The sequence below is a fragment of the Clarias gariepinus genome, chromosome 10, assembly GCF_024256425.1.
Source record: "Clarias gariepinus isolate MV-2021 ecotype Netherlands chromosome 10, CGAR_prim_01v2, whole genome shotgun sequence".
NCBI classification, from domain to species: Eukaryota; Metazoa; Chordata; class Actinopteri; order Siluriformes; family Clariidae; genus Clarias; species Clarias gariepinus.
The window spans coordinates 16,913,795-17,032,951 of record NC_071109.1 but is presented as its reverse complement, the minus strand read 5'-3'; the positions used below and the strand labels follow the sequence as shown (position 1 = coordinate 17,032,951).

General features: G+C 39.2%; 1 protein-coding gene across 4 annotated transcripts; it reads left to right on the top strand.

Moving 5' to 3' along the window:
- The first annotated feature begins 3,314 nt into the window (after positions 1-3,314).
- ebf1a (EBF transcription factor 1a) lies at positions 3,315-110,568 on the top strand. 4 transcript variants are annotated; one of them, XM_053505592.1, is made up of 17 exons: positions 3,316-4,093; positions 5,001-5,157; positions 5,934-5,997; positions 6,673-6,728; positions 13,206-13,279; positions 18,524-18,592; positions 75,282-75,363; positions 75,913-76,054; positions 80,707-80,837; positions 82,654-82,780; positions 91,219-91,307; positions 98,458-98,523; positions 99,288-99,465; positions 100,886-101,065; positions 102,179-102,373; positions 102,967-103,035; positions 107,092-110,568. In XM_053505592.1, exons 1-16 carry the CDS (start codon positions 3,963-3,965, stop codon positions 103,032-103,034), a joined length of 1,809 nt encoding a protein of 602 aa, XP_053361567.1. In that variant the 5' UTR covers positions 3,316-3,962; the 3' UTR covers position 103,035; positions 107,092-110,568. The 4 variants fall into 4 exon arrangements, with proteins under 4 accessions (XP_053361569.1, XP_053361567.1, XP_053361566.1 ...); XM_053505591.1 differs by having other exon boundaries at positions 102,964-103,035; XM_053505594.1 differs by lacking the exon at positions 98,458-98,523 and having other exon boundaries at positions 3,315-4,093; positions 102,964-103,035.
- Positions 110,569-119,157: the final 8,589 nt, after the last annotated feature.

Genomic DNA, 119,157 nt, shown 5'->3' with positions numbered 1-119,157 from the left:
TGGCCTTATTTTACACAATTCATGTCATGCTGATAAAATCTGCGGTTGCCCTTTTTACAGGTTAGAGCAACAGCCCATTAAAATGTCAGTGCACGTTTTAAAAAGAAATTGTAAAATTATCCCACCAAAGGGTATGTAATGTTAACTCATGATGACTTTTTGGTCAGACTGGGTATTAGTCATGACAAATGTTTAACCTTTTTGATAAAAAAAACAAAGCATTTGTCATTTTTAATATCGTTTCTGGCTCAATTCACCAAATATAAGCCTCATCGATTGCTTTTTTTTTTCTTTAAAAACAATTATTACTCGTTACAGCAAAAGATTGATCAGATCATGTTACCATCTGAGCTAAAAAATACTGGATTTTTTTTCCCTTCGAAAAACAGCCATACTCACTCACTATCTTCTGTACCGCTTTATCCTGTATTTAGGGTCGTGGGAGGCCAGGAGCCTATCCCAGGAGGCTTAGGGCACGAGGCAGGGTACACCCAGGACAGGGTGCCAATCCATCGCAGAACATCCATACAAACATCTCTGAATACTATATTAACTAAATTAATGTTGTTTCCAACATCTGCCACAAGATGGCAGTGCGCACTATAATAATGCCTGAGCTGTATTGTTGCTGCTTTACTTTGGGCATATGCTGTCTCTGAACCTATCGCAGTGTTTTTTGACAGTTATTCTGTCAGATATTCTTTGAAATTGATAATGTAAATAAGTTTTAAATAATTAAGAAAGTGCATTTTAAGAGAAGGTGGAGAATTAATCAAATTAATATACAGAAGAAATGAAAGTGTTTTTAAGGCAAACAAATTAAGGCATTTTATCTCTTTATGTTGCCTTTGTCAAGGTTACAGAATTTTTTAATAATACAATTTTTTCACCGAATGATGAGTTTGCAGAAGATATTGAGTATAATGTTAAACCTTTAAAGCTCAAAAAGGTTCGCTGTTAAATGCATTACAAGTGCATCTTACTACTTAAACAAGACTGTTGTACGACCCATTTATATTTTGTACATCGAATAACATTGCGTGTGGATTTGGTGTGTGTGTGCGCGCGCGCGCGCGTATGTTTCTGCGTGCGCGCGTCTCTCTCTCTCTCTTTCTCTCTCACTTTCGAGGTGAGGGGTCTTTTCAGCAGTACATTAGGTGTGTGTAATTAGCACTCGCGGCTAATATATATACGGCAAGCTAAACGAGCTTTTTACCTGAGAGAATAGTAGCTTATTGGCCTACGCAGAGCCCAAACCTTTTAGCTTTATAGGTTGTTGGCTTATAACATCAGAATCAGGTTCAAGCAAGCAACAAAACAACACAAGCACTTAAACAAAACAAACTTGGATATGCACTTTTTAAAATAGCCTATAGAACATATTATTATTATTATTATTTGCAGAAAATGTATCTTCCACAACAGAATACTGAGATCTGTATTCAATCTTATCAAATGATTTTCAATAACTAAGAACAAGTTTTAGTTTTTAAATGTTTGCGTTTCCGCTTGTGCATGCTTGTTTCTATCCATTAACAAAATTAATACATAGTATAACTGTGTAACGAAACAAATATAAAAAAAAATACAAGCTCTTCTAACTGATGCATGATTGATGTTAATGTATGAGTGATATTGTGTGAGTGCATGCATTTCCAAACAAACATTTTTACACATAACCTTTTGTCGGGATTTATAGCTGTTAAATTTAACGTGTGCACATTATTTCCAGAGGTAATGAAATCACTGCAGTGTGTAATAATTAGAGTTCATTATGCTATCTCACAATACTGTCATAAGAGTCTATTTATTCGGGGCGATTAATCCTACTGAAGAAATCACATGTGGCTCAGGACGCAAACGCTACACACTTTTCTTTTTTTTATTATCTTTTTGAATATTTTTGGAACTTTATTTTAAAACCTACAATTTATTTGCAGTCGTATTTCAGACAGGATGCAGGACTCAGTAAATCTCTCCGCCCCTTCATGGTGGGTCATTAACGTCAGGACACATCATGATCGGATTACTTCAGTTTAGTAAACTGCCTAAACATGCAACTGTCATCGCAAAGAAACACGCATTTATTACACAAAGGATCCAAATGACACAGCTGGTGTGATGTGAAATAGAAATACACATTTACATAGCGAACACAGTTCTATCAGCTATAACAGAGAGATGAACTTGTTAACTATAAAGCGAGACCCTGCTGCATATAGCCGAGATTATTTATTAAAGATCTTGAAAGAGAAGACTAGTTATTAGTTGGCATAGATTTGAATGTCCTGGCCTGATTTATGTATTACAATAAGGCTATTTGTTCTGTTGGGTAGGCCACATTAATGCCCCAACACAAGAGAAGACGTTCATGCTGCGCAGTTACACTCAGCAGAACCTGTTGCTCTGATTACAGGACGAAGCGCAACACACCAGCACACAGAGTGCATTTTGCTTTTGTGTGTTATACAGAGAAAATGAGGTAGCTCAAACAGAATTAGTAATTCTAGCAATGGCTGTAGATATACTCAATTTTGGAGACGTGAAGTAATAGTATATGAGAGTGTGTTTCCGGGGTTTGGGTGTATCTTGTAAAGGAAATAGGTGCAATAGGTTTCAGTAGGTATTTTGCACTTTCCCATGCATTCAATACTGACATTTTTCTTACAATGAAACTTGGCGGCGAGTTCATTTGTCGCTGCAAATGTGATTTTTTTTTTCCCCCAAAAAATTGGGAACTTTTTGCAGATTTAGATTTTTTTTTTATTTAGATTTTAAACGTATGAATTTATAGCCTGTATTCATACCATGTTGTCATTTTTTGTTCTTTTTTTACTTGTTGTTTCCCATTTAGACGTGATTTATGTATTAATTGGATCATTTTACAATTCCGTTAGTCATGCGTTTCTCGTTTGGCAGCAAAAACAAAACAGAAAAGCGAAAAAAAAAACTTTTTTACAAGTTTAACTACCAGGTTTTCGGGTTTTTTTGTCCACATATATAGCAAATTTACATGAATAAAACGGAACACTGTAAGACTTTATTCAGCGCGACACGTGTTGAGAAGTAAGGCAGTTTGAACGCGCTGTAATCTCAGCTGCGTTTTCATCCGCTCTCGTGCACCTCTGCGCTTTAGCCAGTGATAACCGGTCAACTAACTTCTTATGGTTTTTGTCTTCAGCACCGCACACATCGCACTGTGTGTGTGTGTAAGTGTGTGTGTGAGAGAGAGAGAGAAGACTGGGCTGTGAGATGCGATCAGACTTGAGAGTCGGCGGTTGGATGGAGAGCTGATGGTAGTGTGGGCTCGCCTGTGTTCAGTAAGGCGTGGGGCGGGGGGCTGAGAGTACACAGTCACTCCCTCTTCCCTTTGAGTTCCCAGAGCACAGTCAAGTCGGATTCCTTTGGGAAAGAGCGCTCTCTCTCTCACACACACACACAAACACACACACGCACGCACACGCACATCACTTTTTGAAACCGGGGGAGCGAACTAAGGATCCAACGCCACGAGGGTCCACCTCTTCTTCCTCATTTCACCTGGCTCATTCATTTTATTTGAGCTGAAAAATTAAGCGTGAGGACAGAAAAGAGGATATGAAAAACAAATAAAGAAGAAGAAGAAGAAGACTTTGGATAATAACATTTACTCAAAGCTTCTCGTTGTGATCGTATTGTTTCTCGAAGTGACACTGGACTTTTCTTGCACTCTCTCTTGGTCGCAGGGAGCTACTAGTCCACGAGTTTTGGATGTTGACAGCTCGCTCCGTTTCGTTTTCTCTGTATTCGTTTTCTGATTGCACAGAGGAAACGACAGAGCTGAGCGCAGAGACACCTGCGCGCCCGTAGATCTCTAGACATTTAGGCATTTCTTTCTGTTTTTATTTGTATATTTTTTACGGATCGACGGAGAAAGATCAGAGGACTGTTAGATCGACAGGGGAAAGGAAAAGTCCGCGTTCATGTTTGGGATTCAGGAGAGCATCCAGAGGAGCGGGAGTAGCATGAAGGAGGAGCCGATAGGCGGCATGAACGCGGTGCGCTCGTGGATGCAGGGAGCCGGCCTACTGGACGCCACCACCGCCGCGCAGAGGTAAGGCAGGGAGCGCGGAGGACCGAGTCAGTGTGCGAGCTCAATCCTCCTTACACATCTCGGCACCACACCAAAGTGCCCCGTGTACATATCAGGCATTTTAATTTTCATTTGAAGCCGACCACGTCTTCCTCTTGGTTCTGCAGTAAAGACTTAGGACTAAAGAAAGGTCCGGTTGTTGATTTCAGTACCGCTCTGAAACATGCGTTCATTTTGAACTTTAAACACACAATGTCTCGACATTTTACTGCCACACATGAGGAAAAAAACATCTATCGTGGAATATAAGACTCACAACTGTTGATTCAGTATTTATTTAGCTGAAATTTTAGCGCTACCCGAAATCCTTTTTTTTATAAGCCTGTACTATTCAACAAAAGCTTTAAAGTATAAAAGGCTTTACATATAGATGCATCTGTACGTTCTGCACACTAAACCTAATTTGTCTATTATGAATCTAAATTAAGCATTACAAATTAAGAGGTTATACCAGTGTAGTTTAATGCACATCGACATAAATATTAATCCAAATAATCATAATAATAATAATAATAATCATAATAATAATAATAATAATAATAATAATAATAATAATAATAATAATAATTAAACATTCAGGTAGTTAAAATAAATATGTTTAGGTTAATATCTATTTTCTGACAAGAAATAACAATTTGAACTTTTTTCAAATCTAGCATTTGGTAAAGCTTGTGGACGACACGTTACAGAAGAGTAACTTTATCTCAAACGCCTCAATAGAATTTAATAATTAGATTTATTTACTGACTGTAAATTTGAACGCAATGTACATTTTATAAAGCAATCTGTTGCCGTTTTCTCACAGACTGTGTATGCCCTTATGCCTTTCTCTCTCCCCCTCTCTCCTTCCTTCTCTTTACCCGTGTAGTGGTGTAGGTCTGGCCCGAGCGCACTTTGAGAAGCAGCCTCCATCCAATCTGCGCAAATCCAACTTCTTCCACTTTGTGCTGGCTCTGTATGATAGACAGGGGCAGCCCGTGGAAATCGAACGCACATCTTTCGTTGGATTTGTCGAAAAAGAAAAGGCAAGTGATATTTTCACTCCCCACATAAAATATATCCTGGCGCTTTTTGCGAGTTATAATAATAAATTATTTAAAATTCTTCCTTTATTTATTCCCCCTCCATGTATGTGACATAAAGACATAAAAAAAACATCAATTATTTATTCTGAATGTTTATGCGGTCATCTGTTACCTGACTCTATTTGTCATTATTGATTTATTAGCTGAACTCAGGCTTTGATTTTTAAACAGAAGCATCTTTATAGACATGCGCAGATTTAACGAGTTTCAGTAAATTATTTGGGTCATAGTGCAATGTTTATTTTTATTCATTTTTGTAAAGAGCGACTTTATATATAAAGAGAAACATTCCGGGAGTTTCTGTCAGAACATAATAATATTAGTAACAACAACAGGTTATGCGTGAATTGTTTCGTGTTTATTTTAATTATTCTGTATTCTGATTATATGTTACTTTTATTCAAAACGAAAATTATGTACTTTTGAATGTTTCTCCTTCTCCAATATCTGTGTGCCAGTTTGTTTTACTTGAGTAACTGAGTGATGCAGCTGAGAAACTTGCACAGAATAATTAACACCACGCCGTTATGTAGATGTAGAGTAATCCAGATATGTTCTTGGTCGACATTTAAAACAGATTTAGGATTAGATGAGTTTGTGCTCTTCTCTTTGAGGTTCATTGTATTGCACGGGAGATCAGTCTTGTGGGTGGCTGCAGGAACGAGGAAATCGTCTGTTTTTTTCTAATTTATATATGTATACATTTATTTGTGTAGGAACCGAGTGGTGAAAAGACCAACAATGGGATTCATTACAAACTGCAACTCCTTTACAGTAATGGTAAGCATTAACTTATAACATATTATTATTATTATTATTATTATTATTATTATTTACCCAACCTTATGTAATAAATGAACGCAACATCATTACGTTAAACGCATAAAATCACAGATTTGCCATTAATTAAACCCGCGTAAACCGCATGGCGCACACTAAATTAGAAACCTGTAATGATTAATAATTGTATTTGTTTTGTGTGTGCCATTATGCGTTTTTAAATATAGCTTTGATCTTTTTAAATAAATCCCGGTAAAAGATATTTTTGTTTACACTTTATTAATTACTGTACATTTAAAGTCGCAATTTCCTTTTCCTTTGATCACAAACTTCTTGTTCGGAATACACTTCTATTGTTACCTCATATGCTCGCGCTGAGATCTACTTCATGTTTTAGTTCTGAGTAAGCACTTTGCTGTAAGTTTCAGGCCTACTTATTTTAAATTCCCAACAACAGTTTAAGTACAAAACCATTAAGTTTAGCAAAATTGTTTTACCTAACAAAGTCTTTTGATATAATAGTAATTTAGGTCACTCCAAAAGTATGTCATGCTCTGTAAGAGTTTGAATATTTACAGAGTGCTTATTTCCTCTGTAACTGTATTTGTTATAGTACGTGCATTTGGATGTGTGTTTGTATAATATTTTGCTCAGACATTTTTTTTTTGCACACAGGCATAAGGACAGAACAAGACTTCTATGTACGATTGATTGACTCCATGACAAAACAGGTAAGCCATTAAATTAAGAAAAGAGTTTCAGAGTAACTGTTAAAATTCATGAAAGACCCGGAGATATCTCTTTTTGTGTGCGTGTGTGTGTGTGTGTTTCTGGGGATATGATAGTTTAGGGCTGGTGTAGTATAGTGTGCCTTGGGGGAATGTGGAACTAATTATGTCTAAATATGACATCCTTTCTCTGGGAAAGCATTTAAAATGACTGATGTTTTCAGGGTGTGTGTTCACACTAGGGCAAACATCTCTGACACATTGCTTTATTGTAATGTCCTACTGAAACTTTACCGTACAGTCTGTGTACAGGATGCACTCACTTGCTGACTTTTGAATCTGTACACATGTGCTCAGGAAGTGGATTTGTTGTTTTTGCATTTGTATTGCACATTTTTATACATTCTTAATTATCATATATTTACTATGGAATAATGTTAACTAAGAGCAAACAACCTGAAATGCAATTTCTGAGAGCAGTATCTCTCAGTGTGTGTAAGTGCGTCCTAAGGATAGCAGAACAGAAAGGAAAGTGAGGTCCTAAAGCGTTGACAGCTAAATGTTTTGTAAGATGGTATGTGTTCCACAGTGTATTAGGCAAAGAGGATATTTTTTCCATCGGATCCTTGCAAGATTCTTGGCAAAACATTACCATGCTTTTTTTTATTAGTTTCCTGCTTGCATTTATTCTATTACTGATTGCTGCATTTAACTTCACATAAAAAAGACTAAACATGAAGAACTAATTTATGGCAACTGTAATTATATATTTTTTATAATGTTATGCCTCTGTTTAATATTAACACTGATTAAATTGTCCTGGTTATATGGTTATATTAATTAGAAGAGAATATCTACAGAATAATCTTGAACAATGCACCATAGAACAGAATAATACAGAATAATCTTGAACAATGCACCATAGAACAGAATAATACAGAATAATCTTGAACAATGCACCATTATTGGAGATATAGCAAGCATTCGTGTGTGTGTCTGTGTGTGTGCGTGTGTGTGTGTGTGTGTGTGTGTTGGTAGATTTGGAATAGTTTTTGTGTATGTAAAACTATCGGAAAGTTAGCAGGTGCTGTTTAGTCCTGACACACCCAAAGAGCAACAGTCTGTCCATTTAGCACATCATGTGCAGTCAATATGTGAGCAGTGTGTGCGTGTCTGTGTGTGCGTGTATGTGTAGCACAGCTGATATAGACCAACGGTCCTGTAATTCACAGCACCTTCATTTTGAACTAAACTACACATTTTCATGACATTTTTTTTAATCCAGATATTTTTTATTAAATAGGAAATGTATTGATTTAAAATCCCAGGACACAGACTGGCGCCTGCATTCCTCTTCCTTCTAACTGTGTATATAGTTTCACTGGAGATATGCATCAATTATAGCAATTACTAAATAAAATCCATTACAATTAATAACTGAGTAGTAAGCCAGTGTTTAGGGAATTAAAACAAACTGAAATAAAAATAAGCAATTTTAAAAATTAGTTTTTTCATTGCCTGGTTATGCAGTTTATGATTTATTAGGAAAAAGTTAAAATGACAGTTTTCCCCCTACAATGTAACATTAAAGTGACATTTTGTCTGCTGCTAATCGTCTGATTTTTGTGAACATCAGCATAAATTGCAATTAAATAAAATATTTAATTTGATTATATTAGGAAACATGGCTAATCCTCTCTGACCACCCTGTTCACTTTGGAATACACACTTCACAATAAATGAAAATGCATATTTATAAAAAATAATAACAAAATAATAATAATAAGGTTTTTTTTAATCTAACCACAGACATTTTCAGTCTGAATGTCATGTCATACTATTTCCTATACACTATAGTATGCTTATAGATTTTATTTTAAATAATTTTGTTACTGTTATTTAAGACTGCTAATATTGTCTGTATTTGTTCTTGGTTGTGGTTAGATTGTCTGGGTTATGTACAAGTGAGGCAGATTTATATGTAGGTGAAAGGCAGGGGCGTTATCCTGCAGGAGTAAATAGAGAGGCTGGAAGACTGGCCTGCTGCTCACTTCAGGGTGCCCCTTCAATAAAAAGCTATTTATCTCACCTCTGCTGTCCCACTTGAGCACATATTTCATTGCGGGATTTACAGGCTGTTTCAGAGGACCACCGCAATACCTGTTAATGATGTGGTGGTCATTGAGAGAGAAAGAGAGAGAGAGAGAGAGAGAGAGAGAGAGTTTGAACATCATAATTTGGCATTGAAGTAGTCATGTTGGTATAATGTAGTATGACTTCTCTCTCTGAACTGTGGAGACTCAAGTCCCATGGGTTTTGTCAGGATAAAGCCACTTCCAGTACACTCCCCATGATTCGTTTCTCCAAGCCAGTCCAAGTTCACATCCAAAGGAAATACACTAAATAAAATCATAGTGTGATCTAAACAATTATCTCGATAAGGCCTTAGCCCATTGTCAGAGGCGTAATCATGAGAAATGAAGCTCATTTAGATTTAGGGAAACAACTATTACCTACCACAAACCAATGAAACCCCCTTTTTCACTGCCAAGACTTAAGGGTGAAAGGTTAGTAATAGATTGCAAACCTAGCTATTAAATAAAATTACTAATAAGTCGAATGTTAATAGGCAGGCTTTAGGTGAATAACCAGTAATTGATATAATTCCTTTATTTCACATTTTCTGTTCAAAATCGCACCATTTAGTTTTCTCACTGTTTTACTGTGTGTGTTTTTCCCCTCCTCCATTACATAAAGAGATGGAATTTGGCTTATGATGGAACTTGAATCTGTCTCTATGCTAATTTCTCTGAGCTCTCCTCTAACCTCGTTGTGGTAAGACTCAGGCGTTGCGATGTGTTTAAAACATCTCATTAAAAGCCCATAACTCAGTACAGACTGGCTACAGAACCAGTGGGCTCTTGCAGTCTGGCTTCGTCCCAGCAGCGCGCCACTCTTACAGAGCAGGTTTATGGAGTTGTTCGACATGCACTTCTCATTAGCACTGGGTGAGAGCTGCCTCCAGAGAATCGCTCACTGGCAGTGGAGCGAACGTGTGAACTGCATGTGGAAGAGTGACATGACAGAAGGAAAATAATGATAGTATGGCAAGTTAGGCACAGCAAAGTATAATAAACCTGTGTAAAACTCTTCCGTCTGACAAACTGTGCCACACCGTATCATATACCTGCTCCCAAACACACTGTCAGCAAGCCGGTAGGAAAGAGGAGAGAAACAGAGCAGAGTGTCTGGCTGACAAGCCATATTTGTGATCAGTGCTTAAGTCTGAGACATATCTGATAAAGACTGTGGAAAGGGGTTCCCCATTTTCTCTGTCTCTCAGTGTCTCCCTCTAGTTCACAACAGCTGAGCCACAGAACAAAGGCGAATCACCCACACACACATGCAGTCACACACTGCGCCTGACATGTTTGCCAGTGACTCTAACAAAGAGGGAAATGTGTTTTCATGTATTTCTCCTGAATTGTTTACATGCCTCAGATATAGTTGTCACTTCAAAGCAGTGGAGCCAGGCGGTGAATGCGATCTAAAGTGAGGTTTGCGCGAAATGAAATATGTATTAAAAGCTGCGTCAGGGCCTAATGAAAGCTTCACAGAAGCCTTGGCGGCAAGCATGCATGTTTCATGCTTTCCCGGTCTTCCTTAAGGAGCTCTTTGTTCACACAGCTCTAGGCTGGAACTGGTAGGTACACCCCAACTCCCCTGTTGCTCATGGATGTGTGCTTGTGCATGTGTGTGTACTTAGCCAGTGCTCCAAGCGAAAATGTGTATAGAAGGAATTTCTAAAGTGCTCTCGCTACGCCAAAGTTTCTCAGAAACGTATTTGTCCCCGTTTCCGCACACGGACCAGCCTCGACCTCGTGTTTCCGTTCGTTGGCGATATGAAGTGAGATGCCATTAGATTCAGATCCCAGAAACAGCTCCAGAAAGTGTAACGGAGTTACACAAATCTTTTGGCCAGAATGTGTGATGGTTTCAGATGGGACATGAAACCCCCTTGCGTTTAGTGTGTAGCCACAGAAAGACCTAATATCTCTAACACGCAATTATTTAGACATTCACTTTTAAGAGTCTCCAAAGAGCTACTGTGCATGCTGAGAGTTTCTGTATGAAGGGGTTTGTGTAGCCTTTTGGGAAAGGTTTATGAGAGGAAAAACCAACTAAATAAATAAACACTTGACCCTGATGTATCTAAGCTTTAGCATGTCGCTAGATCTCAGCCTTTCAGAAAAGTCTTACTTGAGAAGCTGCACCTTCAGAAGGTTACACTGTCATTGTTTTGATATTCTCAGCTAGACATGTAAAGAAAAACTGATAAACTATTTTTGGTGTTATTCCCAGCACCATGCACCAGGTAGAGCTATGTTAGATACTAGATGCATCGTGTGATAAATGGAAGCCCTTACTCATTAAATGAATGTGTGGCATGGTAGAGGACATGTCTGTATATGTTTGGTCTCCCCTTCGTTCTCTTAGTGCCTCTGTATCTCTGGGAGAGCCTGAGGGTCAGAGCTTTGGGCACAGACAATGATGCATGCTAGCACACTTTTAGAGGACCTTGACCCTTATTTCTACAATGCAGAAATCAAACAAAAGGATACTTGTGATCAGCAACACCCTCTAGCCATAATGAAAGAACATTCACTGATTGGGAAAAGGCTTGTGCAGTTGTGACAGGAACAGTTTCTCCTTAACGGCTGTTGCGTGTATGTGTGTGTGTGTGTGTGCATGCACGCATTTGTGTTTGTATGTATGTATGTATGTTTGGGCTAGGGTAAGTGATTCATGGCTGTGAAGGACATGTTGTGTGGAAATCGAAGGGTGGAAACAAAGCTGAGGTTTTTTTGGATGAAGTGTTGACTTGGCCAGATGGCTTGCTATGCTCCAGTCTGGCAGCCCAACTGCTCACCACACACACGCACGCACGCGCACACACACACACACACACACACACACACACACACCACAAGCAGATACGCATCCATACTCTTTCACTCAGCAATTTTATTCTAGGTGAAATTAGACAAATTCAAGCAACAATCTGTCTCTCATGCACACACACACACACACACACAAGCAGGGTGTGGTGCTCCATCACTTTGGGACTGAAACATTTATGTTTTTAATTCACTATCATCCAATCATTTTAGAATTTTTCTCTTAGGGGTTGAAATTCTGGCCACTGCCTCTGTGATGTGTCTCTTACACAGCACTCTATGAGATCCAGTCATTAAACCAGCAAGGGAGTTAACTTTCAGGATCTTATTTTTAATTAATAAAATTGCCAGTAGTTTGTTTCTCATGTGCATTCTTGTGAAAATGGGCCGAATTAATTTTTTACTATTCACTAGTATACAGAGGAGAGCACATGCCATCCATGCCTTAGAATAATTACAAAAGTAATTTCACGCGTAAAATAGCCACCCTATTAACATAAGATTTAAATCAATACAATTTGACTCTGTAGATGTCTGTTTTAATTTAACAAGTTACTATGGATGCATTGTGTCAAAATATAAAATCATAAAGACATGCGTGATTTTCTTCTGTAATGCAGATAAGTGATAGATAGATAGATAGATAGATAGATAGATAGATAGATAGATAGATAGATAGATAGATAGATACTTTATTAATTGCAAAGGAAATTCCAGAATTCAAAAAAATATATACTATCCAGCATTGCCACCTTAAAATATGTGTAATATCACATAAGTACATTAGTAGCATAATTAACTGTTTTTTTCTGTAACCACTTTATTAGAACACACAAGTGTTATGTTTATGATTTATACACAAATTCAGCCTGATTACAAGTTTAAGATGCTTTATACTCGGAATGAAATTTCGGGGCGGATGCCTAGCATGAGTCGACATCATTTCGGCCTGCTGCATGCTGAAGCAATTTTCCACAGCCGTGGTAAAGTGGGCATTAATTGGCCCACTGAGAACCTGGCAAGGCCAGAAACAGACCTCCCTCCATCCCGTTCCAAAACTCAGGCCTTCCCACAATGCACTGTGCCACTGTGATGGATTGATTAGTTGTAATAAAGGGAGGCCTCTGTAATTCTGCACACACAGCAGGCAGAACAACATGTCCAGAGCTGGGGATGCTGGAATGCTCCAGTTCATTCCCATGACACATGCGGTCATTTGGTGAAAGCTTTCTGCCAGATGGAATAAGGTTCACATTAAGCTTTGTAGAAGAGTGTGTGGGTGTGTGAGAAAGAAAGAGTGTGGAGATATGTGGTTTTTTGCTCAGTGTGATGTTTCGTGTAATGTTTTGTTTCAGGGGAAATAGTGCCAGTATAAGCGCAATTCTTCCCATTGTTCCCATCTCTTAACCCCAGACATTAGTCATAATCTTTCTGCATATTTACAAGCACTGTATCTATGCTGAAGGTGGGAAAAGTGACTTGTCTGCATTCACTGAACATTGTTATGTTTCACTTCCCGCAGCCTATTATTTATGAAGGTCAAGACAAGAATCCGGAGATGTGCAGAGTGCTGTTGACACACGAGATCATGTGCAGGTAAGATACCATCAGGCACACCATCTTTTTACACTTTCACATTCACTATTACACAACTTTAACCTGTGTGCTGGACATTGAGTTCTGCACATCTGAACACTTGGCATGCCCAACATTCTCTGAATTAATCCCTCAATGTTAATGTCTCCTGCTGGGGCTGGGCCTCCCTTTTTGCATTAGCTAATTTCAAGAAATACTGTAATGTAATATTAGCCTTTAATATTTTCTTCATACTGTTTTTCTAACATATCAGCAATAACCATAACCATTAATCAAGATTTTTCTCTTTAATGAGCAAAGAACTAAAAACCTATTTACTCCAGTGTCAGTTATAATAGACATCTAAAGGGAGTTATTTGATTATTTCTTTTTTAAAACAGAAGAGAAAATGTTTCTGTTCTTTTTTTCCCTTTTAGGAATGCCATTATATTTATAGAGAAAAGAAAGGGTCTAATTGTGGACGTTGTAAAAATCTATAAAAGAAAACAACGCGTTGCAAGTGTGTTAATTATGCTTTGATTATAGATGTGAAGGACAGGGATTAAGTTTAAAGTGCTGGGGGTTATGCAGATTCTACTGATTGATTGATTAATTGATTGATTGATTGACCTATTGATTGATTGATTGATTGATTGAGCTCAGTACATCACTGCACTTTGCATTCAAAAGCACTGCATTTATTTATCCTTTTGGGCCGCAGAGCAGAATCTGCTTTTCTGAGTGAGACTGCTCGCCTGCTTTTTTGTACTTTTATCGACACTATCATACGGACATATTCCAGTCATTTATCACTGTCCGAAACAGGCCCAGATAAGGTCACAACAGCCTGTTTCTTATCAAGAAGATCTGGCCCCTCTACCCTAACAGTGTTTTAAATTTCCTTCTTCAAAACAGATACAGCTTTATCTATGAACTTGCCAAAATATGAGAAGGAGCTTCTAACATGTCTGATGATGTGTCTTTTGAACCTGTTGTTGGTTAAAAAAAAAAAAAAAAACATATCCCTGGGAAAGAACATTTTCCATGCCCTCTTTGGGATGGGTAATGAGAAGCAAAATAAAGGATGGGCCTTAGCTCAGGCAAGTTTATAGATGCCGTGTTCGTCCACACCTCTCTCTCATTTTCCATCTCTATCCAGGTCATCCACTTTCTGCTCTGGGAGGGGAGAGAGGCAGAGAAAGGCATGCACCTTTAATTAAAATCAAAAGATGAATTCGTTGCACTTAAAACTGGGTTGTAGTGATGGGCTTTCATCTATTTTTGGCTGAAGTGCGGAGCATTTGCACAGTTTTTCTCCTAAAAATATCATACTCATGCTTGGTTAATTAGGACAAGGAAAAACTCATTACTCAATGAGAATCTTCATGTTATTCTTCTGTTAATGAATGCAGGTTACTTTGAGTTTTGACAGTGAAGTATGTGAGGGAGCAGAAGTCCTCTTTCTTCTTTCTCTTTTTCTCTTTTCCTCTCACTGATGGTGCCTCCCATTCTTTTTCTCTCAGATTCTAAATCTATCTATCTATCTATCTATCTATCTATCTATCTATCTATCTATCTATCTATCTAAGTAGATGTAAACATAGATAGATATAATTTATAATAATGTAATAATATAATTATAAATATATAATGATGTTATTATATAGATGTATAATTAAATATTTAAATATAATGATGGATAATATATATGTACGATGATTCTATATTTACTTTGCTGACATTTTGGTATCTCTCCTTAACACAAAGTATGGTTTACATATAATTTTTTTTGTTATTTGATTACTGTTTATTTTTAATTTTTTACCAGAAAAATAAAATTCTGAGTGCTTTGGTTTGGCATATAATCAAAGAAAATAGTCCTAGGTTTCTACTGTATCTGTAGTAAAGCGCAGTGATTGGGTTTTCCACTGTTGCACTCCTAGGAAAGAAATTTCATTTGTCCAGTTATTTAATGTCTCTGCACTCATTCCTTTTTAAGTTGGGGTCCTTACATGCTGTAATCAGTTAAGTTTTAAAATGACATTTTTTCAATTCTGACATTTTCTCACATTCTCAGATGTGAATTAAAATTCACATTATTTCAATTCTGAGTTTAAGTCGTTATTAGTTTAGGTTCTGTGATTGTAGCATTGTGAATCAGAGTGGAATAAGTCAAAATGAGATTCTTTAACACAGGGTGGGACATTTACCTAAAATCACTGTATGATAAAGAAACAGTAAAGTTTCTTTTAATATACTAGAACAGCTTTGCAAAAATCGAGGTAAAATATCTCTTCAGAAGTTGTGTCCCAAAGAATCTTTCACACTGTCACACTGTGGAAATTTTTTAATGCAGTTTAAAATAACTGTGATTTTAATAGTGTACTTTTCTTGCTTTGCATGCTAACTTCTATTTCTTCAAACTCCTTCCATTAAAAGCAATATTTGCACAGAATAATATTGCCGTACACTTCTTCAAACGTACACTGCACTCGCTTTGATAGGGTACTTTTTGAGCTGTATGACCCTATTGGAACAGGTACAAGCGTGTAAGATCCAGGAAGCATGTGTTAGAAGCACACACAAAGACCTCCTCATTTGTCTCTATTCGTTCTCACTCTGAGTCTCTCATAATAAGCCAAAAAAGAAGACAAAAATGTATAAACAGATTTGTCTGCTCCCTCTCTCTCTCTCTCTCTCTCTCTCTCTCACTCGCTCTCTCTCCTTCCTCCGTCTGTTACTAAGCTCCTCTGCTGAGCCTGCACTGCAATAGAGGCACAATTACCAGTCTGTGATTAGGCTGTTCTTCATTAATCAGGGCTGTTAATTGCCGCACAGGTTTGCCATTAGCCATATGGCATGGTGTGCGCGGGACAGAGGCTCGATGCCTTTTTCCATCCAACACCAGTGACAGGCAAAACAAGAAACAATTGCTCAAAAGCAACAGCGCGGTCTTTATGACAGCGCTTCGGCTTCTCGAACACACTGATTCATGGAAGTTCATTTTGGTCAAGTTATTTTTTTTTGGTTCAGACGACTGCTACCCAGTCAGAGAGGAGATCCATAGTAGCAAGTAATAAATCTGAGTGCATGTCTTGGGATGGTTTGGTCCTAATGGCATCAACAAGGGCCACATCCTGGTAATTATGTGCTGCAATTTGGATTTAACTTCTTTAAATGCGGCGGCAGGAGGAAACACTCAAGATTAAAGATATGGTGTGGTGGGTCCACTGGGACGGAGCAGAGAAGAAAAAAGCTCCAAACAAAGCTGCAGCATTGCCTGGACTAATTAGCATAGTTTGTCTGTATGGGGGTGGGGGTGGGGGGGGGGGGTTAACTGTGGGTGGAGGGGGTGCTGATTATACCCTCCCATGGGTGCTGGCTGATGATTGGATTATTGGGACATAGAAAGTCACATCATTCTGTATCCCTCTTTCCGTCCTCCTCCTCTCCTTTCCCAGCATGCTTTTCTCTGGCGATCCATGGGGACCTGAGTGTGACCCACTTTTGAAAGAACAGCACTAAAGACACGAGTACACTCAGAGGAGAGGAGGGGGAAGCAAAAGAGAGGGATATGTAAGGAGGAAAAAAAGAAGGCAAGGGAACATGAGATTAAGAAAAAGTGAGAAAATAAAACAAAGTGGCACTAGCTTACCGAAGAGCCACACACTGATGATTCATAACCACCCAAAGAGTCTGACACATCCTGAGCCGTGATTAGAGCACACCCTCATGGCCTCGGCGTCTCTTCCCTGTTGTTCTTGAGCCTCTCCCCTGACTAATGTGTGTCTACATGAGTTGGCCCTGACTGCCAGTGTGTGTAAATGAGGGAGATTCAGGGGGTCTGAAAAACGAGTCGAGGTCAAGCCGGGACTGAGTCGTCGCACTCATCAGGCCTGTAGCCCCTTACTTACAAAGCTGCTGCTATCACATGACTCCTTTCTCTCCAGCCCCTCTGCCATCTGTGCAGGGAAACGTGAGCCCAGTGCTCCACCTGCTGCACCAGAACAACCCCCACCTACAGGGAACACAGAGCCCCGACCTTCCTCATCTCTCCTCTTCCTTCTCTTCATCTCATCTCTCAGCTCACTCTCATTAGATTTCTTATTGTTGTTCAATTTGCAAAAGAAACCAGCATTTTCAGTACTTTTAAACGCTGACGTGATGTAATATGGTGAAAATTTCATATCACAATAAGTTTAAGGGTATGTTTTTAGAGTACAATAATAACATGCTTACAAAATGTTAGCAAATGTGTATTTAGTGAAGATTGTACTTATGTCTTTAAAGATAATTCAGAGTTATAATGAATTTTTTAAAAGTGGTTTAGCTAAAGTAAAAATATTGTTGAAATTAGATAGTGTAAAAAAGGGACGGAGTATATACGGAGTATATATATATATATATATATATATATATATATATGTATATATAAATGTAAAATTACCTTTTTTTATTCTCTATATTTTATTCTCTCGTGATGGTTTCTTGTCCAGTAACCCTTTATGTTTATTTTAACTGGACTTTTACAGTGGTTTAAATGAAAAGTATTATTTACTAAAAGTATTAAAACAAAAATGTTAAGTATTCTAACAAAAAGTATTATAACATTAAAGTTATTTTATTTTAAGATTGTTACATAAAAATTTTTATTATTTTAAGATTATTATATGATGTACAACTCAACAGTCAATATTTTAAATGATGAGTCAATAGCAAGGGCAATAAAAGTATTAATCAAATCAATTTGTTTATGACATTTAACAATACCTATAAAATTCCAGAAAAATCTAACTGTTTGTATTATAATGTAATTTAGTACATTGTCAAGATTAAATTGTCCCAACATCCAGTTCTTATAAGGTTTGGAAGGTCCTATGTTCAAATCCCACAACAACCAAGTTGCCCCTGTTGGGTCCTTAAACAAGGCCCTTAACCCTCAACTGCTCACATGTATAATAAGATAAAAATGTAAAATGCTTTGGATATGGGAGCCTACCAAATGTCATAAATGTAAATGCAAAAATGTGAATAAATGGTCAATCCTTTTAAATGTCCTCAATCATGATTAGCACTTATAGGAAATAAGGAGGAAGTAAATTATATAAGGTGTGTATGTTGCCCTGTAAATGCTTTCTCTAACTGATTCAAGTCAACTCAAACATATGTATAAGTGCATCTGTGTTAACTCTTTCTTTCTTTCTCTGTCACTCATTCCCACACACCCCCTCTTCCCCTGCTGTTCCCCGTTGTGTTCCTGTTAAGCCGCTGCTGTGACAAGAAGAGTTGTGGCAACCGTAACGAGACGCCCTCTGATCCCGTCATCATAGACAGGTAAGAGGTGGATTAACACTCTTTGAGCTGTGGTTCTTTGGCTGCGCTTCTGTGTATTTTGTGTGTGTGTGTGTGTGTGTGTGTGTGTGTGTGTGTGTGTGTGTGTGTGTGTGTGTGTGTGACCGCGTGTGTGAGAGTGAAAGAGAGAGAGAGCGACAGACAGACAGACAGAGAATATTGCCATGTATTTTGTATGCTCTAAGATAAAAGCTCCATCTGCCTATGGGGCGATGATGAGCTGATGACCTCTCTGGTGGATCGCCACTTCAGAAAGAATTGAAAAGCGCTGAAATATCTGTCATATTTATTTGAATGAACCATTATTACAGTTTATGAGCAAGAGAGACACTCACTTTAGCACTTACACACCCACAATCACTAGAGGTGTAGTGCGAAAGCTCTATGGCTTTTTACAGAAAGCATCCGTCCAATCAAAGGCTGCAGTTCAAAGCACTCAGCATCACTTGCAAAGACCAAAACAACCCTGTTTGATTTGTGAGAGAGAAAGGAGAATTTGTTTACAGAAGAGACGCTTCGCAAACGAAACTAGTGGCAGGAACACGTTAAGCCTGTGCTGTAGGCCCGTGGGTTCGGTGGTGTGTGTCTCCTGTTCATATTCTTCTTAACTCACTGAGCCCTGGAGTATATTAAGAGCTTGAAACTGGTGATCGAGGAGTGACGGCGTCATTACAGAATCAAGAAAATTGAGATCTCCAATCAGTTTATTCGGCTTTATTTTGATTTCCTTATCAGAGTTAATCAATTATATATATATATATATATGTGTGTGTGTGTGTGTGTGTGTGTGTGTGTGTGTATGCTGTGACCTGCTAATAGTAGCTTTAAATCACTGCTTTGTACATCACTAACAAAAATAGTAGATGAAAACTGATCTGGCAGAGCGAGTGATCCACTGGGCAGCGTGAAACATACAGTATATGATAGTTTGATATCATAACCAAAAGACCCACACTGACCAATGTGCTGTAAAACAATGTTGAATTTCTAAAGAAGAAAAAAAAAAAACTTCAAAGCTTAAGGACAATGTTGACTTTTGTCAGATTTTAACTTCTTTCATGGACTACATTTCCTTTTACAGACGATTCCATTAGTTATTTGGATTTTAATTGTTTTAAAGTGAAGAGAGCCTGTAATGAAGGTGAGTTTGGAGTTGAAGTTGAGGGCAGATGTCTCCACAAGAGTTTGTTATTTGTGTCTGTGTGGTTGCGTGTTAATGAGCCATAGTGCTATCAGATGAACGCAGCTGTCGTAGTTTCACTTGGGCTCTGTCTGCGTGGAGAGCTGTTTGTGAGAAAGGGTACTACCTGGATGCTGTGAGTGTGTATGTGTGTGTGTGGGTGAATCGAACTCATTTCTGCTCCACTGGGCCAGAACGCTTCACAGTTCACAGAGACAGCTGCACCCTCACTATGCCACATGGCCTCACCTCCACCCACCGTGTGTGCGCGCACACACACACACACACACACACACACACACACACACACACAAACACACACACACACACACACACTTCTTTCTTTGCCCATCATTGCCCACTTTTCTAATCTGTTGGTCTGCGTTCACTTATTTGTTGCGTCCAATAATATGAGAATGGAAGTGTTCTAAGCAGATTCCCAGCTGGGCTGTGATCCCGCATGGGCGCCCCTGGGCTCAGGTCAACGCACAGCTTATTGATAGGCAAAGTGCAAAAGAATTCCACCAAAGTTACCCCTCCATCACTCGGCGTCTACAGAACAGGATAAGAGGTCGTGTAAAAAGAGAGAGAATGGCAAGATTTCCAGAGTTGTGATTAGAAGTCTGGGGTTTAAGCAAACACACGTCGCATGCAAAAATGCATCCAAAATATGAATTTTGAGCTTCTGTTTCCCTCCGATGTTCTTTAGTTGAATAAATAAGGGCTCATTAGTGTGCTCTTGTTTCAAACAGCTGATTAGGTTTTACAGCGGTAATTAGCCAAGCCAGCACTAATTCCTCTGGAAGAATAATGAGAATCATTTCCTAATTAGCTTCCTCTCATAAGCAACCACAATAAGCTGCTACAACAAAACTGAAGGAATGTCGGAAGAATGGAGTTGACTGACTGTGCCTTATTAGATTGTTAAAAGAACAAATCTGAGCATCACCGCAGTGCAGGTTTGGTGTTAGTGCAAAAGAGGGTGAGATACTGTATCAGTGCAGTTTGCAGGAGGATACGAGGAATCTGGACTGCGCCAACTGACCAGCCTAGAAAGCATATCTTAATTAAGAACGGGTTTCTCTTATGGAATTAGAAGCAGCCCATTAACACTTTCCATACAAGTGAAAGCAAGCGTGAACGAGTGAGCGCTCATCCTATACAACAGGTTCTCTTTTACTTTCCAGGTCTTTTCTAACTTTTGACTCCCAAATCCATTTAATGCCCCGCTAAGATTATTTCAAATGCTTTAATCGGCTCCCATTGACACACGCATAAAGGGCACTGACATCTAATAGCAGCCCTTTAACTCTGCTTTTCACTACCCTCCTGTTTCATCTCTATCAGCATCCCCTCCCTCGCTCTTTCTCTTGCTCTCTCTTTCTTCTCTGCTCCTGTGTGCTTTGGGAGTAACAGAAGCTCACTAAGCTGTACAGTAGTGCGCGGAGCCGTTGTTCTATCTCCCTGGGAACAATCTACCATGCCATGGATACTCTGTGATTTTCGAGTTCTTGCATTTAGAAATAACACAGGAACTCCTCGGTGACCCTGGGTCTGCGTGTGACCATCAGGCCTGCTGGTGGCTTCTTTCTGATGATGTATACAACATCTGCATTTGCACAGAGTAAGGAAATAGGACGGAGAGAGAGAGAGAGAGAGAGAGAGACGAGACATGTTGGAAAGTGGGTCACTGTGCCCTTTCAGTGTAAATTTTTCATGGCTGTCCTTGGCTGCCAACCCACACCACACACTGCAAAGCTGGCTACAAGTGATGAGCACGAAATAAACGACCTTCTGTTTAAAATAAGAGCAGCACAGGAAGTGATGTCACGCATTGACTTGTGACCCTTTGTCCTGAACGTTTTTGTTGTGTGAGTCAGCAAAAAAAATTTTTTTTATGATATAAATACCATCACCCCACACCCACAGACAAATATATATATACACATATACAAACACACACACACACACACACACACAGCTAAGGTACCATCCTAAAAAAAAAAAGAAAAGGGGTGCATTTAACAGAACTAGCGAGCATATGTTCACAGCATAGAGGATGGAAAGGGGGGTAAGGGAGTGTGTGTGTGTGTGTGTGTGTGAGAAAAAGAAAATACAACAGTGTGTATTATGTTAGTGGATTAACCAGATCGGTTGCTGGGAGTCGTTCTCCACATCAGCGGGAAAAGAACGATCTTAAGTGGCTGAAGCGAGCATTGTTAAAATAATCCTGTCCAGACTGCAGCCCTATTGTGAGGCAATTAAAGACTGTGAGAGTGTAGAGTCCAGAGTGTGTGTGCATGGTGTGTGGTATGTGGCGCGCGCCTGCGTGCTTGCGTGTGTGTGTGTGTGTGTGTGTGTCGGTGTGTGTAGGGCAGTGAGAACAAAAGAGAGCGCATGTTTTATATGGTGAGAGAGGATGTTAAAATTTGTGTCAGTACTGATGTTTATGTCTGAGAGATGAAGACAGAAGAAGAATGCCTTTCAGAAAAAAGAAAGGGGAAGAAAACTGTGTATCAGAAGTGTGTGTGTGTGCATGCATCTGTGTGTGTGTGTGTTATGACTGTATGTTAGACTGCACATCATGTGTGTTACTCTTCAAGCTGGGAGACAGGGCTGTCACAGCTGCTGAAAGGTGATGTGCAACAATGAGAACGAGAGAGAGAGAGAGAGAGAGAGAGAGAGTGTGTGACTTATTTAGGGCCAAGCGCTGAAGGAATAATAAAGGCCAACCTCTGCCTTTTCGAGTTAATATAGGGTTAACAATATGCAGCTCACTGTCAACAATCCTATCATTTGCTTGGATGAATTCCAAAGAGGTGCACACCATCCACTCTGCTCTTCCCTCCTACTGTCTATATGTATGACTTTACTTACCGTCTGTTTCTGTGTGTGTGTGTGTGTGTGTGTGTGTGTGTGTGTGTGTGTGTTCTTGCTTTGACTCTGACAACTCTGCCAGCGTTTGTCTCTGCCACTCTTTCCTCCTTTTAATTGTCATTGCTCTTACGTTCAGTCTCCATCCTTGTACAACTCATCCCCATAGTCTAGTCTCTCTCTCTCTCTCTCTCTCTCTCTCTTTACAAACTGTATTTGTTACTCTAATATTTATGAAGTAATTATTTAAACATATCAGCTGTTAGATGCCACCAATGAGACATAAGGTGCAGTCTTTTGTATTCGTTTCATTTTCTTATAATGTAGTCCTGAATAACAGACATCACCAAAGTAAAGATTTGTATTAACGTTTACTAATCATTAAACAACATCGGAATAACAGAACCTTTATTTCTCTATATAATCCCCTGCTACATAAATGCACTTATCCCAGTGTTTCACTAGTGCTCGGTAGAAAGTGGTTTCTCAGTATAGCTGAGCCATGAAAAGACTGCCTGCATCATGTCTGAAATGCTGGCCTCCCAGGAACTCCTTTACCTCCCAAACATGTGGAAATGGCTTGAAGCACAGTAAGGAATATACAGTAAGGTCAATAAGTATTTGATCACCCTGTAATTTTGCAAGTTCTATTACTCAGAAATCATGGAGTGGTCTACAATTTCTACATAGGTGAATGATGAGTATCATCCCAATAATACCACACCTACAGTGAAGCATGGGGCTGGAAGCATCATGCTCTGGGGGTGTTTTTCTGCACAGGGGACAGGACAACTGCATTAAGGAGAGGATGAACAGGGCTATGTACTGTATTGTGACATATTGGGCAAAAACCTCTTTCCCTCAGTCAGAGCATTAAAGATGGGTCGTGGCTGGGTCTTCCAACATGACAATGACCCAAAGCACACAGCCAGGAAAACCAAGGAGTGGCTCTGTAAGAAGCATATGGACTATTTAAAAGCAAAATAACAGGTCTTTAAAGGGCCAAGTGATCAAATATTTATTTGACACAGTAATTAACAAATAAATTGTTAAAAAATTATACAATGTGATTTCCGGCTTTTTCTTTTTAGATTCTGTCTCTCACAGTGGAAATGCACCTATGCTGAAAATTGTAGACCCCTTCATGATTTTTAAGTAAGAGAACTAACAAAATCACAGGGTGATCAAATACTTATTGACCTTACTGTATATGGGGGATGCGGCAATAATTCCAAGGCGAGTTCCTGTAGTGTGTATAGTGTACAGTGATGTTTGTGAATGATTGTGTGTACACTTCTTACAAACAGAGGCGTCTTTTACATAATTGGGTGACAAGTTTTCTGTCAGACGTTCCACCCACTGAATGTTCACAGGAGCGCCTGCAGTAGACTCCGTCTTGCTCGGTCTTTAAAACGTGTGTCAATTGTTTTACTGCCATTATGAGTCTCATCACTGTACTGTGTTAAAGTCTTATTTGAATGTCTGTTGCAGATTCAGTCTCAGAGCTCCCCCAAAGTGTGTCTAATAACGCTCCAGTTGAAACGCTTTTTGGATAATAATGCATTTTTCCCAAATAGCAAACTTCCTTTATTTCACTCATCCCCCAAATGCACTGTTTTAGTGTTTATGTAAATAAGCTACTGCTGAGTGACACCTGGAGAGATTGTTTACTTATATGAGGTCACAATAGGGGGTAAGTGTTACTGGTTTATTTAAGAAAAAAAAACAAAAAAAACAGGGTGCATAAAACATTCTACTGTTTTGGCTGTTAATGCCTACTGAGTATGAACACTGATTACGAGTCAGTTTTACTTAATAAACCATATAGTGTTTGCAATTATCAAATGGTACCCAGCAAGATTTCACCTGGCTAAATTGTTTGCAGTTTCCTTTTAAAACTGATAAAAACATGTATAACTTCTGATCTAACACATGGCATTATTTATCTCCCTGAATACTACACATGTTTGTTACAAGAACTGCCTGATGTGCCTCAATTTATTTGTGAGATTTTAACAAAAGCACAGTTTTTAACAGTCTGGAAAATGTCAAATTTTATTATGATTGTCTTTGTACATAAAGTCAGACCCATGTTTTATGTGAGAAAATATTATATAAGAAATTCAATATTATAAAGCAAGAATTTAAAAGAAATACATTGCTTTCAGGTTCAGACAATTCATCCTGCACTGACTCATTTATTTCACACTGGTCAGGAGGAAATAGGATCATTCACTGGCACTCAAAGCTTCATTTCTCCTTATGAGAATTATATATTATCTGTAATGGACGTCCAGATTAAACAAACATGCATTACCACTGAATACACTCATATAAAGGATATTAGCCACATGAAATAAGATTAGTGTGAATAAAGCTGCTTTCCATGTTTAATGTTTAAACGAACATTTATTAAAGTGATTATTAGTGTAAAGAGGTTACAGTGTATCGATGCGCTTTTAGCTTTTACCTTCTTTTCAGCGCTCAAAGTAGAAACAAGCGTGTGTTAGAATGCAGACTTGCTTTGTACAAATTCATCATTACGCAGTTGTGATTAGCTCTGGGAAATTAATAACTCACCTTTTTTCTCCATCAAGTAGTTGTTTCTCTTAGAATAATGCAAACAATAATTGTAATAATTCATGTCATTGTATTATTATTATTAATTTCAATAGTATCAGGGCAAAAAAGGCTTCTTTTGTGCTTGGTTTAATTTGTGTATAATTTCATTTCACTTATTTTTTTCTAATAGCTTTATGTTTTTAATAACTCTGAAGCCTTGACGGGTATGTGTGTGTGTATGTGTGTGTGTGTGAGTCTGTGTGTGTGTGTGTGTGTGTGTGTGTGCACGCACGTGTGTGTAAAAGAAAAGCTTTTGTCCACATGCTTCACGTGTGTGTCCTCTAGAGCTGAGTGAAGTTGTTTCCTGATGAGTGTGTGTGTGTGTGAGGAGTGAAGAATGTTTAACAGGAAGTGTTCCTCCCAGGGAAGGTGATGTTACTGTTAGCTTCCCAGCAGCTTCCTGTCCATTGCAGGAGTAAGAGCTGTTCTGTTTATATATGCTTATATTTTTAAATAGGGGGAAAATGGGCCATGCCTAAATATTTGCTTTACCCAGTCCTCTGGTGTGGGCAGGTGAACAGGCGAAAGGTGTACGAGCGTACTGTATAAGGTCACAGATGCCTCATCAATTCATTAGTGATCCTGGACACTAAATTGGAATTTTTCTACAATTATACTGAGGCAGATCCATATATCATATGGCATAGCTATGTTTCGTTGTTTTGTTGTTTGTATATATATATATATATACTCCAGATAGGGAACCCCCATGTCCAGAGTCCATTGTTATGGTTTTCGTTGTGTTTGGGATGCACTTCCTGTGGTGAGAGGTCAGTGGCGCACAGCCTTGCTTGCCTCCTGAATTATTCATGCCATTGACTTTGTGTCAGTTTTCGCGGGCCGGCCCGCGGATGTTTTATTCATTTATCTCATTTAGGGGCCCTGCCTGCACCTGTTCCACCATTAAGCACTCGGCTCATTTGCATTTGATGCTAATTCAGTTTACTGGCAGCCTCGTGCTGCCCTGGTTAATTCTGTTTTCATATAAACAGATATCTATTTCTGTGTACACATTACCGAGGCTATTACTTACCCTGTATTTCTCTCTCTCTCTCTCTCTCTCTCTCTCGCTCTCAGACAGTGCAAGACCTTGGGTCAGTAGTCAGTAGATCTCCTGCGCTCGTTTCAAACTATGGCTACACTTTCTAATTCATTAAATAGGCTACTGTGATCAAATGCATAATACGAAAAATGAACGGCTCTCACTTGTAGGTGATTTATATTAGTAATAATTAGTTGAACGTATTATTAATACTGGTGGTAACTCTAATAACATAGTATCGCTGCGAGACATTCATCGGTCATGTCAGTCATTATTTATTCTACATTAAACTGTTGTCGTTTGTGTAGTGTGTGTGTGTGTGTGTGTGTGTGTGTGTGTGTGTTTACCCGGTGCCGGAGAGAGCAGACTTGCCCCAGGGCATGTTTAGCACAGATGTGCCTCTTTCTCTTCCTCCGCTGAGCTCCTCCGTCCTCCGTTCTGTTCCCTCACCTTGCATGAAGATCACCTTTCCTCCAAACACACGCACACACACACACTGCCTTTTTCACAGTTATCCATCTGTCTCTTTTGCTCTTTGTGCTAAATTTAGCACTGTCACAGGTGAATACTTTAATAAATGCTTTTCACTTTGTCAGAGATGTGGAGGGAGGAGAAACAACATCCTCTTAAAAGCCTTAATGCAGGTTATAAGATTAACACTGGTTACCAAATATGTGAAACACACACACACACACACACACACACACACACACATACAAACCTGACTGATTTATGCTGGAGTCTGAGAGTTTTAGCTCTCTGCCCTCCTTCTGCAGGATAAATACACTACTGTGCATGACCACCCAGATCTCAGTGTGTGTGTGTGTGTGTGTGTGTGTGTGTGTGCGCGCATGCATGTGTGTGTGTTTCATTAGTGTTATTAGAGAAAAGTGAGTCTATTCAGTGGATAACTGCACTCGAATATGTATTTAACACTGAACATGACTTTCACTGTTGAAACTGTGCGTGCGTGCGTGTGTGTGTGTGTGTGTGTGCATACTGTATGTGTGTTTCTTTTCCCTCTCAAGGGATTCCATGCTCATATTCCACCCCTTCCACCTCATTCACTCCAGTCTGTCTTTAAGCTCTCCAGTTACACTCCGAGCCTCCATTCATACGACACTTCCAGCCATCAGCATGTCCTTTATATAATCCACAGCATTAGGAGGTGTTGTATCCTCTGGTTCACGCTATGCAAAAGCTACATAAATCCTTATTAATATTTGATGAAGCCTTTATGTTTGAGCGTATTCTAAGAGGGAGCTGATTTTGCACCGGCCAGCCATGCAGGGAAGCTTATCGTTCACACCAATCATTAGTGTGAGATCAATGATTCGTGTTCTAACACACCATCTGTCACCATCCTGCAGGTCAAAATGTATTAGCTGTATGTAGTAATGAGATCAATGTCCTGTATGTTTCGGCTTTATAGCTGAGGATTGTGGGAGTTGTAGTTAATGAACGGCTCCTTGGTAGCGGATCGTCGTGCAGCCCTCAGGTCTTGGCAGCTTCACTAGTCTGGCCTCGAGCTGCCTGCCTGTCGTCTCTCTCTCTTTCTCACACACACACACACACACACACACACACACACACATTTTTTTCTCTCTTTCCTTTTTTTCTGGGGCTGGCCAGAACTGCCCCCAGGGATACGTGGGTAAGCGTGATTGACAGGCAGATGCATTCTGTGGATAAAGCTGGTTTCAAAACGTTAAATGACACGGTTCTCTTTTAGGCCATGATTCCTATACACCCACCATCTCCGTAAAACTCATATGACACATCCAAGCTTTATTCTTTTTGATTTATATATATGTGATGAAAAAAGTGTATATATATATATATATATATATATATATATATTTGTAATTTTATTTTTATTCTTTTTGATTTATATATATGTGATGAAAAAAGTGTATATATATATATATATATATATATATATATATTTGTAATTTTATTTTTATTCTTTTTGATTTATATATATGTGATGAAAAAAGTGTATATATATATATATATATATATATATATATATATATATATATATATATATATATTTGTAATTTTATTTTTATTTTTTTGCATTTTAGTGAAGACATAGTACCATAGGTCCAGAAATGTTAGCAAGCAAGGTAGCAAGATGAAAACGGAACCACTTTCAGTTTCGTTTTTAAAGCAGCCGGTGCCCAGAGGAATCATAAATTAAGATTAAGATTAAGGTTTATTTTATATTTTACTTTATTCAGATGTCTTTTCCAAATGTTTTTTGTCTTAAAAACCCACCTTTAGAACGGATTAAATTTGTATGCCCGGGTACCACTGTATTAATATTATGTCATTATATTAATCAGTTCCAGGGCACTGGGGGGCAGCTGTCATCATTGATAGAAGCCAATTCAGCTGGATTCCATCCACAGCCTTAAATCACATCTCGGACATGTTCACACAGACTTCATATCGAGCCCATGTTCACTTGAATCAACACCATACTTGTGTTAAGTGTATGATTAAATCCACTTAATACAGTCCAAAAATGTTTTAAAATCTATTAAATGTATTGGCACAGGAAAAAAATCTGATATTATGATGTACATTATAACATTATATCATACACAAAATGATGTGAAGCCACTCCTAATGTCTAAAAACATGAACACACCACTGACTCCAACTGATCCACTATGAAGCAGAATGGCTGTCCTGTACAGTACAGTGGAATAATACAGTATCTACTTCCAGTACTCTACTGGGATGTGAACTCCTCCCTTTCAGTGCTGATGATGTCAGCACTGCAGACTCACAGAAGAGAAGCTTTGCACACCTCCATTATTAATGTGCACACCAGGCTAAAAATGCAAGCCATGTCTGATTTAACACTTAGGAGCATCAGAGTCGGATGCGTCCGCTGTGTGAATTGGTGTCAGAGTCCAGCCATACAACAAGCATGTCTTTGTGTTAATATTCAATACTGTTACAGATACACACATATGTGAATGACAGCACTCATACACAATCACACACAGATGCTCTGAAAGGCCAAAAAGGGAGAAGAGCCGTGGCCCCTGGAAAAGCAGATCAATGGCTCAGGTTACATGCTAGTGAACGCCGCGGAGGGAAAATGTTTCTGGATCTGCAGATGAAAAATACATGGACATATTGCTTCACTGCTGACTGACTTTCTAGTAAAGACCAGAGATTTTTCTTTGTCAGAACCATGAGAGGCTTTTTCCTTTGTGAAGATATTGATTCAAACGTTTGATTGGTGACTCAGATGAACAAACAAACACTAGTGTTACTATTTACACAGTATACATGCCTGGTCTTAAGCAAAATAATAGAAAGGTAATAATATCTGAGGTGGAATGTAACTAAACACATTTACTTCAATGCTGTATGTACTGTAAGTACAGCGTTAACATACTACAGTGGTGTGAAAAACTATTTGCCCCCTTCCTGATTTCTTATTCTTTTGCATGTTTGTCACACAAAATGTTTCTGATCATCAAACACATTTAACTATTAGTCAAAGATAACACAAGTAAACACAAAATGCAGTTTTTAAATGATGGTTTTTATTATTTAGGGAGAAAAAAAATCCAAACCTACATGGCCCTGTGTGAAAAAGTAATTGCCCCCTGAACCTAATAACTGGTTGGGCCACCCCAACCACTTATACTTGACATGAACAGTTTTATTAGTGAATACATTTACTTTTACTCCATGACATCCTACAAATATGAGCATTTGCATACATGCAAGTTGCATTACATAACCACGGTGGTGTGTAGCATTTGTAGCCGTAATATTGCCACCTGTTGATTATTATATGTAATTGTCTAATTTGCCTTCCCTACATGAAAGGGTCAATCATGTAGCAGGTGTTTGAAATCAGAATGGAAAGTAATTTCAGACAGAGGTGAAAACAGCACATTCATAGTTTGCAGAAAGAGAGTTTGATCCTTGAGTACATTTGAGGGGAAGTACTTTTTTCTTGTACTCAGTTAGACATGTGAATGGAGGACTTCTACTTTTACTTGAGCAATATTGTCCGTAGGATATCTCTTCTTTTGATTACAGGATTACAAAAGAAGAGATATCCTATTTTTTATTTAAAAAAGCTGTATTTTTGTGATAGATAGATAGATAGATAGATAGATAGATACTTGCATACATACATAAATTAATGTTTTTTTTTTAAATACTTACAAAAGCCTCCTTCCCACCTTTGTGGTTCACCCTGTCTTCTATATCCATGTTTGTTCTCTCACAGAAGAGGACTGCGGGAGCCACACTGACCCAAATGAATTATGTCTCAGTTCTCTAGAGGTTGGCCATGAGCTATTTAGGACACTCTGCTGAAGAGAGAAACAAAGCAACAGAAAGGGGCACATAAAAGTCCTACAGTGTGTGTGTGTGTGTGTGTGTGTGTGTGTTTGCATGTGTATGTGTTGTGCATATGTGTTACTGAGCATGTATGCATGCTATCAGGACATTTCCCAGCATGCTCTGCTCAGGAAGAGGAGCCCTGCCTCCCACTGCGACTTGCATTGTTATTATACCTTCCCCCTCCACCCAGTCCTGTCTGCAACCCTGACAACACGCATACTTGTTTTACTGTCCTTCTAAGGAACTTGCATTGACGTACTTATTCATGCAGCTAATTACTGCTTTGCTACAGCTAACTCTAATTCTAAACCTAATAACCAAAAAGAAACCTTGTTGGTCTTTTATTATATATAATGTAGCACAGTTTTGCTTATGGGGACCAGCAAAATATTCTCAAGGTCAAAATTCTTAGATATTCCCATCCTGTCAGGGATATATATAATTATATATATATATATGATAGGGACCCTGTCAGGTTATTCTGGATATAGAAATCTTTTTCTGGTCATTTCTCCCGTTTTACACTGATTATACTTTTTTATTAATTATACTGTTACTCCAGTATTAAAGATTAAGCATGCTCACTAGCAAGCATCACTCTTATGGTAAGAAATTCATCAGACGGAATGAGGAGAGAATCCCTGAACAGCTGCTCATATTGACACCCGTGTTAACTCTTTGCTTCTGACATGTGGGAGTTTGATCTCTAAGCTGAATAGGAAATTGAATGGAAGAGTGGAAAACATGCACATTAAGCATACGTGAATGAAGTGCTTTTGTCGGACATGATGGTGAAATTTTCTTCACATCAAGACATGACTAGAATTTTCCTCTTGTATTAGATTCAGAGATTTAATTTATAAGAAACTGGGTAATCCAAGATTTCTTTCTCCTCTCTGTGGGGTAACATGGAAGGGTGCAATTTTCTAATTCGGTCAAATAATGCTCTGCTTTTGTCACCTGACAGGCACCCAGCTTACAGAGGTCAGAGGTTGCGAGGCTGCTTTTAGGAGAGCACAAATCGATTAGCCGTCAAGCTTCTGGCGCTTGGTCCGTTTCACAGGGAGACGCTGGGCCCCAATTTCCATAATTGCTCACAGCCTTAAGTGCTGTTACCTTTAGTAAACCTGCTGGGAGGGGGCAGGGGTTGGAGAAATGATCAGGCAAATAAAGTGAATGAATAATGAACATGCATGGATGTACTAAACAGAATCTATCGATCTGTAAGTGAGGAAGAATAACTATGCTAAAATTAAAAACTCGACCTCCCTACTGTATGAAGATTCTCCTTGTCCCATCCTTCCATACTGAAAGATAAAGGTTGCTAAGTCTTGTGTAAGGAAAGGTTGATCTTATTGACTTAGTTACAGTCAGGGCATTGCCTTGGCTGAAGAGTATTTTTTTATATATTTACTGCTCTTTCACGATCTAATGCGCCACAGCTACATGCAGTGCTTTAAAGGCCTGTAATGCATCAGTCTGATCAGCCAGGTGATTGATTTGTAGTCGTCTCTCTCGGAGTTAAGTCGATGTGGGTGGTGGACAGTGGTCAGGGCTCCGGTCTCTTGTTTTAAAGCCGTAATGAACAGACCAGCTCATCTGTTTATGGTTTAGACTGACTCCAGTCAGGAAAAGAGGTCGAAGGTCACTCAGAAGGTTGTGAAAGGTGCCTTGTGTGGCCATCACTGGTACCTTAAATATGCTGAGAGGAAGAGTGTTGAGCAGATGGAAGGGAAAGAGGTGGTCCGAGAAATACGATTCAGCTTTCCTTACACTTGAAACCTACCACACTTAATGTGAACCCAAACCCCATGCTGTTCCCTTTTCCCCAATACCCAGAGCAGATCTGCTTCTTTTACGAAGAGACTCTCCACTTTGACTGATGATTGTTAGCTCACAGTGGCTCACTTAAGCCATAAAGGGCCTGTGATAGCTGCACACCAGCCTTTTATCGACCCCACACTCACATGTATTAATAAGCGCCTGTGTTCATGCCCGTATTCCCTCTCATCCCCTTATCTGAGCTTCCTCTCTTGTGACAGATGAGCGTGTCTGGAGAGAAGCGTGGTCAGACAATGGCCGGTGGGTGTATGTGTGCATGGATGTATGTGCTTGTGTGTGTAATGAAGCCTCCGGAATGGTGTAGCTCTGATCCGTGCTGATTTAGTGCCACGCTCCGTGCTGTTAATGGGCTCACACAGGGAGGGAGATGTGACGGCAGGGCAGGCCATATTTAAGGGCCTCTGACTGCTCATTACTGACCATCACTGATCACTCACACACACCATCAGAGGCCTTACTTCTTCTTTAAGACTGCGCTGGGATTTCAGAGACAAACAAATTATACAGAAGATTTACATTTGCATGGCCATTTTCACAAATGAGGCTAGTAATGAGGGTTGCGAATGAGAGGAAGAAATGTCATGATGGAGCTTGCGAGGGAGGGAGAGGGAGCGGACAGGCTAATGTCATTCATGGCACAACATGGCCTGCTTTATTGAGGCTCATGTTCCCTGACCTCTCCGTTACTACATCATCAAATTACAAATTCCATTACAATGAAATGTTTACAGCATCACACAAATTCATGCAACCTGCCTGTGTGTGTGTATGTGTGTTTGTGTGTGTGTGTGTGTATGAATATTGTGATTATACATAAGGTTGTAAGTGAGAAAAGCACACTTACAAGTAACAATCTTAAAGAAAAAAAATAGTAAGATAATAAATGCAAATATATAACTGATTCGAAGTACAAACTGGGCCATTTTTTAAAGAAATGCAAAATTTCTTGTTTAAATGATATCACATTCCTGGAATGAAAAAAGACACGTCATTAGTATTAGTGATAGAATCAGATCCAGACGAAGTCCAGCCCAGAACTCAAAGAGCACAGTCTGCAGTGGTGAATCTTGTACTTTATACATTACTAGGCCATGCCAGAGAGAAGAGAGCAGATATAGCAGCAGCAGCATGTGTCCTGTAATATTGAGGTCAAAGTCACTGAGTTTTGAAAGACGAGAACTATTAAAAATGTATTGAGGATACCATAGCCTTTTTTTTTTTTTTTTTGGTCCCTTTTTATATTTTCTTGTTGTTCAATAGTAATGAGTTTGGCTTCGGCTCCTTAGTTATGTTGAATTTACTATCAGAATTTGGGTTTTGAATTGTAAATGAGAGCTCATAAATAAGTGGCCTTATTTCCTATCTAATGCATCATAATTTAGGTGGCCATGAGTAGTGGGATGTTAATTAGCAAAATAGCTTTGAAAGGACACAGGATTTATGTGGCTTTTGCTTAGAATTTTTCTGAGACTAAAAACAGTGAGGGGGAAGAGACTGGGTAAATAAATTCATAAAAGGCATGGCTAATATATTTCCTCACTACAAAGCTCGCAAACAAATGCAGGAAATATTTGTGACCTGAATTCGCAGAGAAAGTAACATACATTTGACGGCTCACAGCAGGAAGCTTAATGTTGGATGACCCTTGTTATATAGCTGGGACAACGTTCACCACAACATTGTTTTTGGAAGTTAGAATGACTTGTAATAGTTAATGATAAGTAAGGAGACATTGTTGGACTGTTACGTCTCTGTTTACTTTTCTTTTGGAAAATTAGCATAAGGTGCAACTCCATCTATTTAACAATCTACTCTACTGGAATATGGTGTTTGTGTGTCAAACGTTAAGCAGTTTTTATTATTATTATTATTATTATTGCCCTTTTGGCTGCTTCCCAATTTAATATTTTGGTTCATGTTTTTAATTTTTGTATTTTCCTAATAGCAACAGCATGTTCCCTCACAGTTCCATGGTAACCATGCAATGCTCTGAACTCACATATCTGAACTCACAGTGTTAGAGTCATTGGTTGAACGTTATACCATCATCGTGTAGTCAGCATTGTTCCAGCATCATTTCATGAAAGTAATTTTGACTTTCGAAATCAACTGTCTGTCATGTTACCAAATTCACCACCCATAAATTCCTGTAAGGTTGTGGTGTGGGAGTGTAGGAGAGCGTTATTCTCCTTTCTCCTCGCACGGTATCTCTTGCTCTGCTTCTTTTTAGAGAAACCTCTCTCATTTCGATTTCAAGCTGCCGTATATTACACTAATGCTATTAGAAGAAATAGGGCTTGGTTATAATGTATAAGCATTCATTAGTCATCCACATTCGTGCCCCTCATCCCACACCATCTGTTCCACCCAACACCCCAAAAACCAACAGTCACCTCATCAGCACTGTCATCACCTACAGGAAGACAGGAGAGGGATCCAAAAACACACAGCCTCTGAAAGAGGCCCTCTGTTAACAGAAAGATGGAGCAAGCAAAAGCCATATGTGTGTGTGTGCCTGTGTCTGTATGTGTGTATGCTTGTGTAGGTTTACAGTTTTTATATTATTTTATCTTTGCTTTCATTTTGGCCTGTTGAACCTTAGAGCAGTGAATAAATGGCAGCCAAATGACAATGAATAAGGTAACATTAAATTAGGGGTGGAAAAAATACAATTATACACTTTCTGCCACTTTCTGTCCTAAACACTTGTTATGTATTTCAACTTGCAAAGAGCAATTGATTGCATTTATAGAAGCAATATGTTTCCATGTATCCCATCCATGTCATGTAGCAGGGCTCCACCATCTAGCCCATAACCATGGGCATGATTTTTCTCAAAGATGGAGAGAAAAAGAGTGAAAAAAATCACAGTACATAATTTAATATCTTGCTATATATTTCTAATACACCACTGTTTCAAATCCTCTGACATGTTTTATAGATCTATTATTATTATTATTATTAATATTATTATTATTTAAAACTATATGTCGGTTAATTATGTGTAATGATTTTTTTCCCCAAAGCGTCTGCTTCAAAACTTGATTGCCTCTCCCCAAATATGAAAATAATTAGTATAGATTTTATTTCCTGATTTTCCTCTGTACTTTTGGAATCATGTACAAAGCTGTATACAATATGTAACATTTTTAAATCTTAATTCTTGTTATGAATTAAAACCTACACCATATTAGAGTAATTTATATGTCTAAATGGGTATTATATGACTGCATACGATTCCACACTTTTGTCTAAATTGCAACATAGTGTGACTGAAGTAAAAAATTCTTATTCCTTGTTTCTGCACCATAAAAACAAAGAATAAAAAATATTTTTTAAATATATTTTTAATAGATTTTCCGAAACCATAATCCCTGTATGTTCGTATGCCATATGCTATGTGGTTTTGTGACATGTTACAGATGTGTTAATAAGTGAAGAATGAAGTATAATATGAAGTGTAGATAGTTTAAGCAATGTCTCCTCCCTTGTGCTTAAGAAAGATAGACTGATGTGGATGGAGGAAGAGACTAAGACATCCAGCAGCCTGTCTGATGCCTCATTACAGCTTAAACAAGTTAGTCACTGTGTAAAGAGGAGAAAAGCCAGAAAGCCGGCTTTTTCCGTCCATCCATCCATCCATCCATCCATCCTTCCATCCATCCATGCATCCATTCATCCATTCATCCATCCATCCATTCATCCATCCATCCATGCATGCATCCATTAACCTAGTAGTCCACAGTAACTCAACTGGTTCCTGCCTAAATCATATGGGAGAGAACATTGTTTCCTGGCAGGTTAGTACAGTAAATGTAGAAAATGCATAGTTTAAAATTAAAGTGTGAGCATAAATTGTAAGAATCATTTCTTAAAAGATCAGACATTGAATGTCAGAGCAAAGAAAAAAGCTCTTGTAGCTCTTTACATAAACACAAGCTTGACAGTAGTCACACATTGACCATCATTTGTTTCTTTTTCTGTTTTTTTTCTTTTCCCCTTTGCATTTGAAATATCTCACCATAGCACATTCTATATTGCAAACAGCTGTGAGGTTGAGGTGCTGAGCTACTAGTGTCGGGGAGTGTAAATTTCTCTTGTTGCTTTTTATAATTTGTCCTGGAAATGTCGACAATCACTCAGGATAATGAACACTATTCTCCATCTCAGCACTGACAATAGTAGGAAGGCCTGTGCTGTGTGTCGGGGAGTGAGAGGGTGTGTGGGGCTAAAAGTGTGTGTGCGTGTGCGTGTGTGTGTGTGTGTGTGTGTGTGTGTGCAGACCTTTTATTTTTTGTAAATGTCTTTTGTTCTGGATTAGACGCATAACATGACTTGGGAATCCCAGATGTTTTTAAATACATGTAAATATAGTAACCAATACACACATGTGTAAAAGGCAGTCTAGAACTCAGTATAACTCGCTATTCTCACATCAGCTGGCAAACATTGATCCTACTCTCCCTAACATCCATTGGGTTACATGCTCACATGGTATTTTTGAGTTGCTCATCAGGCTCAGAGCTGTGCATTTCAGCTGAGTGTGGTGTGACAGCTGATGTCAGGAAGAGTCAAGGTGGGAAACATGGGGTGAACTGCATTTAACGAAGATGCAGACAGATGGCAAAGTTTATATCACTCATCTGCAGGATAAGGCAAAGAAGCTACGAGTAAGTGTAAAAGAGGGAGAATTAAAACTGGCAGCTCATATAGATTAACATACAGTAGGTCTAGATAGAAAAATTCTTTTTGCTAATTCTAGCAAAGTGTACAAGCTCAAATCTATGGGCATGGTTTTTATTACAGGCACTTACTTTATGCAACAACTCATCTAGATAAGCACTCTGTTCCGGGATGATCTCTGGAGCTCCGCCCAGAAAATCTACATAGCTTCCTACCTAAAGTTAGTTTCATATAATATAGAATAGTATACATTCAAATCAAACTGGGACTTCTTATAAAATTCCTTGGGACTTAGGACAGCATACATTAAAATGACCCATGTGCATTAAACGAGTGGAAAACCTCATCCTTGAAAATTGACAGATATCCTGTCAACAACTTGCAGAAGACACACATCTGTCTGTGGATACTGTATACATAATCATTCATACATAACACTTGCATACATTACACTAACTCAGCTGGGAGTTATTGCTGCAACCCCATACAGTAATGACCTCACTCCATGCCATTTCTACATGATTGAGCTATTAAAGGAGTTCCTGGGAGGCCAGCGTTTCAGTCATGAAGCCGATCATGTGAAGACTTCCCACCTTGATGGTTTTCAAGCACAAGTGAAACACTGGGATAAGTGCATTAGTGTAGCAGGGGATTATATAGATAAATAAAGGTCATTTTTACAGTAATAAGAGTGTTCTGTTATTCTGCATAATCAAATGTCACGGTTTGACTCAGACACCCCCAGTATATTATAAAAAAAAAAAGGGTCTGGCAAGAGGATGCAAACACTTTAATCTTACATATGAAATTAAAAATGCAGTGTAGTGTTTCTCATGGGTCTGTTACCATGATGCGGAGGAGCCCTAAAGCACATCAGTGTTTCCTCTTATATCACTTTCATCCAATCAATTGCCTGCTCATCAGTGCACCTCTAATTGATCAGAGAGCAAGAGGGAGTGCGAGGAAGGCCCATTACGGGAAAATAAAACGGCAGAACACACCACACAGGCACATTACAAATAAAGGAAACCCTAATTTGTAACCGTACGACAATGTACTCACATCAAACCACTAATCGTATGATGTTCTAGGGCACAACAAAGTGCTTTTTGGTTGTCCCACTGACCTGCCAATAACTATACACACAAATACAGTACATAGTGAAAGTTAAACACCAGTCAGTGAATGATAGCTCAGATTTCACTTTACTTTGTTCTCCTTTATATTTACCATATTTGCTTGAAAAAATATTTATTAAGCAGTGACAATTAGCACTTTTCATTTCACACACACACACACACATATGCAAATAGCGAACAAAGCATAGCTACAAGCTGACTGAGCCTAAGTAATTAATTAAAAGAGAAGTCGTCAATATGTATGCTATTACAGTCAGGGATGGAACGTGATCAAAACGCAGCATGAACATGTAGCCTCTGAACACACTCTGTTTTCTTAATCATTAACAAATAAGGCCTGATAAAGTCATTTCTTTCATTTGAGGGTCTTTGAGAGTGTCTTATTGTCTTCTCTTTCTGCATGGAAATGAAGTGGGAATCATAAATCTGAAATTACTTTAGACTATTGTTTAAGAAATAACAATGCAACTTATTAGTCAATTAAGTGTGAGTAATATATTTCTGAATACAATCCAACACCACTTTTCCTCAACTGCTGATAATGCATGCAGTGAAGTTAGATATACTGCTCTTTTGTTTTTTAGGCTTTAGGTCCATCATTTCAGCTCATTAATGTGTACTGTATCTCTGTGCACTGTTTTTATGTGAGTTTATGTGCCTTCACACTTAGTAACATTCCTGCTCCAGCCCAGCCCTACAGAACAACATTCCAGCACCGTTCTCTGTTTGTTTCCCATTAGTGCCGGCACATAGCCCACTGACCCTGTGCAGATGCTCTCAAAACTTGGCCAGGACTATTATCCCGTCTATGCACACAACAGAGAAGCTTAAAATCTGTACATGATCACATTGTTACAGACATTTTACATTACAGCACTATGGGTCTGATAACATGACCAGATGTTCACAAGCCGAAATACAGCCGGGCATGATTTGATGCAAAACAGACAAAAAAAAAGAAACAAAAAAGACAAATTACAACGCTTTCTTTGGATATAGGTTAGGTTTTCCCTTTTTCCTGTTACAAGTATGGACTATTCAAGTCTCAAAAGGAAGTGCATAAATCGCCATGTGATGTCTATTATGTTTTGTCTCAGTACTAATTTTGGGATGCTTGAATAATAGAAATAGAAGCCTCTATTTTTGTGCAGCCACCGGCATTTTAGTGGTGTTACAACAGCATATTGCCAATTTGGTTGAGCATTAGCATTTTTTTCCACTTTTCATCCAATTGCTGTTTTCATAGCTGGCACATTAGGGGGTGTGACATTCATCCACCAGCTCATTGTTAAACCCACATTAGTCCACATCAATACAGCACCATGGATATTTCTGCCATACCCCCACACTCAAGCTTATCATTTTATACCTCATACCTTTGTGTTAGAATCACCAAAGTACGGCCTAGAGACGAAAGCATTTTCTGTAAACTTTCTCTGTTTGACTGGCTGTGATTTCCAGTGTCCAGGTTGGTGTGAGGTTCTAACTAAGCAGAAATGTGTAATAAGTGGGAATTGCAGAGAGAATGAGAATCATTTTAGGAACTCCGTTTACGTTTGTGTTTTTCTCCTACTTGCAGTCGTGACCAAGTGATCTCTGAGTTTTTCCTTCTCTTTCTTTCCACTCAGATTTCTTTCACACTCAACCTGCAGCTCACACTATTAAGGGTGTACACTACTACACTTGCTCTCAACAGACAAAGTGATTTGAAAAACCCATTACACATGCACACACACTCTCTGCCATCAGGAACACAGGTCACTGCTCTCGGTAAGGGGAGAATACATGGTGCGGTGTGCTTTATTTATTTTGGCTCCTTGGCCAGGAGGGCAGTAGTGTAGCTGCATTTTAATGAGCCATTATACAAGCGATCTGCCCTAGAACCTGCTCATCTTACTTAGGTCAGGGGTTGTGACCCTTACATGCGGTGCGTTTAGCAGCAGGCTACGGCAGAAGGTGGTGTAGGAGGAAGGCAGATTGACACACTCCTCATGGGCATGGCTGCTTCTGAAACAGGGGCACTAAGCAATTCACACTATATATACTGTATATATATATAGTGACAAGCTTATCAAAAAATATATAGGAGATAGATAGATAGATAGATAGATAGATAGATAGATAGATAGATAGATAGATATCTTTTATATACTGTATCTCCTATATATATTTTTTGATAAGCTTGACTTGTTCTATGTAAACTTCAGAAAAATCAGCTATGAAAATTGTAAGTAATTCGATTTTTAATTATTTTCCCTTATCCTTTGTCGCTTTGCAGGGTGCCAGGTGCCTATTTCAGGGAGCTCAGGGCACATAACAGTTCACAGGAACGCACACACTGCATAATTTTAGAGTGTGGGGGAAACTGGAGTACCCAGAGAAAACCCACAACGAATGGGCAGAACATGCATGTGTGAAGTATATACAGTGTTTTCTGCAAACATATACTTATATCTGCCTCAGACCACAGCTGGTACATCAGTAGTCATACAGACTGGATGACATGCTTAAAGAAGCTGTGACTGTAATTATACAGTTTACCTTGAATAAAATCTCATTTGTTTCACAAATATTTCACACGTATATTGTTGGACTATATATTTTGGGTGGGATTTCCAGCAACTGTTGGCTATAACACTGCTATCACATTGGTAAGTGTAGAGGTGCTTCCTGTGTGTGTGTGTGTGTGTGTGTGTGTGTGTGTGTGTGTGTGTGTGTGTGTGTGTGTGTGTGTGTGTGTGTTTTATGGTCAATAATGTGAAAGTCCAAAGCCTTCTCCTACACGGCTCTATACAGTGCTTGTGAATGTAAAACGCCATTTAATTGTGTGGCCATGTAATTTGTATGGCATCAATAATATGTTATAGTTAATTATAGTTAATTTCAAATATTACAGGTAACAAAATATAAACATTTAGTTTACAATGCGTTTTCCCCTGACCTCTTTATGACTTTGGTAGCCTTATCACAGAAGTCCATGACTGCCGGGGTAACTGCAATGACAGTAAACTGACTACAGACATCTTTTTTTAAACATATTCAGATCAAAGCTTCTAAAAATAAAGTGTGTGTCACAATAAGGTTATATACAGCTTTGTGTACTTGAGGCAAATTATTACCTGGTTGAGTGTAAGTCTGAACTTTTCTAACATTTTGTAGTAAAGCTCTTTACATATGGTCTTTATTAATCCACATTTCCGTTCAGTTTCTTATAGCTCAACTCTACTTATGTATATTCAACTCACATCCTTAATTAGGACGTGTGGTCCAGTGTGTGTGTGTGTGTTTGCCTGCGCATTGTTGTGCCCACATGATAATTGAATGTGCGCTCAGCCCACATCCGAGCCAGCGTTCCAGCTCACACCTTAATTAGTTTAGCTTTGTGTCTGGCTGCTGTGCCATCAGTGGCCAATCGATAGCACTCCGGAGAACAGGGGGCTCCTATTGGAAACAGATACACCAGCTGTGTGGCCGTCACTGCTTTTCTCTCTCAGTAGGGGACATTAAATAGGGCCAGCTCTAAGACTTTGGCTTAATTGTACTGATGAATGTGGCCTGTTGTTGTGTGTGTGTGTGTGTGTGTGTGTGCGTGTGTGTGTGTGCGTGCGCATGTGTCAGTCTACACTGTTCGGGGTTCTCACTGTTGTGCTTTCTCAAAAAAATGACTTGAGCAGTGTGGCTCTATTGGAATTCATTGGCTGCTATGTTTCAAGCTGATATCCTGTGCTTCACCCTTATGAGTTTTGCTTTGTGAGCAGCATTCTGATTCTACTGTGCACTTTCTCCTTCTACTCCTAAGTTAGTTTAGTACGTGCATGAACATCAGTAAATTACATTCCCCACTTCCACTATGCCCCACAAAAACCATTTAAACAAAATTTGTTGAAACAATTGTAGCTACTTCTTTAGCTTTGAGGAGTCGCTTATTTAATAGAAAAAAAAAGGATCATTATAATAAAACAATTATGCACTTACACAATCATACTAAAAAAAACCTTCTCCATATAGACACACACAGACAACAAACGATCATACATCACATTTGCCCAATTTTATGGCTGCATATTATTTGCTGCTGTTAAAAGCTAGCGAGGAGGAGATAATTGCGAGAACTGGCAGTATTAGTTAAGTGTGTGTAATGGTGGGCTCTGGGAACGCTAAATGGTGGTTGTAATATTTAGTTCCTGTGCTCATTACCTCCTGATCTGCCTCCAGTGACCCTGCAGCGGCAGGCCTGCCCGCTGCCGCACTCTCTAATGAGCAATGGAAATTACCGCTTCAAGAAATGAAACACAATTTATTTAGGGGGAGTCGTGGTGCGCAATGACATTACAGCAAACAACTCTGAAAAATTGACCCAATAACGCAGCCTTGCAGTTATCTTATTAGACATAAAGTTCATGTGAGTGAGAGAAGTTAGGAACAAAACAGGCAATGGATTAAGTTTGATTGTGACGTCATATTTGGATATAAGATGCATATTGTTTGCAGGAAGAATTGGTCATTAAGGATGCCCTCTCTTTCCAGAGGGTTGCTGGCTGCAGGATTTGCGATGCCGCAGTCGTTTGTCAGGCTGGACTGATGTAATTGGTCAGTGCCAGAGAAGTTGCTAGTTTGGGGTTGGGAGGGAGAAGGGGTACATTGGAGTGGGTTCTTTACTCTCCTCCCAGAGAGAACACTGCTTTTACACACTTCCACGGGCCCTTCCACATCCATCAGTGTCCTCATAGCTGCCGTCTTGCTGAAGCAGGCCTTTTAACACACTCGCACACATATGTCACACTGACTTGTGTTTGCGTGTCTGAATAAAGTTGCAGCGTAAGGTGGGACAACCCTTCTGTTGCACACTACAGTAGCAATACATTTGAATATGTTAACAGTACTAAAAAAATAAAGTTAATACAGCCTAATTTATAGCAGAAAAATTCAGAAATGTATTATACGAAAATATGATGAAATTTATATAAATATATTTAGTTATATATTAAAAGGTAATAATCTACACACTAAGCAGTTTGGTTTTTAGCAAGTTAACAGTTCTGGTTTTCTAAAGAGGTTCTAGTGGGACCTCAAAAAACCTTTAGAACCAGCATTCTAAGCAAAAAAAAAAAAAAAAAAAAGGCTACTGTATGCAAATATTTTAAGAAGGAAAAGTATTTAAAAATAAAGCTCTCAAGTATTGTTTTAAGTTCATTTTTAAAAAAGCTGTTTCCAGCACCTAGAAGTAACTGAAAAAGAGCGTGCTGAAGTGGATCCTCCACTCTGGGAACAACTGGTCGGGTCTATGAATTTTGGAAAACATCTCCAGAGACAGACAGAAACACACACCTACTCACACAATGGCTTTGGCACGAGCCCCGTCGTCTTGAACTACAAGGGCCACTTGAGATTTCTGTAGAGCAGGACAAATTTCACTTAAGCAGAAAGTGAAGGAAGGGGAGAGGGGAAAGAGGAAGAGAACTGAGACATGGAGATATTATGGTGCAGTGTGAGGGCGGGATGAGAACAAAAAAAATGAACAGAATGTTTACATAAAAAATGATTCTATTTTAATTTGACAAATCACTTTCTTTATAAGGACACATGAATAGGACCCAAAGGAAAAAATAAAAGAATACAGGTTTAGGGGTGTGATTTCGCCTTCTCTAAGTGCTATCCTGCTACTGTCTGTAAGTCGGCTGCAGTATCAGAGTTAAGTCTGGGCTCTTCTCCACCGTGACACTCTCTGCACCTTAACGTCAGGAATAAGCAAAGCCTTGGAGATTCATTAGGAAATTGTATCGAATCAAGGGAGTGCAGGGGCTGGAAAACATCCCCCTAATAAGACGGCTCGTAACATAAAAGGGCCCCTCAGCCGAGGTCCTTTATTTTCAAATCGCACCAGTGCCTTTGAAGAGGGCTTAGGAGCAGAAAAAGGGAAGAGATGAAGAGAGGGAGACAGCAGAGAGGCAGGAGGGATATCCTTCAAGAAGTGTGTGTGTGTGTCCCAAGAGAGAACTGATCGGGGAACAGGAGGGTTGTGTGTAGTGCAGTCTCAGCAGGCTGTCAGGCTGTGTGTGTGTGTGTGTGTGTGTGTGTGTGAGTGTGTGTGTTTTCAGCATGCTTATGCAAGTGCACCTGGATAAAACATTGGCTGAGGAAAGGAAGAGCAGAGAAACATTGAAGGTGTTTTCTCTCTCTCTCTCTCTCTCTCTCCTTCTATCTGTGTGTATGTGTGTGTGTGCGCAAATTAATAAAAGTACACAGCTTTTGTGACTGTCTCCGTTGCTCAATTCAGTGTTATTTGTTAGACAGCCATAAAGCCTTTTTTTAAAAGGAACATTGAAAAAGTGTTTGTGTGTGTGTGTGTGTGTGTTTAAGAGAGAGAGAGAGAGAGAGACGGAGTGTATGAGTGTTTTGGTGTATGGGGTTGGATCAGGGCTAAATCGATGTGGATTTATAATTTACTACTGCACAAGTCTATCAATATATGTAAGGCCTGCATCCTGCTTCATCTATATTGCATTAGGACAGAGGTTCTCACACATTCAAGGCCCTGTGGAGGAAGGCCAGAGAAATACACACACACACACGCACACACACACACACACACACACACACACACTTATGAGTATGCTCTATTCTCTTTTTCTGTCCTTACCAGTTATTATTGAGTTGATTTGATATGAACTTTAGGGTTCCAGCTAAACAAAATCAATAAATTAAAGAACCTGTAGAGAATGAATGATGGATGATGTCAGCATCCCGAGCACACTTCTTCCTGGAAATATAGGATGATGTCCTGCTAACATGCTTACTCCAATATTTTGTCAACATTTTGTGTACAAGCAGCTACTGTGGAACATGCAGCAGAAAAGTGACATACGGGGTATATGTACAGTACATTATATACACTTAGCAACCATTCTAATAGGAACACTTGTATCACTGCCATGCAAGTCATGCAATTATCCAGTCAGCCAACTGGCAACAGCAAAGACCATAAATTCATGCAGATTCAGCCCAAGCGCTGCAGTTAATTTTCACATCAAGCATCAGATTGTGGAAAGATCGGATACCTGTGACCAGGGCAGGATTGATTTTCTGGGATCATCACGCACGTCAGTCTCACATACACACTGGTGTGTAAAACAACCAAACATTAAGCATGTGTCAGTTTCTCCAGGTGGACATTATAAGCGTGGTCAGAGGGACAGAGCAAGATTGGTTTGGGTTGACAGGAAGTCGACATTTACTTACACTTACGTACTCTTTATAATCACAGCGAGCAGTGTCTCCAAACACATTCCCGGTGTTGTGGTGGATGAGTTACAACAGCAGAAGACCACATCGGGTTCTACTTCTTTCAGCCAAGAACAGGAATCTGAGGATACTGTGGCCAAAGGCTTAACAAAACTGGAAAGAAATGCAATACTGTGTGTTTTGGTTTGTTTTTCACACTATTCTGTGTAAACTGTAGAGGCTGGTATGTGTGTGTGCGTGAGTGTGTGTGTGTGTGTGAAAATCTCAAGAGATAAGCAGTTTTTAAAATACTCAAACCAGCATCTCTGGCACTAACAGCCATGATATGGTCAAAAACACGGAAATCAAAATTTTCCCCCTTTCAGTCCTTGATGTGAATATTGACTCACTTGCTTTTACACCGAAGCTCTTTATTAAAAGCTAAAGCTCTTTATAAGTATTGTCTGTGGGATTCAATCCAATGCACTGTTGCCACTTTATATTCACTGGCTAATTTCCTAGAATGTACATGTGTTCTTATTAAAATGGCCAGTGAGTATATATGAATGAAGAATAAGGATGAAATGCTTTTACTACAGTACACATATTCTGTCGATCCCATTCTTGTTTTTTTAGAAGTATCTGACCTAAGCACCTTTCAAATTTCAGGCTCGTCCTAAACAGTGAACAGAAATATAGTCCACCAAATTCCAATGTAACTGTCCCACTCATCTCTCCTTTTTTTTTCTTTTTTTTTTTGTATTTTGCAGGGTATGGGGGGTATCACACTATTTCTACTCTCCCTCTCATATTATTGGTCTCCGAAGGTTTGGTGTAGATATGATTTGTAACGAAAGTGTGTTCTGTTCACAGTGCTCACTGAGATGATAGCGGTGCTCTGGTGTCTCTGTTCTCTGTTTTATTAGCCCTTTATTTCCCGCCATGAAATATAATTTACATTCAGCAATAACATCCTGCCATTTGACTCATTTCAGTAACAAATACGATTGGTTTACAAAAAGAAAAAAATAATTACCACAGAGCCCTCCGACCCTCTCCCTGAGGGGCAGTGTTGAGGAGCATGGTGTGTAGTGTGCATCACTGGGATGGTGGTTAGAGGTTAATTTAAGTTAAGCCTTTTTCCAGCATAGTTGGTTATGTGTGTATGAATGACTGCGAAAGAGGTCAACCATATGGTTAGGTTCCGTCTCTTTACTGATGCTCACTGAAAACATGTCCATAATACAGGACAGACACTCAGCATGTCTTCTGCTGAAACACACCCATATGGGACAAAACAAATGTGTGATGGAATAAATGGAGGACAATTTAGATGGACATGCAGAGTGTTTGATTTAGAGAAAAAGTTGTTATTTGTGCTCTATTCTCTCTTTCTCTCTTTCTTTTTTCTGGCAGATTGATTAACTCAGTGCATTGATTACCCTCACCACCCATTTGCCACTGAATGAAAAAAGAAAAGCATGCATGTAGCATGCTCTCTCTCTCTCTCTCTCTTATACACGCACATGCACACGTGCACACAGACCTTATCCACGACCTCTACAGTGATAAGTGTAGTCATGGCAACTTGCAGCCAGCCATCAGAGAAATGAAAAAAAAAAAAAAAACATGGCTAATTAGCGTTGGAGCAGCTGATTGGTTAGCGACAGTAATTAACACAGGTGAGGTTAATTAGTTCCCATGAAACCATCCTGTCTTGGCGTGTACAGAAGAGAAAAAAAGAAGAGGGAGGGAGAAAAATACACACACACACACACACACACACACACATTTATACCCTGTTACTTTATTACTTGTGAAAGTTGGGAAGGATTTTAATATGCACAGAGAGCACTCCCTCCTGGGACCAGTGGAAAGAAATTCAGCCTCATTAATGAAACCAGGACAAACCTGTTCTAGGTGCTCTCAGTCAGCTACAGTACACCACGGAGGATTACAGCTACAAGTGTATGTTTTCGCTCGCTCTAACCAGGGGTGGGGTGGTAATAGCACAGGGCTTAGTACTGGGGACACGGTTCCTATATGTTCCATCATGCTAAGCTGACATAATGCTGCTAGCTTGATAACTCAGGGGTGACAAGTGAAATGTTAAAGTGTCACTGAACTGAGCTTCGCAACTGCACTGCTGTGTGTGTGGTGAGCGGTGACAGTACTGGGACATGGACAGCTGTTAGCAGGTCTTCCCTGTTGTGTGTTTTCAGCTCCTTTCCAGACGGGGGTTGTGCATGGGCTGGAGGAAATGAGAGTGTATAAATTCAAGATCCAGATAATGAGATTAGAAGGGGACCAGACATGGGAAACTGCTCCATACCGTGACATACTCTTAGAACACAACCTTCTGGTTTTTCAAACCTGATGCTTTAACCTCAACTGATGAGCTATTTATAATAATAATAATAATAATGTAGGTGATTAGATATTTTTTATTATTTTTTTTAAGAATGCACAGTTTAGCTCCTGGTGTGCCTAAGTAAGGGCGGGTGCTCAGGTTAGACCACAGACATTATAGTCTATCTGGTGAATTCATATTTTTACAGAACTATCATGTATAATTCAGGTGGACAAGGAGTGACCAAGGGCACTTTAGAGGGTACATGAGCATAAAAGTAATGCTTACGCAAGCAGTCTGAACGCCCAAACATATGGTAATACAGACGCTTATATGAAAAACAAACCGTTGCATGGCACGCATGGCACACAGAGGTACAGTGTTGGATGCAGCAGTATAATATATAATATATAGTATAACTATAATAAAGTGATCAACACATTACAGTTATCTAATGTTCTACGGTATATCCAGACTAATAATGTATTATTCATTATAATAATGCCCTCTTTTATATAGATATGTAAATATTCATGTGATATGTTACATAAGTTACACACAGTAAGGATGTATGTATGTTATATAAGTGGGACCCAGAAATGAACTGCAGTTTCTTTTCAAAATTTATTATTCCTTAAATATTTGCCTTAAATATCCCTGTATCTATTTCATTGCAAGCAAATAGACATACATGTACACTCACTTATATAGTAATGGTTAAAATAATGACCCCCAACCAAACAAACACGCAGACAAACATATGTATAGATAAAAAACGCAACAGTGCTACACTGAATTGAGATAGAGAAAGAAGACAGTATATGCGCAATTTCAAAAAACTTAAAATTAAATAAAACACACATGTTGCCTTATTATCTCTCTCTCTCTCTCTCTCTCAGTATCACTGTCTGTCTGTGTCTCTTTTGTCAGAGCCAGGGAAGTTCACTAAATGCCAGTGTAAAGGTAAAGACTGAAAAGCCAAGACTGGAAGCCAAGCTGAAAACTGCAAGCTAAAATAAGATGGAAAATACATACAGACTGCCTCCAGTGTTCCTCTAAAAACCTCTATATCCTGGAGGGATCCTTGTGTGCCTGGAGTCACAATGACTGAGGCTGAAAAACAAGCCGTGCGAGGGCTCAAGCTTCTTGCGGCTACTGCTCATTTCCTAGGGTTTCCTTATTTCCTGTCCTTCATTCTTTTCATTATCAAAATATCTATTGACCTGCAACGTATCTCAAAACCTACAGAGTGTGTGTATGTGTGAATGGCAAAGTTTGGAAAAATCTAAAAGTCCTTTGGTGCCAACTGAAAAGAATGAACATCAAATGTGCACATGTTTTAGGTGGCATGCAATTTATCGTACCTATAAGCTACATAAAAGATGTATTTGCTGTATGGATCATACAGTATATGTAAGCTTTACTATGCCATCAAGGTGTGCAATGTGTGTACTGTATGTGTGGTCTGCGTGACATGTATTCCTGTGATGTACTGTATACTGAAGAACTGCATCTTTGATTAGCAGCAACTTCACAAGCAGGGACACTCCTTCTGATGAGACCGCTTTCATGTCCTGTTTATGAGGCGGCAACATGAAAGCCTTCTCACACTTTCCCTTCATCTCCTTAGCAAACATTATTTTGAAAACAAATTTAGGGCTCACTTTCCAAAATTGTGCACTCGTCTGCAAAGGTAAATGCCCATCTAGATAAAAAAAAAAAGTTTAACTAGGTAAAACCCCACAAGCACATAAAATAAATTAGAAATAGCCATGAATTGGCCTTCTTGGAGAGAGTGGCTGAAGGAGTGATGTATTTTTCATGCTCACACATCAGAAAGTGGTGAGGGAGCACCACAAAAGGATTTAAAAAATTCTCCAGACTCCATACAGTCGTGTTTTTCACTCTTTCTCTCTCAGCCTTCCTCTAGAAGATGCTGTGTTTAGAGTTCTAGGGCTGTCTGTGAAGGATGGAGTGAAGCAGAGAAACTTTACTCTTAAGGTTATTTGGCTGTTCCTCTGGGAAACCTGTAAAGGTTCTACGCAGACAACAGCATGAGAAAAGTTTCCATATCAAGTGTTTAAAGAATGGGTAGGGAAGAAATATGTCAACTTATCTTCCTGGTTATTACCAAGCATATGTAGGGATTCATTAAAAGTGTACCCAAGGCTACTGTATAGTCAGTTTTCTTATAAAAAAAAAAAAAAATTATGGAAGATTCCCTGAAATTAAATGGCGTCTATCACATTTTCGGAGCATCATGCAGCTTTCCTTTTGTCAGTCTCCTGATGCCTGTGTTGATTCCGTAGTTGACTTTCTCCATAGCCCGCGGGATGCTCGGTCACAGATGACAATGGCATAGCGGGGTGGCTTGTTGTGGTGAAGAGGATGCCACTGGTACTGCTAAACAGCCTGTTGTTTGCCCCTGCAGTGAACCTTTACTGTCCCCCACCTTCTGTCTCACAGACACATCATCCTGCCAAAACACCTACCTCCAGGTGCTCGCTCTGCTAAACAATCTGAGTTCAGTTCATCGCTCAAAAACTCACAGGCAAAAGAAACATTCGGACATGATACCCTTAAAACGGATGCATAAACACACTTAAAAACAAAAGCACAATAACTTGTTGAATGAGTGAGCACTTGTGGATGAGAACAGCCTCTTCAAAGCACTTCACACTCTAGTGTTTCACAGATTTATAATGAGCGAATCTCTCAGCATGCCAGTATCTTCATCCATAAGGCTCTACTATTTAAGTCACTAAGATATTTTACAAATTTTACACACAGATATTTTTCTAAATCGAAGGAGGTTTTTAGGGGCTATACTCCTTATTAATAGAATGAACTGCAATGTAGCTTAAAGATGAATTTCTATTTGAGAATTTTTCACAGTAATACTTATTATAGTCTTAACTAATTATTGCTGTTTATTGTTTTATTGTTTGTGATTGTACATGCGGCTCTATTGCAAAAGTGATTTAAACTAACTTTCTTCATGTGATGTTATTCTGATGTTAATTGAGGGATGCTTTGCACTGCTAATATAGTGTACAGCACTGCATAAAAAGAGTGTATCTGTACTAGGAAAGTACTAGTGGTATACACCACTAATTTTCGGAAGTATCTACAAGTACCACAGAGTGTATACATGAAATTCCACCAAGTTAGGATACTTCCGGATTGATACCAATTCGATGTATCTTGCTGAGGAATCCTTCCATGGTCCATTTGTTGCCGTGGCAAATAATCCACTCCTGGATTTTGTCAGGAGACATTCACACCTCAGGCTCCATTTGATGGTTATTGGGCAGGTATATATACATAGATCCTATCGGATGTGACAAACTGTTAAATAAACTGGACACCTATAACAGTGCACTCTTAGTTCTTTTATGCACATGGCTTGACATCAAACTTGCGCTCAAATGTATCAAGATGCCGGATAACCACTTTGAGAAGAGCTGTGTGTGCAGCTTGCTTCTCCTTCAAACCCTCAAGCTGAAGAGACAAAGGCACACCATGGCTAATCCCCCCACCCAGCTATGGCAAGAAGGACAGCATCTCTTTCTGCTAGTTTTAACATACAAAAGGGCCTTTACACCTCGCAGACATCACCTCTCACTGCTAGCTGTGAGGATTCCTAGGAAGTCTCATCGATTCCCGTATACATCCACACACATAAGGTATCTGGTCGTTTCACAAAATTTCCTTTTGCAGACTATCTTTCTAGTAGTAAAAGTTTAGCGGGGATTTCCCATACCCATATTTGTCCGGATACAGCTCTTTTCATGCAGTGCAGCTTTGTTGTTGCTGTCTGTGCACTTGAATAACTGTAGGGATTGGTTAACGACCACTTATACATAAGAGAATTGTAATTTTGCAATTTAAAATCATGCCAACATGTTGGCGAATAGATCAGGTATGGCAGCGTATGGAATCGCATCCTCTGCCACTGAAACTATGAAGATACAAATAAAGATCTTTTTGTGCTGTATACAAGAACAAGAAAAAGGCATTACATAATGAGTATAATCAGTGCGACAATCTTCAGCAGTGGGCGTCCAGAGCTGGTGTTTAATTGATGCTGAGGGGCTTTTGATGTCTGGAAAATGCTAGTGATGCCAGTCTCGATGCCAATCTCGCCAGACTGCGGCTCCCCGCGCTAACTCGCCCAGCTTCCGATTTCAGCTGCCCAGAAAATGAAATAAGTTCTTTGGCCCAGAAATCCACCTTCTGGCTGTACCCTTTTTCCATAAAACTTAGAACTGCGAGGAAAGGTTTGTAATTATTTGGCTTCCATTGGCCTTGCAGCTAATGAGCTGGCTTAGCTGAGGCTAGCCTAAGTACAGAAGGAGTAATTTGCCTAATGCTTTTGAGGCAGCCAGTGCTAAAGGCTTAGGTCAAGAAAAGGAAGCCATGGGGGAGGTCATGAGCCCAACCCACAATAATGAAGGCAATTGGCTGGTCATTTTGTGATTCAGTCAAGCATGAGCTGCACATATGTAGCCCTGCCTATGTGCTTATCTCTCTCTATGAGGGAGTGCCAAACGCAGTGGGCTCTTTGAACTCAAGCCGGGGGAAAGGTCAGCCCACCCAGTCCGCATGGTGTTCAGTGCTACTTTATGAAACTTCATTCACTTTATTGTTGGCAGGACATTGGTTTATGATCATGTTGCTGTAACGTCCTGTGTGTAGAATGAAGTAATAATGAGTGCCATTGCTCACCAGTGGGGAAACAACAAAAAAACACAGCATTGTAGATATTGTTGTGTTTGATTTATTTACAAATGAGACAGGAACGAGGCAAGCCTCTGCTGAAACGGAATATAAACCGACTCCAGAGCTGGAACAGTTCTGATGTGATGTTTCATTCTGCGTCGTTGAAGGGCAGACCTGCATTTGCAAATAAAGGTGCAATGCTGTGTGAGGCCACTCTGCTCAGAGGAATGAATAAACCCGAACCCTTCATTTTTGCTGCATGAAGTCATTTTAGTTCCCGTTCCTCACTCTGACTATATAAACAGCACAGTATCAGAGTAGTTCAGTCTGAAATGCATCAACATACATAAACACACGGAGCTGCCTCCAAGTACAGTGTATCACATAACACATACATACACACACATTCATATGAGTGAGCCAGTACTCAATAATAACCTAGTCATATACAGAGGTATGCCTGTAAACACCCACACATATTTGTCACACTATTCTTCTACAGAATTTCTACTCTCATAATTATTAACAAAACTACTTTACTACCCTGCTGCTAAATATAATAAATTTTTTTTTATTATTATTAGATTTTTTTCTAATATATTTGGGGGCATTCGTTATACATGCTTACACACACTCATGGATGCGTGTACACAGATAACCACTGAAGACAGGTATTAGCATCTGTTTTGGCAGAATCATAATAATATGCACTGGAGAAGTTTTCACACTCTTGTTAATTGCAATGAGCATAATTATGGTAGGTTATTGTATCATATTTTTTATTTTCAATCATTTAAATACATGCAGTCTATGACTCCTTAGAATTATGATTAATTATTCATCAACAAGTCGATTGCATTCACCGTGTTGAATATTCTGCAAAACTTTAAAGTAAGAGAGGTGAGTCATGGTCGGAAATGGGCAGCCAGTTAAATATCAGGAGAAGGGCAGGAGCACTGAGCCATCTCATTGTATTAATGCATGTCTTAAATAATTAGTGACACGAATGAGTGAGTGACTTATTGGGCAAGCTAATTAAGGAATAGATGAACAAGTGAAGGCATAACAGATGAGTGATCAAGGCTGGTTGGTGTCTCTTCACTGAAAGCCAACACGGCTGAGCTGGTGGCTGCTGATAAAAGCTTTGTAGTGCCACTCACCTCTGCTCTGTCACTGTGGCCTAATCACTTAATCTCTGTCTACTGTAGACACCATCATCTCCAAAGAACCCAGACTCCTTTGTCTGCTGGCTCTTTGTGTGTGCATGTGTGCGTGTGTGTGCATGTGAGTGTGTGTCTGTGTGTGTGTGCGTGCATGCACGCACATAACCAAGCATGATATGTCTCTGTGATGTATTTAAGCAGAATGATGAAATTTATGGAACCTTCTAGAATAGAAGCCCATACCCTCATTAAATCATCCCAATGGCATCCTCCTCTCTCAGCATGCTTTCCCTCCATTCCTGATGAAAAAGAAATAGTCAAAACCGAGGCAAACCTTTTCTCCATAAAGGGAGATGGTGTGATGGAGAGAGGCTGGGGTGGACATATGGACAGTGTCTGGATTCTGACATTTTTCCGCTTGGATAACCATCGCCCCTCTGTCCGTCCCGCTATAAAAGAAGGGCGTAGCGTGGAATGGGAGAATGAAGGAGTAATGTCAGCTGTCAGTCAACCTGGTAGGCCTCAAATACCTGACAGCCAGACAAAGAAGTGACCTCTGACCTCTGGGACTCCACCCCCTCCCCCGCACCATCATTCTCCTTTAACCAGTTCAGTCCTCAGTCCTAATATGTCCCACTTTTCCCATTTCGCTCAGAGGAAGTAGAACACAGGTGCGCAATTATATACACTACATCTTTCTAGTCACCTAACCTGGAAGTCGGACTGTATAGTATGGCACATAACTACCTGGTCTATTGTTTTGTTGCTGGTTTTTGGCATTGTATAGGGAAAAAAATGCTTGTTGACAAAGCAACATTTGAGCATTTAAATGTGAGCTTTTAAAAATGGATGTAATCAATGGGTTTAGAAATAATGTAAAATCTATCCTGTGACGTAATCAGGCATTAAAGAACATGATCGTTTGGACATACCGTTACTTCCTGTTTCAAGTTTCACAATGCTGGGTAAAATCCATCTTGTGGTCTGTTGAGAAGATGAAGAAGCCAGTCAATTCCACTCACTCACTCGCTCATTTATCCTGTATTCAGGGTCGTGGGGACCTGGAGCCTATCCCATGAGGCTTAGGGCACGAGGTGGGGTACAGCCTGGGCAGGGTGCCAATCCATCGCAAGGCACACACATACTTACCCATAACAGACATGTTATTTGACATGTATAGGAAGGCAGATAGGAAGGGGCAGTTTTGAAGAGGGACAATAGCAAGACAGGAAGTTATTAGCCCTGTAGTGGGAGAGACAGACATACAGACAGACACCCCACTGATACCCAGTGACCTTGAGCAAAGACCTTAGGAAACAGAGGGCAGCTGTGGCACATAGAGGATAGACCTAAAGACCTAAATCACAGCGCTGTTGACATCACACAGCTGCTGCCTTGGGGAGATTTTCCCCTTAACATGTTTCTTCCAGGACACATTGGCACTTCATAAAACTACATTTACGTTAATAGTTACTGAACAATATGTCTTATGATAAATAATTTCATTATGGTTTAACCTAAATTTCAATGTAACAAATTCACACACCTTTTGAGTGTTGGGTGTTTCATCATTAATTGGTTAAAAGACATGCCTCCTGTTGAATAAGGGCAAGGTAACGAGACGACATACTGGACATGTCAGAGCAGAAGAGAGACAGGTACAGATGCAGACTAAGAGAAAAGCAGAGCCGGGCAGAGAAGAAACGCATCCTACTGCGTCCTTCTATCCAGCAGAGCTCCGGTAGAGCATACAGCGGCTAGGGTCCTGATCTGATAGCTTTTGGCTGTGTGTGTATGCAGGGGTGCAGGAGGGGGTAATACTGGGGTTTGGGTGGCTCAAAATACAGCTTGACTATCACTGTTTGACCCCAGGCACGTCATAACTGTTTCCAATTATGCTCTCGGATCGGGTGGCAAGTATTTTATATGGTTTAGTAATTGACTATAACTGCACCCTCTTAACGTCAACCAGGTGTACCACTCGAGTGTGCAAGATTAGCCTTGAGGTCCTATAGGCAGAGTATGTGTGTGTGTGTGAGTCATGCCAGGTTTAGACACTGTGCACTGATTTGGCCCTGCAGGAGCTGTTGGGAGATTGGCCGTGACTTATTGTAAGGTTCCTGCTCTGTGCACCGGGGTACAGGAGTATGCATATGGCACTGGGCCCAAGCGTAGGTGTGTGTACTGTATGTGTGTGTATGTGGCAGGGGGGGTGATTTTAGGAGCCTAGTTAACTATGTTCCCACTTTTTTACAAGCTGTGCAAAGCTGCTGCTGTATATTTGTGTTAGTCATGCTCCCCTACTGAGCAGAGCTACTTGGCCCGGTGCAGGATCCATGAGTGCTATATTTTTCTCAGGCCACACATGGGGGCTCAGCAGAAAACGGCTTACACCCCAACCACTGAACAATAACAACATGCTGGCACGCATTCACCTGCAAAGTAAAGGCAGAAAGCAGCTTTACAAGTGCTCTCTCTATCCATCCTCCAAAATGAAACAGTCCCGCACACTGACAATGGAAACCAAAGACCAAGCCCCTGTTAAGGTTAATGCAGATCATGTCATTTAAAGTTTTCTTATTGGAAACGGCCCAAAGAGCTGCCCCAGTGGATGAGGGGAGGAAGTACACTAAGCAGGTTGTTAGCAATCTAAAGTGGGTGCCCAGAAAAGGAGTAACTGATCCAAAACCTACATCCGAACCACAGAGATAAAAAAAAACAACAGAGAGAAGCCAAAGGAAGTGCTTAGTTTATTTTCTACTAACAGTAGACACAAGTATTACAGTCAGCGATGACAATAAAAATGGTCATATCACCTGATGATGCCATACATTTTAAGATTGAAAACTAAAAAAAGACCACATGATTTGCTTATTTTCAAGTGTCTAGTTTAATGAGTCTGTGCCTACGATAGTCTCAGATTCTAGGTTTTGGCTGACATGAGTGGAAGCTAATGTGGTGTTCCGCTGTTGTAGCCCAACCACTGATGTTTTTAGCATCCTGAGATGTTTTTCTGCTCACCACATAATTGAGTAATTATTTGAGTTACTACAATATAAACTTTCTAATAGAATAGAACTGGCAAATATATATTTTGTTTTTAATTCACCTGCCTTGTTTTTTATGGAGTTTTCACATTTGGTGTGGTTCTTTTTGGGCAGGTCTGAACATCTGCATGTGTATGAAGCCATTTCAGTGGTCCAAAACAACTGCTCCAACACATGTTTTCGGATGTTGTCTCTGTCTGATCCCAAACAAACTCTGGTGTGGTCCATTTGGGTTGGGAACATAATCCAAACACGTTTTAGACCAACAATAAGGGCTACTCTACAAGTTTGATATAGGAAGCTCCTGAAGCCTGTTCCACTTTGCTTGTTTGAATACTTGGCAAATATGTCTTTGGGGTAACGAATTGAAGTTCAGCATGTTGTTGCTCATGCTCAATATTTACTCCATTGTTCTCCTCAGTCGCATTTTCAAAGTGTGAAGCAGCATTGTATTTTCAATTTAGTTAAACTTTAAGTTCATTTATTTCAATTAAAATAAAGTCAATTCGTCATTTTCTTAACGTAGTTTTGTTCATTTTGTTGGCATATTTTTTTTGTGTGAAATAAAAAAAACAAACCAAGGGGGAAATGGACCAAGTTTACAATCTGGTCCACCAATTTGAATTAGTTCAAATTACTTCAATGACCTGAAGTACTCAAACCAGCCCATCTGGCACCAACAACCATGCCGCAATCAAAGTTACATTTGAACCCTAACTGAAGCTCTTAACATATATCTGCATTTTTCTTTTAGCAATGCACTGCTTCCTCATCATTGGCTGATTAGATAACTACATGGACATGAACAGTGATTTATGTATTCATAATACACATTCCTTTTGCATGGCATAAAATCATGATATAGATAATTGGGACAGACTTCAGTGTACCAATAGGACAATGACCCCGGACAAACATCAAAGCTGGTTGTAGAGTGGATTAAGGTTTTGAAGTCTCTTCTTTATCAAAAACAAAATGTGCTTAAAAGCTGTGTTTGGGTCAGGAAATAAACCAATTTAATTAAATCATATTAATTCTGCCAAGAAGACTGGACAAATTTCTAACCAAAATTTTGCCAGAAGGTTGTTGATGATTACCAAAACTGTGCATTGTGTTTGGGTCTCTGCACATAAGAATTTTACTCAAACTGGCACTCTGAATAGGAGTGCATGCTGGTAAAAGAGGTTGTTTTGTCTGGTGACATGAACCAGTAATACCACTGGTGCTCTATATACTGTACACTAATAGCACATCATGTTATGGAAATAACATGGCACAAACGGCTAACCAATCAGTAATGACGAGGCTGCTAGACCCGTGCTTAGGTTTCAACCCCTGGGTCAGTGAGGGTAGAACATTTTATACAGGCTAGAAAAGTAAGATAATAAAGTCTAATATAATAGTCCATATATTTATTTGGTATGATATGCCTTTTAAAGTACATGCTTTAAACATTTCTAGAAGCATGTGACCACAATGTTATTATGCATGCAGCTGTGCATCCTGAACATAAGGCAGAGAATGGAGAGAGGAGAGAACGAGGGCATCATTGTGACGCAGAGTTGTTTAAGGCAGAGGAGCAGAAGGAGGGAGGGAAGGTGCAATGTGGCCTTGCCACTGATGACACTGTAGAATAAACATATTTGCCAGCACACTGGAGTGCTGAGTTGTCACTTTCAACAAGCTCATTACTGTCACTTCATTAAGACTCCTGCATTGTTTGACTTTGATGCTATAGTAAACAGTAAAGGGGGAACACAGGCGCAGAGAGAAAGGGAAAGAGGGGAGCAGAATACAAGTGACGGATTGCAGCATGCCATAATGGGTCCAATTCGTGACTCTTTCAGGGAAGCAAAATAAATGTTATTTTTTCATCCATTCAGGCAAATGATCCAGCTTCAATTGCTTGTGTTATTCAATAATCCACTGCTCTCATTGAGCATTGTCTCTAATGTGCTTTTTGGCCGTTTGACAGTGGGATGGCAGTGATGGGCGATTTGATAGGTGATTGTGTGTGGGGGGCGGGGTGGTGGTGGTATGGGCGTGGGTGTCTGTAAGGGGCAGAGTGTTTTAATGATACAATACATGTTACATAGATGATTACAAGACGGTGGGGGGTTGCAGTTGCACGGAGAACAAGAGAAGCTCTGCCAGCATTGAAATGCTTGCTCCGGTTCTTTGCTAATTAAAGCAGTGACTTCAGAAATGCATTAATAACCATTAATTAGGGGGATGCTATTTTCAACATAATTTGCTAATTAGTCGGAGAGATTGTGCCGAGGATGGGACTAATTATTGGTAGGCTGGAGTGATAGACACTTGTGACTTGAGTGAAAATCACACCATTATGAGGCCCAGGAGTACAGCGGTGAAGCTGCCAGAAAATCACAATGTCTCCTAGTGAAGTTAACTGACTTTATTATATACAGTATATCTATATTATATATATCTATATTATATATTAAGTATATTTGGACATGATCTGTGGGAGGGGGTGTGTTATTTATTCTTAATAATAATAACAAAATAAACAGGCATTGGTGAAAAAAAAAATTTTTTTACCAAAATTTGTGATTTTTAAATCAGAACCAGAGTTTGAAACTTTTCCTAACTGCATCATTAGATTTCTCTGCATGTGTTTTTATGTGTAGTTTTTCTGAAACAACCTGAGCTAAACATTTATGCAGCAAACGGCACTGCAATTAGACCTATTTCCATCTATTTGTGTATGTTTCAGGCTGCATTTTGATGTCTATATTAGCAGCACGCGGTTCTACAGCTGGGGAAGTCTTGCGGCTGATTTAGTAATTCCTGTTTGGGATTTTAATTCCTACTCTAAGTGAGTGGAACATTTAAAAGAAAATAAGTGTGCATCTCGAGGGGGTGGGGTGAGGGTCGTCAGAGAGATCGAGCGGGCAGGCTTCTTGCTTGGTTAAGAATGAAGGGGGTGTGGCAGCTAATGTGTAATTGGAGGTTGGGATGTAGAATTGCTTCTCAAAGACCGTTGTTGCCCTCATTAGGCTGAGAGGTCATGGGTCACTTACATGAATGTGGATGATACAGAACATTTGCGTTTAGGAGCCCCATTCTGCAAAGAGAAATTGAGCTGAGATGGGTCATTCCCTATTTACCCGTTTCTAGTTCTAGTATGCTTCTTCTATATTCTAGATTTGTTCTCCCTGTGCTTGGTGGGTTTCCTCCTGGTTTTCTGGGTCCATCCCACAGTGCAAAGACATGCAGATTAGACTAATTGGCGTTCCCAAATTATCTGTAGTGTGTGATTAAATGTGTAAGTGTGTGTGTGAATGTTGACCGGAGGCCCTACCACGGTCTACACTGGGAATAAATACAGTATGGATATTCTAGATTGATTCAAAGTGATGTTTTTAAAGCCTTTTTTGGGGTATGTGTGTTTACATCCATTAACGCACAGTGAATCTCGCTGTGCACCATGTGTGGTTCAGTTTTTCTTCTCTCTTTTCATATTTACCCCCATTTGTCTCACATTCACTCGCATTATCCTCTCATTATACCATTGCTTACGTTATCCCCCCCACTCTCAGATAGACCTTTGCTTATCACGGCTAATGACTTCCAAACACTTCATCAGCATGCGGCCTTACCCTTGTTTCCAAACACTGTAACTGCTCTAATTAACTGCAGTCCCCTTCTGTTTCAGTTACCCAAAAGCACACACACACACACACACACACACACACACACACACACACACACACACACACACACACAAGTTTGTCTTACTATACTTGTGAAGACCTTCCATGCAGTACAGACCATATCCTCAGTAACTTACAGAATCAGGGTTCATTTGGTTTGGACTTTGGGGTTCCATCGGATCAAAGTGAATATCTCACAGAACCTGGAGAGAAGGAAGGATGTATAATATCAGAACACTGGCCACTGCTTGAAATACATGATGTTCTTTTAAAGTGCTTACTCCAACATTTAGTCAAGGACTTGAGCAAGCAACTAGAACACACTTGGAGCATAAATGTATAGCACTGAGACCAATAAAGGGTGTCTCAGCAATTTCACATGAGTTCTATTCATTTTTTATAATATATTATACCTTCTTTTGTGTGTGTGTGTGTGTGTGTGTGTGTGTGTGTGTGTGTGACTGGCAGACAGGTTCAAGGATGGTCTTTCTGCTGGATAAACAGATTCCAAGGTTTAGCTTTTTAGTTGTGGCAACCCTGCTGAGGGCCAGCCTGACCTCATAAGTTTATTAATCACTTTTTAAAAAATTAATTATTCAGCACAGGCTTTCTGATGTCTGACCTGCCCCTGTGTCTAAAGCGACCCTCGTATCCTCTGCTTCGGTCTCCCTGTGAAGTCTACCAGTCCGCTGGACTTGATAAGTGCACCATCATCTCGTTAATCAAATTAGTTATAAACCAAAATTGACAGTTTTCATTAATTATAAAGGATTATTCTAATTGCGATTCAAATTTATTCATTTAGAACAGACGGCATTCGGTAATATTTCAGAACATTTGCATATTAAATGGAGAGGGTGGTTGATTAAGTATGGTAATGTATGCACGGTGCCTTATTTCGCTCCTGCTGGGCCATATGTGGCATGGTGGCGAGGGCAGGTGAACGCTCCAGAACGTGTTTAATTTGTTTGACAAACATGGAGGGAGACACAACATGTCCTCTGGCACCCTGCGCTCCAGTCACCGCCGTGACCCCCGCTTGCACGTTGAGCTTTAGTTTCTGCTTTACCTTTAGCTACGAAGCTCACACATGTACGGCTCAACCAATGTGTGTGAGACTCTTTAAAACAATGAGTTATGTTTACTTTATTATTAAGGGTCAAATGCTGTCGTTGTTGTAAGAAGTGCATGTGTGTGTACTGCGTGTGTGTGATTAATCTGATCAACATAAAATAAAAAAGGTCTCCTTTTTTAAGCTCCTGAGACACTGAGTAGATATTTATCTTGTACACGTTTTTTATTCCTAAACCTTTATTTACTTTGTTGGCTTAAATAACAATACTTATGCGCAACGGATGAAGAAGAATAAAATGGGACCATCAGTTTATATAACACATTGCCCTATTTGCCCTTCTCCACTCTGGTGCCTTTTGTCAAGTTATATATAGCTTACAATATGTCCTCATAATTTAGTACATGCATAGCAAATGTGAAAGTTTATACATCATTCTCCAGTGGGGAAAAAAAACAACAACAACAACCCTGCATCCTCATATTGCCATGGCTCAATACGAGCACAATAGAACAGATTTCACGCAGCTGGTTCTCTTTGTTAGCCGGGTCCCGCAGCAATAAAAACATTATTAGATTCCTCACTCCAGGTCAATTTCATAGCTAGGTTTGTAGTTGACCTTTGCTCTTTGTGTGTCTCTGTGCTCTGGACTATTTGAGACTGAACCTGCAGTAGATGTTTGCGTTTAGTCAGTACGGCTGGGCTGTTTGTGTTTGTAATGATGGCGAAACAGCGGCTGCTTAACATCACTTTAAAATAAAAAAATAATAATAATAAGTCAGACCGGTGACAGAGCCATTCTTCATTGCTTATGGCTACGGGGTAAAGGGTGGGAATGGACCATATTTGGGGTGTATGCACATGCAGTTGGCCAGAACTCATTGCCATGGTGGCACACGCAGCTGTGAAAGGCCCAGTGTGAGTCCTGTGTCTGTCATCACTCCGTCTGGCTCAGATTTATGGTGGTGGCTTTAGGGAGGAAGTGTTTCAATCAGCCAGGCCTACAAAGCATGTCTATCATCCTGACAGCCCTTTATTTATTACTGCGTATGGTTAACATCCCCCCGCCACACACACACACACACACACACACACACATGCATTTTACTCTCAGCTGTGCATCTCCCATATTCCCGTAGCAATCATAATATTGTTTTATGTGCCCTGGCCTTTCCCTTTGCTAGCCTGTGATCATGTCGGCCTTGCCCCTCCGCAACCTCAGCTCAAATTTATTTCTCTTGTTAACCAGTAGAACTTTCCTACTTCCTTACATTTTGCTTTCTATGTCTCTGGGTGAGCTCTGCACTAATTATATGAGAAATGTATATTTGAATACATCATGTACTCATGTAATTGTTTGAATGAGCATCACACATTAGGTGAAGTAGGGGAAGGAACGCAGGCCCCACAGAAGGCCACAGTTAAGCAACTGTGTTCAATTTCCCCTGCTTGTTACCTGGCTTGGCAGCCCTCCCACTTTCCTACGTGTAGCCTGCATTGAGACACGGGAGTGAACTGTACTTGCATGCATATCCATTTGTTCTGAGAAATATTTAAAGACAAGGTGGCATGGAATTACCAGACATGGTGGAGGATTAGGCAGCAGAGAGTGCGTGCTGTTAAATTTTTCAGGACAATGAGATGTTGTGGCTGAATAATACATTGCACTTTGAATTGGCATTGGCCACTACGGAGGTGTTTCCTCACTAAAAATGTCGGGCTTTCAAAATCACACATTTTTCTGTGGCAGGCCAAACTCCTCGATATGTAGTGTGTGAGAATACTTATTCCCTCTGAATGCAGTGTTGTAATATAACAAGGTAAAAGTGCTCTGTTACTTCGACTTAAGGAAATTTCTTAAGCATCTGCATTTTATTTCACCACCAGTGTTATTTATTGTTAGTTAGCCTGTTCAGATTTTAGATTAAAGGTGATGGCCAGGCTAATGTGTGCTGGGGAACATCACTAATTTGCCTACAGATTTTAGCTACACCATATATAGGGAAAGTCATGATCAAAATTCTAACTGGTCACTTTTAACTTATACATTTACTTCCAATTCCTAAGTAAACGTAATATCAGAAAATTACCATTGAGACTTAAGTACAGTAAATAGCATACAATTTAATACTTTACCTTAAGTGATATTCTAAAATGACTTCTACCAAAATCTTGTTCTTTCTACGAGATACTTTTGTACGTTTACTCACTCAAGTATCACTTTTAAGTACTTAAAAGACTGCTAAAACTCGTACTAGAATTATTTGATTTTACTGTTGTCTGATGATATTTTGTATCTTAGTGTTTAAATTTTAAAGCTGTACTAAAAGACCTGTGTGCTTAAATGTATGTATCCTGTGTAAGAGCTTGTAGAAATGATCACATGTGTTTGCCATTCTGCACTATATGACAGTGCGCACATTTGATCAAAGTGAATTTAGCATGCCTGTTTGCACTTCATCACACTTACTCGTGTTTTTTTCCCCCTCTGGGATTTTATCTCTCTCTCCTTTTCAGTCTCTTTTTTTATTCTGTCAGTGACCCTACTGTTATATTGAGCCCTTACAGATGGCCCTGGCTCAGATAGCATCTGCCTCTTCCCATCCATCACATTCAGAGGCTCTGTGGAGCTGCACGGCTGGAGTTTGGGTGCCCGTGCCAGCCTCTAGCTGCCACAACTCCAGCCACTCTGCCAGTCTCTACTATTGTCATATGGCTGGATCTTGAGTGGCGGTTGTGTGAAACGCAGAGCAGGAATCTGAGCCGAAGCCGACGATTATTAATGGGTTCCACCGCCGATGGCCTGGCCCCCTGGGGTCAGCCTGGCACGGGACTCCGCCTCATAAATCTCCTTCAATAACATGCCAGCAAAGGGGGAAGGGGTCAGCATGGAAACAAGGGAGTCAGGCTGAGATGAAGTGTCAGTGATGCATGGCCGAAACAACATGCTTGCAGGTAGCAGTTTCCTTTCTCCGGTTCTCACAACGGCCACAGGACCAGATGCAGGGAAGCAGAGGAGTAGAAAATAGTCACAGATAGTAGATGGAGTGTGTGGTTTGAATTAGGGGCCTTCCCTGAGGTCAGACAGAGTGGGGTGCTGAACATGTGGCCGCTGAGTAATGATTATGTTGTTGTTTTTTTTCTTGTCCTAAGAAATTCCAACAGTCAATTTAGTACTTATTGACGTTTGTTGATAATAGAAGTAAAAAAATAATAATAATTGTATAACAATAAAATACGTTATGCATTATATTTCGTATTAATAATTAATTTTCCTATATTTGACAAATAAATAAGAAAATAAATGTCAGTATTTTCCAGCATAAGATATAGGATGTTTGATGCTGAATAGAGTGTGAATGTTAGTCCTCAAGGTTAAACTGCATCCAGTTACTTGGCTGCTCGATTTCTCTCCTACAGTAAATCTACAGACTGCCCCAGGCCTCTCACTACACAGCAACCTGCCAGTGCAGCCTGCCTGTTCTTCTCTATCTCTCTCTCTGTCTCTCTATCCTTCTCTCTCTCCCTCAGGCTTCGCTCTGGGTCCCTCTGGTTGTGAGCTGTGACTGTGAGCGAGTAGAAGATTGTTATATATTAGTTTAATAAAGCCAGATACAAATTAACCCCCCTCCTTCAGGCCCTTCATTGCCAGAAAAGTCTGTATTACACACTTCATGAACCGAATTAGTGGTGCAGTGCAACAAGCGGGCATGTCACTTTTGTTCAGAGGATGATCTACATGGTGGGACCCATTTCTCAGGCGGGTAAATCTCATGGTGTGCCGCAACTCAGCCCTTCCCAAGTAAATAGTGTAAATAATGAAAGCGCCTGCCAGTACTGCTTGAGGAATGACTTCATCCTTCCCTAGCTATTTATACGGCCTGCCAGAAAGGAGACGAAAGGAAGCAGGCAAGAAAAAGATGCAAAAAGAAACCTCTGTCTGATTGGATAATGAAAGAGTCCAGCTAATGCCTCCTGGCTAATAGAGATGAAGCACAACTCCAGCATTCGTGTTCATGTGTGCATGCGTAAGAGCTTTTAATTGAGAGGTGAGAGGAATGGCTCACTCAGGTTAACTCCATTCTTCAAGTGCCATTAATATGGACCAGATAAGCTCTTTAAACAACTCACTGCGTGTGTGACAAGAGACGCTCTATTAATAAGATTTAGGATTATGTATTTTTTCCCACATTATAATCATGTGGAGATAAATGCCTACTTATCTGTCATATACATAATTCATGACATATAAGCAAATGCATTAAAAACATAAAATAAATGATCTAAATCGTAAAAATTAAATATCTAAAATATATCTAAAAAAATTCTAAATTAAAAATCTAAAATGAACCATGAGGGGTTTGTATGCCCTAATGTAGGGTATTTATTATAGTTGATTCTAAACAATTATAAAATCTGAATATTGTCCTAAATATAGAAATTCATTTAAAATAAAATCTTAGTAAAATAGTTAATCTTGTTATTTAGAATGTACATGGGTATTTTGTGGGTCGATGTTATGTTTGGCAGCTTAACATTTAAGTAAAATCAGTGTCTTTAAGTCCAAAGAATAATACTGAATATTAAAGAGAATTTGGTTTAAGCACGATCTGTGAAAAGCTGTTATCTGAACATACAGACATCTTTACTCAATAATCAAAACTTCACATTCAGACAAACCTAAAGTTAATACTTTGTCATTTTAGCTGATATGAACTGATTGCTTACAGTTTTCTTAGAGTAATATCAGAAGCTCTTAGTCTGGGAAAAACTCTCTTAAATCTTAACTTAAATTAAAAAAAAATCTCTCACTTTCATTTAACTCACAACTTAAAATTAAAAGGTAAAATTTTTAATTTACACAAATAATTCAGTCAATAAGAAATGTATTTTATTACGATTTTGTTCTCCTTACAAAATAAATTGTTGCAAATGTATTTATTTATGCTGAAACCCTGGAAGGTGCGATTTATTTATTAAATTTTTTTATGCATTTAATCTGGCATGTCTTCAATTTTTAGTGTATTTACAGACCATAAATCTCAGCATGCCATATTGTGGTTCCATCAAACTGACAGACAGTGGTTATGGACCTAATACTGTGCTTTATTTTAGTTAATATTGCACAAAAAAGTTCAAGAAAAAATCTCCGGCATACCAACTTGTTATTGTGTTCCAATAAACACAAGACAACTTATTTTATCCTTTCATTTCTGCTTGTTTCCCCTCATCAGTCATATAAAACATTCTTCATGCTCCTTTATTGCACAGGATATTTTTTCCTCTTAGCTTTGAGGAACGTCATCTTGATGATGGCTTGTATCATAGATCAAAACTATTCAACTGAGCATGGTGTAACACTGGCAATTATCAAGCTGTTTATTATATCTTGTATAATAATATTGGTTGCTACAGGGATTACTTAAAGCTTATTATTGCTCTGATGTTTTCATCTTTTTTCATAGGGTTGATTGTGTGTTTAATTGTACCGAAGTGACACATAATCCGTATTTTAATTTAATGCAAGCTAGAAAGTGAGATTATTAAAATATGGCTGCTCTGCCAACCAGGGTATGTAATCATTTTGGTAAATTTGTGCTGGGAGGCATGGAACCCAGACTCCACTCATTTGCAGCCATTTAGTCCATGAGCTTTGGAGGCTAATTTAATATAGCTCACCTCTCATTTTATGAAGGAAGAATGTTTTGCGCTGTAACCCAATAGAAAGCCGTACCAATTTGCTGTACTAATATCTCCAGCACTTCCGGCTGATATCGTTAACTCCAAACAGCCTGGAACTAGTAGTTAACGAAAACACTAATGAAAAGGTGATGGCATCATCACAGAAGCCGCGCAACTACTTTATGTCTGTGGAAAAAAAAAATCTTCTAATGACCATCCTCCTCTGCTAATTAAGCATTGTATTGAAGCATGGAGAGAAGTATTATTTCATTTCATGAGGAAGGGGAAAACAGACCAAGTTTTTTTCTCTGCAAAAAAGAAAGGAGAAGAGAACAGAGCTGAGCAGAAGAGAACAGAAGAGAAGAGGTTACACTATGTTGGTCACCTGTCTGCTGTCAAAGCAATTACAGCACCTCCTACTGCTAAATGTTTAAAGTGCACATTAGCATGTGGTGCGGTGGCATCCTGTCCCTGTGATCCCGAGACTGTCACTCGCAGACAGCCGAGCACCGCCACAAATCACAGGAGACAGCACGCTGTTAAAATCAATATGCCACAGTTTTGTACCACTTCCGCTTGACTGCACGTCGTTGCCTAATATAATTTAAATAATAAATTATCGGAGGGGGTGGGAGGGACGATTAGCAGGCAACTCTCCAACTTTTCCTGATGTACACAGCTATAGCCACAAACGCATCGCCGTACCCCCCGTTCCCTCAGTATTTTCTGCAATACTCTCCTTCTGCGTTGTTTTAATGAATTCTATGTGATATTAGAGAAACTGTGATCCCATGCACATTTAAAGGTGCTTTTATAAAAGCCCTTTTTTCCATTCGTCTAATATAAGTCGTTATGTACAGTAATGCTCTCTCAATTCTAAAATTGCTTTAAGAAATGTTTTATTCTTTATTAAACTTCTACCTTTACTCTAATAAGAGCAAACTTTCTAACTATATTCTTCATGAATAAAGTGACCTTGTTGTAGAAATCTGGGTTGTGAGCTTGTAGACCAAGCATACATTAATTTATACACTGACACTGACATTTCATCAGCCGCACCTAGCAGAGTGTTTCCAGACTACTGTTAAAGGGGTGACTGCTACTTCTGTGACATTTAAATCCGAACAGTCAAACTCTTTGCTTTGTACAAATGCTGCAGTTTACTGGAGAAAAAAAAATAGAGCCAGCACGGGCACAGCCTGTAGGTTACGACGAGGATTATTTACGTCTCTTTACCTTTTGTGAAGGCTGAGAGGAGAAGTGAAAGATGAACAGTTTTAATTAGGTCAGGAGGAGGAAAAAGAGAGCTCTTGGGCCTACTAGTTTTCCATGAAAAGGTCTCTGTGTTCTTTGCGTCCTGCCTAAAAGAGACAGCTGAAGGAAAGTGGATGTGGTACATGTCAATACACTACACCTTCCTCTCTGAAGGGATGAATTATTTGTGAGTATGCGCAACGACAAAAGGATGTCCCTCGTGCTCAAAGCTTCACCTGCCATCACATCAGAGGCCCACAGAGCTGATTCGATCAGACAGACATGCAGGAAGACTTGCCAACTTTCTCCTCCATCTTTCCATCCTGCTCCCGCTCTCGGTTATTTCTTTGGCACCACCATTTTTCGGGGTCAAATGAGTTGCCCCTAGAGAATTTTATGCGGTTTTCCAAAACTCTTTTTCGCTTAACAGATTCCCAATCTTAACCCACACTTGCCGTCATGTGGATCATATCTCCAATGTGACCTTTCCCCTACTTCCTCTAACTGTAAGCGTCCTCTGGCTTCACCTTTTTTCTTGCCGCGTTAACCACTTTTTGCTCCGTTTCACTCCAGACAAGGAAAGAGGGATCAATTAGGATTGCTTTACAAACATAAATTAGTAATTTTCTGAGGTAACCGAGTGTGATTTTGCCCTTTGGGGTAATTTGAAAGTGCACTTTAAAGCTCCATTGTTCACACAATAAGTGGGCAGGATAATGATTTCTCTAGCTGCTAACCTCGAGTGTTGTTCTCCCCATCATCCCGCACTCGTTAGCACCTACACCCCCTCTTAACACCCCCCTTAACCCCACCCCATCCCTCCCAGGCTCTGCCACATCTGCTGCTTCTTGCCAAAGGAAAAAAATCAATCTCTACACCATGAATTATTGAGGTGTTTGCCTACAGCTTCTGAAATATACAGTTGGGTGTTCTCTCTCTCTCTCTCTCTCTCTCTCTCTTAAAACCTATGTAAAACAGATCTTTCTTCACAATTCTAGCTCTCATATTTATAGCTGTTTACAATCCACTGAAGTGAGTTTCCTCTACAGTCTGTGTGATCTGTGTACAGGCTACAGCTAGATCTACTGGACCTTACTCATGCAAATACCAGGACCATTTGCAGATTAAACCTATTTATTTCCATGTGATAAGTTAAAGCTGGGTCATAATGTAATACATTCCCTAATCTATCATTAATTTGACAATTATAGCCAAGGTTAAGCCTGAGCTGGCAACGTTTCATGTGTAAAGACTTAAACAGCTGTGAAGCGGGATAGCAGATAACTCCAACAGATTTTTTTTTCAATAGATAACTCTCTCTCTCTCTCTCTCTCTCTCTCTCTTTGTCACTCTTTCCAAGCCTCTTATCACGTTCCTATCCCTGCTTCAGTACTTTGCGTTGCCATACCAATAAATATCATAATATAACCATCCCAATCAGTTGATACTACTTTAAGTATAATAATAGACTGTCTGCTTAGGACACCATGGCTTTGTAATCACTAACATTAGCAATAATGCTCAAATGAAATAAGGCAGTTGTCAGATGACAATTGTTATCCCTCCTCCTCCAGCAGCTCGCCTCTGACTGACAGCTCCCAAAGCCCAAATGTGGTGGCTACGCTGCCTTGCCTGACTTCAGCTATCAATTATGAGCCTGAATATAAAGCGTTTATTATGTAAAATAATTCGCCCATCCACACTGCAGTCATCTCCAGGGTTTTAGTTTTTCTATCTAATGTAAAATCTTACACTTCGCTCTCACTCCTTACATTTTTCCTGCCGCTCTCTTGTCTTTCTCCTTCATCTGTCTCTCACACGCACACACTTAAATCGATACACTTGAGGAGGTAATGACATAAGGAGTGGATTGATCATGTGAGAACACAGAGAGGAGGAAGAGAGTAACATGACTGAGATACATAAACAAGTGTTCAAGTACAAGGGCTGTGTGTGAACAGCTGAAAGTTACAAACTACGCACTGAGAAGTGGCATCAAAACGTAACCATCTTTTTTTTCTACCTACTTCGGAATATGAACAAAGTTTCTTCAACCTACTGTACTCTTTAGTGTTTTTCACTTCAAAGTCACTCAAAGGATGCTTTCTCAGTTGTTAAAATTCTAAAGAATGTTTCAGAGAAAACGCAGTGTGACCTCTCAGAGTACAAATCGTCTCTGTGGTGAAGCTGGTCAGAACAAGTATTTGTTACATGGATTTAACGGTGGAAAGCTAAGCAAGAGTTCCTTTCCTCGTGTGTTATGATAAGTGAATTCTATTCATTTTTTCCTTTTTTTCTGAAATAGTTCTTGGGTTGCATTTGGCACCAAACTCGCAGGCCGGTGCAGAAATCCAGCCATAGCAAGGAGGGGGGCTTGAGAAGGAGGGGGAAGACATCTGAAAGACCAGCTAAGCAAGCCAGTGATATTTTTACTTTTTTGCCTGGGGTAGATCTTTTCGGAAATCTGTATTGTAAGCAATTTCCGAGCTGTCAGCACCCCATGCTTGCTTTTTGTTTTCCACAAGGGGGGAAGGGAGGCAACGACGTTATAACTGTCACATTATTGTGCTTTTATTTATTAGGATAAATATTCTTTTACCTATGATGCCTGGACATTTCCTTATGTTTACTGGTTTTCCTCTTTGTTTTGGCCAAACTGAACTGAATTCACCATCACTGTCACTCATACTCCTGCTTGGCCTGATAAGGGATATAAAGTATACTGTATTTCTGAAGTGTGAGCAATGCTATTTTTAGTGAGGAACTTTATGTAAGGCAAAGTATCATCAGGAGCAGACACTGAGGCACAGTAGGGCTGGCAAGCACTGTTGCTCCAAAGATTATTCCATCACTCTTCAGCACGGTGTCCTGTTACTCAATTAGCCACGACTTGCATGACACGTTCAAAACAACTGCAGGATTCCTGCCATGCATACAGCGTTGGAGTAATGGAGCGCCCGGTGCCTGAACTGCACCAGGGACACTTTAAGATATTTCATGCAGATCTCTTTTAGGCAAACCAAACCAGTTATTGAAGATAAAGACAGAGTAGTGCAAGGTGGGGAGAGAAGGGCAGGCTGAGATCATGGATATGAAGAAGGATATGCAGCTTTAGGAGAGCAGCAAGTTGAGTGCGCTTCATGGTGAGAATTGGTAACACTGAGTCTCTTAGGGCTAAACCTCTCTCTCTCTCTCTCTCTCTCTCTCTCTCTCTGCATCCCCCTCACTTCTGTGTTAACCTTCATAAAATATTCATGCTGGTTGTGCTCAGTGCCATAATTGCCATCTCAGCCTCTGAATAATTGATGGTCGGTGCCGTCAACTTGGTCTCATTTACTGAGGGTGTGGGTAACACCATACTCACACATGCCACATGCTCCAATGCCACACTGCTGCATTTAGTGCTGACATTAGATTAGCACATGCTTTCTATCTGCTCCGCTAACATTCATTCTTCACAGCCCACACAGCTAGAGCAAGCAATCCAAGGAACGACGGTTGCTCTTTAAGTGGCTAGACAACAGTTAGAAAAGAGGGTAAATGAGAGTTTAAAATTGAAAGTGATTGTGCTGTAAAAGGCTCGCTTAGAGATTTCTTTTATACATAGCTCAGAGAATTTCTTTATATTATAATAGAAAATAGAAGAAAAAAAAATATATATATATACATGTATGTATCTGACAAGCTGTGAAACTGGTTGTGTAAGCAATTAATAGCTTAGAATGTCTACTTTTGTGTCTACTACTGCATTTATTGTTAAAAAGGATGAATGGGCATGGATATCAGAGAACTGTCTGTGGGAGAAAACCAAGCCATTTGCAAGCTAAACAATATCCTGAAAAAAGAAAGAGACCACATGCTTAATAACAAACAGGCATGTAACAGGCAGGCCAAGGTAATCAACAGCAGCTGATGACTGCAAATGTGAAGAAAACTTCCCAAACTAAGTCAGTCATATCATCAACAACCTCCACTGGTAAGAAGTGAAGGTATTACAGGCCACTGTTCGTAAACGATAAGGGCCATACAACAAGATGCAAACCGTCCATCAGCAGTAAGAATTAGAAGGCCAGATAAGAATTTGCAGTATGCAAATATATACAGAGTATATACAATATATATACAAATCTCATACAGAGATGATCCATGAATATTCTGGAACCAAGATTAACTTCCATTTGGAGTGTAATTTAATTTACATTTCCTGTTCCAGTATTTTTGGTCACCAAAAAACTAGATGGTCACATGTGCCATGTTCCAAATTTTTTAACACATCTAGATGAGAAAATAAAAGTAAAATTTCTGATGTTATCCTTTAGTCTCAAACTCAAATGTTTACTGTACATATAAGTAAGAATTTTATTGTGTGGACCTAAAAAAGTATCCAATGTGTAAAAATTGCCTTCGTGTATGCTCGTGCTCAACGAGAGCTAGAGTTCAATATCCCAGTACACACAGGTGTGATCTTGACTCAGAGGTCAAAGGCTGAGGGTTATATTAACCCCAGTGAATACACATTTATGCCCTTCTGCGTCCCTGCTTGTTTTTATCTTCCTTATTCTTCTTTCTTATTCAGCCTTTGTTCTTCAGTATGTATTTCGTGTGTTCACATGTTCGTATACCCAGCCATTGCCCTTTTCATCCTGATTCTCATTATCCTAGCTGTCAATATTAGTATGTACTGCAGAATAGATCTACTGTATACATGAATATGTCAGGTAAAGGAGCATGTGTATTAGGTCACATTGTGATATCCGGCTCTCTCCTTTAATCAGAACATTGGAGCCATGTTAGCCTCCACTAATTGAAGTGCTCTTAATCAATCTGCCATCCAGTTACTTTTAAAAGCATAAGTTCCCAGTCTAAAGTGCCCTCTGAAAGGGACAGTGTGCACTTTAATAAACATCACACATGTGAGTGAACTCTCCAGTGCTGCAAGGATCAACGGTATACATTGCACTAATTGTGTGTGTGTGTTTGTGTGTGTGTGTGTGTGTGTGTGTGTGTGTGTGTGTGTGCGTGCATGCGTGCGTGTAAACGGTGCAGGCATGAGACACCAAGGTGTGTGGAAGCTATAGCCTGCACACCCTGGTTTTTGCAGGGGATTTAGTTGGACTGTGATAGTGTGTGATATGAGTGTTGGGGTTAAGCCGAGTGTTAGACGGCATGGGTCACACTCTCTGTGCTATTGATACACAGGGGCAGCTGAGAGTGAGAGATGGATAGAGAGATCATGTAGAGCTCAGACAGACGGCAGCAGTGGAGAATCAGACAGGAACACTGCAGGGCTTAGTGCCTTTACAGTAAATGATATCAGAGAATGCTGCAAGCCCTCAATACAGCCAGCCCTCAGGGAAGAATCTGTTTACCTAAACAGCACTGTGCTTAGTTATCTTTGTGGACACACACACACACACACACACACACACACACACACACTCAGATCAAAGTACTTCCCCATATTACCACGTTGGATTTCCATCAGTCTTTGACAATGCTTTACATTCAGATTCCTCAAAAAACACCATTTACAGTGTTTATTCAAATAAATTAATGCTTACATAAAAATAAAATTATAAGTTAATGCATACATAGATTTTTTTTTCAAAATAATGAAATCTTGTGATGTAACATTTAGGTTATTCTGTGATTTTTATTTTATTTTACTTTTTTACAGTATACAGTCTTTCAATTTAAAGACTCGCAGTGTTTCTTGCTCGTGTTGTCTCAGGGAGCTTTTCCATGCTACTGTCGCTTCTGACTTAAATCAACTTCTGGATTTCTGTAAATCTGCATTGTTAAAAGTGCGACACAAATAAAATAAATGAAATGTATTAAACTACATATGATTATGGTTAGTTAACATCATTAACATCATATAAGTAAAACTGTATATAAAGCATTATTAAGTTTTTTACTTAAATGCCTGCAGACATGTTTTTTGCATATTTGCATATTTTAATATCAGTGCATGTGTAGAAAGCAGTGCACGTGCAACAACCTGATCATTTAGAGCTTCTAAGAGAGGCATGAATGTTTAGAACAGATAAATGACAAAAGGATGAAAGGATGCAGGAAGACGAGTGTGGAATGTGTAATGACAAGAGTATCGGATAGAATGCAGATAACGGATAGAATTTTTGCGGATTATAGGAGAAGTCAAGCCAAAATACACACAGAGTAAGTCACATGCAGAAAAGCAAACAAGCCCTGAGGTTACCAAGAACACATACCTACTGTACACATGTGAAGAAAAGCCATACATAAATGAATACGTGTCCTGTGCGTTATAGGTACGTGACAATACGAAGGAAGTCCAAGGTGTTATTAGTGTCTAAGTAGCTGGACAAGCTAAGACTGAGACATGACTGTGTTCTCCCATAGGGCACAATTAGGTGTTTAAGTGCTCACTAGTTGATCTGTTAAGAATGCTTGGACAAAAGCAAAAATATCATTTAATATACGTTTAATTGCAAACACAATAAGCGCAAAATTCTTGTGAAGTAAAATAAATGAAAGGAATTATCACCTCCACAGTATGTTATTAAAGCTCAATAATAGCTGATGGAAGAAAAATCTTTAATGCAGTTTGGAAGTTATCTTTTATGCAGTCCCTTAGCATGTTTCATAGGGACTAATTGAGAAACTGTTGTCCACCAGTGCAATTATGTTGCACCAACCATGATATAATATACTTTCTTATTCTGTGTCTTTTCAGATTTTTCCTAAAGTTCTTCCTGAAGTGCAACCAAAACTGTCTAAAGAATGCAGGGAACCCTAGAGACATGCGACGCTTCCAGGTAACAACTGACAATAAAACCTTCAGGAATTTTAGACACAAGTGTTTTCTTGGTGGGAAAAAAAAACTATGGGTGCCCATACTGTACTGTAAGTTATGAGGGTTCGGTTACTTTTGGCTTAATCGGCAAAAAAAAACAAAAAAAAAAAACATACCTTTTGGCACAAAATCTGTTTGATCACAATCCAGAATTTTTAGCACCCTTCATTAAAGAGATCAAAATATCATATTTTATCAAAATTAAATAAATACAGATGTTGAGTGATATTTTAAGCCTAAAATCAATCATAAAATCAATAATAATAATAAGTACATAAAACCGTACCCCTAGTCTGTTTTTACTATATAAAATGGTTTGTGGTGCAAGTATCTGTTAAAGAAAGAATAAAAGGGATATAAAGGAATATAAAAGATATTGTAAATAAAATAATCTTTGCTTCCGATAAGCCTCTTTTAATCTGAACAGTTTTCACTGTCTTGTGAAAATGAAGGGCAAAGAGGGTTCTGTCCTAGACATAAGGAGACCTCAATATGTCTGGTGCTTTTGTAGGTGGTGGTCTCTACGACAGTCAGCGTGGATGGTCATGTTCTGGCGGTGTCTGATAACATGTTTGTACACAACAACTCTAAACATGGGCGACGGGCTCGGCGGCTGGACCCCTCAGAGGGAACCCCCTCATACTTAGAACACGGTGAGTACTCATGTTCATTAACCCCGACTTTCATTTGACTATGTGAAGGGACAAAAGAATTCCTTTTGGTTCCTAAATGTAAATATAGAGGAATCTGACCCACCTCCAAGGGAGTTGAAAAAGTCAGGTACAGGTTTAGCCCACATTAGTCAGGGTCAAGGGAGAAACCCAACACAGTGAATCCCTTGTGTTGAATTAACACCCAGAGTGTTAATTTAACAGTACTGTGGTTATATAGGTCTAGTTGGGCTCAAATGAACTCTGAAAGTGTTAAATCAACACTAGGGATTTTACAGTGTCAGGCGCCTGTGATGCCAGAGAAGAGTAGCGCAAAAAAAAAAAAAAAAATCTGTAAAATTGTTTGTGCTGAATATTTTCATTATGCCAAACATAAAACAATCAACCTTGACCTTGCTCTGGTTTCGTGTTGAATGACAACAGATTACACTAGCTGGGTTTAATCTGTGATTTAAACCAAGTATTATGGAAAGCTTCAGTGAGAATAAGTTAAATTGGTGGGTGAAAGCTTATCATCACCAGATAGTTCACACAGCCAGACATCGGGTATCGATCAGTTTACTGCCAAGATATCTTACTGCACGATACGTCGTTTCACTTTGATGCAAATTTTTATTTGATTTCTCTGTTCGAAAACAGTGAATCCTTAAAACACCTCATAATCTTTTAAGATGGAACATATGTAGTAGTGTTCTAGTTTCTGGCCTGTCATGTGCTCAGTTCCTGATTTTGTTTAAGTTGTTGAATTTATTAAAATAATGTCAGGCTTATGCCTCTGTTGTAGGCAAACTCTGCGCTCCACACATGCACCTCACACATTCTGGTCTGAGTAGAGTGTGATTGCATCTGAGATCTGAATACTGATGTGTGTAATTTGAATACAGCTATGATGTTTAATCTCTCCGTGACCCCTGTTTGCCATGCACTGACCTGTTAGGGAATTTACTTCACTGCTTCTTTTTTTTTTCCCCAGTCCAACAAACTAATTATTTGCATGAAGATCATTATTAACACTGGGATCTCTGAATTCAGCAAAACTAGTCCACTTTATCACACTGGCCGGAGCTTTGCCTCATCAACAAAGAGAATTGCAGAGTAGAGAAAGATAACATACTGACTAAAAAAAATCATTATACCAACACAGTTTTTTCCTCTTCTGTTTCTTACTGTTTCTTGTAAACAGCTGACTGCTCGTAGGCAAACGCAAGAGAAACCTAACAGCACTACATCGGTTCCCCGTCTGCCTCATGCATGCATAAAATATACACTAAGTAGCTACATAAAAATCCAGTTTATATATGTTATTATCTACAGATTACCCACTTAACCAGTCATGGAAGAAACAGAGGAAAATGATTGCTGCATGTGAAGAAAGCACTCACAGTATTCCTACAGGCTAGAGTGCTCAGGCACCACTATGGAGATGATCATGTTCCCAGTCATGACTGAGCTCTTTGCCGTATCGTCCCCTGTTTAGCAGCAGAACCTGATTCACAACCACACATCACCCAGGAATAAAACACATAATGAAGTGAATATTTGCTGTAAAGAATCTCTTCTTGATTAAACTGACAAAATGCAGTCACTCTACTTCTTGGGTTGCACTGGTTGGAAAAAAATTCAGCATCTTCTTAGGGACTTGCTACCTTTAGATTTCTACATGTGTCCTATAAGAGCAAAGTTGCTTATAAGCACTGTATAATCTTTGCCTGGTTTTATCTGGATTCTCTTTGGTTAGAAATCTGATTTGAGCAAATTTATTTAATCCTAGGTTTGAACAGAACCTTTAAATCATATTCTTTATTTATTTTGCTATTTCTTTTCATAAAGTTCTAATACTTACCCTTTATGACAGTTTAGGTATGTACACCCTTCATAAGTTCTGACAAACCTCAAATGTCTCTTGCCTTTGTTTGAATGCCAAAAAGTCAGCTCTCCACTTACTGTAGTCTTGTTCTACTCAGGCTGAACCTATAACATGTGGTCAGCGTTCACAGGTCAAATTATCACCTCCGTTACCTAGAGTATTTCTCTGCTCAGACTAGTTTGTGCTGTGCTGCATTGATTTGGAAACATAGTTCTCATTCCCTGCTGGCTAACAAGACTGCCATCTCAGAGGCGGTCTGTGCAGTGAGGTCTTTAAGCTGGAGGTTGTGAAAACAGAGTGGGACAGCAAGAGCCAAGGCCATTGCAAAAACTGAGTTTGAACGGCATAAAAGCTGGCCTGGTCAGCTTCAGGCTCCAAACTCAGAGGAATAAACACTCTGTGTGGCTGTTCAGGACATGTGCATGAGTGTTTGAATGTGTTAGTGTGCATGTGCACGTTCTGTACACAAGCAAGCAGCACAGGGGAACAGATGGCGGCAATGGAAGGCAGCAAAGTTTAATCCTATCAGATGGATTCCCAGTACACCATCTGGTTAACCCATGCACAATTTCAGAGCACTGCAAAAGAGTCATCCCAAGCCAAGATTACCATCACAGATTGCTGCATCGTACCTCTTTATCGTTCTCAGTTTAGTGCAGACGCCATATTGAATTATGCCATGTTGCTGCAATCGCCCTGCGCATGTGCGCAGCAACAGAAAGCAAAATGCAGTAAAAAAAAAAGGGCATTTTCCAACGTTTGTGCAAGTTATAGCCTGGCAACCTTGATTTACTGTATGCGTTTAAAATGTGACAAAAATAAATAAATAAAAAGTAGCCAGTGTTTATCTTTAGTGTGGTTTGCCATATATTAGCTAAATATGAAGCCATAAATCCAAAATTATTAAAAGAATACGTACACGTAAATATCTTCTAATGAGAAAGCTTTTAAGAATAAAGTGTCTAAATTGTTCCAAGTCTTAGAAACCTCATGTTTCCTGGAATTGGGTATTTATCACTAATTATTTTACATTTCCTATTATCTGAGGTATGTTCTACTTTTTAATAATAATAATAGTGCTTTAATAATTGCTTCCTCTGTAGTTGTGTTTCAACAGACAGATTACTTGTTATTATATTTAAGTAAAATACAACCTGAAGGTGAGTGTTTTATTATTAATCGTATCCAAATAAGTAACAAAGGATTACATTTTTATGCCTGGAAGAACTTACACTCACACCCACATTCACACATGGATCTGCACACGCAGCCCGGTATTCAATGCATATCCACCACATTCTTGTGGCAGACATGTTGCTTCATTCCATTAGTTTTTTTCCCTGTCTGCGGATGAATGAATGATAAGTACCATCCCTTAATTAATGAACAGCAGGGATGTTCAGGCTGACACTGAAGTGCACTGGAATCCACATGCATTACTCTACTATTCTTGTCTATCTTTGTTCTATTCTTCCCATAATTTTTTTTTTCTTACTTTACCCATCCCCCAACCTAGAATAGCAGTAATTAGTCAAACAAATTGCCCTCAATGTGATGGCAAGCTCAGGTTCCTGAGCCAAAGTTCAGCATGGCGAAATGAAATTGCAGCTTATTAAGGTGTTGAATTTTGATGGCCTGCTGCTGTTTTGCCAGTGTGTCCCGCAGCGGCTGGCCTTTTGATCGACTCCTGTACAGACTTGGGATCTCATGACATTTACACGAGTGTCATAAAACAAGCAGCCGCTTGATTATATTTATATATTATATAAATATAATCATCCAAATTAGCATTCACCGCCTTTGGGTACAGAGGGGCTCAGGGTCATTAGTGTGACGTGATCACTGACAGAACATGGGAAAGGAAGGGTGCTTTTTTTTTTTTTAACAGATGCTTACATTCCTTTAATTATCCCTTGAATCAAAACAAAATCTGACTGGGAATATCTCCTTTCATACACAGTCGTGTGTGATGACAGGCAGTTCCTCCCTTCTCTCCTCTCCTTCTTCTCACTATCCACTTTATCCTGCATTCTTATCTACTCCCAACACAGCAACTCTTCCTGTACCACTTTTGATTAAAATTCAGCAAGCAATTTACGGTTTATCCAACTAAGGCTCAGTGGAATAAAGTGATGAGAGCTTTGTCCCTCAGCCTTGGTACTGTATGCTGCTGGTAACATGAAAGCAGGAGTATATGGTAAAGCATCAGAGTAGGGCTTCATATTGAGTAGTTTTAAAATGATGGTCGGTGACTGCAGGACATCTGTCACTTCCATAACAGTATCATTAAGCATATGAGATTGTTTTAAAAACGACCAGCCCCAGAATAATCATATGTGACTGCCTTAATGATTCTGTCAGTTGTTATTAGGTTGTTGTGGCCTCAGTTTTTAAATAAGCCCTTTAAATCTGATCGTATAACCAAGAAAAGATGTGTCAGTTACTTTGACTGTTGGTATGCCTCACAGAAAGTTCATGGGTTTTTAAATATTAATAATATGAATTATATTTTGCCTTTTTATGGTTTGTCAAATAATTGATCTAGAGTGCCTGGCATTAGAAAGTCTATTTATACATGTTTATGCTTTGATTGAACTGCTTTATTTCACGATTTTTTAATCTGTGGTTAAAAAATGGCAACTTATCTATGACCTACAGTGGAAATGACATTAAAATGATCTTTAATAGTAACTGGTATGTTGTACAGTATCTAAGTGGATTTCTTCTCTCTCTCTCTCTCTCTCTCTCTCTCTCATTGTGAAAGCAGCCACGCCCTGCATTAAAGCCATCAGTCCCAGTGAGGGCTGGACTACAGGAGGGGCCACTGTTATCATAATTGGGGACAACTTCTTTGATGGGTTGCAAGTCATTTTTGGCACCATGCTGGTCTGGAGCGAGGTCAGTCCACTTGGCACCACACATTCAATTATTCATACTAATAATTAAACAGCACTTTATGCAGGTCAAGGTCCATTTTTTAATTTACTGAGTTTATATAACTGTTATTGTAGAATTACTAAATTACAAAGGAGCTGAGACATAATTAGCCTTTTACCTTTTAATATATTTTTTTGTACTCAAAGGAATCTTTAATACCTCTAATTGTAAATAGGCAAATGTAGCTGGCAGGCATGTGACTGTCTCCTAAATGCATACTGCACCATCCAGTTCCTTAATTAATATCACATACAGTCATTTTAAAAAAAGATAAAGAGAAAGTGGCAATCAAGAAAATAAAAGAAAATAATGAATCCAATGAAGAGCAGTTTAATGTAATTGTGAATATTTTAGTCTCAATTATGTTAAGTTTTAGTATCCCCAACTTCAGACTGATAACATACTGACATGTGTGTAACCTCATGGCAATGCCTGATGGAGCCCCATATGTCGATTCTACTAAAGACATCAGTTTTGACTCTGTTAATGCTCCCAGACACATTACTCTGTCCTGCTGACTCACATACTGAGCAGTGTCTACATAAAATAATGATTCATTTGGGGGTGTACTGGGTGAGAGCGAAACTATGTCACCTTCTCTGTTCCTCTGTACATGATCTACCACCACACACGCAGTGAAAAAAAACTCCAGGAGTTTTTTTTTATTTTTTTACTGGAAATCAAAAAATAAGATGTGCAAAATCCTGACTATTTAATTGTCGTGATTTTGCACAATTCCAAGGTGACTATATAAATTTAAGCAAATTGGTCAGGTTTTATACCAACTCAAGTCAGTGTCAACTCAAATACAGACTGTCATTAAAGCAAAAAGGGGATAAACTTGAATACTAAGATATTTCGGAACTGATGTAAATATTTGTACGATTTTATCTTACATTCAAGTTTTTGTTGATAACAGCATTTTTACTAATCTGATATACTATGAAGTGTAGAAATTCATTTTTATGATGCAGCAGACACATTATGATATATTTATTGTGGCTATGTAGTCATAAAGATAAAAATGTTATATGCATCATATATACCGGTAATAAAATTACAGTACAACCTTTCAGTTACTTTCATAGCTATTGCTGACCAGAGGTGGTTTAGGGTAAAAGAGTACTACTGATACTGCTTTATTTCATGATTTTTTTATCTATGGTTAAAAAATGGTAACTTATCTATGACCTACAGTGGAATGGATGTTTCTAGTAATACCTAATTCACAGGGACATACTATAAAGGCTTTCCACCATATACTATATACGTATAATTAATTCCAAATTTCAAGAAGCAACGCAAAATGACAGCTATGATGATTTCTGCAACATGATGCTTTTTTAACGTTAAGAGAAGGATCTCTAGCATCTCTGCCAAGATAAAGTTGTTCATGTAAGTTTCCTGCCGTGGGAAATTCCTTCAAAGAGATTTGCAGTTTCTGTTTAGAATAAACACTGTAATTGTTGTTGTTGGTGGTGGTGGTGGTGTTGGGGACCAAAAGATAACATAAACTAACTCGGCTGAGGTACATTCTATAACAATTAATATTAATATAAATGGATAAAAACCTTTTATGTACTATATATATCATTCTTTAATAGCTATAATATTGTATTAATTGCTGCATTGTAAGAGAAATAAAGCAATTGAGTGTGCTGTTGATGAAAAATAATACTGTGGTAATAGATTATTTTGTAATAAGAGTAATTTATGTATAGATTATTATAAATGCCCATCATGATTGATTCCTCTTGCTCCATTTTCTTTTTCATAGCTTATCACACCTCACGCCATTCGGGTGCAGACTCCCCCCAGGCACATCCCTGGGGTGGTGGAAGTCACTCTGTCCTACAAGTCCAAACAGTTCTGTAAGGGAACACCAGGCAGATTCATCTATACAGGTAAAAACAACACAATACACATTTTTTTTTATATACAATTTAAATCACAGAAAAGTGAAATGGGAGTTGTTTGTAAGAAATATGTGTTCTGAAAAATGTTTAGATGGTGTTTGTAAATTTGCAACTTGCAATTAAAGTAATTAAACCTTTAATACCCAGGAGATAAATATGAAAAATAGATTTCATAAATGCATTTAAAGGGTGCTCAGCTGTGGCCATTGTCAGCACAGCATGTGTCTATGTCTGTGCCTACGCATTCATGTGTGTAAATGAGTGCGCTCATCGGGTTTATGGCACTAAACTTGGCCTCTTTTCATAGTCCATTCACTACGCACATGACCAGGCATGAAAGGAGAGATTTTTTAACTAAAAAAAAAAAAAAACCCAGGGGGTAGATGGCCAGGTTCTTTATCACCCTTTAACTATTTTTTTTCATAAGGAGTCTGTTAAGATGTTATTTTTTGAAAATACTGCTAGCAAACCTAAAGCAATGCAAAGACAGAATTGTTAGTCGTACCAGATTGTGCCTTATAGTTTTATAGAACGGTTACAGAGTACTTTCTGCTCTGAAATTTTATTTCTGACACTGTTTGCCTTCAAAGTTTCATAAAACATGCAAGCCTTCCTTTTTTTCTGGTGCCCACGTCCCAGCAGCCCCCTTGGTTCTGTTCGGTGTGGTGTTAGGGGCATCAGCCTGCCGTTCCTGTCCCCTGCCTCCAATTGGCACCTTGACCATGCCCAGTTGCCAGTGGGTACTAATCATAGAGGATTGGCCGGACTGCATGGCAGCTGGCAACAGAATTACGTATGGGACATCTGGCGCCTCTAATCAACTTCTGTCAGCCAGAGGAAATGGAGACCTAATTAAATCAATGGTGCACCGATGCTGCCATGCTTGTATGCTCCACAACCATGCAGAAATGTGGGGCTGTACCTGAAGAACAGCAGAGAACCACACTGGAGAGTATCAATAGGCATGCTGATTGTGACCAAACGTAATTGAATCGCAAATACTGTAAATGCTACAAAACAGCTCTAGTTCCACTTTGGTTTTAAATTTATAATTTAGATTTCAGTGGCATTTGATGATTTCAGATGATCCAGCTGCATTATGGCACCAACTGCTGTGTGTGCTTATGAACCCAGAGACCACTTGGTTAATGGATTTCTCAAAAGCCTGCCAGATAATGGATGATGTCATTTTAGGGGTCTCAAATTCTTGGCACATGCTGGTCAATACGAGAGTTTGCAGTAAAACGGAAGCCCACATGCACAACGAGGGATAATTGAGCCTCAGATATAGTCCAACAAATCTTACCACCATTTGCCATTTTCTTGGTGCAGAGGTTTAAGGTTTTCTAGTGATAAAGAATGCTTAGAGATTGTGTAAGTAGTTATCCGGCACTTCTCTTTGCAATTAGACATCCAATTGCAAGGGATGCAATTATATTTATCATTAGAAACAATTAAGCACTCTTCATCTGGGACATTACCCTTCCTGCATGGCATTCTGCAGATAAGAGGACTGAATCATTGCTCTCTTTCTCTCTCTCCCTCCATCAGCAAAAAATGCATTTCCATGTTTGGTTGCATATTACCTTGTACAAGATTGCCACATTTGAGCCATTAGTTGAAAAGGCTTTCCATCCGTTTCCATGCAGTGGGAGGCAGAGTTATAACACTATCTTCCAACAGGCATGTGTGTGTGCTCGGTGCGACCAGTAGATTGGAGGTGTTGATGAATCACTTGTGAGGTTCAGCAGGCAATTCTTTCCTGCTCAGTATGCAGGCCAGTGGGCTGAACAGCACCCATCAGGCCTGATAATAAAAAGACTCTGCTGGATCACATTAGGGGAAGTTCTCTAATTCCCATCCAATGATGGGGACTATGGGAAGCATTATTCACTGAAACTGAGGAAGAACAAAGGCTTTTGACCTAAACTAAAATAAAGCCGGACAAAATGCCTAGTGGAACATTTGCTAGGTTGAAATGGTCTTTTATTTTATTTTATTGCATTGTAGGTGTTATTAAAGACACAATGATTTTACACAACGGCTTGGAAGGTTATTATGGTAGTAACACAATTATCACTTGTCTTTTATATCAAATGTGCATAACAGTTTAACTAAACATAATTGTGCTTCACAATTGATACACATTATTAGATAGATAACATTTGTCCACTGTTTTAAGACAGCTTTTTTTTTTTTTACTTTTAAGGGTCTTTGATTCAATTGACAAATGGAGTCATATTCCTTGATCAATGTTAACCATTCCAAGTACATTGCTGGTCCTTGACATGTGAAAATTGTCAACATAAAGATATAGTGAAATCAGTTTGATTAACGGTATAGTCTTCAGTGGGCCATTTCACACAAACATATTTGCCTTAGAGCATCCACCACTCAGGCTTAAGAAAAACAAGTCATCCATTTTATGGCCCAGGTTCCTCCTATACGTGTGCCCCTTTCTTAAAGGCATACCTTATTTAGTTTGTCGGTTTTTCCAAATAAACGCAATCACTGGTTTTATGGAGAAATGGATAAAAATGAGATTGTAAGATATTGATCCCAGTGTGGGTTGGGTTGGGGGGGAAACAGGCTTCATCTATATAGGCAGAAAAATGAAGCAATAATTCAGGCAGGCATCGAACACTCTGCCACTGAGCCTATTGATTCCCATCCACAGCATATGAGATCACACCTGAGAGAGAGCTCTGGGGAAAAGAGAGAGAGAGAAAAGAGATAACATTACCACCCTGACATTAACAGCTCTGTACAAAGCCCACAAGTGCCTGTTAAAAGGTTCCGCTAAAGACCAATTACCCAGCATGCCTCTCTGTACTGTCAATCAGAGATACAGCAGGTCTAAGTCTGGTCATCTGACCCAGTTCACCACTCAGAGCCAGTGGCTTGTCTTAAAGACTATGCTGTAAGAAAAACCTGTTCATTTTAGCCATGTCTGATGTCTTCAAGAGATTTGTGAATTAGTGTGATTTTAATAAAAAAGTTAATGGTTTGACGGACCAGTCCTCTCCCCGACAATCTGCCCCTGCAGGCCTCTCATTATTATTGTGAAATATGAAGCGATCTGGCGGTGCCTTCATGAAATTTCTATGAGCATTGATCTGTGTGATTGCACACAATCCTTCAAGCAGTGGTTCTTGTTCATTTATATATTTATTGTTTATATGTCTCAGCCATTCTGATTCTAAACATGGCCATCTTGTACGGTTAATATGTCTGTACCGGTGGTCAAAGTGAAAAGCTCTTAACACTTTGTCAGGTCAGGTAGCAGAAAATTTTGTTTGATGATCATTAAGGCACCAGCACCAGCGACCAGCTTTATATTTACTTATATTGATTACATTGTGTAAACATAATGAGGCGGTATAGTATAGCTAGGGTATTCTTTTCCATATTGATTTAGAATATCTGATTTCAATGTTAGAAATATTATTTATGACATCACACATAATCTTATTATCCCCCCCATGTGAGTAGGGAAACCAGAGAAGGGAGACTGATACTGTGATGAATGCAAGTCTCCCATCTATTCTGGTGAATATCCAATATCTCCAGTATTTGTTATTTCGGTCCAATGTCTATACGATGAGATGAGATAAGTACGTACATTATGTATTTCAAGAACTGCACCAGAATGTGTGATCATAAGTGAGAACAGAGGCAAAAGAATCTCGCTAGTGCTTGTTGTGGAACTCTGGTCCCTTTGAAGAAGCATGCGGAGGAACTGGAAATCACCAGACCCCAATGAGGATATGGCTTCTCTCTCTCTCCCTCTCTGTCTCTCTAAGGTGGGATGGTTGACTTAGTTTGGGTTGAATAAATATATCCTTTCCTGTTGTCACTGCTTGTTACTAAAAGCATTTTTGGCTTTTTCTGGGATAATGTTGACTGTGTTCATGGAATGTTTTCATCACTATTGTCCTAGGTGTGAAAGTACAGTAGGGTACCTAATGAGGAAAACCATATTCCTCCCCTTTTCCTTTACAATTCAATATATGCTCCAGCCATTTCTCAGATCTCTCTCTCTCTCTCTCTCTCTCTCCTCTCAGTAAGATTGCATTATCAGCCTGGCTAGCGAGGAGATTGTACAGAATGTGGAAATCAATAGCAATGAGGGGGAGTAAACATGTGAAGATGTCTGAGAGGGCAGTAGAGTACAGTTTAGAGATCTCCCCTATCCATCTATATATCAGCACATTAAAACACCTCCTTTACATTGTCCTGCCTCATTACATTCTCTTGAAGGAGATGTATCTACACTTAGTACTGTGTCACACTCTTTACATCTACGAGCTAACAATTCATTATCCATTTTATCTCTGGAGATGTCAGCCTCCACGAATCCCAGGCTAGCTCTTTTATACATTTTTTATACACATTTGTGAGTCTAAGTTAACTAAGCAAGCTAACCATGAGCTTAATAAATACTGCAGTGTGCTAGTTTAGGGTTAGGTGAAAATACTACATGCTTTTTTTTTCTTTACTTAAGTCCCTTTATACTATAACCCTGGTCTGAACCCATAACTCAGCTATTCTCTCAGCCTCTTTCTCTAGCATTATACATTTATTCATCCATTCCTGCTATTCCCTATCCCCCATACAGTGTACGACCCTCCCAAGGCTCACCGCATTCTGATTCCTGCACCACACTTTGTAATCCTTGACTTGAAACTCTAGCAGGCTTAATTACAGGAAGTCTATTTAGATATGATGTATTATCAGCCTTAGGGTGGCTTTGCATCATTCTGTCACATTTGGCTGTTTTTGTTTTTCTTTCCCTGGACGATAGCTGTGCTCTGCTTTCCATCATGGGTCCCAGATTGTTTTAACAGTTTTTGTTCAGCTCTTTTTGTAAACACTTGGTCAGCCATCAGGCCAAGCAAGCAGCTGTGGAACTAGGTGGTGTCATGATTCATTCCACATTTCTTAATACTGGGGGTTTAATCAGGAAGCCATTCTACAATTTGTTCAAAACTCTGAAAGCTGTTGTTAACCACTATTATGAAATCGAAGTTAAAGAAGGCTATGGCTCAGAATGCATTTCAAAGTTACACCCTGCTTCCAAAGCCTTTTACCAAAAATGAACCTAAGCTGACCTCTTGCTGAGTATTGTTCCAAACCCAATTCAGCACATTTGATCTAGCAAGCTGATGAAATTGATTATCTGTATGTCAGGCATGTGTGATTCCTATAGCTATCTAGGAGCAGGAATGAAGACACTTGATCTAGATTGAGAGCCATTTGTTCACTCCACTTTAACTGATTACGTACTAGCTCCCACCTGCTGCTTGGAGGTCTTCCTGTATAGTAATGAGGAGTGATGGTCAGGATTCAGTCTTTTTGCATGTGCCATAGTTTCCAGTAAAAGCAGGCCAAGCTGGGCACATCTTTTCTTTGTAGGCCCTGTGCCATCTGACTACACTCGACTGCATGGAAAAGCTGCCCTCAGTCTGTCCTTTCAGCTGTGGGGGCTAAAGAGAGCTGAGTACATTCCCTGAGGAAATGACCAGGCTATGGCTTACAGGGCAAACAGAAAGATGGCCAGGACACTTGACAAAGAGACACTGCATTCTGCATATCTCTCTGCTTTGCATTCATTTTCATTAGAACAATCTAATGCAGGCTAAATAGTCTATGTCACACACTGCTATTAATGTTCCATCATCTGTTTTTTGCAAGAGCTGTACATGCAGGCAAGCCGAATGAAAACAGATGGAAGTAAGAGAAACATGACAATGTCATGCTCACGGCGACGGAGCTTGTTATGCTAGATACTTAAATCCTATTTTGCTTACTTCAGGTATACGATATCAATTATAAATTTTAAAATCTATTAAGCTGATATGATACGTAGCATCAGCACCCACGTATCAACCTCCTTCAGTATCTACATAGTCCCCTAATTGCTTCTGTTAAGTGCACATTACCATGTGTGTAAACTAAATGAGAAAACACCAGATCGCTCTGTCATGCTGACAACTTTGTTATTAAAAGCTTTCAATAAGACCTGTCTGTGGGAAGCTGAAAAGCAAACGAGAATGATTTGCAGATTAAAGTGCAAAGACATTACAGTTTTCAAGGCAGGATTACTGTATAAATTTTGTCACTTTACTAAGTGATACGTGCTGCATTTGGAATTAATAGGAAAAAGCCCTGAAGCAGGGTCCAAGTTTCTGCATGCTATTTTCCACTTTTTCCGAATGAGGGCGTCGTCGGGAACAGCATTGGCAAGACACATGTTTTCTTTGAATCGGCCTAATGAATAGATAAAGTACATGCATTATAATAATTATTTCATAGCATGATTATGGGAGGTAAAATAGCAGGTAATACAACTGACAAAATGTTACCTTAAATGCAAACATACATAAAAGAAATTATTATTATAAAAAAAAAACACCAACCAAAATGATCCTGGCATCAGTGTGGTGATGCATAACTATAACTAATAACTATAATTATAATAAGGATAACTGAATAAATTTTTTAAAACCATTGCTACATTTTACTATAAAAAATATAATTATGACTCATAATTATATTTTTTATAGTAAAATGTAGCAATGGTTTTAAAAAATTGATTTACCTTTTATGTATGTTTGCATTTGAGGTAACATTTTGCCTCTATAATGCTGCAGGTGGTGCACTCTGAACTATTCACACATTGTGCAGCAGTATAACATCCTGTGTGGTAGAAGTAATGTATTTGCTGAGATTGTTTAGAATTGTAACTAAATAAAAAATATATATTGAATCAGGACATTTGTTAATTATAGAATTGCAATAGAAATATAACTGGCACCGAACTATTGTGCTAATATAATTTCGGATGATTCCTCTCCCTACTAAAATGCAATGGTCTTTTCTATAATCTTTCTCTCTCTCTCTCTTTATTAAACAAAGGGGCTGTGTGGGGCTGTGTCAGTGCACTCAATCTGCACTATAGAAACAAAATAGACAAACGCATAAGCAAACTGATCGGGGAGAAAAGCCTATTGTGTCACTGCAAAAGTAATTCACAGTCCAGGAAGGTTAGAAAAACAGTGCATCGAGGCCCGTGTGGTCTGACAGTGCAGGATGTTTGGTTCTATTGCCCAGATCATGTTCCTTTTTAAATATTGCCTCATTGCCTGTTCTTATATCTATGTGGACTGGAATCTTCCAAACTTGAAATGTTGCCTCACAGAAATCAAAACATGAACTAAATTGTTGGAATTATGAATATTTGGCCAGATTACCAAGTGTTTTTGCATTAAACGTGTGAGATTTATTAAGAGTATGGCTCCTTTAAAAAGCCATTTATTAACCTTTGTGAAGCAGAGTATAGTAGTTGGCAGAACCAGGAATGGGTGTTCTTGTTTCTGTCCATATAACCTAGCGTGTTTGAAAGTTACAGTACAGTACCAGAATTACTGAAGTCCATACAAAGTAACTTCAATCTCTGAAAACAGGAACTTTTAGGCAGTCCATGCACAAAGCACCCTGGCTGTGGATTATGACTTTGTTTGAGTGTTTTAAATATAGATAACAACCTAAGTAAACATGTATTGATTTAGCTGGTATTGAGCAATGTGAAATTTGGTAATGAGTTTGAATAGAGTGAAATGTATACATTTTAATGGAAATGCAAAGGAATGCAAGTATACTTTTTTTGTTATTTTCAGATGATGCACAAACAACTAAAATCTATTGCTTCTTACAGTAGTTAGCATCTTGCTATGTATAGAAGCAAAATAGAATTATGTGTGTTCATAAGTACAGCTATTTAAGACCAAATAAATTTGCATGGCAGGGAAAGCAAAAGTGCAATGCAATTCGACTAACTTATAAAAACGCACTTAAAAAAAAAAAAAAGTTTTAGAACCAGGAAACACACACACAGAGAGAAATAACAAATGCTACAATGACAGACTGCAGTTAGTCAGTCATAGTGAAGATAATCTAAAGGTTAAAAAACCTATGATTTCCTAATGGTTGAAAATCTGTCATAGCATAGCGTCAGCAGAGCTGTGTGTGTTCTGTTATCCTAAACAGCATGTGCACCGTTTTACATAACCACCATGGGGGGGTTCATTTGTGAAGGCTGATATCTGATATAGAATGCTGTGTGTGAGCTGCTGCAGTGGAGCAGAATGAACTGTTAGAAGGCATACACATTGATTCCTAGAGTCCTGTTTTATTCATAAAGCGCTGCCTGGCAGCACTTGCTGTTTTTCTGCTTGCTTGTTTCAGACCATTTCTCATTTGACATTATATTTATGGTTTTGACATACTCGTTTCCTTCTGCATGTTTCTTTTGGGCAAATATGTAACGAGCAGTTAATTGTGTTCGAGCACCACAGTATAAAAGGTACTTAATAGGAGTTGGATGTGAAATTTTTACGTCACGCTGTTTTGATTTTCCTCCTCAGCACTGAATGAGCCCACCATTGACTATGGGTTCCAGCGGTTACAGAAGGTCATCCCCAGACATCCAGGTGATCCTGAACGCTTGCCAAAGGTCAGTTCCAGTTTATCACTTCATGCGTCATCTAATTTTCAGCATTATGCTACATTAGCAAACACTTTCCCTATGAACATGTTCCCTTTAACCTTGTTGCAAGACCACTAAATGTCCGTGATAATGAGAAAATACATTATTTGTTCTAGTACAACTTCCCACCTTTGCTTCCTAATTTTTTTATTTATTGCTTAGTTGATTATTTAATTGTTTGCTGTTGTTGTAACATTATTTATTTTTATTTATTTTTTAAAGGACAGATTTGTTCATACAAATAGAGACATCCAGTCATGGCAAAAAGGAAAAAAGGGTGTTTACATCCTCCTCCATTCTCATGCCACTTAAAGAGATGTTAATGAATCCTATGGGAGTGATAAATAAACAGTACTTTATCTTCTACATGTCGTATACCCCTGAGCCCCATATGAGCTGCCGCACTTAATAGACTAAAAAAGAGTAATTATGGCTGGCTGGTCATGCTCTTTTGCAGTCAGTCCATGTTTGACCTTGTACTGTTATATAAGTCCTCCCCATATTAGAAGTGGGCTATTGGTATTCATTGTCCCAGAGCCGCTGCATCCATTATACCTGTAATGTGACTAAGGTCAGCCCACAGTACATCAATCCAGAATCCTGGTTTAGGATGGAACTTCATTTCTGTTAGGTCAGACAGGATATGGAAAGTAGACACAAAGTGTAGGAAAGGATTTCAAATGAAAGAACTGCTGTTGCTGTTATTACAGTGTATTTTCTTTGACTGTGCGCTTTCCTTATCCATCTTACACAATATGTTGTGTTGTGTTGTGTTGTGTTGTGTCATGTTATGTCACGTCATGTCATGTCATGTTATCTGTTGAATAGTTTGTGGAGACTAGATGCTGATGAACACCCCTGACACCACCTCTCATATCTCTCTCATTTGCCATTCCCCAGCTGGCTTAGAGAGAACAGATGTACAGGCCACTGTTAGTGTGGCTAAATAGGGCTATTGTGTTTGATCTCGGTCCCTAATTCACCATGGACATTGTCAGCATACCACACACACACACACACACACACACACACACACACACACACACAGACGCACACACACACACACACACACACATGCACACACACACCACCACCACCACCACCACTACCACCTTTTAGACTTACTGACTCTTCTGAATGGAAGACTGTCAAGTTGAAACCTTTTATTGAGGCTAAATTCATTTCTATGCTTAATCTAAGAAAGGAGTCATGATCATTATTTCTGTCTGTCATGTTAGCAGCAGTCTGGTTCATTTCTTACAGACTGACACACTCTGCTGTTCATATATGATCAGTGTGGTTTTAACTCTGGCTTGGCCTGGGCTCATTTCACTGGGCCGGTGATGAATTTGAATGCATTAGTCAGGTCCCAGGTGGGGTGAGCCATCGCACCTTTCCCACTGTGTTCATCAAGAGGGGAGTGGGTCAGAAAAACTGCCTTTGCTCCTCCCTGGAGAATGTCTTAACGGCATGCCATATTTTTAACAGACTCCCTTGCAGTTCTAATGAATATGGTTGGACAGCCACCAAGCAATGAGCAGCTGTGCACCTGCAGTATGGGCTCATGTGAATGAGATGAGTAGGAAAAAAATACCCAACTGCCTTCCACTGCTCGACCACTATCAAGTCAGGTGTTGGGGAAGTCCCAGGGGATACAATTTTCTATTTTGGCTTGACTATATATACCATTATAGAATTGTTGTTGGTGTGTGTAACGAGTAGCATATTTATGTTAAAGGTCCTTCATTATACTATTACTAAGTTAACATAGTCAGATAATCAGTCAGATAATGCATTTTTTCAAGCATCTTCTGAGCCATGCCCCACCAGAGAAGAAGAGAACTGAGCAACAAACCAGGGGAGGTTACCTTCTCATATGAGGTCACATTAGGGAAAAAATCTAATTGGCTTATGTAAGCCCAATACAATGTTGTTGTTTTTTTCTCTCACATTTCTGCTTTTACACTGGACATCTATTTAAATGACTAAAAATATCGCAAAAGTGATTTGTGCATGCCGTGTTGAGCATGATTTAACTAATATGCACCAAAAGAGTGCATAGCCATGGTACACATAGCATCGTCTCCAGTTCTGGTGCTTATAAAGAGGTAAGAGAGAAGGAAGGTTGGATGATGGGGGAGGATGGGGGCAGGAAAGAGAAAGAGGGTCACCAAGGGAGAGCAGCAGGGAGAGAAAGAAAGGGATCCGGGTGATCCATCATGGTGAAGTCAGCTGTCCTGAGCTGCCTTCACCTGGGTCATGCGATCGAAGCCACCGCCGCCCACACTTTATTATTGCTCAGCCAACAGTAATTGAGTCACCACAAGGGGGGGAGACGCAGCTGGAATAGGAGGAGAAAGCAAGAGAGGAGGAGAGTGAGGAAAAAGAAGAGACTAGGTAGCATACCGGGGAAGTTAAATGAAAAATCATTTCTCTGCATGGCTCTACATGTCTGGTAAATTGTGGTGACAGGGTTGATCTGTGCAGATGGATTTTACCCTTAGTTTCTGTAAGTAGTGGTGGTTTTAATCCCCTACGTCTGTCTATGTCTCTCTCACTCTCTCACTCAGTTTGTCCTCTGCTCCCTCTAACACTCCCAGCCAGATATTAACAGCATCGGCCGCTGGGCCTGGCTGCTCATTTCTGCACTATCGATTTTGCCCTTTATTGAGGTAATAACAGTTTGTTGACGGCACTTCTCTCAACCGCTGGACTAAATCACAGGTGAGGGGCAAGCAGGGAACAAGGCAGTCTAACTTGTCTCCCTCAATTCTTCGGCAAATCTTTGGACATTTTAGTCAAGCCCTGAAAAATGGTGGTAAAAGTCAACTCGGCTTAAGCACTACTTTACTCTCTGGATCTACTTAGCTTTAGCACTGCTGACCAACAAGCTACAACAAGGTATCTTCTTATATGAGGTCACATTAGGGGCAAAATCTAATTTGATTGTTTAAGCCTTATACAAAAATTTAAAAAGGACCAAAAGCAGGGAATGTTTTATTCACATTGTTTTTGGATACTCACACTGGAGACCCATCTGAATGTATAGAAATGAGTAAAACATGAATTTTGCATTATAAGCCCCTTACTATAAGTAGCATAGTACAATAGCTCAACATGAGAACACTCAGAGTTTTTTTTTTATGCTTTTTTTAATGTTTTGCCTAATTTAGTTATAGGAATTACCCATCCATCTGGTAGCTCTCTCCTATCAAACGACAGTGACCAACCAGGGAGGGCAAAAGGTATCACATGCTTTCTACCAGAACTCCTAGCCATGAATGGCTATGGTGTCACTGGAAGTCAAACTCGAGATGACAGGGTGAACTTTTCTGTCACACCATCCAGGGGATCAATTTAGCATTATTTTAAATATTAGAAAGCATATTAAAAGAGTCAACATGAGACAGTCATTTAAACAGCCAGCCTATAATTGCTCAGTGAGCAATGGTGTCTGGATCCAGAGACACTGCTCCAGTCGATGAGTTTGGCCAGGGTCCAGTTTGGCCAGTCTGTGGACTCGTTTCTTTCCTCTACCTCTCACCATTCAGTATTTGTTCCTCCCATTTTCCCTGTCACTTCACATCCACCTGATCCCCTCTTGGCCACCTCTAATGGGCCTAGGATTCAATCTGTGTTCTGATGACACAGTCCTCACCACTGGGGAGCAGGGTGTAGTGTTTTCCTTTATCATGTTTCATTGGCACATGAAGACAAATGCTGCACTGAGTCTGAATGTGCATGCTTATATTATTTTAAACCAACTGACGGTGTAAAATATGTAGATGATAATGTGCAAGTGTCATGAAAGAAAACAATCTGAAATGTAAAACTGTTACTGTTTAACACAATATATTGCAACTGTAGCAGTTTTGAAGTTTGTATGTTTGGTGGATACAGTTAAAGCATGCTTGCGTGTTGATTCGGGCTAAAGGGATGTGACTGACTTTTTAAAAATGTACCTTTTAAATCTGTATAGACAGAATATAGAATATGCTAGGAAGCCAAATTGGTTAAATAGTAAACAGACTGATATTTCTTATTAAAAGAAATTAACAGGTTAAAGACATAGAAAAGATCCCAGGGTTATTATATAAAAGGTAGAAATACTGCAACATTTATTTTCATATTGATATAATCATTATGCTTAATGGGATTAACTCTAGAAAAGTCATAGTGTGCACTGTATCATCTAGTCTTATTCACATAGAATGGACTTTCTGCTCTATACCACAAGTGATAGTTCGGTCCTCCTACAACATAGTGGCAAGACAGGGTTAAAGCAGCATTCTATAAAAAATCCCTTAATAAATAACTCTCTCCTTTTAATTAGTTATAGGTAAATAGTAATAATATAGGTAATAAAATGTATATAACTACATAACTATATAGCTTAGGAGGTAAATTAGTTCTTAAAAAGCAGTAGGAATAGTCACACAAAATCACTTAATGTCATTTAGGTAGGGCTAAAATTATCAAACCTTTATTAATATATTTTTGAATGTTTTTATCAAATGATTATGATGTCTTCTTTTTTCGGCTAGGAAATAAAAAACAAATATATAAAAATAATATTAATAAAAAAAATAAAATTATATAATTTAAATGAATACCCATTTGTCGTCCCACTTAATATCTGGCTGTTAAGAAATTCAATATTTTCTGTTCTTGGTCAATTGGTCTTTTTTTGCTGAATATTTTTTATATCTGAAAATCTGTGACTAAGAGACTAAAAGAAATTGATCTTTTTATTGTCACTGCAAGGAATAGCTCACTACATGACTGGTGGTGTGGTCAGAATTTGATGTTAGCATTTAAATGCACAGTCAAACTGAATCCGTGCCCAGATTCAACCTCTTTTCCACATGCAATGTTTCTGAAAGCTGCCAAAATAAAAGTGCCATTTAAGTTGAGTTCAGCTGCATTTTGTAGTATTTGTGTTAATTAATTGTGATGTTATGTTTTATATGAAATTTAATCTAATTCACTAGAGCCTGAGTTTTTTGTTTTAGCCCTAATAGAACATTAGAAAGTGAAGGGAAAAAAAACATAAAAAAATAACAAGTGCTGGATTGAATTAGTTGAGGTTTTATTTTCTTTTTTTCAGGCGAATCTCTCTTGTAACAGTACAGACAGAGATGCTTTAACATTCCTGATACGATCTGGCCATTATTTCATCTTTTCAGCAACCCTATCTTTGTTGAGCATATATCTTATTACTAGCCTTCATCATTTTACACAGAAGAACAGATTTGATGTCGATGTGTTGAGGTTGGTCTCAGTGCAGAGGCTGAGCCTCATATCATGCATTACCAAAACACAATGCCGGAGGGTTGTTTACCTACTATACTGTATGTGTGTGTGTGTGTTTGGTAGTACTGTATACACACGGGAGTTTTTTTTTTCTTTCTTTCTTAGCCAAAAGGGCCTCAGTTATATTTCTTTAGTAAGTTTTATAACTGGGTGTTTCATGATCAGCATGGCTGCAGAGTTGAGTGCAGAGCAGGAAGTAGTGCATCGTCAGGATAATGATGGCTCTGACCGATAGGCAGACACACAGACACGCGGATCTAGGATCGGGTTTCTTTCCTGTTTACCGCTTTCAGCTCTCAGCTCTCCGCCCTTACTGGAAACCCTTCTGCTCACCCAGGAAATGGGCTCTGCTTCCAGACACAGGGCCACCACATACAGCCCTCTGTTAATAGCATTTATTTGTTTATCTGGACCAACTTTTGGCTTCTTCCTTATTGAATTTGGACTCTCAACAGATCCCCTCAACCAGTATTGTAATGATGGAAAATGGATACAACCCCGTTATAAACCATCAAGAAAGGGAGAGGGTAAGAGGAAAGGATATAGGTACATACCGTAGAATGAGAAGAAGGATGGATAGCATTGTCTAGATGCAGCAGGGGATCCAGCTGTGGGCTAATGCCTTCAAACCCTTATGTTTTTCTCCTTTCCTGGGAAAGCACTGCCACTGAGAGTGCAGCAAATCTAGAGAGAAAAGCAGGCAACCAAGGCAGGTATCCATACAAAAGCAGCACTTTAGGCCTCCCCAGGCCCCCTGTGCCTCCTTCAATCACCTGGGCCAGGCTCCCCCCGCCCAGCCGTCCCTAACGAGGGGTTAACGCAGTGCCAGCACACCCATTATTGAGTGAATTTAGCACCTCGGACAGCGCACTAAAAATCTTTATTGCTTCCCTGACCCCCTCGTCATGATCGTGCCTGCATGTTGTGGGGGTGGCAACGGAGACGGGCTCTGATTGAAAGGCAATATGTCAGCTAGCGGGCGGGCACACATGCTCGGGGGCTCGTTCACAGCGAGGGTTACACACCGAGGGTGAGAGCAATTTTCTGGTTGTCGCGCCCCAAGCACATTTCCTCAGCCCCGGCACATTAACTTTTAAAAAGGGTTCCACGGGAGCTCCAGGCGCCTACTTCGCCTGTGAGAAGAAAAAAAAATGAAGAGGAGAGAGATGGGAGGGAGAGAGGAGAAAGAAAATGAATACAAAGTAAAGAACACAGTAAATAAATGTTTAATGTGTAGGAAGGTATGGTAATAAATAGACTTCTGGTTGAGGAGCCGAGACTCAATTACCTACAAGAGAAGGGTGTTATATGCACACATCCATCCCCTCCCAGCCTATAGGGCATTTATTTACCTCTACAAGCATGAATTCATCTGTTTCACTGTGTATTTGTAAACATGTATTATACATATAATAGACCATATTAGTATTGGATGAGGAATTGAGGCTGCTTTACAGTAAGTAATAGGTGTAGTGTATTGAACAGATGACTCATGCTCATGAGACATACACCACCGGGGACCAAAGCATGCAGGCGAAAAGAAATATTTAGGACCCTTAATATGACATGAAGGGTTTTATATGTTTTATATGCTAAGAGGTTTATATGTAAGACATTATATGTTTAAATGGAAGTAATATTGGCCAGGAAGAGTGGATCTGGACATACAACACGCTTGTTTTGCAGGCAACAAAGTATTGACCTATATGATACACAACCTAATCTCTGACTTAGAGTGTAAATCATCACATAGCAGTTACTAATCATTATAGATAAAATATTTCAATTGTTTTCTGGTCAATAGGAAGTGATTCTGAAAAGAGCAGCAGATCTTGTAGAAGCCCTGTATGGGATGCCACACAATAATCAGGTGAGTGACCAACTCACAAGGACTCACAACCATGTTAAATACAATTCAAAGCAAAAATACTAAATGTTGCCATCTGTAAACATGATGCACTTTTATAATCATGCGTAATTGAAAAGATAGAAAGATAAAAAAACCTTAACAGACGATGTGTCAATGTCACATTGTATTTTGATTTATTCAAATATATAAACATATCAGAAACTTTTCTATCGATGGTTGAAAGAGCTCCTCCCCACAGAGGCCACTCCTGTAAGGCAGGTCATTGATTGCAGGGTTGAGTGCTGAAAGTGCAGGGCTGCTGAATTATTTAGATAGAGAATGGGGGTCTGCCTCTGGTCATGTCTGTCTCAGAGGAACTGCTTTCCTATCCACCTCACCTTTCCCACAAATCCTCAGCTCTTGTCATTTACCATACAAATATTCTCATAAGGACTCAATTGTGGGGGTAAATTGTATGAGATGTATGTTTTGTGAAGTGTGCCAGATTCCCTGCTGTTTATTTGTAGTGCTTTGTGCACATCTAACCGATAAACACAGCTTTTCTTAGAGCATGGGGAAAATGTCTGAGATATCTATTACTCATAATCTCTTTCAACCTATCTCTTATTATTGTCTGTGTGTGAAGTCCCGCAGACATACAGTACATTTCAAACCACACATTTTGGTCTTGGAGTTAACTGGCTTTGCAGTATCATACAGTAAATAGCTTGTTCCGGTTTAACCTTGATGTCAGTGTTTCTGATGTGACATGGTCTTCATGGCAGGAGATCATTCTGAAGAGGGCAGCCGACATTGCCGAGGCGCTCTACAACGTACCACGTACCCACAACCAGCTCTCGGGCCTGGCGAATAGCTCTGTGCACACTGGCATGATGGGCGTCAACTCTTTCCATGGCCAGCTTGCTGTCAACGTCTCTGAATCCACACAGGGAGCCAATCAGGGTAAGAGGACCCACCCACAGCTTTCCTATTTAGTAGCCAAAAGGAAGATTAGACACAGAAACGAGCATGGGAACATTGTATTGAGCTTAGACTTAGTAATGCTGCACGAAGTGTGGTGAGAGAGAGCTGTAGCCAGAAGCTAAAGTGAGCCTTGTGTTCTGCCTGCAGAATTTGTCGACTCCCTTTGGTCCCTCCGTGACAGTGAGTGATTTGTGTTAAGTCAGCGGTAATCTATCAGGCATAGGATGAAAGTGTTGCAAGCAGAGTCACGATGTGTGCTGCCTTTTGTAGCAGACAGCAGGGGACTCCTGGAGCAAGAACTTCCTGCTGCTTTCACCCATGTCAGAGTATAATGCATTGATGTATATTTATAGTCCATGTCCCCTTTTCCTTCTCACCTCCTCCTATTCTACACACAATTTTTATTGGTCTTGACCTTTTTATTGACAGAATTGGGGAAATATAGACTCTGAAAAATTATACAGCAGTTTTTGTTTAACTCCTCAACGACAAGGAAAATTTTACGAAATATGTGAGAACTTTTTTGTTGTTATTTAAATTGAGATTTAAGCCAGTGTTATTAGATAAGGGAATCATAAAATAAAACAAAGAATAGGCTATTGCTATTACTATTTCTCTCTCTTACTTATTCTCTATGTATGCATGTAAGAGAGAGTTTGTGATACCAATCATCCATAACATTAACACCTGATGACAAACAGGTTATCATTGATTATCATTTATATACCAGTTAACTGGTGACAAGGCTCACTCATGCCCATGGGGACCAAACGTTAGGCTCTCTGGTCAAATTCTACAGAAAAATCAGTGGGGCAAAAATGAGCAAGTCAACACTGGCCATGAAAGTGTATCACAGCCCACCGTGCAAGGTGTCCAGCAGACAAAGCATCCAAGGCCACTGACCTGCCTCCAAATTCCTAGATCCCAGTCGATCAAGCACCTATGCGATGTGCCGGACAAACTAGCTGCCCCGGTGGCACAAGGAAACCCTAACGCAAACCATTAAACCCAATATTTCACTTTGTGCAGATCCCCTTGGCATGACTCCATGTGACCTTTGTGGGTAGGCTATGATGTCTGGCATAAGGACATTAGCAGTAAATCTTTTGGGTGTTTTGGTGTCTATGGATCAGACTTCCATGGTGCATCCCATGAGTGCCTAGGATCTGTGGAATTTGGAGGCTGGTCCAACATCCCTGTCTGCAACTCTGTCTCTTAGTCGGCTAAGCCCCATATGCATCAGGCGGTGATGCCCTGGCTGTCCTGATACCTTTCTCTCATGGGCAGCATAGACCTTTTTTTTGTCAGTCGGTGCATTGGCTTTCATGTGGGATATATAAAACCATTTAATTGTGTTTAATTATGTGTGTGTGTGTGTGTGTGTGTGTGTGTGTGTCAGGTTTTAGTCGGAACACAAGTAGTGTGTCTCCTCATGGTTATGTGCCCAGCACGACACCCCAGCAGAGCAGCTACAGTACCGTGAGCACGAGTATGAACGGATATGGTAACAGCGGCATGACCACGCTAGGAGGATCACCCAACTTCCTAAATGGCTCAGCTGCTAATTCCCCCTATGCCAGTGAGTACAACCCATCCCTCTTTTATTCCATGCAGCAACAAAACAGGCTCAGTAAACTGACCTTTCGGGAAAAAAAAAAAAGTGATCAGAATATCAGATTTCTGTAACTGTGGTTTCACACAGGACATCTCTGGTGTGTGTAATAGAAGCCTTTGTTACTTTGTTACTGGAGACCACTTAACCCAGCAAAGAGATTCAGCTCAGCGACGGGACATTAACTATGTAGGCTTTTACACTGTGGTGTGAAACAAACAGTAATGCTCTAATGGTGAAATGCTCAGGCCCATTAGACACAGCTGTGACAAAGCAATAGATAAAGCTATTACTCTGCGTATGCATCTATAAGAGCAGAGATAAATGTACACCCTTCCTTTTTCTGGAGCACACTCTACCATAATGTCCAGCCATTCATATAACACCAATCTTCTACCGTGGCTTCCAAATTAAAGAGTCTTAATTAAATCAATAAACTAATTGCAGGAGAAGCAATTCAATTTCGAAGCTTTGATTCAGACATGTTAACAAGTATTTTAACAGGCTCGCTGACTCTACACAGACACATTCAATCAATGTGGCACGGTAGACGTTAGAGGCTCCAATTTTCATTAATTGATTAGCAGGACATTCATAAACGGATTATGACATTATCAAGAGACTTTACTTGGGAAAGGGTCATAAAATTTTAAGTGTAGTATAATAACAACAATAAAGGTAGATGATAATTTAAAATTTAAGGACAACTCTGACTGTAAAAGAACTGAAGGAAAAAATCTTGGTGTATTAGAAGAAGGAGGAGCGAGTAATGACACACAAGAAAAGGTGCCAGGGTTTTATTTAATGTCTGGTCAAGGCATTTGCTCTTTAGATGCTTTAGTGCTTTTCATCACTAATTGGCCAAGAAGAAAATACATCAAACAAATTAAGCCTTAGAACAAGCTATATGTACATATCAGTTATGGGAAAGGATTTAGTGATCATTTGCTTATTATCCTGGATGTGCATAGTGACTCCAGCCTCTGTGCTTCATTGTTGTTTGTATGATGTAGGACTATAAAGCATTTTCTTACCCATCCAATCTGTTTTCCTCTATACTTCTCTCACTCTTCTAATCAGTCGTGCCCTCCAGTCCCACCATGGCCTCCTCTACCAGCTTGCCCTCCAACTGCAGCAGTTCCTCAGGCATATTCTCCTTCTCACCAGCCAACATGGTGTCGGCTGTTAAACAGAAGAGCGCCTTTGCCCCAGTGGTGCGTCCCCAGGCCTCACCACCTCCCACCTGCACCAGTGCCAACGGCAACGGTCTCCAAGGTGAGAGCAGTGCCAGGCTCTGCAAAACACACAGCACAATGTATCTTATTAAAGATAAGCTTTGCCCATAGACACTATAATCCTCATGTTATCTTTTAAAGGAAAAAATAAACCAGAAATGAAATAAAATAAAATAGAAATAAAAAACATTTAAACATTATTATGATGATTATTGATTATTATAATTGTAATTACATTTTGAAATCTTAATTTTAATTTAAGGGCACCTGTTATACAATATATTGTTTGTCTTTTTTGTCAAATATCCACTTTTTTAACAATAAAATTCTATTATTATTATTATTATAAGAAATAGCCCTACAGTGAACAGTGCATTAGTTAAAATAATAATATGACATAATTTCACAGCGTTATATAAAATTCATTTAATCTTTGCACTTTCAACTCCAAGTTGTATAACCTACTGTGTAACTACTACAGTACATCGGTATCGTCCTGTACTAACCTTCTGATCTGTTGCCCTAATGTTTAATCTCTCACTTTCCCAACACATAAAAAATAACACTGTTCTTTTTTTCTTTTTCCCACTCAACCCTTCCCGTGACCCCTCTCTCTCTCCGTGTCTCCAGTAGATCAGTCTTTTGTGGACTCTAGCAAGTATTCCACAGCCAGCTCCCTGCAGGGACTGGCCTTCTCCTGAAGTATGTGACATATCCTCCTCTCTCTGTCTTTTCCTTTCTCAGTCCATTAGTGTACTCATCATTTCAGTCTTCTTTGCACCCTCCTCTTCATCTTTTTCCATGCATCACAGAAAACATACTACCCATCACTGAGAGCATGCCATGTGTGTTTAATTTCCTGCATGCCTTCCTGTTTCCTGCCCATCTTTGCGGTTTTAATAGTACTTCTTACTAATCCTGTTGTCAGATGTTTTTGTATAGTCTTATTTTTATGATTATATGGTGTAGAGTAACCTCACGTAACCTCATGGAGCACCATTTACAGCGAATAGTTAATAATAATAATAAGTGAATGTGTTGCAGATTATATATAAAGACAATTGTCTGAATGATACAAACAAAAATGGGAAACACTTTAAAGGGGAAATATTATACTCCTATTTCTTAACTAAGTTAAATCAGTGTCAGTAGGTTTAAAATGCAAAGCCTCCACAGTTGCTATAGTTACTGTATTTTCACATCCCTTCTATTGTTTGGAAGTAAAAGTGTTCATTTACAATAAATCATTTTATTGTGCTGAAAACCCTTGTATTATTCCTTATGCAGAGAGTTATGACTATACTGATACAACATGAATTCTGGAAAAGTTGGGACAATTTTTAAGTTTGAATAAAATTTAAACTAAAAGACTTCACATGAGCCAATAAATAAATGAGACATGGCCCACAGGGCACGACGGCGCTTCTGGACCATGTTCACTTACAGTATAGCTTCCTTTTTGTGTGATAGAGCTTTAGTTGGCATCTGCATATGGCATGGTGGATTGTGTTTACCAACAGTGGTTTCTGGAAGTATTCCTGGGTCCATTTAGTAATGTCACTGATACAATCATGCCAATGAGTGATGCAGTGTCGCCTTTGGCCTGTTCCTTACGCACCAAGATTTCTACCGGTTCTCTGAATATTTTGATGATGTTATGCATTGTGTTATGCATATCATGATGAGATTTACAAAGCAATTTTATGTTGATGAACATTGTTTTTAAAGTATTCCACTAATTTATCTAATTAGCTATTAAGAGCTAATTTTAGCTAATCATGTTACAGGCCTGATGGTAGTTGCTGTAGCATCTCGAATCTTTTCAGCTGAATCTTTTTAAAATTTCTTCCTTTGTCAGCTCTTTGTTGCCCAGTCCCAACTTCTTTAAGACCTGTAACAGACATTAATTTTGAAATGAGCTCATTTAGTGGATACAGGTGTAAAAATTTCTCCATTTAAACATTATGTTCTCTATGTTTCATTGTGAATAAAATATTTGACTCATTTCATATAAAAGTAGGTTAGTTTCCTTTAAACGTCCCAATAATTCCAGATTTTAGGTTGTACAATACTGTTATACAATTGCTTTACAAGTTTCACACAAATTATATACATTTATACAGGTACATTTTGACTATTTTTTAGAATTGCTAGACTGAGATTTATCCTGCCTTAACATGCAATACTGCTGTTATCAATATTAGTTTCACAACTTAACTTTGGATATACTGTAGACTAAACACTCACAGCTTCAGGATCCGAGTCACAGACAGTGGGAATCCACTCTTGAACTGCAATTTTTACACAAATCCAGCTTTGATTTGTCCCTTGTTGAGAACACAGTACAATTTTATACACAGTGGTAAAACTTTGAAGAAAACTGTTGCACCATTTCTACTATAAATGAATAATAGTCTGAATAGATGTGTGTTTACTTCTTCTAAGGTTGGAAGTAAAAAGAGAGTTTAGTGTTCTTAGTTTTACGGCTAACAAGAGAGCTGTTGTTATGTTACCTTATGTGACACAGTGCCATTATGTGACTCATAGTACATGATAACTGTTGCTGAAGGTCTCTCTACCTCCAAGGCTGACTATGGTCACAATTGACTGACTACGGAAAACCCACGAAAGATGACGAATAAGCCTACATAAACATGTGGAGGACCTATGGCAGGCCTGCAAGTTATAAAAAGCCTTAGCGCTGCCCTGTTCGTTTTTGAATTTGTAGTGATTTGAAGCAAAAGAAGTAAAACTGAGCTTAATAGACTCAGTCCTGTGCATAATGAATGTTAAAGAAGTAGATTAATATTTATTAATATTTATTTATTATCTTTCAATTTGTCACAAAAGGATTGGAGAATCAACAATTCAATCACTCGCTCATCATCTACACCGCTTAATCCTGTGAAAAATTCTTAGGCACTGTATTATCTTTAATACAAATGTTGTTTTATATGTCAGTCATGTCTGTATTATTGTGTTCAAAACCATTAACTGTTTCCGAATGCAACTTCAAAATTTATAAATAAATAACATTACAGAAGAATATTTGCATGCCTGTAAAAAAAGCAACATAATGTCAGGAACGCTGTCAGATGGAAACAGGAAAATCTGATGTAGGCTCCTGGGTTGTGCATAAAAATAGCAAGGAGCAAGTGCGACCAAGTTACTAGAATGAAAGGATTAGAATTTATTTTAGTATTTTTTTATTTCTGCATATACATACAGTATATAGTGTGTAGAGGAAAATTAAATTAATTAATGTAGATAGATAGATAGATAGATAGATAGATAGATAGATAGATAGATAGTGTAGATAGATATATATATAGACAGATATAGATATATGTATAGACAGGAAATATTGATCCTTAAGCATTTACACAGTGCGGTCTGATAGTCTGTGTTGAGAGATCAGTCTAAAAGTAATTGAGTCTAATAGGCAGATGGCGCTTATTATGGTGCAGTGAGTGCTTCCTCTTACTGCGTAGAGCACCTATAACCCTGATGAGCCACAGTTCCTCCTACCCACCATTCCTCTGAACAAGCATGAGGCACTCAAGTAATAGCCTGGGAATTAGAGCTGCATAGGGAGGAGCGATCAATAGGGCACCCATATGGTGTATGAAAAATCTCCAGTGGTGTAGAGTAGAGGGAGGTGAGGAAATACTGCATGATATCTCGTATGTAGAACCTCGCATTCTCCCTCTGTTTGGTTTTCTTGTATTGCTTGAATTATCAGCTTTCTGAACCTCTTAGACTTTTGACGAACACATGTTGTTTGTCTATGCTGTTGAGTTATTTATGCAGACAGTCAACCTAATGACACTTAGAATATGAATTTACGATATTTGTTTAATTACCAGGTTTGTTTGTCATTTGTCACATGACAGAATAAATGCAAATGTGATCTAGTCCCAGGGGATAAGGTGTAGACTGTAATCTGTCATATTTGCTTTATTTAAAGCAATTGAAGTGGTGTTTCCAAAAGGCATTCCCTACAGTGAATTCGACTGAACTTTTATGCAGGATATAAACTTAGGTTGTTTGCGGTCCTAGGTCCTTGTGGGAGACAGACATTATTTAATGCATTCCACAGCACTCTCAATCATAGCTCAGGCACAGAGGTTGTCCTATAGTCTTATCACTAATTGTGTAGATGAATTGTTTGCATAATGGGTCCCTGATGGAGAAAGGAACTGATTTACAACCATTAAACTGAGTTGTTATTTTTCCTGACAATTGACTCTAATTAAACATAGAGGACTTACACAACTGAGGCAGACCAAAATACTTTACCAAGTGTCAGCAAATGTGAAACAGAGATTTAAACATATAGCAAGCAAGACTCGATGTTTTATTATTTCTTTATTCCCTTTGCTTGTTGGTGCTTATGTCTTTGCAGTTTGTATGCATTCTACATTATGTGCCTACAGTATAAATCACTCTCTTTGTAGTTTAGAGATTGTGGTTCGTTTACATTGCATCATAATTTCTTCGTACAGTAACAAATAATTAATGTGCACAACTGTATGTAGTTTATAATCAATCAGTGGAATAGTTGAATTATAGGCCAAAATAACTGTGGAGCTTTGGGATTTTTATGGGGTTTTTTAATTCATTTTTTTTCTTTCATTCAAACAGTGTGTCTTCCAGATGCTCAAACTGCTAGTATATGGAACTGTTTAATGGAATTCAACACCAAAATAATCTCTCTCTCTCTCTCTCTCTCTCTCTCTCTCTCTCTTTCTCAAACAGCAATCACAGGGATGATCGTTCCTCCCATGTAGTGGCTCCTGAGCTGCTGATGAGACACGTTTTATATCAGCTCATGCTCAAAACCCCCTCAGTCTGGACCCTGAAGGTCTGCCTATCTCCATGAGGACAATGAGGAGGGAAAAAAAAAACAAACAAAAAAAACAAAAGATAAACCCCAACTTTGAAAACTCAGGCCTTTTTACAAGGAATTCGAAATGATGGGAAAAGTATGGGGTGTTGGTTTGATTTTTTTCTAAATCCATTTTTAAGCTCAAAGTCATTTTGAAGTGAACATTAAATGCGTTTTATACAGACTGTACCATACACATATGACACTATGAAAGCAGTTTCAACTATAATGTTTCTGTTGTATAGCAGTGAGAGGAGAAGAGGGGAAAATTGCAGTTCTGTTTAATAAGTGTTTAAATTTATGTTTTATGTTTTTGAGATGTTTAAGAAATTTATAATGCTGAACAACTGTGTAAACAGTTTTTTTTTTCTGTAAAAACAAAATGAAAAATTAACTTTTTACTATCATGGCACTAGTCTGTGGCCAACAAATGAAGTTTGCCATATGTGTTGCTTCTTGTTTAGTTGGTTAGGTTTTACCACCATATTTAGTAATCTTTAGTATTGATTCTGCAGGTACATGCCGGTTTGATTATCTGTCTTAATGGACAGGAGAACACTTTAAAAAGCAGTCATGAGCTGATTTTCAGTAGCCTTCCTGCCCACTGTGAAGATCCCAGACCCACATCCTGCTCCCAGGAAGGAGTGCTCGAGGAATAGAAGTTTTTAAACAAACCCATATTTATATTTGTATAAAAAATAATTTGCTGCTCATCAGTGCCAGAATACAGTATGTAGTCGACAAAAAATGTTCACTCTGAGTTGCTTTGCTCTGTTAGCTTTGAATATTTTTACATGTCCTATTCGTTTGATGCAACAGAATGACGTCATACGAAACTATGACGTTCTATTTGATGTTCAGGTTGTTGTTTTATTTCCAATGAAAACAAACATAATATACCACAAGCCTGTGATTATTACTTTTTCTCCATGTGTCATCTTTGCTGTGAAGGATCAAATGAAGGGAGGCAGGAGAGGAATGCGTGCCTGCTTTGGCTGCTAAAACAACCACGAGGAGAATGAACAGAGGATGTTGATCTTTAGCCCACCACTGTAACAGCCTCCTTTTCAAAAAGTGTTTTTCACATCAAAACTTTTAATCATTTAATCAGCTCTCTCTGCTAGTCAATTATTTTGTGTGTATATATATATATATTCTTGTTTTTCAAAATTGTTACATATATTTATATATTGAAATGTCTTACGGCAGCTTTTCAATTTAGTATCACCAGTGATCTGTACTCTTAACTGATCGATTCTAATCTAATCCTCTCACTGACTGTAGTGAAGAAAAGCAACAGAAACAAGAAACCAACGTGACTCTGCAAATTAAAAATAGGTTCTGTAAAATGTTTATACATATATATATATAGATATATATATATGATGTATTTAAAGATTGTACATTGCTTTTCTCCCCTCATTTGATTCGACTGTGTACATTTATATGTGATCATGTGCCGCTGTATTCACCACCTTCGTCTTCGTTTTTCAAATGTACTTCATTGATTGTTTGTACTTACTGTTTATGTTTGCCATGCTCTCATTTTTAAGTTACATTCATGAAAAAAATTCATTGTCTATTTTTGTATAATTTGTAAGTTAAGCAAATTTGTTTCTTTTTTTTTTAATGTATGGAAAAAGTAGCATCTTATTCTGATAGCATTTACTAGTGTAGATTTTTTAAAAAATATATATATATATGATGAATATATAAATCTATACTTTTTTTTCTTTTTTCTTTTTTTTTTTTGAGGCTTACAAAAGTTGATACTGTTAAACTAATAATATGCATGGGCTCTTCTCTCCTGAGAGTGACAGTTCCATTTTGTGTGGTGAAACAAGAGGGGAATTCTCTTTTTTTTTTCTTTTCTTTTTTTTTTATAAAATATGAAAATACTTTCTTTCTCTTTTGAGTTGACTTTCCTATTCTTCTCTATTCTTTTTTATTATTATTATTTAACAGTTATTTATGCCTGCTTGTATATCTGTATATTTCTGTCTAAGTCTTTTCACCTTACCAGTACCAGCAGTTTAGATGCCTTAACAATGCAAGCTAATAAGCATCCTATCACTTGCACAGTCCCGTCGCCACCGTTAAACAATGCCATCAACTTTCTTATGGGACAGTTTTATGTCATCAAAAAAGCACAAATTGGGCAGTTTTACATAAATACTGTTAGTAAGACCTCACTAATCGAAGCAGGGAAGGGTTAAATGAAGGGTTTTTTTGCATTTTTTTTTTCATTCGTTTTTTGGTATTGATTAGGATTATGAAGGATAATGTTGTGTATGGAGAGACTGTGTGATTCATATTTAATGTGTGTTTTAGCTATGTACTTTCCAAGGGGAAATCGGGTGCACTTTATTATTAATTTATAACAAAAAAAACTGCCTTTTTAATTTCGTTTGTGTTTTATTAGTATGTGAGGGGGGGAAACCCTAAAAAGCCATACCGTTTTAGCCAGAAGTTCACATTTAGCTCACAGAGTGCCGATCTGACGGTGTAACTCTGCAGATGGTAGCACACTTTACTCTGTGTGTGTGTGTGTGTGTGTGTGTGTGTGTGTGTGTGTGTGTGAAATGCTGTCTTAGTGCTTCGCTAAATAGCACTGACACATTTCTCCCTCTGGAGCGAGAGGTCTGAATGTCAGAGCACAACATGTTGCCTCTCAGGCTCTTGCACTAACTCTGTTTGCTTCTCCGTTAACTCCCTTTCTTCTGCCAGCCAAATTGCCTGTTGGAACAATATTGCCAACAGAGCCCTGAGTGTTTCGGCAGTAAAGTGCATGGTCCTTTGTGAGCAGAATAAACTGCTGCTTTCTGTAGTGCGTTTTACCATCAAACAGAGAATATGGCTTTTCATGAGCCAATGTTGAGGTTGTTTTTCTGTGTGTGTGTGTGTGTGTGTGTGTGTGTGTGTGTGTGTACTTTTTAACAGAAGCCACTGACGACAAAGTAATGCTTGGGCTCTTCTTTCAAATTCTCACTCTTTCAAAGCGGAACAAACTCTTTCCTTATTTATAAGAATCATGTGGCTGTCCTGCGACGGCCTGTTAGTACATGTTCATCTTAATGATCATTACGGGGAGCTAAGAAAGCAACAAACATTCTTTATAACATAATACTCAAACCAAAAAAAGCTGGTTCGTATGTTCTCTTTTCCTCTACCCTTTTCTCTGCTTTTTTTTTTTTTTTTGTCATGTCTTTGAATGGATCCACACTGAGCAGTGCTGTTGACGAAAAAAAAAAAACTACTGTATAGATTGTTATCATTTTTTTGGATGAAGGCTGTAAAATAACTTTTAAAATTCACAATATTAAATTAAAGTTTCTTCTTGTCTGTGATCTTGCAAGTATCATTTTCTTGTTCCAGGTAGTGCTCTAGATGTGGATGGATTCACAAATGGATTCACAAACTTCTATACATTACATGATTTTGCTGCCTCCATTTCCTGCCAGACACTCTTGCGTTCCTGAACGTAACAATATTATAAACACTTTTTTAAAATAAGGTTAGATTCTCCAACAAGATAAGGAGGCTTAGTGGTTAGCACGGTTGCCTCACATCTCCAGGGAGGGGGTTTGAGTCTCGCTTATGGCCTGTGTGTGGGGTTTGCATGTGCTTGGTGGGTTTCCTCTGGGTACTCTGGTTTCCTCCCACAGCTCAAAGACCTGCAGTGTAGCCTAATTGGCATTTCCAACTTTCCCATAGTGTATAAATTTATACAAATGTATATATGTATAAAAAGTGTGTGTGTGTGTGTGTGTGTGTGTGTGTGTGTGTGTCCTCAGGATGTACCCTGCCTTGAGTCCTACAGTAAGTTCACTCAGATAGGCTCAGGGCGCCTGTTACCATACATAGGAAGATGTGACCCTCAAGCTGATTCAACATGCCTCAATAATATTATCATGGACTAAAAAGGATTCACATTTGAATAATAATAATAATTATTATTATTATTAGAAGTAGTAGAAGTGGTAGTAATAAACATATAATTAATTTGCCCTATTGTTAATGATGGGCTCCTAAACATACTATATGATCTTTACATCTGAGCAGTTGAGGGTTAAGGGCCTTGCTCAAGGGCCAAACAGTGGCAACTTGGTGGTGCTGGAGTTTTGAAGCTTTTGAACCCTAATCCTACTTTCAATGACTTATCAGTTGCATTTAGAAACATCGACAAAAAATTTCCAACTTCCCTCTCTTTATAATTAACTTGTATTGTATTGTGTTAATTTTATTTATTAGTCAGATGAAACAGTAATCAAAACTGATTTTTAATTATTTTTAATCAACATACTGCCTGGTTTCAGCACTACTGCTTTTAACTGATTTAACCTGAACAAAGAAATTAAGGAAGTAAATGACTAAGTGGAGACAGAAAGGTTTTGAATCATTTTACAGATCACTAGGATGATTTCATAGCACTATTCTGTTCTGGTATGAATATGACACAGTAAGTTAGTCCTGCTGTTTCAGTACACTAGTAAACAGAAGGAAGATTGATACAAAGCAGTGCATTCTTCCTTCTTTAGCTTAAGCTGAGTTTTATTGTTCAAACAGCTGCTGTGTTGAAGAAGGTGAAAGAGCTTTAGATAGCCATTAGCTAATGGATTATTGAGACACAACCACCCCCACCCTCTTCACCTCCAGTCTGCACCCCTGCCGAGAGCCACTTAGCACACAAAGCCTGCTTTAAACATTATAGATCCCTGGTGAGGTATCAAGCTTCTCCTTCTGTTCTCTCTCTCTCTCTCTCTCTCTCTCTCTTTCTCATCACAGAAGTTTGAACATACAGTAGGTGACTGTAGATGTCACTTATCACTGTTGACATTCACACACAATCTTTATAGAGTAGACTTGACCAGTCATCATTAATGACACTGTTGATTACTTGTAATATATATTCAGATGGGTGATGTCAGAGTAAGTCCAAATGTATGATCTTTCTTGAAATTTATATACGATCTATATACAGGTATATATACACTCACCTAAAGGATTATTAGGAACACCTGTTCAATTTCTCATGAATGCAATTATCTAATCAACCAATCACATGGCAGTTTCTTCAATGCATTTAGGGGTGTGGTCCTGGTCAAGACAATCTCCTGATCTCCAAACTGAATGTCCGAATGGGGAAGAAAGGTGATTTAAGCAATCTTGAGCGTGGCATGGTTGTTGGTGCCAGACGGGCCTGAGTATTTCACAATCTGCTCAGTTACTGGGATTTTCACGCACAACCATTTCTAGGGTTTACAAAGAATGGTGTGAAAAGGGAAAAACATCCAGTATGCGACAGTCCTGTGGGCGAAAATGCTATGTTGATGCTAGAGGACAGAGGAGAATGGGCAGACTGATTCAAGCTGATAGAAGAGCAACTTTGACTGAAATAACCACTCGTTACAACCGAGGTATGCAGCAAAGCATTTGTGAAGCCACAACACACACAACCTTGAGGCGGTTGGGCTACAACAGCAGAAAACGCCATCGGGTACCACTCATCTCCACTACAAATAGGAAAAAGAGGCTACAATTTGCACGAGCTCACCGAAATTGGACAGTTGAAGACTGGAAAAATGTTGCCTGGTCTGATGAGTCTCGATTTCTGTTGAGACATTCAAATGGTAGAGTCAGAATTTGGCGTAAACAGAAAGAGAACATGGATCCATCATGCCTTGTTACCACTGTGAAGGCTGCTGGTGGTGGTGTAATGGTGTGGGGGATGTTTTCTTGGGACACTTTAGGCCCCTTAGTGCCAATTGGGCATCGTTTAAATGCCACGGGCTCCCTGAGCATTGTTTCTGACCATGTCCATCCCTTTATGCCCACCATGTACCCATCCTCTGATGGCTACTTCCAGCAGGATAATGCACCATGTCACAAAGCTCGAATCATTTTAAATTGGTTTTTTGAACATGACAATGAGTTCACTGTACTAAAATGGCCCCCACAGTCACCAGATCTCAACCCAATAGAGCATTTTTGGGATGTGGTGGAACTGGAGCTTTGTGCCCTGGATGTACATCCCACAAATCTCCATCAACTGCAAGATGCTATCCTATCAATATGGGCCAACATTTCTAAAGAATGCTTTCAGCACCTTGTTGAATCAATGCCACGTAGAATTAAGGCAGTTCTGAGGGCGAAAGGGGGTCAAACACTGTATTAGTATGGTGTTCCTAATAATCCTTTAGGTGAATGTATATATATATATATATATACAGTATACATGGGTTGGACAACAAAACTGAAAAGCCTGATTTTGAACCACAATAATTAGTTAGAATAGTGTAGCCTCCTTTTGCGGACAATACAGCATTAATTCGTCAAAATGATCAAATTATAAATACAAGTCCTACCCAGTGGCCAGAGGTATTTTGAGCCATTCTTCTTGCAGAATAGTGGTCAGTTTCCTGACTCGCTTCTCCAAAACACCTCAAAGTGGCTCAATAATATTTAGATCGGGTAACTGTGCAGTCCATGGGAGATGTTCAACTTCACTTTCTTGTTCATCGAACCACTCTGTCATATTATACTGATACATGCCACCGCCTTCAGGATACAATGTTTGAACCATTGGGTCCACATGGTCCTTCAGAATAGTTCGTTAGTCCTTGGCAGTGACGCGCCCATCTAGCACAAGTATTGTGCCTAGGGAATGCCATGATATTGCAGCCCAAACCATCACTGATCCACCCCATGCTTCACTCTAGGCATGCAACAGTCTGGGCCTTTCCACATTGTAACGCTCTCCCGGATATGGGAAAGACAGTGAAGGTGAACTCATTACAAAACAATACATGTTTCACATTGTCCACAGCCCATATATATATATATATAGCACTATATTGCTTATCCTGTACTCCTGTACAGCGCCACCAGGTCTGGAGCCTTCGCAGTTTACTCAAGGCTGGGTACATGGTGTACATTGTGCCAGTCTATCGCAGGGCACAAAAAAAATTGTCAAATGTACTTTACAGCACAGTGAAATTATTTTTTACATATCCCAGTTAGGAAGCTGGGGTCAGAGCGCAGGGTCAGCTGGCTTATGGCACCCCTGGAGCAGATACTGTAGGTTTGGTGGACTTTGATCAAGTGCTCAACAGGATCATGATCACCTCCGATCTTTCGATCAGTAACACAGTAACCCACAGCCTTAACCGATTAAGCCACCACTGCCCAAGCAGAAACACACAAAATGTCAAGACTAATCTGCAAGTCTTTAGGAAGGAAACCTGAGCACTCTGAGGAATCCCATCATGCACATGGAGAACATGCAAATGTCATGCACATCGTTTCAAAAGCTGGACATGAACCCTTGGCAAAGCCATGGTGCTAACCACTAATTCTTTACCCCATTCTCCCACTTAATCCCAGCTATCAGAAAACACAACACTTATAACAACTGTAGAATATTAAAACAATACATGTATGTAGCATTTTAAGACAACATGAAATGGAGGTGTTAACTAAAGAGCTACACTTTCATTTTAAAAACACTGAATTATAATTTTTGAAAGACAAGTCACTCATGTACAGTATGTACTCTGTGGTGTAAGATTTGACCTCCCAAAATCTGTTTTATATATGCACAGAATGCTTACAGTAACTGAATTTAAAGTTACCATGCACAAATGAGGCGAATAGTGGACTCAGCATGTGAACAATGTCACTTTACTACTATCTTAAGTCCATCATTCACATTCTTTTTTCAATCCCCTCTGATGGTGGTCCTTTTGGTGCGTTAAAATCCCATGCCATTCTTTGGGTTTACTTGTGTTCCCCTTAAACCTGGCCACATATCAGGTTCGAACAGCACTGAGGAATATACAGGCAGTAGTTTTCAATGTAGAGGTGTTGTTCACTGTACGAATAGCTCTCCCCGGGCAGCATGCTTTCACTTAATATTTGAAGATCAAGAAAACTACATGCCATGCAGGAGCTAGCCTTGCCTGTAGCAGCAAAATAAATTTAGAAAAGCAGAGCGTCTAAGGCTCCCTGGATGAACGGCAATGGAGGATTGGGAGAGCTGAAAAGCTCCTTTGAGGGAGGAAACAGGAGTCCCACAAGGGAGCTCAGGTAGACGGGAGAAAAGGGCCAACAAGGGACGAGCAAGACAAAGATGGCGAACTTAAGAGGGGGAAAAAAACGAGAAAGAATAACAAGGCAAGAGAGTGGAAGGAAGCTGCCAAAAGAGGAAGAGAGAGTGAAAGAGAGGGTCCTGTGAGATCTTTGAGATCAGAGAAAGACGTTGGAGACAATGGGGGAAGGCGCCAGGAGAGAAAAGAAAGCGACCAGACTCTGAGATGGAGGGGGTACAGGTGGTGGTTGGAGGGGAGGGTCTTCCCAAGAGACACATGCCTGTCAGCGCACAACACAAAAACACAGGGGCCAAGCTACAGAATTGGGGAAGATGGAGAGAATGATGGGAACAGGGGGAGGGACAGTATTTCAGCCCTTGCCTCTCTTTGCATCACACATACTGACACATAACCACCACACAAACACATGTGCAGGTGTTGCTTGTCTTCCTGCATACATGGCACTCTTCAGATACATCTTAATACAGAGCACAAAGGAGCTGTTGGCATGTTTGTCCAAAACATGATGGGACAAAAAAAATTTCATTGTAAAATTTTCATAGTATCATGTGCTTCCCTTCTTACCCTGACGTGCTGGACTGGGGTCAATCTGGACTCATCAGACCACATGACACTTTTCTCACTAACTTTTTTTTTTTTAAAGCCACAGAGCTGTTTAGTCCCAATCTTGTGAGGTTTCATATCCATAACATATCCAAGACTTCTATGGGTTGCACTTTGCAATTTCACCAAGCATTTAAGTGACCACAGTTCACGTTTTTTTTTCCTGACCACATTTCTTGGGAGCGCAGCATTATCCTTTCTGGTTTTAATTATACGTTGAAGGGTTCTTAACTCAATTCCAGCACTATATATTTACAGATGTACGTCCATATCAAAAATAAATATCTGGACAAGTCCATTTCAAAAACATAAGTGACATTTGTCATTAAACACAGCAAAGCATTTGTCTGACATAATTATTTGAAACAAGTACAGTATGTTATTTTTAAAGTGCAAAGCTCTTATGCAAATGTTTGATCACTGGCTGTAATATCATGATTATTATTATTTTTTATTGTTATATTTAAAATGTTAGCACAGTTTGACAGAAGGACATCACATGAAGGCAAGTTGTTTTTGTGTTATGTGAGAAACACAGTAGCAAACCTAAAGCTACTAGCTCTGTGTGTTTTATGACTTCAGATTAGCCTGTCAAAGAGTCATATTTTCACTTTATGCATACTTGCATGGTTTGGTTCAATTTAGAATGGAAAAAGTCTGCCTATTTTGCACTGTAGACACTTTTTTTCTCTTCCTATGAATGCTGAAAGATGAATAGCACAAAAGAAAGATAGTATGAAAAGGGCAAAGACATAAATTGATAGTTACTTCAGAGCTTCATATCTGACCATTTTGTGGCTGATAATAAGACCTTTTTTTCTGTTACCAGATTAGCTTCAAGTATGTGATATTGTTATTTGTGGTTTCAAACATTCTACTGTATGGGTTAAGGCCTGCTGCTATGCTGATCCGTGCAAAGGATTTGCATTTTGGTAGTGACACATTTTGATAGAAAGCCAATAATTATATTCATTACCACGGTAAACTGTGGGCAGCAAATACATTTACATTTACATTTAGGCATTTGGCAGACGCTCTTATCCAGAGCGACTTACATTTTTATCTCATTACACATCTGAGCAGTTGAGGGTTAAGGGCCTTGCTCAAGGGCCCAACAGGGACAACCTGGTGGTTGTGGGGTTTGAACCTAGGATCTTCCGAACCGTAGTCCAATGCCTTAACCACTGAGCTACCCCTGACCCCCAAATACGTTCATGTACTGTTGACTGTTCCACAATGGCAGCAGTCACATTACCTGCCTGAAATGTGACACACAGATCTGATTTTATGGGCTGTCTGATAGCACAAATCTGTCTTTCAGATCACATCGGAGTCACTTCCTTATGTGGTCCTAGATCAAATATATATTTAATTCAATTCAATTTTATGTTTATAACACTTTTGACAATGGTTATTGTCACAAAGAACAGTAATGTACAGAATTAAAAATTCATGAAAAAAAAAAAAGAAATATATGGAAAAAAGTATAGTCTGTAACTATCAGTTTGTTCCTGATGACTTAGCCAAGGATGACAGTGGCAAGGAAAAACTTCTCAGACTCAACAGAGACCCCTCACCCATTCTCATTTGGGTGATATCCTGATATACAGATCAGAATTGAAGCAACTTTTTTGTCTCTGTTCAGTCATGGGTGCTCACTGACATCAGCACCGGCAGCATGGGGGTTTCAAAGCTGTGCTAACAACAGCGGCTAAAACAGCTAAAGCAGACCAACTGCTTGCCATCCTTTAGAGCAAAATCCCACGCATATTTTTGCATCCGTTGTTTGAAATGAATGAGTGGTCGTTGCAAATATTGTACGTTGTGCATTAAATTAGGTGGTGCAAGAAAACACATATCAATGTGTGAGTAACTGTCACAACATACACGTAAATCTGATAAAAACCAAAAAAATTATAAAAATCAGAATTGGACAATGTGGCTTGTAATGTGAAGATAGCCTGGGTGTGAATGAGTATGAGATGGAAGAAAAGGACAGTTTTCCCATTCCGGTGTATTACTGTGTTAATTTTTTTGTATTACTGTATTTTGTTCTAATATTTAACTATTACTGAAATTGAACAAATCAGTTCTTTTCACCACATCAACCTATGCACACCTCCATAACCCTGGTACTACAAAGATGAGTCTACAATAACTCGTATTTAAATGAAATAATGCATTTAGGAGATCAAAAAGAACAAGCAAACACATAGCTAAAGTATTTCGAGTGAGTCTGCAGAAAAATATTAGTTCTGATCAAGTGGTTTAAATGGTCAGCTCTGTACAGTGCTTTGGTCTGTATCTCATAATCTTTTCCCCTCAGGACCTTACTGCAATTCTGATAAATGTCTGACTCAGGCAGAGCAGAAAAAGTCCAATTTGAGCCTTTTAAATGGCATGTGTTACACTACACAGGTTGTGTGGTGCAGATGTAAATTTGCCTGATCAGAACACCCACAGTAGGTGCTGCCATGCGCCCCCAGACATTGAAGCATCTCTTATTGGGTTTGATGCATATTCTAATTGCTGTGGGTAATTTGCTGTGAGTCGTACTTAACGAGAGGTCTGAGGGACTTAATGGATGATGGAAACTGCATTTAGCTGCTTAGCTCTCACCCATGCCACCAGTGAGAGACACACGAACTCTGTTAGATAAATTCATATTATATATTTATGGGCATTTTTGATGAGATTTTTTTTCCCCTAAATCTGCATATATTACCATTCTTTTGATTGCTGTGGCTAAAAACAAACAAGCATTTTCGTTTTCTCATAGCTGTAGTTGCTGCCAGTTGGCAGTGATTCAGCTCGCAGATGAGAGAGACAGGAGATGGCTGCGTAATGAATGCAGACCCATTAGCACAGGTATCTGTGTGTTTTAGCAGTTTATTTATTCTTTTTTTCACTGTAGTAATTATTTATCTGAATGTGTTTTTATGATTAAAACACCATGGCTTTGATAAATGGACAGAGATCGCAGTAAATACACAAAGCTAAGTGGGTAGGTCATGGGGGCGTAGCAACAATATATTACATCCAATGTGTTTGATAGCTGTCATAGTTTAGTGATTTTGCCTTTAGCTTTTGTGATGTGCTATGAATGAAATATTTATCTGGAGCATTTGATTAATTCAAACCATTAGTCTACAAAGTTCTACACCACATACACACACATACACACACACAGAAAGAAAGAGAGAAAGAAAGTGAGTGAGAGAGAGA

Bases quoted from the DNA above. Each gene is read 5' to 3' on its own strand.
- ebf1a (XM_053505591.1), top strand. From the start codon at position 3,963: ATGTTTGGGATTCAGGAGAGCATCCAGAGGAGCGGGAGTAGCATGAAG. The intron at 75,364-75,912 runs GTAACAACTGAC...GTGCTTTTGTAG, and splicing joins GAGACATGCGACGCTTCCAG to GTGGTGGTCTCTACGACAGT. The intron at 76,055-80,706 runs GTGAGTACTCAT...TTGTGAAAGCAG, and splicing joins CCCCTCATACTTAGAACACG to CCACGCCCTGCATTAAAGCC.